This window comes from Entelurus aequoreus, linkage group LG08 (assembly GCF_033978785.1).
Source record: "Entelurus aequoreus isolate RoL-2023_Sb linkage group LG08, RoL_Eaeq_v1.1, whole genome shotgun sequence".
In the NCBI taxonomy this organism is placed as follows: Eukaryota; Metazoa; Chordata; class Actinopteri; order Syngnathiformes; family Syngnathidae; genus Entelurus; species Entelurus aequoreus.
The window spans coordinates 20,370,782-20,514,960 of NC_084738.1; the positions used below are offsets into that span (position 1 = coordinate 20,370,782).

Genomic DNA, 144,179 nt, shown 5'->3' on the forward strand with positions numbered 1-144,179 from the left:
AAAATTCAACCAGAAGCTTGTGGATGGCTACCAAAAGTACCTTATTGCAGTGAAACTTGCCAAGGGACATGTAACCAAATATTAACATTGCTGTATGTATATTTTTGACCCAGCAGATTTGGTCACATTTTCAGTAGACCCATAATAAATTCATAAAAGAACCAAACTTCATGAATGTTTTTGTGACCAACAAGTATGTGCTCCAATTACTCTATCACAAAAAAATAAGAGTTGTAGAAATTATTGGAAACTCAGGACAGCCATGAAATTATGTTCTTTACAAGTGTATGTAAACTTTTGACCACGACTGTAAAAGTGTGTGTGTGTATGTGTATATATATATATATATATATATATATATATATATATATATATATATATATATATATATATATATATACTGTATATGTGTGTGTTTATATGTATATATAAATATATTTTTTTTTTCTAATGGCATTTATTTTTTCAAACTATTGCTCAGATGGAATTACAGCGGCTTTAAAATTTGTTTTTTTTTCTAACATTTCTAACGATGTGGTAAATAAACGTGATTTTGTTATCACTCCCTCTTTAAAGCCCACCTATCGCGAGTAAGGGAGGGGGTACTTTAGCGTTTTCCTATTGGCCAATCACATATCTCCCCTCGGTGGTCCACACAGCGCTGCTTCTGATTGGAGGATGTCACCGCCAGTCAAACTTAGCTCCTCCCATTCCCTGTGCGGACTGGATGTCTGACCAAAGGCAGCATTTTGACGAAAACATCCAACTCAAGCTACGCAGCGCGGATGCAGTCAACTGTGTGACAGCTGCGTCGGTCAGTGGTGGCGTATTTTTTTCATATATTTTTTTAAAAGTTGGATAATGTCCGACCCTGACGCGACGCCGTACGAATGCGCGACCGCTCGATAAGATAGGAACCGGAGAAGGACGAAAAGGACTCCCTCGGTAAGTTGGCGTCGTTCCCCCCGCGATGGAGGCAGACGCGACCCTTAGCAGCGAGCTTGAGGACCGCAGTGTCACCAGCGGCATGTCGACGCCTCTTTGAGCAATTAACTACCAGGAAAATTGCGCACACCTGCCTGCGCTAGTCATCAACTTTTAAGCGAGAGAAAAAGTTCGCATACAAAATGACCATGACTTAAAAGAGCACGTCAACTCGGAGCTCTACAAAGTTCTAGCAGCCTACAAACATAGGACTTTTCATCATTCTTTAAGCAACATGTCATTCAAAGAGAACCCCTGTCGCAAGTTCCAAGCCAACATTTTCAACAAGAGCAAGTGCCAGAACTGTTTTAAGCCCCGGGAGTCGCACCTGCTCAACGACGAAGACCTCAACCAGGTGAGTACCTCCCGCCATGCTGTGTAACATTAACACTAACTCAATACTGCAAGTGCAAAGGTTTGTTCATTCATTAGTCTCCAGCCTAGGGGCATTATTGACCTTAGCTGTCAATCTGCTTTTGCTGATTAATTGGGTCAAAACTGTGCAAAACAATCATCCTCTATTGCAGTGTTTTTCAACCTTTTTTGAGCCAAGGTACATTTTTTTTCATTGAAAAAATCCCGAGGCACATCACTAGCAGAAAACATTAAAAAAACGAGACTCAGCAGCCGATATTGACAGTAAAAACAGGGTTCGTACGGGGGCTTAAAAACCTTGAAAATGCTTGGATTTTAATGTGTTTTCAAGGTTTGAAAAATGCTTGGAAATGTTCATCATATTTTTCGGCAGTCTGACTCAATAGGCTAATTATAAAATGGAAACAAATAAAATAAGTTTCCTTTAAAAATGTAAGCTACACGCTTGATCTGTTGGCTTTGCACGAGCCCTTACATTAGGTTGTTGTCATGCCAGAGCCGTATATACGCCCCCGAGAGGACAGTGGTGCATCAGTCCATCATGCCGGAGGTTGTCGTTTTAATGAACATCAAGGGGTGGCACTTTCATGACTTCTGCGGTTGTTTTTTGTGAACTTCTGGATATGCCTTTTGGCCATGGAGACCAGCTGCTGGGTCTCTTGCACACCAGAGTCCGTTTGGAGAGACTGGAGGAAATGAGGATAAGGAGACAGGGTTGCGGAGCTGGCACCGGGACGGACAAGCTTCACAGTGTCTTTGCTGAATAAACAAGTATCGGACACCTCCGTCTCCTTGGACGTATCCTCGCTCATCCAGGCGGACTGGACACCGGCCGAGAGTTGGTTGGCGGCCGAAGATGCAGTCGGCTCTCTTGGTTGCTTTGTTGGGTCTGCTCCTGTCTCTGGCCATGCTCCCCCCACCCCAGCAGACGTTGGCGTGGAACACCGCAGAGGCCACCACAGTGTATATGTTATTTTTTTGTTTTACTTCTGTGGCTGTGTGTAGAAGAGGCTGGTTGCATCAGCTCTGCTCTTCTAATGTCTTTAATGATTTTGTGTTCTATGATGTTTCCCTCTTACACAAATGTCTGTGTCCTATGGCTATGAGGGTTTTTTTCTTTCCTGCTTTCTCACCTTTTTTGTAAGGCGTCGCTGGAAGTTGGCAGACCCGTCAGCGATCCTGTTCTGTCTCCCTGTAATGTTTGTCTGCTCTTGAATGGGATTGTGCTGAAAATCTTAATTTCCCCTCTGGGATTATTAAAGTATTTCTGATTTTGATGTATGCATGAATTATGATACAAACAAGTAAACAATAAAAATTAATGTTATTTCTTGTAAGGAATGATGTATACATGAATGATGATGATACAAATAAACAAGTAAACGACGTTTGCAAACACCAATGACATTGAATAGTCTACAGAAACACTGCATCATTTTCTATGCCCCATTCAGTTAATGATAACTGCTGGTTCAATGTTAGGTTTAGGTTTTAGCAGGTTTTCCGTATTTTTCCTACAGACAGCATTTGGTGACCTCAAACAACAAGGCTATGGATTGATTCACACTGGTTTTCCGCCTTTTGAAGGGTACTGGAAAATTGATGTTGAAAGTCCTTAAAAAGTGCTTAACTTTGGCCATGGAAAAGGTGTACGAAGCCTGTAAAAAGTCGTTCTCGCAATTGCTGGATATAAATTCAAACCATAACCAACCATGCATCACTATAGCTCGTCTCAAAGTAGGTGTGCTGTCACGACCTGTCACATCATGCCGTGACTTATTTGGAGTTTTTTGGTGTTTTCCTGTGTGTAGTGTTTTAGTTCCTGTGTTGCACTCCTATTTTGTTGTTTATTGTCATGTCCTGTACGGATGTACTTTGTGGATGCCGTTTGCTCCTACACACGCTGTAAGTTTTTGCTGTCATCCAGCATTTGGTTTTTGTTTACTTTGCAGCCAGTTCAGTTTTAGTTGCGTTTTGCATAGCCATCCTTAAGCTTCAATGCCTTTTCTTAGCGCCACTTGCCTCTTGTTTATTTTTGGTTTAAGTATTAGATACCTTTTGACCTGCACGCTGCCTCGCGCTGTCGCCTGCATATTGTGATCATGACAAACCATGTTCCCGACATCCACAAAGCAATTAGCTACCTGCTGCCACCTACTGATATGGAAGAGTATTACACGGTTACTCTGCCGCGCTCTAGACAGCACAGACACTCAACAACGGCACATTATTTGCGGATTTTAATTACTGGTTTGCAAAAAATATTTTTACCCCAATTAGATGAAATGACAATCTCCCACAACACACCAGACAATATCTCACGGTACACTAGTGTGCCGCGGCACAGTGGTTGAAAAACACTGCTCTATTGGACACACTGCACAAACTGTCTGGATAGGATATTTCCAAATCACATTATGTTCCATTTGTTGATTAATCACAAATGGTAATATTCCAATTCCATCTGGCCCTGGAAAACTAACTGCACACTTTCCCTTCCTCAACATTTTGGAAAATAGCTTGTCTTCCCTGTGGAACACCGGCTGTCAACCTACAGCTTGAGCCAGTCAAGTTAAAAGTTGCAAAGTTTTCCTACACTGAAGGACGAGGGTGGGTTTTATTCTGTTCATGTTTTTTACTCGTTGGAACCTATATGTTCCTTTTTCAAAAAGCATGTCAACATCCTATTTATTTAATTTCCCAATTTCCCTGTAAGAAACAAATTGCCTGTTAAATGGTGTTGTACAATGTTAAACATTAACGTAATCCTACAGACTTAGTGCATAGTATTTTTAAAACATATTTTCTGTGTGCCAAACTCTTTATAATAACACAAAAACACAGCTGACTATGCCAAGTTGTGCTGATCAGCCAGGCCATTGACCCAGGCAGCACTTTTGTCATATGTCAAGTTCTATGGCTATCATCACTGGTAACATCCTTGTCAGTGGCATCCCAAAATGTAAGTCCTGAAAATTTTTTGAATTGTTTTTAATTTTGTGCAACTTTTGAGCAGCATTATTAATATAAATTGCTCCGGGGGCCATGTCTTTTGTACTTTATTTACTTTTATTGTGTTTGTCATTGCAAGGCTCTGTTGTATCTTAAAAACCCTAGTTTACCAAGCAGTAGTCATGAATAAAGTCATAATCTAAGACCATGAAGGACTATGTTGGTCAAAGATCTTTTATACTATTGTTTCTTAACCATAGGGCCAGGGCCCATAGTTGGACTGCAAGCGCCCCCTAAAGAGCAACCAAAAAATCCAAGTTATTTATAGAGCCCTTAATCACAAATGCCTCAAAGGGCTGCATAAACCACAACGACATCCTCGGCTTTGATCCCACATCAGGGCAAGATAGAACTCAACCCAATGGGAACAATGTGAAACCTTGGAAGGAACTGCAGATGTGGGGACCCCTCTCCAGGTGACCGGTGCAATGGATGCCGAGTGGATATGGTTAATAACGTGAGAGTCCAGACCATAGTGAGGCCAGCAGGGGATCTCTTGTATGTAGACAAGCCAGCAGCGCAGACACGTCACCAATTGATGCACAGAGGAGTGGTCCACACCGAGTCCCAACTTGGAACAGCTAGCGCGTCCTCTGTGGAAACTGATCCGTGGCCACCTAAAAACCTCTCTACGTAGGAGAGGGGGTCAAAGCAGAAAAGAGAGAGGGCAGATCAACTGGTTTAAAAATGGGTCTGTTTTAAAGGTTAAGGTGTATAAATGAGTTTTAAATTTGGACTCAAGTGCTTCCACTGAGGTAGCATCTCTAACTGTTATCGGTAGGGCATCCCAGAGTACTTGATTGCGAATTTAAAACATTCTATAGCCCGCAGACTTTTTTTTTGTCTCTGGGAATCACTAATAAGCCAACATTTTTGGAACGTTAGTTTCTGGATGGAACGTAGGGTATAATACAATCAGCAAGATAAGATGGAGCTAGACTGTTTAGTATTTTATACGCAAGTAATACAACCTTAAAGTTGCATCTTAAGTGCACATGAAGCCAGTGCAGGTGAGCCAGTATAGGTGTAATATGATCAAACTTTCTTGTTTTTGTCAAAAATCTAGCAGCCGCACTTTGTACCAACTGTAATCTTTTAATGCTAGACATAGGAAGACCCGAAAATAAGACAAGACGTAACGAACGCATGAACCGTTAGTGGTTGACAAAATGGGATGAATTTTAGCAATATTACGGAGATGAAAGAAGGCTGTTTTAGTAACACTCTTAATGTGTGACTCAAACGAGAGAGTTGGGTCAAAGATAATACCGAGATTCTTAACCGAGTCGTTTTGTACAATTGTATTGTCAAATGTTATGGTGGTATTATTAAATAAGTGGCGGTGTCTAACAGCCCCGATAGTCAACAATTACCTTTTCTTAGCGTTAAGATGCAAAAAGTTGTTGGATATCCATTGTTATATCTGTTAGTCAGCAAAGGTCCGTATGGGCCATAACGGTACTCCGTTGTAATTGTAGGTGGGAATTAGGGCTGGGCGATGTATCTAATATACTCGATATATCGCGGGTTTGTCTCTGTGCGATGTAGAAAATGACTATATCGTGAGTATTTGAGTATACGTTCTCACGCAGTTGCTTTTAGCTGCGGGCATTACACTACAGGCTCTTCTCACTCTTTCTTGTCTCTCCTTCGCACAGAGAGATAAAACAAGCGCACCTTGTACATACGGCACATACTTGTCACGCGTGCAATGTCATACGCCCTCGCGGAGCAGAGAGTTAGCGGCATGGGTAAAGTTAACAGTGGCAGGTTGTGCTAGGGGTGCAGTGCGTGTGGTAATACGACAGAAAGAAGGTGCCAATCTGGAGGAATAATTAATTCCCAAGAAAAACAGCATGGAGTCCATCGTATGGCAGTGGTTTGGCTTATAGTGGGAAGATGTTGAACAGACAACCTTAATATGTAAAGTATGCGGCAAAAGCGTTGCTACAAAAAGTAACAGCACTACTAATTTGTAGCATAATTTGAAAAGTCACCCGCTAGAGAATAAGGAGTGCTTGAAACTCCGCATGTCAACATCTCTGGCCGTTGCCACACCAACAAAATGCCCAAGCAAGCAGCACTGACCCAATTGAGCCTGTCGTCTTCCATTTCCACATCAACACCGTATGAAAAAAATTGGGCAACAACAGAAGGAGATAACATCCGCACTCCGCAGTCGCGAAGGACGTACACTATTTGATTTCCTATTATGCAGCTAATTTTTCTTTGACAGTTATTGAAATACCTTGTGACATCATGCACAAAAGGGCACTTTATTTGTTTTAAACTATTGTAGTGGCGTTCTGTACAAAAAGTGCTCTTTATTTTAGTGTTGTTTTGATAAGTCATCTTAGTGACATCATGCACAAAAGTGCACTAATAGCTTGTTTTAAAATGTCTCTGACAATCTTGCACTTTCTGTTTTTAAATTACATGAATGTTTGTGCCACTGCTTAATAAATACAGTTTTGCTAAATTGACTTGGTTGTGATTTCCCTCTCTGCGTGAAAGTTTAAAATGAGCATATATTAATGCAGTATGAACAAGAATGTTTTAATGTAGACACATAGAATCATCATACGGGTGTGATTATATGCATCAAGGCTAAGGCAAAATATCGAGATATATATCATGTATCGTGACATGGCCTAAAAATATTGAGATATTAATAAAAGGCCATATCGCCCAGCCCTATTGGGAATCTTTGGGCACCTCACGGTTTGATTACGATCCAGGAGCTACGATTAAATTAAATATCGATTATTGATGCATCTTTAATTTATGTATATTGATGCAGTTTTAAATTTCTTTTCGTTTCACTAAATAAATGTTTATTACTTGCAAGTTTAAAAACAGTGCATTTGTAATAAAAAACAGTTAAATTAGTTCCCATGTGTATTAAATTAATGAACATGTCTGCATAACTGGAACTAAATGCCCTATAATAAAAGAGCTGGTCGGATCTCTCGGTGAGTTGGCTCTCTGCAGTCAGAACCGTCTGCATTACTTTATTTACAATAAATAAATAATCGATTATTGATGTTTACTAATCGATTTTAGAATCGTCCATGTCAGAATTGCGACGCATCTAAAAATTTATTATTTCCCACACTTCTAGTTGTAATACACTTTTCCACCACATGTGGCAGTAATGCCAATATCAAAATAACAGAAGTCTGGATCTAAAATCATAGAGAAGTCTAAACCCAAAAATGATGACTAAAGTGGCGAAGCAGTATTTTCATTTGCACCTAAATTTTCACATTTTATTTAAGAAACATGTATAGCATTATTTATTATTAATTGTGTTAGATTCATTTATTTTAGCACTGTAATTGTATGTAAAAAAAAAGTTTTTATTAGTCCCTTCTTTTGCAGTATATTTACTTATTTTTATAATCAGCCTAAACTAAACCTTGATGATAATTTTGGTGATTTACAAATGCTTTCATGTCATTTGACAATCATTATTCTGTTAAACTCCTAAGTTAGGTTTAGAGTTGTATAATTATTGAATACAATTAAAATCTATAATATGATTACTAATACTGTGTCAACATTTGAGTGGGCCCTGGGCCCCTGTGTAGTGGAAACGTTAGGCCCCAAGGTCAAAAAGGTTAAGAACCCCTGTTCTATATGAAAGAAAGTAGGGTTGCACGATATAGACAATATACATTTGGCCAGTTATAGAGCTTTTAATACATTATCATATCGTACTAATACATGTTAATGACGCATTCTAATAGTTTCCTGACTGCGTCAACACACCGTAGCACCCTCGCGAGCCTGCTAGAGCAGTGGTTCTCAAATGGGGGTACGCGTACCCCTGGGGGTACTTGAAGGTATGCCAAGGGGTATGTGAGATTTTTAAAAAATGTCTGTGAAAAGAAATGCAAAAATGCAATATTATTTGTTGACAGCTAGATTCTTTGTGGACATGTTCCATAAATATTGATGTTAAAGATTGCTTTTTTGTGAAGAAATGTTTAGAATTAAGTTCATGAATCCAGATGGATCTCTATTACAATCCCCAAAGAGGGCACTTTCAGTTGATGATTATTTCTATGTGTAGAAATCTTTATTTATAATTGAATCACTTGTTTATTTTTCAACAAGTTTTTAGTTATTTTTATATCTTTTTTTCCAAATAGTTCAAGAAAAATACCACAACAAATGAGCAATATTTTGCACTGTTATACAATTTAATAAATCAGAAACTGATGACATAGTGCTGTATTTTGCTTCTTTATCTCTTTTTTTCAACCAAAAATGCTTTGCTCTGATTAGGGGGTACTTGAATTAAAAACAATTTCACAGGGGGTACATCACTGAAAAAAGGTTGAGAACCACTGTGCTAAAGCATCCAGAGTGAAAGCCGCTTCTATGTCAGCAATCCATGGTGACAAATAAACTAAGTTTCTTACAAGTAACCTAATTACTGGCGGACAAAGATTAGATAAACATACTACACTACACACTGTACGAGGATTCAATAAGCTAAGCTAACCGCTAAGTTAGAGCTCTTGAAAGTAAACAAAGGTAGTTGGATTGATACAAATATTGACAGTAAGGATAGCACGTATAGTATCAGTACATGGTCTACATTAGTGATTAGATTTATATATTTTTTCATGATCACAAATTCATTTAAATGTTTTTGTTGTTTACAAACTCAGGGAATAAGACCCTGGACTCAGAAGCAGGGCCGTAACTACGATTTGACAAATACCGAGGTCAAAAATTGGTTGTCCAAGAGGAGCTTTGAAAGGCTGCACAATATAAATATTACCTTGAGCAACTCAATAAATTTCCAGAATAACAAAAACTTTCATCGAGGTAGAACTATCACGCCATACTATCTAAAACTTTTAAGAATCAGCATGATTTTGTTACAGTCTACGTTTGATATGCTGAAGTTTAACATATTAAACAATTATAACATCATTAAAACATACATTTAAAAACCTTACTACAAATTCAACTCCGACATGGAATTGAACCCAAACCCTTTTGCTTTGCAACACAAGTACTAATTATGCGAGCAACGAGAGCCACCGGAAGTCTAGGGGGGAAAACTGTCCCCATATTCTTATCAGTAACAGAGCACGATGTGGCCGGGAATACATTTGGGGTACAATTTTACATGAAGGACCTTGTCATTCAATAGTTTACATTTGACATGTGCTGCTTCATCGCGAAGCACTACGCACAGCGCCTGGCTTGATTTCTGTGAACAGAACTTGACTGACATGACAGTATTATACCGATAGTTTCACATCAATTTCATTCAGGTGAAACCAACATTAAGTCAGTATCATTCAATGTTAAAGTTATGTTGACATTTCGGATCGGATGATGAAGTAAAAGTACACTTCTTTGCGTTATGTTGTTGCCTGGAGTTGGAGCCAGTGTTTTTTCGCTGCTTCCTCAAAAAAAACTACCAGTAGCATAAAACGGTGATTGAAACAAAAGTATAAGCTATACCATTGTTTGCATCAATGTGAACTTCCTCACGGTGTATTTGTCTCCATGCAGTGGTCTAGTGGTTAGAGTGTCCGCCCTGAGATCTGTAGGTTGTGAGTTGAAACCCCGGCTGAGCCATACCAAAGACTATAAAAATGGGACCCATTACCTCCCTGCTTGGCACTCAGCATCAAGGGTTGGAATTTGGGGTTAAATCACCAAAAATTATTCCTGGGCGCGGCCACAGCTGCTGCTCACTGCTCCCCTCACCTCCCAGGGGGTGAACAAGGGGATGGGTCAAATGCAGAGGACACATTTCACCACACCTAGTGTGTGTGACAATCATTGGTACTTTAACTTAACTTACTGTCCAATAATATACATGTGAACTTTCTCACAATGTAATTGACATATTTGCTGGTACAATGAAAGAAACATGATTTAAAATCACTACTTACAAGTACGCGAGGCACACGAGGAAGCTGCTTTCGATTAGTATTTTGTCCGAGGCAAATATTTTAAATATTCGCCTTGGTGCGCATTCTCAGTAGCGTTGGGTAGCAGACATCGACAGAACGCCGACTGTGCATGACCAAAGATTGTCAGTCTTCTTTTTGTCTCTTAAAAAATACAGAGGATATGACCTCGGTGTCCTCAATGATAGTTCATTACGACCATGCACAAGAGGGCTTTTAAGGGCATACTTTTTTTTTTTTTTTTTAGTAATCAGAGCCAATAGTAGGAAATTTAAATATGCAATCAAAATTGTTACACCGCCATCCTGTTTGTCTGATTATAGTAATAATTATGATCAAAAATTCAATCATTCAATGATCCTTACAATGTTTAGTATCAGTATTGTTAACCTTTAACTAATTGCTTTCGGAGCCCGTTTTGAAATACATACCAAATAATATTGTAAAATATCGTTATTGCAATGAAAATTTAAGGCCATATCACTCATCCTTAACAGGCAGGCTCTGCTATTTTCAGGAATCTACTGCAAAAACAGTAGTACACCTTAATATGACAGGAGCACTGTGCTGTTTTTAAGGAGTCCACAGTAAAAATATTAGTCAAAAAGCTTCTGTAACAACAAAGCTCTGCTGTTTTTAAGGATCTTCTTGATGCAAGACAAGGATCCTCCATATAACTCCATATTTTTTTTGTTTTTTGAATTTACTGCAAAAATGCCATTAGAAAAATAACGGGAACCCTATTTTGTATTTGAGCACCAGTCAAAAAGTCCCTGTATGGCAGCTGTTTTTATTAATAATAAAATGCTTGTGAAAGATCTTAAAAGAAGTTAAATAAATTATTGCAAAATATGAACTCTCTCTTCCAAGTTTTGAATGGGACGAAAGTTGAATGGGCTGATTTAAAGTGTTTACAAAAACTGCACACTTTAAAGTAATGCAAATGGCAAGTGATTGTCTCTTTCCCTGAGGAACACCGCTGTCAGCTTACAAGATGAACCAGTTGCTTTAAGGGCTGTGGGCTTTGTTCTATTTGTCCCCCAATACACCGTCCAACTGAAGACCAGCACTATTGCATTATAACAGAATGGAATAGGAGGCCAAGAGCTTGTTGCAACACACAGTTTAACCACTAAACCAATGAAGGGTAAAAATTGACCTGGAATTATGCAAGTGTATTTTTCAAATGGGTCTGCTGTCAGGTCATGTGAGGAAAGACAAGGTCTTCTCCCCCCTCATGGCCCATCTGAACTCTGCACAGTCTCCTTGGGTTTCAGGCATATTTGTACAGGCTTGGACTCAGCTGGTGTCAGCGCGATTCCTTCCCCCATTATCAGAAAGATTCAAACTGCTGACAGTCAAAGACTGTTTGGGACTGTATTAAAAAATTCCTCTCACGTCATTTTGTTTACATTGTGACTCTGCTGAGAAATGTTTTGTACCTTCTGTAATCAAAACGAAAGCGGATTTTACGGTGGATTATGCGGCTTTACATGGGATGAAGTTATGACTGTAATCAAAACCCCTGACGGCCATAAATGTCAGAGCTTTTCAACTTAATTTCTAGCCTAGTGTTTCATGGATTCTTTGAGGGCACCGTTGACTTTGTAGAGCATTTATGCCTTATCATTTGAGCACAAACATCTTGCAACATTTCTCCCCATTCACACATAAACCAGCTGTGGTTAGGCAGGGCTTGTTTGACTCAAAATAACTGCTGACTACTCAAGTGGCAGGAGTTCAAGTATGTCTCATAACTATTTAAGAAAGCTTGCCAGGCCAACTCGCATTTTTCAAGTTAAAGTTGCAAATTTGTAGCCCGCAAACGCTCCCAGCGTCTGCGCTACCTCTCTCCAAGTTTCTAATCCACCTCGCTGTTTTTTTTACCGTCTCTCTACCCGCTAGTATACTCACTCCGAAGTATCAGAGAGAAAACCATGTGTTGGCCTTTTTTTTCTCCTCCAAGAGCAGCATGGTGCTTTGGAAAAGAGCCAGCTGGGGAAGTAGCCTGCAGTCAACAGTGAATATAACTAACACTTATTTCCCTACCGTTAATATGAAATGTATTTGTTTAGTTTGATTGTGTGATCACTGAGAATGAAGCTGTCTGCTTTGTAACTTAATCATTTTAATAAGATTTTAATTGGACTTTGACTTTATGTTAAGGTTTCTGTTTCATGGTTTGTCTTTTAACACTGTAATTATGTCTTCTCATTGACAGGCAAAACCTATTTATGGCGGATGGCTGCTCCTTGCACCAGAGGGAACCAATTTTGACAATCCTTTGCACCGATCTCGGGTAAGGGCTTTTATAAGTGTCTTCTTTACTGGACTTAGTGTCAGAAATAATCAATTTTGGTTACTGGTACTGAAAGAACCACCTTTGTTGTTGTTTTGATTTAAGCAGCTAGATTTATTTTGGCATTGTTGCAATCTGCGTCAAAGGTAATTGGCAAGGATTAGCATATCAAAAAACTCAGATTGCAGCAGATAAATTAAACAAATACAATTAGTTTAATAGCACATGCTTTCATTTCAATTTCCATACAGCTTCCTGTGGGAGTCTTATGATGAGAGCGGTGGTTCTCAAGCTATAATGAGCCAGTTATTGACTTTATTCCTTGAACCCCACTCCCTTTGCATCATGTAACGGGAGCCTCACTCTGTTGCACTGCCTCCTTTATCAACTTCCAGATAAAGCTGCAGCGATGCATCCCAAAGCAGAGCTGGGAGAATGCGGAGGAGGTGGTGGAAAAGTTCTCACAGCCGCTGTGATGGCTTCCATATGGGTTTTTTTTAGGCAGGGGGTGGGGCCGAAGCCCCTACGTGTGGTTCCCCCCTGCTATTGTCAACAGTATATCGCTGCCTTTGTGTTGGCATTATGCATAGTCTGAACATGCCAATGGCTTAAGTTTAACCATGTTTGTGGGACCATCTTGAATAATATACTTTCTAGAAAGAATAGTGTAATCCCTTTTAGACATGACAACAGCACTGTTGGGACCTTTTTAAAAGTTTTTTTTACCAAGAGCTATTCAATATTTCATGGAATTGACTATGTTGCAATCTGAGCCCGGCAAATGTAATACTGGAACAAAGTTGTGTGTAAAGATACAGCAGGATATAGTTCTCAGTAGCTATGTGGACATGGACACATTTAATCGGATTAAAAACCTAATCGGAATAAAAATGTGTAAAACACGCCATTCGGATCAAAAGTTTATTTCGATCGAGACAGGTGGTTTATGCCAATAGTCCTTCAGATTGTAGCGCATGAAGGCACATCTTCCAAAATTCAGGTTGAAATGATCCTTACTGCGCATGTCTTTTGATTTCAAATATACAGATAAGGGGGACTAAATTTAATAGCATCGGAAGGAAGTGATTGTCTTGCTGCTGTCTCCCTTGATTCAACGTGTACACACGTAGCGTTATGTAATGTTGACTTTGTTGCTTTAAAAGAGACTAGCAAAAACAAAAGTATAGTCTGGAGTGTCATGTGTCTATGTAACAAAAGAAAGTATCCAGTTGTTTTAACGAGCTGTTTTATTCACGACATTACAGTTACTCCAAGTGCTAACTGCTAGCCTCAGACACACACACAGAATGTTGTAACATGATGTGCGGCAACCTATACATATCGCAACATACATGGCACAGAACAGCTACATTTCAAAAAGAGAGGTAAAACAAAAGTAGTGAACAGAAGGGGAAAAATACCGTGATAACGTCGGACAAGCAGAAATACACAAAGCCATGTTTGTTTACAGTAGAAGTCTACTGCTCCTGCAATGAGCGAACTCGTCCAAAAGATGGCGCTGTAGCACAAACAATAAAACACTTTTCCGTTTATGTTCTGCACATGTTAAAGTGAAGAAGTATTCCGATTTAATGGATGGGTGTGATGCATGAAAATGCAGGTCTTAATCAGATTTTTTTTTTTTCAGGGTCCATGTACACAGTAACATTCTAATCCGAATGATGATCAGATTAAATAAATGTTGTCCATGTACACATGGCCAGTGATGGGTGCAAAGGTAATGACGGAAACAGGTCTTTATAGCTGTGGCTTCTCCTTGGGGCTATCGCAAGCCATGACTCCAACTCGCCATAGGCCGGGCTACATGTTATTTGTATACAGAGGTAGAGTGTATCACAAGGAAGTTACACGTTCTGTCAGTCACTCAATGCGTTCCGTGTGAGAACTCTGTATGCTCCTGTACACGACCGAATGTTCATACTAAAAAATTGGATTACAAATACATTGACCGTTTCACCCCCACAATTATGTACAGTACAATTAGTACATTATGCAGAGCTTTTCAGGCCATTTAAAGATCAGGATCATGTTGGTAAATTGTTGCGCACTATCTGCCAGTGACTCGCGTCATCTGGAAAATAATTCATTTTTCTGCCCAAAGACATTTTTCCATGTACATTGGTAAATGAAGAAAACGCCGCTCAGCTTGCTTGAAAACGTGATGCGCTTCATACAAAAATGTTTTCCAATAGTTCTCTTGCCAACATATGGCAAATGTTTACCAAAGGTTGGCTTGCGTGTGTATTGACTCTTTGCATGAGTGTGTGCAGAAGAGTGGAATGGTCCTGACTTTCTAAACTTGACAGTTATTGAATAATATCTTTTGAAAAAGGCTTTTAAAGACAAGGTACAAACGCCCTACTCAATGTCAAATTTTGCTTTACTTCTCTGCAGTTGTGTGTCCCGAAATTCCTGACACCCAGAAAAATAATGCTCAATGAAAGTTCTGTTCAGCGGCTCCCATTCCACCGTCCTTGACTTTCATGTCAGGAAAGACAAAGTCGACAAGAGCAAAATGCGTCTGGAAGGGCAGGGAGCGACAAATATACTTGTGCTGCCAAAAAACATTCACACTTTCAGTAGTTGTGTGCCAGTCGCACATTGTTCATTCCAAAACACTCAGAATTTTTGACAGTGTGGCAGAAGGGGGACGAGTCTGCGACACAATTATGGGCCATGTCACTCCTAAAGAGTCAACCTGACTTTCATTAGGGATATTCTTTACCTTCATTAGTTGCCTGCCTCATTAGTACATGTTGTACACTTTTTGAATAATTTGTAAGGGCTTATTTGACAAGTTTGACACTGACATCTTTATGTATCACAAAGTGATTTTTTTTCAAAGATATTCAGCCTGATATTGTTCTGTCAATGTTATAATGCATGTAACTCTTTTATATGCAGAAATGGCAGAGAAGGTTCTTCATTCTGTATGAACATGGCATACTTCGCTATGCTTTGGATGAAATGGTAAGTGAAACAGCTCTTCCAATTCATAAAAGTGAACTAGAAGGAAATTGTTTGACTGTTACCTAAAACGTCTTTTATGCTCCAAGTCTTTTATCACCAAACTTAATGGTGTCTTTTCTGTTTCTTTTCAACCTGCTGCGAATTTAAAAAAGCACTTTATCAAACAATGGAAGGGAAGTGTCTGACCCCAGAGGCTCCTCGAAGAGGGTTCGTTTGAAACTGAAGCACAGAGCTTGCATTTCAGCTAAATACCAATGCACACAAAGTACACAGTTTCTAAGAAATTACCGTATGTAATACAAAAATTTGACTTTTCGGAAGAAATTGAACAGTATGGTATGTACCTCAGATTAATAGTTACGGTAAGATTTATTTCCAGTACAGTGATGTCTACCTTTTATGTATTTCACCAGGAAGGTTAAATGTTTTCAAAACAGGGGACTTTTAAAATGGAAGAAGGTTTTCCAGCTCTGGCTTCTCTTTGGCACTATCACTAGCCATGACTCTCACTAGCCACAGGCTGGGCTGCATTGTTGTTGTTAACAGAGTAGACATGTGGCAATAACACAAGGCAATAACCCTTCTTATCCTTCCTGCAATGTGTTTCGTGTGGGAAGTTTCGCATGGCTCTTCGTCGTAATGAACAATCCAATTACAGTGGTACCTCGGCTCATGAGTGGCCCAGCTCACAAGATTTTTGGTATAAGTGTTGTCTCTCGGCTAATTGTTACGCCTTTGGTTGCGAGCAACAATTCGGGTTACGCGCCACCCCATCGATGTGTTGGTGTAGCAACTGTAAACCGTGTGAGAGCCCACCAAAACATCCCAATGTCTGACTCGCTAGCATTACCTAATAGCTAGTGTTAGCTAACAGCTAGCAATAGCTAACAATAGAGCTGACTTGGAATAGTCGACAATTCGATTCGAAAGAGTCAGATTCAGCAAGCAATCTTGCAGTCAAATCGTCAGACATTAAACCTCCCCCCATGGGAGGGAGGCGAGTTGAGGACCTGGTAGTTATTGCCCGCATACAGCAAGTGTGTTGGGAGTATGGATAGATTGCGTTAATTGTCTTCTTTAAATATCAATAAAATATTTTTTTGTACAGACAAATAGGTTTTCAAGAGTAAGAGATTTTTACCTGCTTACAGTTTCGACTGTCACTTAAGCCTTCCTGAGTGCGGTTGCTGCTTTCGTGTAGCCATGTTTTGGCCTGCACATTTCTTATTGTATAAAATCTATTTGTCTGCGAACAAAGAATATTTGAAGAATAGTTAGTAGGATGTTTCTACATGTGGGTCGCGCCACAGTCCCACACGGAGCCGTGCCACTGTGCGTGTCTTGTCGGCTGAATCCCACCGTCGACACTGTTGGGACTCGCTGGAAACGGTGCCCGCATTGCCCCATAAGTGTAGCTCTTCTCTGGCAAAGGTATTGAACCTTCCACTGTTTCACGCACGGAAACTTTTACTACTTCGACTTCCTCTATCTAGTCAAGTGTAATACTGCACCAGATGCGAGGATTTAACCACACCAGACAATCTCTACCGTGTTTGTTTATCAAAGTGGTTTAGCCTTTTTTTAAGTGGAAAATGTTGCAAATGAGATCTGTTTTGTTCACTTTAATGAAAGACTGTATATCTTTTTATAACCTTTTGGAATAATTAACTTAAAGCGGCCATATTTATCTGCATCCATGTGACATTACTAAAAACCTAGTGAGCTGTCCGGATATACATTACTTTATATCATCCCAATCTGTTCATTCCTCCCTATGACATGGACTCGACTGATCGCTGACCATATGCAAAAGTCGAACGAGTCAGTCAAATCCATAGTTGAAGACACCTCTCACTAACCATACATAACTTTGTTGTTCCAACCATGGGTCAAAGAAACGGAGTGTGATGGACAGTGTTGAGTAGAATTAAAGAAAGAAATCTGCTGATGGATGTGTATGTTGGAAAAGCAGCTTGAAGGTTATGTTGTAGAAGTCCGTGCCCTGAGTTAAATGCTGTACATTGTTACTAGTTATTACTTAATAAAACGACTGTAGTTGTTGGTAGTGTATTCTATTATTTGCGATATAATATTTGTTAGTGCTTTGTTTTTCTTGTTAAAAAACATGTACCAGTAGAGTGGAAAAACAAGTTGCCTCTATATTGACGCTATTATCATATACAGTACATCTGATTTATGACACCAAATGACAGCCATTTTGAGAGTTAATGAGCAAGCCTAGCAACCACAGATCCCTTCCCAATCAACAACAATGTTAATCAAACAGATTTTGAGAGCCAACAACGATTACTTTGGAGAAAATTATGATCCAGAGCCTTGTATATTTGAGCCCGAACACAGAGGATGAGCAATACGTTTTCAAAGCGAAGTGCTAAATGAATATAGATTCATTGAAACACTGGCATCAGCAACTTTGCTTGGTGTGAAACATACAAACTAACTATAACAAACCATCATAAAACAAACACTGTACAACTTCCACTCTCGCTGGAATGCCGACCGACGGGACGCTCACATAATTCCGGTTAAATGAAGAATCAATCAAAATCCTCACAATGGGTTACAAAAAAGTTGCCGCAACGATCGTCTTTTTGTGTCTTTTTTGCCATCTCGGGGGAAGCAGAAGCAGCCGCCGGCTCAGTGTGTCAACAATAGCAGCATAGGCTAGCATTAGCTCACTGCTTTCAATGCGCCGCTAAAATAGGCCGTCTGCGCTCACGCTTAAGGACAAATTTCACCACATCTAGTGTGTGTGTGACAATCATTGGTACTTTAATCTTTTTAATTTAATAACAATATAACTCATATTTGGTTCATTTTTAGGTCACAACATGTAAATGGAATATTGTTGGCCATTACTGGATTTTTTTAGAGGGTATAATGGGCACAATAGAGGACCCTCCATCTGTTGACTTAATTGTTAGCTATTTATTTACGATTTCAAATGCATTAAAAAAAATGCCAAGCATGTGTTCTTGTCTTACATAAAGATTGTGAATGATAAACACCACATCTTTCAAATGTTTGTGTCTTTCTAGTATGACTGATCTGATATAGTCAGAGTGCAGAAGCGTTCCTCCAGTGACTTAGAATCTATGGAAATTGCCGAAGATATTCAGAGCGTAATATTCAAAAAGGCCGACTGAATTTGTGGCATTTTGTGAAGTTTAGTTTGTATTTTCACATACTTTGCGGATTTTAAATACAGTTGGATATGATTTAATGGATACAATGAAACGCAATTAAGCATATAACTTGTCAACTTATTTTTCTACTTTTTTGCAATAATGACATTTAAAGTCATTTCAATGGGGCACTGTGATTTGAGATACGAGTATTTTGGGCTATGAGCTTTGTCATAGAACCAATTAAACTTGGTAGCCAAGTTACTACTGTATGCACACATGTACCATTACACCCCAAATGAATGCTAACAAACATTTGAATGGATGAATTTGCTTCTGTTGCTTGTCACGGAATTACGCTATTTTTAATTACTAATACAATAAATGTAAATGAGTTGGAACGTGCTTAATGCTTACACCGTAGTACTTTGTGAATGTGTTTAACATCCATACTAGCGTAGTGTTGTCAAAAAGAATTAATTGACACCCTACATCAGTAGTCCCCAACCACCGGGCCACGGCCCGGTACCGGTCCGTGGATTGATTGGTACTGGGCCGCACAAGAAATAAAATAAATAAATTTAAAAAATATTTGTATTTATTTATTTTTTAAATTTTATTAAATCAACATAGAAAACACAAGATACACTTACAATTAGTGCAGCAACCCAAAAAACCTCCCTAGCCCATTTACACTCATTCACACTCATTCGCACAAAAGGGTTGTTTCTTTCCGTTATTAATATTTATGGTTCCTACATTATATATCAATATCGATCAATAGTCTGCAGGGATACAGTCCGTAAGCACACATGATTGTATTTTCTTATGACATAAAAAAATAAAATACCCCTCCCCCCGGTCCGTGGGACAAATTTTCAAGCGTTGACGGTCCGCAGCTACAAAAGGTTGGGGACCACTGCCCTACATGATGTTGATGCGGAGTCATGTGCCAAGCTCTTTTCTGTTTATTTAGCAGCTTGTCCAAATATTGTGCAAGACCCTCATGATTTCTTTGGGTTTAGAAAGAATAACTGGAAAAACACTTTAATGCCAGGAATATGGATGTCTTCTTTGCTGGTGATAGTTTAAGTTCAGTATCTAATAGCTCCCGTTTTTGTAAGTCACCTTTCACTGTGCTGTTTGGTTCTGGCTGCAGTGAGTCATGTGACTGAGCAGTGACTGACCCAGAAGCAGCTCTTTTTAAACCATGGGACTGTATTATTGTGAAACATCAGCACATCCTTTATTTGACCCTTTCTTTCTACATGTGGCATTTTCTGGCAGAAGAGTATGCTTGCTGTATATAATACTGTAGATACAGAATGGGTTATACTTTGGACCTTGCAGGAATATTGTGAACAAAGGCCTAATGTTGAGTGGCGAGGTTATTGTGCATAAGACAGGGTAGACATTTCCCCAGTAAGATGCTACATCATCAGGATTGCGAGAAATACTGCACAATGTCCTCTTCAGACTCCAGGCCGATTAATCGAGAGGCACTAGTGAAGGATGACTCATGAATAGAAGAAAAAGCACTCACCCTTGTGCTCTGTTCATTGTTCGCTGCATGTCAATCATCGTCTTTTAATCTTCTTACTGAACGAAGGATCAAAAGGGAAGGAGGTTAACGCTGGAGATATCAAGTGACACTAAATATAGATCCTTGTTTGTCTTACAAAGAACATCAGAATAATCATGTGTTTTGAAATATCTTCCCATCCATGGCTCCTTAGCATACATGTATGTATAACCTACAGACCAAAAATCTGTAATTATTCTATTTGAAGGGTAAATCCACACAACGGTTTGCTAATTGTTTAATTTGCTATGTCACTTGGCTTTGCTCAGTAGAAGTTGCTGTTTCGTGATTTTAAAGACCTTTATCTTTCCCCCAGTTCTATGTTGCTCCGGACCACATCACGTCCGAGAGAATGTTAGGCTTGTAGTTGAGGTGCTGCCCCTCCGTTTTCCTATTGGCTCTTTTTTTTATGGGTTTGTGTCTTGACTTTTAACCAAACCCAGATGGGCTGTGGTACCAACCTGCAGGATGTGGCACTGCTGTATGGAGGGTAAAGAATAGTTTTGCAAAGGCCTTGGATGGCACAGTTCTGAGCCATCAACTAGGGAGTTCCCCACCTGTGATGCACAACTTTTGATTAATTGTTGGAAGCACATTTAAATGGATGAATAGGAGGGAAAATTAATTATGTTACAAAGTGAAGGGGGAGGAGATGAATAGCTGACATGTTGGTCCGCAAAAGACATGGGCTGTCATGCAGGGCTAATGTGTCGCTACAGCTTTAACAGGTTTTGGCATGGTGAATAGGGTTGCGTCTCATGTAGTTTGCAGAAGTTTGTGAGTGCAAATGTGGGACTAAAGTGCATTTACTTACAGCGAATGACAGAGAGGCAACTCAAAGTCTCCTGTACTAGAATGTAAAAGCTGGTTTCCAAGGGCAACTCGTGCAGTTATTTCAGAGTGTGTTGCCAAGGGCAACATGTTTTGTCACTTGTTCCAGCAACAATTGTCCATGGCATAGACAACAGGGGACAGAGTTACCTTTTTTCTGGAAAATTATTATTTTATTAGTCTTTACTCTTGACTAAAGGCACACAAAGTGGAACACAGTGGAAGCATCATTAGTTTATGGGCACCATGCAGAGCTTGTAAGTTGTGCAGTGACAGACTTTTAACAGGAAGCTCAGAAATGCAAGGTTGTGCATTGCAACTGTAGGAGTGTAAATTAAGTTGACACATACACTCTATGGGCTGTCCTAATTTATTTTATCACGACTGTAAATTATAGTCCCCTTTGAGTTGTGGGCTGGAAAAGTTGCTAGCATACATGTAATGCAGATATTCTCAAAGTTGTATAATCTTTAGAAACATGGTCAATGACTTATGGGCAATTAGTTGTCCCGCCTGTGCCCCTGCAAAGCTGTTTTGTTTGATGGTACGCATGTTGTTCAACTAATCTTTCTCAAATTTCACAAATACGTGCATGCTAGTCCCCTAAACATGTGTACCAAATTTGGTGATTTGCCTAAATACCCTAAATTGGGTGTTTTGTGGAATGATCTGAGCTGTCTGAGAAATGTAAAGTCACTCACCCTTTTTTTAAATGTAAGGGGTTTAATAAAAGTGCCACCTTATGGTGTATATGTCAGTCAAACAACAGCGCAGGCAACGAAGTAGGGGGTGAATGTAATTCACATTGATTAATAAAAGGCGATTTACTCTGGCTCTGAGACTCAGGTGTGAGGGAGTAATATTTTGTGCTGACCTGCAGGTGTTTTTCATGTGTGCATGCACCTGTGTTCAAGGGCTGCACAGGCCATGTCAGGAACAGATGTTGTAAGGATTCAGAAATCTGTCTTTAAATGACTGGAAGTCAAGTTGTAGTGCTGCTTTCTATTAACAAGACTTTGTTTACTTTATTGATGCAATACAAGTACAGACTATCTGGTTTCAGACCTGACCGTGGTAAATGATTTTATGTGAGGTAGGATTATATCATTAATTAAATATTTTATAATTAAATTATAATTATGTTTTTACGACTTTCTCAAGTTTTTTTTTAACAGTATTAGAGCCCTCTAAACATGATATAACACCCATTAACTCACCTTTTCACTTGTAACCTGGAGGATCCTCAAAGCGTCATTGCTATGGTCGTCGCCTGGGCCACTACAACACGGCCACAACGTGGAAATACTTTGTCAAGTTAGAACTAGGCATAGATGAGCTGAAACCATGGCTGTGTGTTGTTGTGCAAAAAATGGGGTCAACTTGACAGTTGCAGCTAAGATACCCAAGACTATTAGCTGTGTTGTTAGTATTGCATGTCCTGCGTTGCCATTCCACATCGCTCACATGGCTCACAAATGTTGTGTGGAACTGTTACCGATGTCGAAGATGAAGTGCATCTTTGAATCAACAGTTCATCTCTACTCAACATTGCCTGGGCAGCTGCTGATAGCTGTCTCCTTAGCATTAAGTGGTACGCTGCGTCCCATCAAGTCCTGCTGCTTCCTGCTTTTGCTCTCCAAGGTGGAGATGTGTTATTGATGAGGCAGGAGTCGAAGATGAAGTGCATCAAGAAGTTGTGATGCCAAATGTTGGTCAACTTGATTGTCGCAATGAAGATGATGCCGATATGCTGCGGTGTTATTGTCACCCTTAACCTGTAAACTGAAGTTCCGCTTTAACAATCGCCACAACCATAATAATAATAATAAAAAAATAAGACAAATAGTGATCTGTAATGCATAAATAGGACATAATTTTACACTTAATTATTGCCAGAAATATGTGTAATATGCTTTAAAAACGAATTGATGTTGTGAAGCCGCAATTGTTGATGTGGGAAGGGACCACTGTAATCTATTAGCTCATTGTCATATCTTAGATTTTTGGGTATCGTGTTAACCACTGCTCGCCACCACTAATCAGTAACACACCACTGGAAGAAACACTATACTTACTAACAGAATGTTCATGTATTGTCTAAAGTGTTTTCTGCAGTAGACATTTGTGTTTTGCATAACAAGTTTTTTTTGTCCCGAAATTTCCACCTCCTACTAAAGAAATACACCAAACAAATATCCACTGTTTTCAGGATGATACAATAGGATTCGACATTGTTTAGAGTAGGTGGTAATTAGATGTTACTTCTATTTGATTTATGGTGGTCAACCTAACCTGACAAGCTCCAGTAAATTAAATGTGCAAAATAGACACAAGAAAACCTACTAGAGTCAAGTTGATAAGCATCCTCTACGATCTTCTCAACCTTTTCAAGTTCAGGCAGTCTAAAGTACTAAATAAGTTAGCATCTTTAGTCAACATCTTTTACTAATCAAACCATTCAACCCCTTTTAAGATGCATTAATAATAGGTACATAAATGGGTTATGTAGTGCTGAGGACTGTCAGGTGGGTGTTAAGAACTCTCTTCTGCTGCGCCATTCAGTAAAAATAATCGACACCCACACTCTAATAGCTGCTTGTCCATGCCACCCTACATTTCTTATGCACTGCTAAGCTACCAATGACCATGTTTTAGTCTAGTTGACGCATACATGAATATCAATTGATCACATCTGCCCTTGAAAATATATACAGTAGTTGGTGTAGACCAGTGGTTCTTAAAGGCCTACTGAAATGAATTTTTTTTATTTAAACGGGAATAGCAGATCCATTCTGTGTCATACTTGATCATTTCGCGATATTGCCATATTTTTGCTGAAAGGATTTAGTGGAGAAAATCGACGATAAAGTTCGCAACTTTTGCTCGCTGATAAAAAAAGCTTTGCCTGTACCGGAAGTAGCGTGACGTCACAGGAGGTAATATTCCTCACAATTTTCCTTTGTTTACAATAGAGCGAGAGAGATTCGGAGCGACAAAGCGACGATTACCCCATTAATTTGAGCGAGGATGAAAGATTTGTAGATGAGGAACGTTACAGTGAAGGACTAGAGAGGCAGTGATGGACGTATCTTTTTTCGCTCTGACCGTAACTTAGGTATAAGCTGGCTCATTGGATTCCACACTCTCCTTTTTCTATTGTGGATCAGGGATTTGTATTTTAAACCACCTCGGATACTATATCCTCTTGAAAATGAGAGTCGAGCACGCGAAATGGACATTTAAAGTGACTTTTATCTCCACGACAATACATCGGTGACACACTTAACTACTGAGCTAACGTGATAGCATTGTTCTCAAATGAAGATAGAAACAAAAGAAATAAACCCCTGACTGGAAGGATAGACAGAAGATCAACAATACTATTAAACCATGTACATGTAACTACATGGTTACATCAACAGCCGTGCTCACCTGCGTTCCAGCGATCAACAGCGCGACGAAGGACACCCATCATCGACGAACCTCTGTAGCATGAGCTAACGTGATAGCATCTGTCTCAAATGCAGATAGAAACAAAATAAATAAATCCCTGACTGGAAGGATAGACAGAAGATCAACAATATTATTAAACCATGTACATGTAACTACACGGTTAAAAATTCTCAGCCTGGTAAGGCTTAACAATGCTGTTGCTAACGACGCTAAGGCTAATTTAGCAACTTAGCAACCGGACCTCACAGAACTATGATAAAAACATTAGCGCTCCACCTACGCCAGCCAGCCCTCATCTTCCCATCAACAGCCGTGCTCACCTGCGTTCCAGCGATCGACGGCGCGACGAAGGACTTCATCCGTGGGTTTGGCGGCTAGGCGTCTGCTAAGTAAGTAGTCCTTGTTGTGTTGCTGTAAGTATTGTACTTAGCCGCTAATACACCGATCGATCCCACCTACAACGTTCTTCTTTGCAGCCTCCATTGTTCATTAAACAAATTGCAAAAGATTCACCAACACAGATGTCCAGAATACTGTGGAATTTTGTCGAAGAAAACAAGAGGTTTTTGTATCGGGTCCGATGGGGTCCAGCCACTTTCGTGGATTTTGTGACGTCACGCGCATAAGTCATATCCAAAGGAGTTTTTCAACCGGAAGTTTAGCGGGAAATTTAAAATTGCACTTTATAAGTTAACCCGGCCGTATTGGCATGTGTTTCAATGTTAAGATTTCATCATTGATATATAAACTATCAGACTGCGTGGTCGGTAGTAGTGACTTTCAGTAGGCCTTTAACCTTGTTGGAGGTACCGAACCCCACCACTTTCATATGCACATTCACCGAACCCTTCTTTAGTGAAAAATACAATGGTTTTTTTTTTTCAAATTCAAGACAAAGTTATGTTTTTGGTAACACTTTAGTATGGGGAACATATTCTAAGTAACAAAGACTTAATTTAGAGTTATTTGGACACTAGGGGAACATATTCTAAGTAATAAAGACTTAAAGGCCTACTGAAATGATTTTTTTTTTATTTAAACGGGGATAGCAGATCCATTCTATGTGTCACACTTGATCATTTCGCGATATTGCCATATTTTTGCTGAAAGGATTTAGTATAGAACGACGACGATAAAGCTCGCAACTTTTGGTCTCTGATAAAAAAAAAAGCCTTGCCCCTACCGGAAGTAGCGTGACGTAATCAGTTGATCGCCTCCTCATATTTTCCTATTGTTTTCAATGCAGCTAGAGCGATTCGGACCGAGAAAGCGACGATTACCCCATTAATTTGAGCGAGGATGAAAGATTCGTGGATGAGGAACGTTAGAGTGACGGACTAGAATGCAGTGCAAGACATATCTTTTTTCGCTCTGACCGTAACTTAGGTACAAGCTGGCTCATTGGATTCCACACACTCTCCTTTTTCTATTATGGATCACGGATTTGTATTTTAAACCACCTCTGATACTATATCCTCTTGAAAATGAGAGTCGAGAACGTGAAATGGACATTCACAGTGACTTTTATCTCCACGACAATACATCGACGAAACACTTTAGCTACGGAGCTAACGTAATAGCATCGTGCTTAACTGCATATAGAAACAAAATAAATAAATCCCTGACTGGAAGGATAGACCGAAGATCAACAATACTATTAAACCATGGACATGTAAATACACTGTTTATGCTTTCCAGCCTGGCGAAGGTTAACAATGCTGTTGCTAACGACGCTATTGAAGCTAACTTAGCTAGGGAGCTAACGTGATAGCATCGGGCTCAAATGCAGATAGAAACAAAATACATAAACCCCTGACTGGAAGGATAGACAGAAAATCAACAATACTATTAAACCATGAACATGTAAATACACGGTTAATGCTTTCCAGCTTGGCGAAGCTTAAAAATGCTGTTGCTAACGACACCATTGAAGCTAACTTAGTATAACGGGACCTCGCAGAGCTATGATAAAAACATTAGCGCTCCACCTACGCCAGCCAGCCCTCATCTGCTCATCAACACCCGTGCTCACCTGCGTTCCAGCGATCGACGGAAGGACGAAGGACTTCACCACGATCATCCGTGCGGTCGGTGGCTAGCGTTGGCTAGCGCATCTGCTATCCGAGTCAAAGTCTTCCTGGTTGTGTTGCTGTAGTCTGCCACTAATACACCGATCCCACCTACAACTTTCTTCTTTGCAGTCTTCATTGTTCATTAAACAAATTGCAAAAGATTCACCAACACAGATGTCCAGAATACTGTGGAATTATGAGATGAAAACAGAGCTATTTTGTATTGGATTCAATGGGGTACCGATACTTCTGTTTCACTGGCTACGTCACGCGCATATGTCATCATCCAAAGGCGTTTTCAACCGGAAGTTTAGCGGGAAATTTAAAATTGCACTTTATAAGTTAACCCGGCCGTATTGGCATGTGTTGCAATGTTAAGATTTCATCATTGATATATAAACTATCAGACTGCGTGGTTGGTAGTAGTGGGTTTCAGTAGGCCTTTAATTTAGAGTTATTTGGTTAGGGTTAGGGTTAGAGGGTTAGGATATAATAAGGCCATGCAGAGTAAGGCATTAATAAGTACTTAATAATGACTAGTTAAGAGCCAATATGTTACTAATTTGCATGTTAATAAGCAACTAATTAATGGTGAATATGTTCCCCATACTAAAGTCTTACCATGTTTTTTTACTGGTGCATAAAATGAACCGTGCATGAACATCACCTTGTTCAAACAACAAAACCAACAGTGCATAAACTCACAACAAATTACACACCTGCAAACCAGTCAGCTGTTGCCGTATCCGTAATACGCCGATAGGGAGAAGTTTGTATTTACACGGGTTCGGTCGAACCCAGGTTAAGAACCACTGGTGTAGACTGAGTCTCTCTCATGGCGTTTTTAGCTCTTGAAGACCTTTGCATTTCATGTTCGCTCAATTAATTTCCTGTGTTTACTTGAATTCAAATACTGGTCTTCTGCCCTCTAGCACTGTCCAAGAACAAAGTTTTTAGAAACTTCCTTTTCCCATTTTGTGCATTCTTTGTTAATTTGAGACACGCCATTCTGCTCTCTCTGCCACAAATCTTGCAGACACAAGCCTATGCAACCCTAACTAGTGTTTACATTCAGAGTTGTAAGCCCCTTGGTATGCTTAAACATTGCATAGACCCTCTTCCCTCTGTACCCCTGTGGTGTGTAAGTTTGAGGGCTCTTTTGATGGGCTTTTGTCTTATGTTGCAATTGATGAGAATGTTTTGGAAAGATGAACAATTGGGTATAGTGGGCTCATGGCATTCTGTGCAGGGAATTACCGGTAGTGTAGACCGACCACCGAGACCCACTAAAGTAGGGACACTTAAAGTACAACTTATTGTGTGGGTCCTGTGGGTGAAGCATCTGTTAGCTGTATTGAGGGGATGGTGTGTGAGTCTTCTTTAGCCCTTGTCCTTCCTTCCTCATGAATCCAATAGTAACCGATCTGCTGGAATGTAAACATACATGGATTACAGTGGGGTCACTGTTCGTATTGCACAAGGCCACCAAACCATGGGAACAGTCGACCATAGGGTTTGTAATTATCAGGCTTGACTGTAACTCTGCTATAACTGCTTTTCAACCAAGGTTAGTAATGAAAGGCCCACATCAAAAAAGTCCCAAATCATTTTTGTGTAACTAACTTCTACATGATAAAGACGATGCATAGATACAATTCACATGCCACAGCGGCGTGACTCGGTTGGTAGAGCGGCCGTGCCAGCAACATGAGGGCTCCTGATGGGTCGTGGTTAGGGCCTTGCATGGCAGCTCCCGCCATCAGTGTGTGTGTGAATGTGGAAATGGTGTCGAAAGTGCTTAAGTACCTTGAAGGTAGAAAAACACTATACAAGTATAACCTATTTACCATTTACAATAATACTAATTCACAGAAAGCAGAAATAGTTTTTATTTGCGTTGACATAATTAAAAAAGCAGCTGATACAAACATGGATTGATGCTCTTACTTTTGAGTTCTCCCAGAGTGTTTGCGCTTCTTTTCATTTTATTTTTTTCCCCTCTAGCCATTCATCATGCAGTGACATGCTAGCTCCATAAGACTATGGCTAAAGCCAGCGTCCACAACTTTAGCTGACATGGCCGTCACCTTTTGCTTATCCTATTACTCCCCCTAGTTCACTTTCCCATCGTTGTCTTCTCTCTCTCTCTCTCTCTCTGCCAGCCTCTTGTACATCCGTCTTTCAGCCTATTTTGCTGTGTCCAATAAATCATTTGTGCTGGAGAAAGCAACCAGTGGTGTTGTGCAACTTCTCTCCCTACAAAGCCTCCGCTTAGTTTATTCTAAAAACTAGACCAGGACACTGACAAAAGGTTGTATTTAAAGTGTTGGGGTGAGGGTGGAGCAGCTCTCTGAAAGGCCCTAATAAAACAGTGGGCTATACGGGTCGGTGTCTGCGTGTGATGGTGGGGCTGCCGGAGGGACACCAACAGGTACAGATTATGAAAGTGAAATGTATCTATTGAGAACATGCACTATGAAATGATAGGTGTAATGGGTGTGATTGTCATTATTACTAAACTGTAATGTGCTGTGTTTATATGGCGTTTGGGACAGTTTTTATTGGTTATGGCATTTCCCAAGCGTCTCAATTGAAAGCCCGATACTGCTGTCTCATAACAGACTGTAGGGGGAGCAGCTGCACTAGAATATCGTTTGAAGTTGTGGAATGTGTATTGGATGACCTTCAACCTTTCACCTAAGCTCAGTGAACTTCCTAGCCAACCACCTGTTCATCCCAGCGTTTTGCAATCAAAATGTTTTGGGGGCGGAAAAAAAAGTGTAGCCTTAGAATTTGAGCCCAGTGTTGTTTAAAATAATTAACGTAGCAAAGACCAAGATAGTATTTAAAAGGGCTGTTTTTATTATTGTTATTATTATTTTTTTACAATTTATTAATTTTATTGAATAAAAATTGTCAATCTGAGGAAATAGTCTGGCGTTCGGGCTTGTCACTCACTTCTGAGTTGTCTGCACGTACACACAGGGAGCGCATTGACACACACAATTCAATTAGCAACTAACGATATTCTAACCGTAATGTGTGCTCATGAGCGCCAATCATGAGAAAAATCTATTATCTCCCACACTTGTTTGCTTTACTTTTGCGCAATTGGTCTGAGACGTCATGAAGAAAATTATAAACGTCCCCTTTTCCTGTCCGTGAGCAGGTTAGAGGTGGTGTAATGCGAATCAGTCTGTTTCGATATTGCTTTTAAAATGTGACTCTAATGTTGAAATTGTAGCTCACGTTGCTAATACTTGTGTCTTTCTGTCACACTCTTTTAATGTTGTGGTTGCATTTGGTGAATTACATATATTGCATTGGAAAACTGCAGATCAATAGCATGTGTGGAAAAAAGTGAAGCGCCTTGCTGTCAGAGACAAGTAGGGACACTGGACTGACCGAAAATGTTGTTCCCAGTAGGGCTTACTAAAAGCACTTTTAAACTTTTTTACATTTACAACCAACAATGTTACAATAAACACATGTCAAATGCCCCCCCCCCCCAAACAAGTAACCCACAAAAAAAATGCATCAATTAAATATAGGCAGATATTGAAATGAACCCACAGGCAACTGCACTCCTGAATGTCCCCAACATGGTGCAGCAATACACAAAGGCAGACAAAAGGCTTCTTAATCATCTACATTTCAATTACTTCTTAATCAGGGTTACATTTGAGATCAGTCTCTTTTACATATTTTAGGAAACCACCCCATACTTTCTGAAACTTCACAGAACAGCCATTCATTGTCAGCCTAATCTTCTCCAGTTTGAGAAAATAAAGAACATCTTCAATCCAGCGGATATGGCAAGTAGGCGCTGTTGCCTTCCAGTTCAACACAATGAGTCTTCTAGCCAATAAAGTGGTGAATGCAACAAGATTCTTTTTGGAATTACTAAGAGAAGATGACAGAGGGGCTACCCCAAATAGTTTGCTTAGAGGATTTGGTTTCTTATGGTTAGTTTTTTACCCACACACTCCAATACACTATAATGGGTGAGGATGAGTATTCTTCTACCAGTGTCAAATTGGTGCTTTTGAAACCATGCCGGTGCTTAAATGGTGCCTAAACAGATTTTGTTTGAAAACAATTACTTTTAATTTTCATGGAATTTTGTGACATACAGGTTGTATTGAGTAAACATTTAACTACTTCACTCCTATATATAAAATAACTAAGTAATAAATTTAACAATATGAAATAAAATCCTTAACAAAACCAACAGCAATATAATACCCTGAGAATGTTCAAAAAATGAATTGCTTGTGTTGTAATGTTGACATCCGAATTTCTAGGGTTTGTGAATGCACTTTGCTCGCTGTGACCTTGATTAATGCATATTAAAATGTTATATTGTGGCTAGTGCTAAGGCAAAATGTACTGTGTTGAAACTGAGGACTGCTGTTGGTGTATTTACATCAGCAATAACGTCTTAAAAGAGCATCAGACTCTGTGTGCCTCTCTTGGGATTACATACCAGATGTTACATGCGCAATAACACCTTCAAACACTTGTTGCAGGGTACATCATCCGGATTATATTAGCACTGAAAACTACTCTGTTTTGGTCTGGTTAAGGTAGTTACTATCGTTTACATCGGCACCATTGTGGAACCAAGTTTTGGTAGCCATCTTTCATTGTGGGGATTCTAACACTTGTTTAAAACTGTTAAAAATAGTTACATAATTAATAGAGCAACATTTTGATAAGATGAATAGAATGAGCAATTACAAATAGTCTTGGTAATATAGTTAGTCATGAGCACCATTTATCACTAGCTAAGAAGAACACAACTGACTAGCTTATTACCATTAGTGGTGTAACAGAACATATTTTTTTAAATGTGTATACTTTTTATAATTACTAATTACATGGAATAAAAAGTTCTTGTTGGCGCAATAAATTTGTCTGGTGTTCAGGCTTGTCATTCACCACTGTCTCGTCCACACTCACATGCAGCAAGCGTGCGCGTACACACTCCAGCAGTCCCAGAAAAGCAACTAACAATTTGCAGTCGTTGTTGTTACGATAGGATACACATTCAATGTTGTGCTATCATTAGCTAACAACACAGAAAAATAATGTGTGTGTTACATACTGGCCAAGTTGACATCATTATGTACTAAACGCTGTAAAAGGGCGGGATATAATGTTTAAAATCCATTGAAAAGTAAGCTTCCTATAGGGATTTGCGTAAAGACTGCAACCAGCCTCTTTTGTAAATGGGTCTCTGTGGCAACAACAGCTATAACATAAAATAGGTTACTCATCATGCCTATTTGCAGCCAGTGTGGGATGATGTGGGTGGTAGTGTTAGTTTCATTGGAGAAGGATTGGTGGTTCTGGACTTGTCTTCTGGGCTGCAGTTTGAAAATTTACTGCTCGACAAATGAGTCACACCACTTTTCAGAGGATATATAATATAATGAACTGCATCGGAAAAGAAAACTGGTCCACTTATGTCATGTTTGCGTTTTCTCGTGCTTACACCCAGAAAACTTGAAAGGCCAGAAAGATTAAAAAGATGAGTCCTGATTATGACTTGTGAGAATGACAAAGTGTTGTATAGGAACAATTAGTGTAGACTCCCCGTGACACCGAGAGGGACAAGGGGTAGAAAATGGATGGATGGACGGATAGTGTAGACTCCTTTCTTGGTTCAGCCCAATACTGAAGGGTATATGTTTTTATACACATCTGTATGCACAAAGTAGCACTGAGATGAGTGACAGGACGGTTTAAAGTTAAGCACACGCTTGCCTGCCAGTTGTTGTTGTAGTATGAACATAACTGAATAGGTTTCCCAATCAAAACTCTTACTTTGCTGCTCTATGGTGCCATTTCTTTTTAGATGCAAACTTTGCACATGTAATCTAGAGAGGCCTGAGAAGCAAGGCTGTATAAAGAAAACATTGTCATATTAAAAAGGAGTTGGATAGCTAAGGAGAATTGTGTTCAGTCTGGGAAAGAACACACCCCCAAACTAATTCAGCTGAGACATTGTGAGTGTGAACAGACCAAATGACAGAAGCTCAGTGTAACATCTGTTCATGTCGACTTCACAGCCAATCTCTCAACATCTTCAATGACTTCTCACAGTCTCTTTCACAATTCAGAGACATTTCATAAAGCTTGCACTCGTAATGCAGTGTGCGTGCTTGGTCAACGCACCACCAGCTGTATATCTGTTTTACTGGGCTTGGTTTACGTCGCTATTTTTACAATTACATTAGCCGTTTTGGACATAATGATGCTGCATGCTTCATCCTCCAACACTTCCATCCTCTACCTCCTCCTCTGCATCAATATGCTGGCCTCCTAACAGTCAGCGTTAAACCACCCACGTCCTCTCGCTATTTGCCATGATGTGGAGCAGCACGGTTGCCCTCCACATTCTTTGAAATTGAGTACCTGCTTTGAAATGTGTGCAATGAGGTTTTATTTGTTGGTTTTATAATCCAGTACTGCAGCTTTGTAACCACTGCCTGCAAATGCATGCCAGTGGAGTGAGGTGTATTTGTCAGGAGGGACCATGTTGTTCTCCAACGAAGATATCCCACATCTCTCTAAGTCAGGGATGTTTGTTCACCTGCAAGTGGTTGACATGCATATTACAGCTGAGATTATTACAATTACATTTAAGTGTTCCATCTCAGAGATGTTAATGCTGGGGATAAATTTAAAGGACTATGATATTGTTGTGACCATAATGATGACCTGTCTTAGTTGTGTTATACATCTGTTTAGGTGTATTACTGTAATGGGCAGATGATTTCTTTACGAAACTTGAGAGGTGACTCTATCCGTCTGGCACCTAGGGATTATTACCCCTGCAGCGTCTTGCGGGTTCACTTGCATCCAAAAATGTGTTTACCTCTATTGTGCCTGGTTGCTAAGGAATGTTTTATTGCACATTTGCTGTTATCGGTAATGAGCAGGATGTTGGACCCCGAAGAGACCCGACTCCTTGCCATATTCGTGAGTCAGGATGATGCAGTGCCAGCTCATCATGGTTACTTCATGTTGGCTGTCTGTGTACAACAAAGGCTAGTGACTGTGGGTGCTGTGGTAATGACCTTAGAACCTCTTGGAGGTAGCCTGATACATGCCTTGCCCAAGAGTAATAGAGTAAAGCCAACTGACAACAGATACTGATGTTTGCAATTATTTTACAGGTGTTTAACAGCATAACTTGGTGACTGAGCAATATTTTTAGCAGTCTGTCATATTAAAGAGAATGTAGTGAAAATGATGAGATGTCTGTGACTCACTTATTTCTGTTATTCTACATGTTTTTCAGGTCTGACCTGTCAAAGAAGAATTATGATACACAGAAAGAAAATGTGTTTTACAGCCCAACAATAAGGCGAAATGACAGCTGTCTAATTTAGTAGAAAATTATCCTGCTTGCTCATGTGCTCAATCATAGTTATACTGACTCTGCAGTCAATATTTTCCACAATTGTCTGAGTAACTTCAGGGACAAAAATCTTCCTAATTTCCATGCGCTGATCACAAACTTTGTGTCCATTACTTCCTTGTGTGAGAGTTAAGGGGAGGAGTGGTTCTGTGGACTGTGGCAGCTAACAATCCCACATTGTGTGAACTGGTGCTGATGCACAAAGGGCTCATTGTGGTGAGACATGGCACAGAGAGAGGGGACAGGGTCTAGGATAGGTGACAGAGAGGTGTGGGTTCATTGGGGCCTGGGTCTGGGGGGTAAATGTTGCCCTGGCTGCCCAAAATAGGGGGTGTGTGTTAGAGGGCAGCTGATGTAAAGCCTGGCCTAGTAGGCTGCACATGTGTGAGGAGTCTCATGCTGCTCTCCAAAACCTTCTTAAAAATGTGAACTGTACAACCACACATTCTTCTTATAAACACAGCAGTCTTAATATTAGAATGTTTTTGTCTCAACAATAAGCCTTTGGTTTCTTTGAGTTAAAATCTCAGGTCATAAACTGCCTAAACTCTATTTTGACTAAGGCCACACGGTACTCTAGATTTGTTTATATAGACAGATGGGCAGAGCAGTCAACAGTCATAGTCCACTAAACGTTTTATTTTCCGGCAGTACTGCTGCTCCCATCGACCACTAGATTGAGATTCCTAATCCGCCCTGCCACTTTTTCTTCTTAGTCTCCGAACTTCTCCCCTCTCCCCAAGTCTGAGTGTGACAAGGCTTTCAGATCAAGCTGACGCCAGTCTCTCCTTGGCAATCTGAAGCAGGCCTTCCAGGCCCTTGCCCAGCTGTCCCAGGGTCTGTTTGTCAGTTTACCTGTCAAGCACAACTGTTAAGGTAGCCGCTCACCTGGTCGAGAGCCCTTCATTGATTTTTATTGCACGCGCACAAGAAGTCGACCCATTGACTTAGTGAGTCGCTCCCACTGTGTCGCGCCCACGGATGCGGCATCATGCTGCTTCAATGTCCTAAGCTAAACAATGTCATGATGTGCATTTTCAGCCCTCGTCAGTCAGCGTATAATGTGAAAGACTTCAGAATTTAAAGTGTCATTACACAGGGCTGCAGTCAACACAGTTAGTCAAATCGCCCTTAGGGTGGGATTACTATCAAGTATTGACTCCTACATCCACATCACGGGCCTGAATTGCTCTGGTACTGTCATGCCACGATAATGTCGCACAAATGGGTTTCCTGAATCTGATTTATTGGGTCACTGTTCAAGTTGAGTCTGATGCCTTTTAATCTTGTCTCTCTCCTATGCTCCGATGCACACAGGGCTGTAATTTATCATTTGTGGCTGGTACTATACCAAGACACCACAGCGGTTAAAAGCTGTAATTTTTACCGTATGTGTAGTGCAGTCAAGGACCCAAAAACTGTTCAAAGAAAGCTTGTTCTAAACCATATTATTCATGTTTCTTATAAAACTATTCAAACTAATCAGTTCAAGATAACATCAACAAGCCTATTTTTGCTCCACCCTCCAAGCGAATCAATTAGAGTTCAATAGTTGATTTGGTCACTTTGATTTCTTTAAAAAAAATAATATTTGCAGATCTGCTTTGTAAATCCCATAATGAAAATGGCAAGAAACACTCTCTCACAGGCACATTGCTGCTTGGAAGGATTATGTGAGATCATCATGTGGAGCGGGATATGTGAGCACGTCTGTTCTTTGCACTTCCTACATGTCCTTCTGTTGTGTCTTCCAGCCGAGTACTCTTCCCCAGGGCACCATAAATATGAACCAGTGCTCTGATGTCATCGATGGAGAGTCTAGGACGGGTCAGAAGAACTCCTTGTGTATTCTGACCCCTGATAAAGAGCACTTCATCCGTGCTGAGTGTAAAGAAATCCTCAACGGGTATGTAGATTTGTAGTCAACTTGTTTGAGATTTATTTAACGTTAACCTAACAAAATGGAAATATATTTAAAATAATAAAAAAAGCTCAACACTAAAATTGTCCTGAATGTGAGAATGTGAGTTTGATTGTTGGCCCTGCTATGAGGTGGCGAGTTGTCCAGGGTGTACCCTGCCTTCCGCCCGAGTGCAGCTGGGATAGGCTCCAGCACCCCCACAACTCAAGAGGGACAAGCGGTAGGAAACGGATGGTTGGATAGTTGTTTTTTTTGTTTGTTTCGCTCAAGTTGAAAAGATGACACCAATGTGTGATTTCCTTGGCTAATAAAACTGTTCTGCCCCCTGCTGGCTCCTTTGGACTATGCTTTCCTATGCTGTTGTTTTTTGTTGTTGGTACTTTTAAGTGTTTCCAAATGTTATTTTGGCTAAATGACATGGTGTATTGGTGCATAAGTTAAACCAGAACTTTCACTCTTTACAGTTGGCAGGAAGCTCTGACCGTGTACCCCAGAACAAACAAGCAGAATCAGAAGAAGAAGCGCAAGGTAGATCCACCCACTCAGCAGGTAATGCATCAACTCCCCCTTATTACTCAGTGATGTTCTTGCTTCAGTTGTTGTTGTTCCATTGTCATTTTGCATTTGGAACCTGCATAACAGCTTGAAAGCTGACTGCAATGTGTATATGCATATCCAAGGGCAAAAAAAAAGGATGTTTCCGTAACTACCATAGAACCGTAAACATGACATAAACTACACAGGCTTTTTAGCCCACCCGCGGTGTAATACCGCCCTTCCATATTCTGTATTGAATGCCGACAAATTTCCCTCAAAGGGCCATTGTCTGGTCCTGCTAATGATGGCGCCCTAAATTGGTATGATATTGTGCAACACTAATTTGCAGAAGGACAGCGCTGACATTGTGTCGACCTCGTCTGTCTCTCATTTGACTGCATATTTCAACAGAAACCTTCAAAATATTTGTCAAAAATAAATGTATTTATATTTTACAGAGTAGAACTGCCAGAAAAAATACACTTACATAGTGTACTAGCAGTGTTTGAGTTCAATGCAATTTAAATATATACTGTAGGTGCAGCAAACTGTTTACTTTCTGGGTTGTGCCACTAAACATGAAACCAATTCTATATACCGGTAATATGAAACTGACATTTATGTGCATTCTCAGAATATTTTTGAAGCAAAACCACTGTAAGTAGTGCACAGCATATCTAATAGTAACAACAAAAGCTTTATGTGATTGGCAGGGTGGAGTAACTACAATCCAGTGTTTTTCCATTAAGGACATGAATGGACACCCAGTGAGTTTATATTGATCATCCTGCTTCACCTCCTAAAATGCCTGACATATTTTATACAGTTTCAAAATTAATCATCGTTGCAAAACATTAAAGGCTTTTTGTAAAACCCTGTAAAAACTCAATTCTAACAGCTGCATGTTGGTGGTGATTGTAAATATAGTAATGGGTCTTAAATGTTGTTGGGGCATTTTGATTGATTTCTCTTAAATAAATACAAGGAGCTTCATTTACTTGCAATGTCAACAATTACATTTAATGGTGATTTCAATCTGTTAGCTTGTCAAAGGTCTTTGGTCACACTATTTAATCAAATAATTTATCGGAGGTTGGACTTAAATTTTAATGCACTTCTCATGCTTCCAACGTTGTGGGAACAATTTGGGTAATTCATTTTTTATAATAGAATGCTTAGAGTTTTTGTGGCGTCTCCGCTTCATATTTTCTTCCTGGTGTCTCAATGCTCTTTGTCCATGCACAATATCATTCAGGTACAGACATGTACAGGAATATTGACTACAATTTCCTAATATGTTTACACAGTGTCTATATATTTCTATATTTTGGTACTACAAAACCCAAAACCAGTGAAGTTGGCATGTTGTGTAAATCGTAAATAAAAACAGAATACAATGATTTGCAAATCCTTTTCAACGTATATTCAATTGAATAGACTGCAAAGACAAGATACTTAACGTTCGAAATGGAAACTTTATTTTTTGAAAATATTCGCTCATTTGGAATTTGATGCCTGCAACATGTTTCAAAAAAGCTGGCACAAGTGGCAAAAAAGAATGAGAAAGTTGAGGAATGCTCATCAAACACGTATTTGGAACATCCCACAGGTGAACAGGCTAATTGGGAACAGGTGTGTGCCGCGATTAGGTATAAAAGCAGCTTTCATGAAATGCTCAGTTATTCACAAACAAGGATGGGGTGAGGGTCACCACTTTGTGAACAAATGCGTGAGCAAAATGTCAGTTTAAGAACAACATTTCTCAACAAGCTATTGCAAAGAATTTAGGGATTTCACCATCTACGGTCCGTAAAATCATCAAAAGGTTCAGAGAATCTGGAGAAATCACTGCACGTAAGCGATGATATTACGGACCTTCGATCTCTCAGGCGGTACTGCATCAAAAAGCGACCTCACTGTGTAAAGGGTATCACTACATGGGCTCAGGAACACTTCAGAAAACCACTGTTAGTAACTACAGTTGGTCGTTATATCTGGAAGTGCAAGTTAAAACTCTACTATGCAAAGTGAAAGCCATTTATCAACAACACCCAGAAACGAAGCCGGCTTCGCTGGGCCCAAGCTCATCTAAGACGGACTGATGCAAAGTGGAAAAGAGTTCTGTGGTCTGACGAGTCCACATTTCAAATTGTTTTTGGCAACTGTGGAATTTGTGTCCTCCGGAACTAAGAGGAAAAGAACCATCCAGATTGTTCTAGGCGCAAAGTTCAAAAGCTAGCATCTGTGATGGTATGGGGGTGTATTAGTGCCCAAGACATGGGTAACTTACACATCTGTTAAGGCACCATTAATGCTGAAAGGTACATACAGGTTTTGGAGCAACATATCACGGACGCCCCTGCTTATTTCAGCAAGACAATACCAAGCCACTTGTTACAAAAGCATGGCTTCATAGTAAAAGAGTGCGGGTACTAGACTGGCCTGCCTGTAGTCCAGACCTGTCTCCCATTGAAAATGTGTGGCGCAATATGAAGCCTAAAATACCACAACGGAGACCCCGGGATGTTGAGCAACTTAAGATGTACATCAAGCAAGAATGGGAAAGAATTCCACCTGAAAAGCTTCAAAAATTGGTCTCCTCAGTTCCCAAACGTTTACTGAGTGTTGTTCAAAGGAAAGGCCAAGTAACACAGTGGTAAAGATGCCCCTGTGCCAACTTTTTTTGCAATGTGTTGCTGCCATTAAATTCTAAGTTGATGGTTATTTGCACAAAAAAAAAATAGTTTTGTCAGTTTGAACATTAAAATATATTTCTTTGCAGTCTATTCAATTGAATATAAGTTGAAAAGGATTTGCAAATCATTGTATTCTGGTTTTATTTACAAATTACACAACATGCCAGCTTCACTGGTTTTGGGTTTTGTACATGGTAGCCATTTACTACAAATTGTGTTGCCTATGTCTTATGTATTGTTTTACCTTTGTCCATTTTTTTCTTTTTTCTAGTGTTGTTGTGACCTTGCCTCCCATTTTGTCCTCTCCTCCTCCCTTCCACTCCTTCCATCCCAAACCCCTATCCAGGAGCCGGGTCCCGCCAAGGTGACGGTCACCAGCAGCAGTGGAGGCAGCATCCCGTGCCTGCCCAGCAGCATTGCCAGTGCCGAACGTGTCCCAATGAGCCGTGCCACTTTATGGCAGGAGGAGAACCGCTGGAGTGGAGCCACCATCTCGTGTAGCCGCAGCGCTTCCTGCCTCAGCCAGCTGGGCCATAGCCAACCGGACTCCACTATCACTACTCAAGATGGTTAGGACTGATACCCGACACGTTTAACATCTGTGTACAATACACACTGTGTTAATGATTGATTGTTATTCATTACAGATGTTGGCACAATGAGCACTGGACGCAAAGTACGCGTGGAGAGTGGTTATTTTTCCCTGGAGAAGACCAAGTCGGAGCCCTCTCCACAACCTGCACAGCATTCACAACCACTGCAGCCACCCCACTATCTGCCCCTGTCTTCATCAACATGTTCTTTAGGAGCTCCCAGTCCCAGGTACAACTCTGATCCTGAACCCCCGATGTTCCCCTATCCGCACTCCCAAGACCCTCTACCCTCTCCAGGTGACATATTGTCCCCCAGCTACTCCACTATCAGCTCCTCCCAGAGCTCACTGGACTCTGAACATAGCAGCGCTACCCCCACCTGGGAGGGCCGCCGTTGTAGTGTTGGTGGAGGGAGCATTGCTAGTGTGAATAGTGCAGGGGGTAGAGTGGGTCATTCAGGCAGAGAGTATGCGACGCTGTCAGACGTGCCGCGGGCTCGCAGGCTGACCCACCGCGAAGCCTTTCATTCAGAGAAAAAACGACAAGAGCTTAGAGCACGCACACGGAGTCCCGGAAGAGAAGAGGTGGCTCGGCTGTTTGGGGAAGAGCGAAGGTGAGAACACACAGATGCACTCTTACACAGCATTACCATTTTAAATTAAAACAAATATGCGACAAAGATGGCAACAAATAATTAGTAAGACATAAACTATCAATTCATTTGACATATAAAGGTGAGGCATTTCTGAATATCTTAGCATTGCCCTGTTGTTGTATTTAATGATTTGGGGTGATAAGTGCACACGTTACTTTCTTTTCTGTGGGCCTCTTGCTGCCTTTGCTAGATTGGTTTTGTTGTTTTCATCTCTTTCAGGGGCTTCTGAACAGGGCTCATGCTCAACCAACCCCTCCACCTCTGCTGTTCCCTACTGGTCACCACTGGTTCCTGCTTTCTATCATTTCATCTCTTCTCTGCCTGGGAGCACACGCAAACACTATTCTAACCTAAATGCTTGGTTTACTGTAGAGACACTCTTGATGGTTTTCCCCTCTTTTCTGACATCCACACATTAACTTATTTCAGTGCTTTATGATAATGCTGCTGTAAGTTGTCATTGCTACTACTTCTGCAGATCCCAGTCATTTTTATTCTTTTTATTTTTTATTTTTTTAAAACACATCTAACTGCAATCATATCCTTAGACACCATCTCTCGGTGCATCTCTTTGAGGGAGGCAACATTAAATTACACATTGTTTTCTATGAAAGGCACTTTGAATCTAAAACGACTTTCCAGAGTCATGTCATTGTTGTGTATGAATGCAGTTCGATAACGGCACATTTTTTTGCACACAATAAATTCAGACTCTTCGTCCATCATGACAATTTTTTGCTCAAACTTACTTTTTAATTGTATTTTTGACTGATATTGCCACCACAATAACCTGATCAAACAACTATTTTGTGTATGCAGGAATATTTTACTTTTCACTGCAAATGGCAATGTTTTTTATGTATGAAGTTGTGTTGTATACTGATCAGAGGCACGATGCTTTCTCTCACAAAGGCGTTCTCAAGTCATTGACCGATTTGAAGAGAGTCCAAATGTAGAGCGCATGGACATGGGCAGCTCCAGCGACCTGTCATCAAGTGTCAACAATGCGCAGCGACAAGGCCGCAGTGAGAGACGCTATCTAGGCGACAAACATGTGTGTTGTGGTTTATTTACTAAAATTGAAATGCAATGACCTCCCAGAGGGATAATTCTACGACTTTGTTGTCGTTGTAGGACATGTCATTGGATGCAGGAAAAGACCACTCAGTCCCGGATGTGTCCAGCTCGACTTTTGCAAACATAAGGAGGGCCAAGTCGCTTGACCGCAGAGTCACAGAGTCTTCAATGACTGTGAGTTCCAGCTATACAGTATTTCTCAAGTATACATGGATGGAATTCAAGTAAATAGCACTGAAATAAAAGTTCACTGTACATATTCATGGCCACCCACATCCAGCCAGATCACACCTCACTCCTACCCACTTCTCTAAAGTGGGCTGGCTCAGGGTGGAGGACAGAGTAAAACAACTTGCACTGAGCCTAGTCTATAAAATCTGCTACACCTCCCTGATACCGAAGTACATGTCAAACTACTTCCTTAACGTAAATGACCGCCATAACCACAACACCAGAGGGAGCACCACTCACCACGTTAAACCCAGATTCCGATCTAACAAAGGTCTTAACTCATTCTCTTTCTATGCCACATCAATATGGAATGCACTCCCAACAGGTGTAAAAGAAAGGGCATCTCTATCCTGCTTCAAAACTGCACTAAAAGAACACCTCCAGACAACTTCAACCCTAAACTAACACCCTCCCTTCCACATCATACCTCTTCGGATTGTAAATAATCAAATGTAGACACTTTTTCTTATACTTTCTGATCTCTCTCTCTCTGTGTCCACTACTTGCTGTACATATCCTACCAAGTCAGTCCTACACTGTTCCAATGTCCATTTCTCTGATGATGCAATTGTTGATGACTGAAGTGTTGATACCAACCAAACCTAAACCCCCCCCCCTCCATATGCCACACCCCGGATTGTAAATAATGTAAATAATTCAATGTACAATGTAATACAGATGATTATCTTGTGTGATGACTGTATTATGATGATAGTATATATCTGTATCATTAATCAATTCAAGTGGACCAAGACTTAAACAAGTAGAAAAACTAATTCGGGATACCATTTAGTGGTCATTTGTACGGAATATGTACTTCACTGTGCAATCTACTAATAAAAGTTTCAATCAATCAATCAATCAATCCATTGCTGCATGTGAATGAAGCCTTCTTTTTTTCATCATGAAATAAAGGTTGACTTTTGACATAATCTGGAGCAGACATTGGAATAAAAATAGAACAATCAATTCACATTTCTTGTTGTCAAGACATTCGAATTGCCTTGTTGGAATGTTTTGTTAATCCTAAAAAGGGTGTCAAAGGTGAAGGGCGAGATGTATTTGAAAACTGGCATCATAGATTTAATGTCAGAGATGCCAAACTTAAATAGTCAAGTCATAGAGCCCAGTTGAAGAAAAACAAATAGTATGTTGTTTAAATCAGAATGCTCCGCTATGCTATAATTGCTACCAAAATTTCTGTTGTACTTCACATTACTATAGCTGTTGCTGTTACCCATTCTAAAGTATGAACACATTTATAAAAGTATCCTTTACCCTTTACAAGTGGGATTGAAGTCACCACAAAGCTGCTTAGTGTTGCAAAGGTGTCTTCCCTGAGGTCAGACTCCTACACGACAGCCACTAACCTCAGGTCTGCTCAGAGACCCATGCAGTCACTGTGGTTGGTCTCTGTGAGTGAGCTGCAGCTGCCAGGAACCCCACCCACCCACTCTCACGCACTGACACCACTGCCACCACTGCTACTGCTAATTATAAATAGCCGACACAGAGGCGGCTGCAGTCGAGCGTTGCGTTCCCCGGGGTAGAAGGAGAGAAACCAGATTGTCAACACATGAAGTGAAGAAGGCAGTTAGCCGTCACAATGACTCTTTGCCAGACGGTCACGCCGCACCTGATGAAGCTAAACAAAAACAAGGTATAGTTGTGCACCGGCCTTGTTTGGATGCATTGTTTACATTTGGTTTTTAGAACTTGAGCTGTGCAGCAGCTTGTGTAGCAGTTGGTCTGTTCAACTGCCGTCACCTTTTGGCACTTACACTTACTTAGCTAAGGTGGTGACCTGAATGTTGCACACACACTAAGTAAGCAGTTTAGTGAGAAGTCAGTCACACATGAGTTCCTTAATTACCATACATAATCTATTTTGTTGTATCATGGCTCTGGAATATGCAATAATGTCGTTGTCTTCTCTGCAGCCAGATCTGCTGAACTTCAAAAAGGGATGGATGACCAAGCTGTATGAAGATGGAATGGTAATCATCTGTCATTTTGTGATAATCACTTGTTTTTCCCCTTTAATACATCGTTTTATACACATAAATGACTATTGAAGTCACATTAGGTCTTTTGTCTGTCCCTTGTAGTGGAAGAAGCACTGGTTTGTCCTAACAGATCAGAGTCTGAGGTACTACAAGGACTCAATAGCTGAGGAGGTAACTGGTCTCTAAATGAGTTGCATAACATAGTCATTTTCTATTTAATGTTCTGTGAATTATATACTTTTTTTGATGCTTTCTTCATTGATATCTCTAGGCTTCCCAACTGGACGGTGAGATTGATCTGTCGACAAGTTACGATGTCAAGGAGTTTCCCGTCCAGAGGAATTATGGCTTCCAAATTCTGGTCAGTGTTGATCTATGTCATCAATTGTCTTGCGTCATTCATCACTTGTAAGGACAACATACATTGTCGACACAGTTTAGCTCTGCTGTCTATTGCCAGCCTATAAACAGCTTTAGACACCATGTGGTGCAACTTAAGGTATCAGGTTTTGATGTTTCTCTTTTTGAACTGATTCTTTTTGTCTGTCACGGCGGATGTCACATGACTTGTCATCTTTTGGTGACATCATAGGCTAAATGTGTCTCAGCCGTTAGAAGCCTCACTTGTCGCCATGAACCCACATACCACCTTATTTTGTATAATCTGTCTGCGTGACTGTCCTCGGCTGTTAAACATCTTTAGACCTTGGAACATATATAGTTGCGTAAATGGGAATATTATCCCTTGGATGCCAGTGTTTTATTTTCTCCTGGTTTTAACTTTCCATACAAATAGGTAGCAATGAGCTCATTGCTTTTTGTTTACATTTACTTGAGTACCGTCATGACTATTTTTTGGCAGATGTCAGAAATAGAGTAGTCGAAGGGGATCGTTGTGTCTTTGGCGAAAAACAAGGGTTGGGTTTTAAAAAATGAACGCCAGTATTTGTCTACAATTCCTTCTCACCACAGTGAGCCTGGATGTGATTTTAGCGGGTCTCGTATAAATATGGAAGAACTCACCTGAACTAGTGGCGGAAGACTGCATCTGTTGGAAAGGACATTTTGCTTGTATTGTTTTTAACTATAAGTCTGATGATACAAATGTTGAACTCAATCAATCAATCAATCAATGTTTATTTATATAGCCCTAAATCGCAAGTGTCTCAAAGGGCTGCACAATCCACAACGACATCCTCGGTACAGAGCCCACATACTACTACTCAAAATGTGTATTGGCCCATCTCAGACAAAGGTGAGTCATTTAAGCAATAGACCTAAAAGTAACAGGGGTGAGTTTTTAGCAAATAGGTGAAATATAACCCTTTTGCATTTATACTAATAGCATGTTGACATTCAGAACATCACAATGATTCAACCAAAAGTATTTTAAAAACGAAAAAATGACATTAAAAAAAATGAAGAGTGACTGCTGAGATTATAACACCTCCTTTCTCCATTCAAAGTTTGAATATCAAATTTATGAAAAAAAAAAAAAAAGTAAACATCTGGCATTTTCTAAAATTTTCAGAGGGGCTAATTTGTTAGGGCAGTTTTGTCCAAACTACGGCCGTGTTCAGTTTGGCCCGCGAGACGTCACTAGTTTAATAAGGAATCTGGCCCCGTGGAGTGCCGCCAATTTCCGGACAATATAATTGCTGCTACTTACCTTGTGGACAAGGTAAGTAATTAAGGTAATGACCATGAATTGCTATTTGAAGTGTACACAGCACATCATCAAATCCAAACAAATTGTCCCTCTCATGTCGCAAATAAACTAATACAAAAAGTCAGCACACGGTCACACATAACACAACCTGCTCACTGAACTTTGTGGATATTATAAAAAAACATCCATTCACAAAACAATTAAAAATTACACCCATTGGATTTAAATTCCCTGCAAAGCATGATGGGAATAATGCAAAACACTCTTTTTGTATCCATGTTTGGCGCATTTTAGCTGCTTGACATTTCTGATTGACACAGCCCCCGAAGTGAACAGGTTTGGACACAGTTGCAGCGAAGGAAGGGGTACAGTTGCAGCGATTATCTTTCCAAGCGCTCATCTGTTTTGACAATGAACATCAATCTTTTTCTTCATTTTCTTTGTTCCTCATGCCTGACCGATTTTTTTTTTTAGCCTGTGTGCTGTTTAGTGGGAGAAACAAGCACCTCCTACTGAGTCCTCATTGGGCAGCGCATCGTTCTCGGTCACATGGCTACTTTCGATATGATTTGCACACGTCTGCAATCGATTTCAAGTAGATGTAACAAAGTAATGTACTTGGATTTGTGCTAGCAAACAGTTTAATACATAAATTTTTTTACTGCCGTACCCTATTTTGTGGATTTGATCGTACGTCCATATTTAGTAGGAAAACCACGCAACTCTCTGTACACAAGGCCCCTGATCACTGACGGTATGAATGTAACAGCCCATGCCGCCTTTCAAATAACTATCCACGTTAATGTAAAGGAGTACGTACGGTTAAAATAAATTGCCTGATTAATTTGCGTATATACATGATTAATTTAATATTTGTTGATGATTAATCACAAGCTAACTTCTTTTCGACAAACTCCTGCTGCTGCCTCAGTTATGTAGCCTCTGATGTAGTGATATTTGTGAATTTCCCTAAAGAGATGTTATCAGATTACCATTTACAACATCTCATTGTCATTTGTTTTACATCTATTGTCTACTGTTATCAAGTTACTTGAGACACAAACAACTCATGCATGGCCCAATAATTTGATGTATTAGTGCCAAATAAATAAGTTGGGCATATAACTTATAGGTTATATTTTTAGACCGTTTCGCAGAAAGCTGCTGAAGTCACTTCTTTGCAAAGCGGGGTGAATATTCGCAAGGTGCAGCAATTTAATTTAGACATCTCAGCTATGCAGTGAATGTAATGCACATGAAATAGGAATGTGTAAGTTAATAGTCTAAATGATTATACATGGTGTAGTAGTAAATGCTTAAAATACTCTCAATGTTGTCTGTTCTGTTTTCAGTGTAAAGAAGGAGCGTGCACCTTGTCAGCCATGACCTCCGGAATCCGTCGCAACTGGATTCAGGCCATCATGAAGAATGCTCGACCCACCATTGCCCCCGATGTCACTCGGTAATACCCAGAGAGGATCAACACTTGACCGCTGGCAGCTATGAACGCTGCTTTTCTCACCTACTTGAACTTAATCCCTCTCTCCTCCTTACCCTCTGTTTCCTACTTCTCCCTCAACCGGTGTTTACAACCTGCTTCCAGGAAAAACATCTCACTGAAACTATCCGTACTGAAGCCCAGGTTGGAAAGCTTGTGTGTTGATTATCTCCTCCCTCCCTCGGCCTTCCTCCTAATAGTGATGTAATTGCTCAGCAATGTCTGCCTCGGCGTGTTTGTCGTCCTACCCTATGTCATGTGGTGTTGAGCAATGTATCCTTGTAAATTGGGCTGCTGTACAGCCAAACGGCAATCACATTAACAAACTAGAAAGACCTCCACCTGCTCACCTTGATTAACAGCCTTGTGGAAATAAATATATTTACCATAAACTTAAAGATATTTACATTACCCTTTTTGAAAAACGTACATTACGTGAGTCATAAAATAAGTCACACCCAGTCAATGTTTATTGGGCCGATGCCTTCAAGGAGAGGTGTGATATTTTTGGCATTTCTGCATAGACACACGCTTACCTCAGATACTGCTCTCGCATTCTTGAGCACCGTGCCTTCTCATTTTCCCTCGCTGACACATCTTCAACCCAACGTGATGAAAGTATTGGTCAATAACTTAAAAAAAACAAACTTCTCCTGTAGGTAACTGGAAACATGCCATTCTGCCCAATGTGCTGCAAATACATTCTTCACATTAAGCCCCCGTATAAATGGCATTAACATAGCAGCTGAAGGAGGGAGTCTGCCATCAGGCTTATTTTAGCTTATGAGTGTAAACACTAAAGCTGCTTTCAGGCCAACACAGTGTGCCTCATAAGTGGATTTTAATGCTTTGATTGTCATGTCCAGTGATGTCTTGTTGTTTTTTTCAATGCATTTACATGCACAGTTAAATGATGCTCCTGTCCGCAATATGTGTGCATTCTGTCTAGTAAAGCTCTTTTCATTGTGTTGCATCTTTAATAGATAGTTTCCCATGTATTTCTATCATGTGTAATTCTTTCATTTCAGATCTGTCCCTGAGGAGAATATAAAAGCTCAGGTGCTGCTGGAGCCATGTCCACAGGTCACACCTGAGCCAAGCCCCTGTCTTGAGCCCGCCAAGACTGATGACCACAGACAGCCAACAGGGAATCGTGTCTCCAATCTGCCCTTCGAGCCCCGGAAAAGCAGGGTCCGTGAGCGCCGACGGGAAGGCCGTTCAAAGACTTTTGACTGGTCTGAGTTCAAAACTGAAAAAACAGACAAGCTTGTGAAGGAGCGAGCAGACACAGTTGACCTCAGTTTATCCCTTTCCACAACCACCTCCTGCTGCTCTATTTCCTCTTCTCCTTCCTCGTCATTGTCCTCTCCTGTGTCTACCTCGGCCCTCCAATCCTCCAATGTATCAGACACTCACCACCCCTCGACAATAGTGCATTCAGAAAAGAATAACGTTAGGAGGGGCCCAGTCAGCATAAACCACCTGCCAAATACTGTACCTGTCACTTCCACGTTGAACACATCACCAGTGGAACCGCCCAGACCTGAACATCAAGCGCAAGGAAAGATGGAGGTAGACCACCCTACAGCCCTGCACAATGTTGAGGAAGACAAGTTCACCGAAACCTTGGGTGTGCAGGAAGAGATCGAACACCGATGGCATCAGGTTGAAAAAACACCACTAAGGGAAGAGAAGCAAGTGCCCATCACCACTGCTTCAGGGAACCCAGACAGATTACCTCCACATGAGCTTGCTGTACTGCTAGACAAAGAGGTTTGTGCATCTAAATACATTTAATTTGACCTTGTTACTGCATCTTATGAAATGTATGTTTCTGTTATCAGCTGGGACAGAAACAGAAAGAGCTGGACCAGCTGCACAGACAGAACAGTCTTTTAAAAGAGCAGCTGGAAAATGCACTAGGAAGAGAACAGAGTGCCAGAGATGGCTACATCCTGCAGGTACTACATCAGGTCAATCGGTTCATGGAAAACAGATGACTTGTCACTTGTCCCAGCAATGTGTTTTAGTTGTCTACGTGCTCAGTATGTGTTGACAATGTTACTTGGTATGGGATTCTATTAACTGGTGTGGGTGCTTTTCCTCTGAAAACTGATATCCATGGTTGTGGTGTTTCTAGCATGAGCTGTACTAATGCTTGTCACGGAGTTTCACATCTCTTGGGAATATAACTGATTTGAATTTATATACTTAAGGTAAGAACATTTATCAACAAGCCTTGCACTGTGCTTTCTCTTCTGCATTGTTTGTGTGTGTTTTCCCATCTTAATTTGGGGTGTATTTTGCATGTATTTGGGTTTGTAGATTGCATTCTTCAACTAATATCTCTTGGAAACTAATGGCTTATTGCACATTCACATGTATCCTTTTTTTTTATAGCATCACATCACAGGTGTATGTCATACAGTTTAGTTCATCACGTTTATCACCTAGTTTGTTTTGTTGTACAGTTTTTGTGTATTTTATCTTTTTTATAAACACTCAAAAAGCACAGTGGAAGCTTGTGGGGAAAAAGTCTTACCAAACAAGAGATTCATATCAAGAAACTTGAGATGTGGGTCTCCGTATCAGAGCGGGAACGTAACGCCATGTCATTAATCACTCTTGTCTCATCAATCTCTTTCAAGAGCGCAACACCCCCTTCGTCCTCGCCACGTAGAATGCCATGGCAACACTTGCACCAGCTCAAGCAAGACTTGCAGGGTGAATTAGAGTCCCAGAAGCGCAAGCAGGACCTCACTCAACAGCAGTTTCAGGCGTTAAAGAGAAGCTACACTGAAGCCCAAGATGTAGTAGACCACCATGATGCTGACATCCAAGCCCTGCAAGCGAAGCTAGCATCTGCACTAGCTGAAATCTTGGCAAGTGAACAAGCTGTGGCTCGTATGCGCAATGAACTCAAGCTGGAACAAGAGCGTTCAAAGGAACAAGACGAGGAACACGGGCGCAGCGAGGCCACCTTACGAGCTCAGCTAAAGGACAGTGAAGATAGACTGCGTGAGGTTGAGGCCAGCCTTTTAGAGCGAAACCAGGCCCTCCGGCATCTCGAGCACCAGCAGGCCCTGCAGCGAGACCACACCAGAGAGATACAGAGGTTACAGGACAGACTACAAGAGGTGACTGCACGGCTTGTTGCAACAGAGGAAGGTCAGGCGCTTAAAGAAGAACGCCTGAGAAAGGAGCAGCATAGCATTCAAGAGAGTCACGAGAGGGAAAAACAAAGTCTTTGTAGGAGAATAGCCGAAGCTGAAACAGCACATAAATGCATGGAGGACAGGCTGCTAGAGGCCGAACAGCAGGTGGAAGCCTTGCTAAAAGGGCGGCAGGCCTCAGCAGGAGTAGAACACATGGAGGAAATGCTAAAGTTGCAAGAGGATCTTGCCCAGAAGATCAGCATGGTAGACTCACTGAAGGAGAGCGTACGCAGGCTCGAAGAAGAGAGAGGTCTGCTCACATGCAGATGTCAGGAGCTTCTTAACCAGATTGCAGAGGCAGACCGAGAGGTCAACAAGCTTCACAATCGCCTCAAAACGGAGGAGGCAGATTACTGCTCTCTGGAGAACTCTTATGAGAGGGCCACCCAAGAGTTTCAGAGAATGAGCCAATTCCTCAGAGAAAAAGAGGAAGAGATTCGGCAGACGAAAGAAATGTATGAAAGGCTGATGGAATGTAAAGAGGAGGACTTAAGAGAGGCTCTTGTTAAAATGACTGTACTTGGCAACAGTTTAGAAGAAACTGAACAGAAGCTGCAAGCAAAGGAGGACCTTCTTTGTCAAATGAGTCAAAATCTGATAGAGAAAGTTGAGCCAAGGGATGCTGAACAAGATCTTAAAGTCAAGCTTGGGGTCGCAGAGGACCGCATAATCGAGCTTGAGCAGCACCTCAATGACTTGCAACTGGGATATGCTAATTTACACTTCGGGAAGAAACAAGTCCAAGAACAGAACAAACGGGAACATGTCTTTTCTTCAAACAATGCAACTAATACAGAGAACTCAACAGATGACAACGTCTCACAGGCTAAGAGGCCAAGAATTCGTTGTTCTAATATCCAAGGTCAAAAATATGACAACTTGGATGACCCAGATGATTGCCATTTGAGCGATGCATTTGAAGATAAAAGACAAGTGGACAACCAGGAAGACTTTGATCTGGCTGAGGCCCTTTCCTACCCAGGTACCCCGTTCCCACATGCCAGTGACTCTGAGAAGTTTATTTCCATTGTGCGTGCCCTAGAAACTAAGCTGCTCACTACCGAGGAAAAACTGAGAAATCTAACTAGGACTCTACAGGAGCAACGTTCCATTCATGTTGATGTGTCCAAGAAAGATTTAAAAATGGTTGAAAACAAGCCGTACTCAGATAAAAATGTTATGTGTGCCACTGGACCTTCTCTCAATAATCCTTACGTAAAGGCCCTGCATTGTGTGGAAACAAGTCGAGAGAAAGTCAAGGCTATTCTGTCTGGCACTCACGATACCACTGATTCTCAGCTTCACTCGCTGGCAGAGGTTGAAAACGAGCTGTTCAGTGCATCAATGTATATCCGCCATGCACAAAAGACCTTGGACGAACAATCGCCTGCTCTCCCTCAAACGTCAGAATCCTTAGATAAAGAAGCAATTAATCTCTTTGCCAAAACACTTTCTTTCGAGGCACTTGTTTTAAATAAAATGGCTTTGCTGGTGCAGTCCTCGGAGTCTGACCTTCTGCAAACGCTGACAGCGATATGGAAGGACATAGAGAACATTAAAAGTGGTGACAAAGATTGCTTAGCTATAGTTTATGCAGATGTCTTGACTAGGAAGTTAATGTTGGAGAATGCATTTTGGAAGGAACTAGAGAATGAGGTGACACCATGTGAGGGTTTAAATGTTGCCGAATCTCAGGAGGCCAGTGTTGCAGCTGATGCAGACATAAACACATCAGCTATATTTAATACTTTAATCAAAGCAGAACTGTCTTACTCTATTCAAAACCTTAAGCTTTGCTATGAAGAGAAATTCAGGGTGCTTAAAGGGGAGCTGGCTGAAGCTCATCACAATCTATATCAAAGGGAAATGGCATTGAAGGCAATTATTGAAGCCTCCAAGAGGTCTGATTTGAAAAATGTAATCAAAGAAGTTAAATGCAACTTTGGCCTTGGTAAACAAAAGTTAGCCGATATTCACCCACCTGAACTTGCTCCATACACAGAGCAGATCAAACTGCAAGACGCCCGTGAGCTCGCTGAAGAGATTATAGAGCGACATTTAGCCGAGCAGGTGCCATCTTGTAGTGTTGACTCCATCCAGTCTCTGCAAGACACACATGACTGTTTGGCTACTGAGCTTCAACAACAAGCAGCAAAGCTCTACACATATGCACAAGAAATACAAAGCAGTGGCAACCATCCTGAATTAGCTAAAATGGTCAATGCACTTTTAGGGCCTCAAACATCTCATGTTTTTACTAGTACCTCTCTTTGTATGCGAGAAGCCCTCATCCAGGCTCAGGTGGCTTATGTGGCGTGCAGATTACGCTCCATGCATGAACGAAACGTGGGTTGGTGTAAACAGACACATCAGAACATGGACACCCTCGTGCAGCAGCATGCCTGCAGCATCAGGGCAATCCACGAGAAGTACGAAACATCCTTTCAGGAGGAGCGCCACAAAATCTCTCAAACACTGGCCATTCTTCAGAAGGAGAACAAAACTCTCAAGAGTGAAGTCAGTCAACGTTCCAACCAACTCTCACAACAACAAGAGCAGCTGGCGCTCCTGGAAGAACATTTCAAGATGCAAACTGAGGAGCTCAAGCAGAAGCACAAGCAAGAGCTAAACCTAGCTGAGAAAGAGCGGGCGTCAACAGAGCTGGCCTTTGTAGAGACCTCAGTAGACAGCCAGCAGAAGCTGAAGAATCTGCTATCGGACATGGACGCCATGAAGCAGCAGCACCAGAGTCATGTCAGGAAGCTGGAGGAACAATTTGAGCAGAGAATCTCTGAGCTTGAGCACATCTACAAAGAGGAGATTTTAAAGCTGCATTTCCAGCATGAGGACATTTGCAATGTCCAAGAAGTGGATGAGAAAAACCCTGAGGTTTCTCACCAGCCCTCTTTTGAGGCCTCAGCACCAATGGAAGAAGAGGAACAAGGGAAGGAGGGAGGTGCATACGCCATGTCAGAGGTGGACACTATGGGGCTTCTAAAAGACAGGATCCAAGAACTGGAGACTCAGATGATCAGCATGAGGGACGAATTGGAAATCAAGCACCTGGAAGGAGATGTGGCCAGCCTGAGGGAGAAATACCAGAGAGACTTTGAAAGTCTTAAGGTTTTTGTTTTTTCAATTTTTTTCTAACAATCTTATATATTTCAATATATGAGAACATATATATAGTCATAGATAATAACAAATTACCACCTACTTCTTAGAACTGGGAAATTGTGAGATGAATTGGACATTTTATTAAAAACTGTTCTCAAAAGCAGTTGCCTTTTTTCAAAATTTAGGACTACAGTTACTACTACTACTAGATAGTTTAAAGTAATTTGAGATTTCTTGACCAATACATTTTAATCAGGCTTACATTATAAGGCACAATGATTATTAAAAAAAACCCTGTGATAATCCGAAATATATAAAGAGCAAAATGGCTGATGTATTTGACCATTTCCCCACATTTGATAGAATATAAATTTCTCGCCTGTGCTAACCTGCTGCTCTATTTTAACTCTCTACTGCCAGAGCTGGGCTTGCATTTAATTGCTTATAATGATCTTGCATGACCGACTTTAGCCTTGTAATGTACTGTACACGTAGTGTGTGTACTAGAGTATAAATTAAATCATAGTTTTGTCTTTATAGCTTCATAGTTCAGTTTGTTTTTTGTGCCTTTCACCAGGCCACGTGTGAGCGTGGCTTCGCAGCAATGGAAGAAACCCACCAGAAAGTGGTCGACGACCTCCAGAGGCAGCATCAGAGGGAGATTTCTAAACTCATGGAAGAGCGAGAGAGGCTCCTGGCAGAGGAGACTGCTGCCACTATCGCCGGTATACAAACTAGCTTAATTTTTTTTGTCTCAATTGTCCTACAATAAGGTTAAATGTGATCTCTCGTGAAAAATGAAGCTATTGAAGCTATGAAGAATGCACACAAGGAGGACCTAGAGAAGACCCAGCGCTCCCCGATCAGTGGACTGAACTCTGATATCGATGAACTGCGATTACAATATGAGTATGTTTTCGAGTAGTATAATCACATAAAGAAAGGCACTGCTTCAATAATTGTACATTTATCTGACTTGTCCAGGGAAGAGCTGCAGTCCATCCAGAGGGAGCTGGAGGTTCTGTCTGAGCAGTATTCTCAGAAATGTCTGGAGAACGCCCATCTGGCTCAGGCCCTGGAGGCTGAAAGGCAGGCCCTCAGGCAGTGTCAAAGAGAGAACCAGGAGCTCAACACCCACAACCAGGTTACAATACACACACACGCGTGCGTGTGCACTCAACATGCAATGATGTCTTGTCTTGACTAACTCCATGTGGTCCAACAGGAATTGAATAACCGCCTGTCTGCAGAGATCACGCGCATGCGCTCTTGTTTCAGTGGTGAAACAGCACTGTCGCCGGTCACACAGGGCAAAGATGTGTATGAACTGGAGGTATGTCCTGTAAGGAAGCTCACACACCAGATCACAAAGAGTTGCTTCATCTCAGCTTCTCCTCTTGCCATCTTGAAGGTGCTGCTTCGAATCAAGGAGTCAGAGATACAATACCTTAAACAGGAAATCCACTCTTTGAAGGACGAACTGCAAACTGCTCTGAGGGTCAGCAAAACCCATTGTGTTGTACTTTTCCTTTTAATTTCTGAAGCACATGAGCATGTGTATATACGCTGTATGTTGTACCAACAGGACAAGAAGTACACTACAGACAAATACAAAGACATCTACACAGAGCTGAGCATTGTGAAAGCAAAGGCTGACTGTGATATTGGCAAGCTGAAGGAGAAGCTGCTCGTTGCCACCGAAGCGTTAGGCGAGAGGACCGTTGACGGGACAGTCACATCTGGATATGGTAACTCTAATAGCTGTATTTTTTCTTTGTATGTTTCCATGTAAGCTATGCCTTATGCAATACATACATGCACATGAATAGGATAAGGTTATGCTACAGAAGCAGTGTTTGAAAAAGTGTATGATTTTACTTACCAATTCAACAGGAATATACTGTAGCAACCATAGCATCCCTCTTTAAATCCTTATTTTGCATACATCTCGCTTGTGTATGTGTGCAAGACAGCTGCGATTGACAGCCATGAACGCCAGTCATCTTGTTCGGCCCAGATGCCTATTTTTATTCATTTTGATTTGTAGTTGTGAAAAATATAGACGTTTAGTTTTGTAAAATCTGTTCTTTCAAATATGGTTTTATTAAACCAACCACAGGCAGCACGGTGGAAGAGGGGTTATTGCGTCTGCCTCACAATGCGAAGGTCCTGAGTAGTCCTGGGTTCAATCCCGGGCTCGGGATCTTTCTGTGTGGAGTTTGCATGTTCTCCCCGTGACTGCGTGGGTTCCCTCCGGGTACTCCGGCTTCCTCCCACCTCCAAAGACATGCACCTGGGGATAGGTTGATTGGCAACACTAAATTGGCCCTAGTGTGTGAATGTGAGTGTGAATGTTGTCTGTCTATCTGTGTTGGCCCTACGATGAGGTGGCGACTTGTCCAGAGTGTACCCCGCCTACCGCCCGATTGTAGCTGAGATAGGCTCCAGCGCCCCCCGCCACCCCAAAGGGAATAAGCGGTAGAAAATGGATGGATGGATAAACCAACCACAGAATCTCAAAGTCCGATAGGTCTTCAAAACAAATAAGCTAATATTAATTGCCGGGTGATAATAGATTGGCATGAACAGCTGTTGCTGTGAGCAACCTCCAAATGTTTTATTAACTCCACAAGAGTGTGGTCAGCTTTCAAGATTTATCGAGATGTACATGTGTTTTTAGAATATTGCGTGTGCATGCATGTTTCATTTGCCTTAATGTTGTTTACAATAAACTCACTATTACTGTTCTTGCTGACTTAGCAGTTTGTTATTGGCAGTATTACAACACTGGTTCTGTTCTGTCTATTTAGTGACCATGTGTGGAAAGAGAGAGGTTTCCCTTTTCACTTTCTCATGCACTCAGTCATTATCAAAGTTCATTATATATTTTGAGTTGTCCAATTTCAGAAATAACTTCACAAATGCTATAAATGAATAATTTACAGTGATCTCAACCAACTGGTGGTCAACCAACGTCCTGGAACAGATTGTTCATCCTTAGAGGTTCCACTGTATCAGTCATGAAGCAATAGAGTTTAGAATGATATGCTAATGCAGTGACATAACGTAGTGTTATTTGTGTTTTTGTAAGATATCATGAAATCCAAAAGTAACCCTGACTTCATCAAAAAAGAAAAATCAACTCCCCCCAAGTCATCCAGAGGCATTAGGTCAAAGGTAAGCATCAGATACTTCCTCATGCAGTAGAAATCCATGCGCTTGTGTGTCATGTGACTTCTAAAGCAGCACAGCTACTTTGAATCAGACGTGTGTCCGGTCCTGCAAGATTTGTCATGTGTCTGTTTTGTCCACCAGTCTGTCACTGAACAGGTCCAATGGGATAGCTGACACTCCCCATGTGGGGTTAAGCCCTCCCACAAAACCCGCCCGAGATGCGCTGTAGGTATATTTAAATAAGCATGACAGAGAGCTAAGCATCCTTGCATGACCACACCTCCCTGTTTTCCTTTAATCCAACACCCACCTACTATCCAGAAAGATGTTTGCAGTAATTATTATAAGTCTGAAGATTAGCACTTTCACAAATGTAAAACCTGGACTGGTGAAGTTTGACCTGTGCTGTTTTTTTGGTATCCACGTTTTGTTTGTGTTCGTCTACAAAGGAGTATAATAATGACAATGAACAAAACAAAACAACAGATTAAAGTCGAAATATTATGAAAATTAAGTTACCCTATTAGAATTATTTTACAAGAATAAAGTAGAAAGATTAACAGAATGAAGTTGCAATATTTAGAAGACAAAATTATGAGAAATAAATGTTAAGAAATTAAAGTAGAAATTTTTTCAGGAATAAAGTCAATATTTTACCAAAATAAAGTCACAATATTATGAGAATAAATAATTAATAAATACACTTTAGGAGAATACATTTGTAATTTTATGAAAACAAAGTGGAAATATTAAAGAAGTAATTATTCTGGTAACATGTATTTATAAGTTATCAGTGTACAAGAGTAAACTTGTCGTTTGAAGTTACAATATTATAATGGCAATAAAAATAAATACATTTTAGGAGAATACATCTTTAATTTTATAAGAACAAAGTTACAATATTACAGAACAAATTATTCTTCCATCCATCCATTTTCTAGAGCTTATTCCCTTCGGGGTCGCAGGGGGCGCTGGAGCCTATCTCAGCTACAATCGGGCGGAAGGCGGGGTACACCCTGGATTCTTGTAACACTTAATTAGAATTCGTCACTTTCCAATATAAAGCTTGTCATTTTACTATAATAAAGTCACAAAATAATTATGATAATAAATAATAAATACATACTTTTTTGTAGAATACATTCCCAATTTTAGAGAAAACAAAGTTGCAATATAGCTATAAATTAACATTTATGATTAAACATTTCAAATTTTATCACATTATTATGAAAGGAAATGATAAATGTTACAAAAATAAAGGTCATTTTTCAAGAGAAAACTTATTTGACAAAACTTAAGTAGATGCAAACATTTTTACATGAATAAAATGAAACATTTTTGAATATACATTTATAAATACTAAATACATGATGGGAGAATATATTTGTAATTTTACAGGACGAAGTAGCAATATTATGAGAAACAAGTATTAATAAGTAAACTTTAAGAATATGAATTGATTGTATTTATATAGCGCCTTTTAGACACTCAAAACGCTTTACGTTGAAAGCTTATTACTTATTCAGTCCACATTTACACATTGGTGGTAGTAGCCACAGCTGCCCTTGTGTAGGTAGACTGATGGAAACGTGGCTGGCAAATCACGCCAATGGCGTCCCCGACCACCATCAAACTTACATTTACATTCATACATGTGGGCTACACTTTACAAAAATAAAGTCAAAATTTTACAAGAATGGAGTAGCAAAGTCGAATGAATTATAAACGAATGTTAAAAGAATCATTTTGCAAATGAATGAGAACAAAGTCACAATATCACAGAATCAAATGAAAATGAAGTCAAATGTACATGAATAAAGTTGCAATGTAATGACAAAAAATGTAAAAATATTATGTTCACATTTTAATGAGAATAAAGTATATAATAAAGTATATCATGCTGTGAAAATAAATGATCAATAATGGAGAAATTTAATTTTTCCAATAGTAATCTTGTATTTTTAAATAATTTTTATCATGTTGCGTGTTTTGTTTCTGTATACACTTTTGTTTGGGGATTTCAACATTTACTTAAAAAATAAATACGTATCGCAATATTGTTTTTCTCTAAGACTATTTTTCTTATAGTGCATGTTTTTCCCCTCATTTTTATGTAGCGCTTGTACCTAGTGTCAGCTCCTCATATGTAATGTGTTGTATGACACCTCAGCCAAGCTCATATTGTGTCGTTTAAGTTGTTTGTGCAGCAGACATGTTTTTCCCAGGCCCTTCTTCTATGCTCACATGTTGTTCTGCTACTATGTTGTCCTGAACAGAGTCTGAAAGAGGGACTGACGGTGCAGGAGCGCATGAGGCTGTTTGAGGCAAAGGATTCCAAAAAGATTCAAATGTCAAGAGTCTGAAGCTTCTCTTTACCAGCTTTTTGTTTTTATGGGGTTTGTTTTTTGCATTTTTGCTAAGACTGTGCCAGCACTAGCTCAGACTCATGGGAGTGAGAGATCAGACCTTCTGCTTACATGGAACAATTTTTTTGCATGTTCAAAAAAGGTATTTAATATGTCTAAAGTGGTGTGGAATAAGCTGTGAGAGGGATACATGACAGCCTTTTTAATCATATTCCCAAATGCCAAAATAGATAAAACACAGTATGAATAATATATATCTATATATTTCCTGATATTTGTCTGCTGTATTTTATATTGTTAGTTTCTTCCGTATATCTGAATGATTTTATTGTTTAGTGTACATAACTACTGGACATACAGTATGTAAGAGCATGCGTTTGTTGCGTGTTGGGGCATCTGCTGTACTCTAGTTTGACTGGTGGAAATTGTATTTTTATTATTTTTTTAGTTATTAAAATATGTCTGTGGGATGAAAGGGGTGGGATTGGGGGAGGGGGGTTCAGTTGGTGGGATTGCACTTACAACTTGACTACTTGAGAAACCTTTTTTTATGTATCCAATCGGTGTTGTGATTTTCTCTAATTATTGGAGTGCAACCAAACATGGTGACGCGTTTTGTGGCGTACTTTTTATCCGGTTTCAAATGTGTGACTTTCGGGCTTTGCATGTCTAATATTGTGTCATTTAAATCGCAAATTGCAGCACGTGGCCTCCTTTTCCTATTTTGTGACGCTTTCAGTGTGGAACCTTTAACCTTAATAAGCTTTGCTTTTGCAAGTCCTACTGTTTTAACGTTACCTCGAAGCACTTGGCCCCCGCTTTATTATAGTTGTGCCTCAACCCAGTGAAGAACACCCATTAAAAAAACGGAAATAAAAAAACTGTGCAGCTATGGAAACACACTGTGTAGTATTCAAAACCATGCTTCGGAAATGTACACATACACAGTATATATGCGCCACATTGAACACTTCTTCTCGTGTGTTCTTGTTTTCAACTTGCTCACTCGCTCTATATGAAATATATGAATATTTTTTTTATTTGAATGTATAACATGAAATAAATCAAGCGTTTGGAAAACACATCCATCCTGTGACTCTTTTAATCTGAGCACAAATCATTCCAACAGGCTCTACAGTAGAAAAGTAAAGGTGAGTAATGCTTTATTAGTCTCTTACCACATTTCTGGTGTATGGGATGTGTTAATGTACTGTTTGTGTTTACCATAATGGAAGGGATGGGGAAACAAACAATATCTGGGGTCTATGTGGCTGTTCTTGCTGTGCTCTAAACATGCTGTATGTGTTAACTTTCATTTCCACAAGAGGGTACTACTAGCTTGGTTTCTGCATTCATATATTGAAGCAATAGACTCTTAATTTCAAAGTGATTATTTCTCCTTATGTGTAGCGAGATACCTCTGCTAACAAAGGCAGTATTTAATTATATTGCTCATATTATGGCATTTTATAATAAATTCTTTTGTATTGTCAATGTGATTTAATTCGGTTTAAAAGTAATTCTGTATGAACAACTACTGACAATTTGACCTCTTCAGGTTTGAATTAAGGCTCTTCCTGCTATGGCAGCTGATCTTTTACCTTTGTGGCTGCTGTGTGGAGGCGTTGAAGAAGCCACAGGACATCCAGTCGAGTGTCCTTCCTCAAGGGCACACAGGTAGGCTGCTACTAGGCTGCTATTTTTTTAAATGTATTAAGTCATTCTGGAGCAGTGGTTCTTAACCTTGTTGGAGGTACCGAACCCCACCAGTTTCATGCGCATTCACCGAACCCTTCTTTAGTGAAAAGTTTTTATTTATTTTTCAAATTCAAGACAAAGTTATATGCTTTTGGTAACACTTTAGTATGGGGAACATATTCTAAATAATAAAGACTTAATTTAGAGTTATTTGGTTAGGGTTCAGGTCAGGGTTAGAGGGTTAGGGTTATAATAAGGCCATGCCGAATAAGGCATTAATAAGTACTTAATAATGACTAGTTAAGAGCCAATATGTTACTAATTTGCATGTTAATAAGCAACTAATTAATGGTGAATATGTTCCCCATACTAAAGTGTTACCATATTTTTTTTACTGGTGCACAAAATGAACCGTGCATGAACATCACCTTGTTCAAACAACAAAACCAACACAGTGCATAAACTCACAACACATTACACACCTGCAAATCAGTCAAATGTTGCCGTATCCGTCGATAGGGAGAAGTTTGTATTTACACGATGAGTCGGGTGTGTTTTGACCTGCGCCAAACCCATAGGGTTCGATCGAACCTAGGTTAAGAACCACTGTTCTAGAGCTTGGGGGCCACTGACCTTTACAGAGGGGGCGGTCCCTTAATTGAAAAGCAGGGACTCAGGTGACCCCACTTGATGTGTGCGCTTGGGGACCTGCTTGACTTTTTGGCCCGTGTCTGATCAGATAAGGATGGTTTGACTGCAATATATAGTTGTTCTTTCCGATATAAAATAAAATCATAATTTTCCAAAAATACAATTATTTTTAGAGATAGTTTATAGGCCATCTTCATGCAACCTGAAGCTTTTCTAACCTGTAATTTGCTTTTGAAAAAGTTTCATTTTAATTATTGTACCAATTGAATTGTGAGATTCTGTTAAATCCATAGTCAATTTTGAATGGAATCGTTAGTTGCTCTAAGATTCACACCCCTATAAAGTACAAAACTTAATTAACTGTGACACATGTATGGTATGCAATATCCATGTATTTAATTAATTGAATATTTAATTGTTGGTTTAAGTTTGTGCAGCGGTAGCGGTTCATGTGTGAATTTGAAGTATAATGCACACACCATTGTACATGTAATGTTATATCAATGAACAGAGGTGTTAAAATGTGCCACCATGTCGCTTTTCAGGTTTATGATTGGACACAATGTACATGACATCCTTTTAAATATGCGGTCCTCTCCAAGTTTTCTCAGTCATTCACACCGATGTCCCACTGGGGTGAGTTTTCCTTGCCCTTATGTGGGCTCTGTACTGAGGATGTCGTTGTGGCTTGTGCAGCCCTTTGAGACACTTGTGATTTAGAGCTATATAAATAAACATTGATTGATTGATTGATTAGATGTTTTTATATAAACTTTTTTTTTTTACTCCAAAAATTGGCTGGGTATTTTTAAACACTGTAATGGGAAAAATGTGCATTTTTTAAAATATCTCTGTTCGTGTGAACATAGTCACAAAGTCATTGGCCTACTGTATGAAGCTCAATACCCCTAACATTTTGTGAGTAGTGAATTAAATAATCGACAAATGTATTGATTTTAATTGATAAATTATCTCAGGGCATTAAATCGATCACTACTGGACTGTTCGGTTTGTCTTAGAAGACGTTTTGCCTCTAATCCAAGTAGGCTTAATCAGTTCATGCTCATAGACTTTGATTGGTCAGATGTAGTTTCTGCATGAACTGATGAAGCCTACTCGGATGAGAAGCAAAACCAAACAGTCCAGTTGCGATTGATTGAATGCCCTGAGATTACAAAGACCTGGATGAATAAGAATATAGACAAATTATTAAATTTGTTCAAAAAAAATGTTCCTTTTTTTTACCAGAAAAATGTATTATTGTAATTATACGCCACCAACCAATTTACAAAACTGCATGTTTGAATCTAAATCAAGACCCTTTATGCGGTTGTAGCAAAAGTGTTAGTACTTGTTGCACTTTCGAGGTGGTACTTTGTGTAATAGGTTTGAGACACAGTTTATTCTTGTTGTGTTGTGGTGTAGAATTAAACTGCAATATTGTGGGGGTGTTTTTAAAATGTTTTGTGATATGGTTTACCTCTCAACTTGCTAATTTTACATGAAGAAATACATTGTATATAATACAATTTATTTTCCAGTACATCCAAGACAAACTAGTTTATAAAAGCATTTGTAACACTATACAATATATTTATTGTATCATTTACAAGCGTATGGAAATGATTGTCAAGCTAAAGAGTTTCAATGACAAAGTGGTGACAATCGAAATTCCTATAGTGCACGTGTGAGATCATTCTCTTTTTGGAAAAGGTGCTGAAAGTTTTTGTGACAGAAAAACAAAATACATGTCAACAAGTTTCTTTCAGCTTTAGTTATCGGTAGCTGTCAAAGGGCTGGGGGGGCACTGCCCTTCCACTCCTTGTATGGATGGAGGTCTTTTGGCCACCTTGGCTGAGGAGTGGACATCAGCAAACATGACTGACCTGCCGTCAGGACAAAGCAGTACGCTTGAGTCCGCCTCACACTTTGTGGTTCTGTTAGGCCATAGGGCCTCGGCTGGACTGTGCCTAATGCCGAGGGCACCTGGAGCTAGGACCTCTGTGTTGATCACTGAAGCGCCTGCATTGCTCATCTTGATAAGCATCTCCAATGACTGCTTCCGGTTCTCCAACATCATGACCTTCCGCTCCTCCTCGTCTTTCTTCCCATCCTCCTCCTCCTCATCCTCCTCATCGGTCTCTGTGTTGTCCTTAAGAGTGACATCCTGCTCAGCTCTCTTGAAAGACAGATCCAGAGGGCCGTCACTCTGACGCGCTGTGTGCTCCAGCGCTATATGAATGTGCGAGAGCTCATTGCGGATTTTAGTCAGGTGCTCCCAAAGGTGATACTGCACGGGAAGCTCCTCCTTCTCCAGGTGGGAGATTTTGCGCTCTGCCTTCTGGTATTCCTGTAACGCTTTGGAGAGGTCACTAAGGAGGACGGCCACTGACTCTGAGTTTCTGTCCCCGGTTGAATGGGTGGATGTCGGGTCATGGCTGCTGAGTACCCCGGAGGAAGTTTCGCTTTTTGGACTGTTAAGATGATTATTGTACAAAGGTTCTGATGGTCTCGTCTGTGAACTAACGAGGGGAGAAAGTTAGTTTCTGCACCAACCTCTTGATAGAAATAAAGGTCTTACCTGCCATGAAGAAGACGTTTCTCTGGTACCATGTTTTTCAGGAGGTCTGAAGTGAAGCCCATAGTTTGCTTCTTCTCCATGGGGGCCTCATGGTTCTTTATGGGAGCTGCTGTCCTCTTGAGGCTCCAACTTGTTTTACCTTCTTTGGCAGCAGCTTGCATTTTATCCCCCACTCTGTAGGCCTGTAGATCTGGAGAATCTCTCTGAGGGGACACCCGACCACCAGTGGAGACCGTGGTGGCCCCGGGCCTCAAAGCAGGCACTTTCCACAGATTAGCTTTGGGCTGGAAGCCAGACAAGGAAAAGGTATCGAGGGTGTTTGATGTTTTGGGTGCCTTTGTGGTGTCACTCTGACCGGAGGCCGCTCGGAAGCTGTGCTCACACAGGAACGGGTAGTAGAGCCTCGGGGAGAGGAGAGTTCTGTCCGAATGGCCGCTGGAGGCCGGGTGAATCAGCTGAGCAGCCGACGCCAGGAAGGGCAGCTGCGCGAGCTGTGCGTGAGTCTGAGCGGCAACGCTTGTGGTGGAATGCGCCGAATTCATGTAAGAGAAAAGGCTGGGACTGATGGGGTAGCCCACTCCTAGCACAGACAGGTTGAGCCCCGCTGGGTCCTGGTAGTCAACCAGGTTTGATGGAGGTGGGTAACACGGGATCGAGCTGTTGACACGACTCTGCGTGCCTTCGGCTTTGGCCTTGGTGTGGCTGGAGGTCAGCAGGCGCCACTGGTCTGAGAGCAGCCCTGGAGCCGTCATGCACGCCTTTGTCAACTTGTAGTGCTTCAGCTGGGCCTCCACCTCCACAGAGCGAGCTCGCAAGAGCTGATCCTCCAGGGAGAGCATGTCGGCCATCAGCAACGCTGAATCAGCGTTGCTCTTCATTGTGCACTCTGGAGCGTCCCTTCTAGTGGACGTCTCTTTTGCTGACGCCGTCACCTCCGCACCCTCTTCTTCGTCTTGTCCCCCGCCCTCCTGACCCTCACCTTCCTCCTCCAAGTTGCTCTGCTGCCTCTCCTCCATCCTCGCTCCCTGCTCTTGTGCATCTTTGCCAGCAGCGTGGTAGCCCTGCTGGAAGGGTCTCAGCTGGTCCGGATGCAGGAGGTTTCCCTTTTTATAGGGCCAGTCGGACTCGATGAGCAGGGACAGGGAGTTCTTGCATAGGCTGTACTTCATGTGGTTGTACAGGTGCGACTTCTCCATGCAGGTGAAGGGGCATTGGAAGCACTTGTAGTTGTAGGGCTTTCCCCATGGCCGAGGAATGTAGTGAGGCTTTTTGGGCTTGCGCTCCTTGTGCTTGCTAGCAGACGTCACTTTGCAGGCGTCGTCTTTGGACATGATTGACCGCTGTTCTTGTCGATCAGAAGATTGTGTGATTGTGTTCAGCTTGTTCACTTCTCAGTCTTTCCCTCAGCTTTGAGCGTTGTTGCTGATGAGAGGGTGCATTTTCTTGGCACCAAACCTGAAAACCAACAAGATGATTATTATTAGACAAAATGTCGGTGAGAAGAAAGCATCAAAAGAAACATGGTGGATTAAGAGCACAGTGTAAAAAGAAAAACGTGAAATGTTTGAACAAGCACTACAATAATAATGCAACTTACTGAACACCTTTGTGTATTTTCGTCTACACTGAAGTGGTTTGAGTGTCTTAAATTCTCAGGAAAATTGAACCTCGCGGATGTGGAAATAACAGGTGGCGTAACTTGATAGTGCAGCCACACAGATGTTGTCCAACTTTTGTAAAAAGTGCAGACTCTTAAAATGCCGACTCGTCTTCAAATCGCTAAAGTAAACCGTAATTTCAGATTCAGCTGTATTGTCATTCAAACATTTACCTGGGAAACAAAATGTTGCGCAATAAAAATGGGTAGATAAAGCCACCATAAGGAAGATTCAACTAGGTTTGAAATTTTGTTTTAAAGTTGTAAAAGTTTGGAAACAATTTCAATAATACATTAAAGCAGTGTCAATCTGTTCACTATGAATTTGTCATTGTTTTGTCTCGTTGTTTATAATTTGTCAGTTTGGCGCAAGAAGGCCGCCGCTTTCTTAAATTAAACATAAAAAGGGTAAGAAACAAGACCTATTCATTCTTATTGGTGGAAAAAAAGTTAATCAATCAAAGCATGAAAGCTGTTTGCTATTGATAACTGTGTTATCAAGTGGCCAACTGATGGGGAAACACCCATCACACAGCTTTGAAAGACCAACACAGGGCTGACTTCTCACTCTGGATGATCAAGAATGATACATTGTATGAAAAAGGTTATATTCAGCTTCTTTGGAATGGAGGGAAAACATTTTTTTTTGTATCAAACACATTGTGTAGTAGTGTAGTAGTTGTAAGATTGACTACATTATATATATATAAAAAACAAATGTTTTTAAGGCGAGATGTAAATACGTAAAAAAACAAATGACCCTGGACTTCAAAGAATGAATCAAAATGAAAAAAGTGAATTATATCAAAGTGCCCTTCACTCTTAAATGTTTCTGCATGCAGCCTTGGTGGAAAAAGATTGGTCACCTCTGAAATGTACTTTTGTTTTCTACCTAAACTATTAGTCGCCACAAACCCAGCTGGAGGTTGCCGCTGTGCCCGCCACCTATCATTAGTTCTGGCAGAACGTACCAAGCATGGTGGGGTTCTGGGCTCGGAGGAAAATGAGCCAGGAGCTGTGCACCTGTGCGGGGGGGCGCGGGGAGGTTGTATGGTCTATAGACCCTTGAAGGCCAGCTAGCAGGCATGGTGAGGCCAGGCTGCGGGTAGCACGGTATATTAGGGACTTGATGTGGTGGGGGGGGGGCAGGGTTTATTTGGCCTAATGAGGGCCTGGCGTCACGCCTGGGGGGCATCATTAGTGCCAGGACTAGGATCTGGGTCAGGACACGGTGCATAAGTTCAAGAGCGTTCCACTTCTGGAAGAACTTGGTGAAGAATTTGTGTTGTTTTTTGTTCATTTGCGGGCATGACTTTAGTTTAATGAAGAATAAAGTCAATTCTCTTCTTCTACTTTAGGCCCTACGGTGATTAAAGATGTAAGGAGTTGCTGTCAGGCTTTTATTTTGTCTTTATCCTCAAGTCATTCCAAGATAAAAGTGTCTGTGAAGCCTAAACCGAAAGGCAAATATCATCTTTTAAAAATGCTGCTAAATCCTCTCCCCAAAACGCGGCTTCAGTGCCCGATGACCATTCCATCGACTCCCTTGTCTGCCTCAGGGCTCTCACCCTCATAATGGAGCCTAACAGCTGCTGCTACCAGCCAATCAATAAATATCATTTTTTACAGTATTGTACACACCCCCTCCACACCTCTTCTGGCCACTATATCTAACTCCGCCGCTCACTGTGCACTTTGAAAGCCCCCCTTCCTGTCCCCTGTTCCCGTATCCAAACCCTGCGGTCTTGTTTTGGGCTTTTACGGCTAATGATCCAACAAGCTGCACCGCTTGAACATGAATTGTTACAATTACAGGGGCTCGCCAAGACCGTACTGTGTCCGCATGCACCAGCAAGCATATAACCCATAGAGATATCTCTAAATTACAATAAATATGATTTAAAAAATACCTTTTTATTAATGAATTTAGCGGTCACCAGCCACTTCTTTCTCTCCAAAAACAGAAGTCCTGAAATGAAGAAAAATGTGGGAAAATATTAGTAATCAAATATTTAAAAGTACATTTTCCATTACTGTAAATCATTTTTGAATTACACAAGTAAAAATTATTAATGCAATGCTTTTTATTCAGTGTAACATATTCATGCCTTTTTAATTTATAGTATATTTTTTTAATTGTAAATTGTTTTTAATATGTCATCCTGTAATTCATGCTTAACTTTATGGAACTTTTCTGCATTTTCTACACACATTTTAATGGTAACGCTTTATAATACACACTATAAAGCATTAATAAATACTGAATTCATAATTTATAAAGCATATTTCTGATATGAATACTGCAATTTATAAACAGTTATACATGTTTTGCACATTATTAATGAGACCATATATAAAAAGCGTAATAGTTGCGTTCTTATACTTTATAAATGATTGATTCAGCATGTCTACATTAAATATTACATAATTTACAAACTAGGTATTGTTAGTGGTTTGTTGGATCATCTAGAAAGTGTATGTAAATACTTTTAATAATGTTTTTTGAAATTTATACATGCACTTACCTATACATTATTCAGACATGTTCTAATGGGTATATTCATAACTGTGTTTATAAATGACTATATATGTCGGAAATATGCTTTCTAAATAATGAATTCAGTATTTGCTTACAGTATTTATTCATATTTAATAGTGTGTTAGGTGTTGCCCCTTTTAATTATATTTACTAACTACAAAGAGTGCTGATAATTAGACCATATATTTAATTAAACTTAAAAGATAAAACCACAACAAAGCAGTCAGTAATTGCTTTAATTTGATCCAAATTAGGTTCAAGTGCAAATAATAAAAAAAATATTTTCTTGTCAAAGCCACATCAAAAGCAATCCATCAAAAGTCAAACCACCCCACGTAGTCCATGCAAGACCACTTCAGTCCTAAACATTGTTGCTTTTATAATCTTAGTACAAATTGCAAGTTTACCCGCAAAGTGTGGTGAGAAGTCTCCGTCTCTCTGGTAGTAGTTGTAGTAGTAGTAGTAGAAGTAGTTGTGTCCTGGTGCGGCTGGTTGCCTGTCACTCTTCCTGTGCGCCGCCACGTTCCGCTCAAATGGGAGCACAGGAGGGAGTGTGCACATTTATATTGACTGGGAGCATCGCCCTTAGGCTCTACAATCCAGCAGCCAACCCCCCCCCCCCCCCTCCCCCTTACCACCTCCACTTTAGATTGTCAAATGTGGTCTACCTTGCAGCCTATACTTAAAGGTTACACTGATCATGGCATCTATGACTTTTCTTACCAAACTATTTTGTCAGTACACATTGTGTAAGATTGTCTGATGAAATACCATTTTTACATATTTATTTTAAATATGGATACATGTTTGATTGAACAGAAAAAATACCATCACCTTAAGATCCAATCAAATTACGCTGACACCATCCCCTATGCTGCTATTATTTACATGCTGACATTTTTAGCTTTTCTTTGTCATGAAAATATATTTCAAGCCATCTTTCTAATTTCAACATACATCCAAACCATATTTTGTCCGTGACCTATTATTATTGACTAACGCACCTGTATTTTTGCCTAGGCATTTACAAAATACATGTAAAAGTCACTAAATACTTAAACAATCTCTCATAATTACCCTAATAAGCTTATCTTATGTTTTTATTGCTATGTATCAGTTTCCTATGATGATATTTTATTCAGATTTTAATTTGCACTGTAGTCACTGATTGAGAAACATAATTTTGGTTGGGTATGTCCAGCGACCCCAAGAGGGATAAACGGTAAAAAAATGGACGGATGGATGTAAACGCCCAGTGAAAATGACAAGAAATCTGACCAAATTACAAAAACTTTTAACCTACCCAAATTCCTACACAATTGTTGGGTCCCTCAAAACTGCTGTAAAATCCACTTTAATTGAGTCAATGGTTTCAACATACTTCAGCCTGAAATATACACAAGTATATTTGGGGGGGATTTTTTTTTACCCTAAAAAGGCCTTTATGTTCACATAACTCCACTTTTTTATTGAGTAAAACCTAAAATAACATATGCACCGTTATTTAAAAAAAATAGCCACGTACACACACACGGCTTCATTAGCAAGGCGCCCTCGCAGAAAAGTAAACGATAACAAACTTTGTTGCATGCTTTGAATGGGAAAGTAGCGCTATATAATGAACGAATAGACTAAACCACCTAAAATGTAATTTCTTTAGTTATTGATAATTAAAATAAAGTAAGATTTCAATGGGATATTTTTGGTCTCGAGGAACAAATGTGAGTGTTCGTAGCTTTGCCATTTTAAGAAACTAAAATAAGCATTATATAACATTAAAAACAAATTATTTCATTTATACTAACTCAACACTGTGAAAATTAATCACACGAAATGTCGCTAAGACCTTTAAGGTTAAACTGGGTTAAATTGTAACCATAAAAAAACCTAGGAACGGACTCAGAGTGTGAAGACCTCCGCCAGGCCCTACCTCCCAAGTGTAAAGTCTTGAACCTAGATGGTGATCTGGATCAGCCCCAAAATGTAATCACATGTTCCTTACCCTGTTTCCTGAAAGTGGAATTAAAATCTGCACATTTTGGAGTTATTTATAGCGGAATGAACGAAATGGAGTGAAGCCTCTTGTCGGTCATCCACTATCTTTGTCTCTGCAGGGCCACCAGTATACAGTAGGCACAGAAGTCTAAATGTAAGGTAATGCAGTCGAAATCATCCGGATCAGGCCCAAAGTGTAATCAGCTGTTCCTTGTCCCGTTTTGGACAGTTCCTGAAATTTCCCTGAAAATCTGACTCACTGACAAAACGGCAGCAAAAATGATTTAGCTGAATTAAATTAGCAACATTTTGAATGCGTTTAGTTTTACTTAAGCTATTTTTATTTCTTAGATTTGTAGATGTTTTTAATTATGTTGTGCAACAAACATCTACTTTTGTTTACTCTGCAGTTTTTTACTAAGTCCAGGAGTCTGGGTGAGTTAGTAGCTTCTTGGTCTTAGTAAATAAAGCGCTTGAGGAGTTGCAGTCTCTCCCCCTCTTCCTCTTCCTCTTCCTCCATGTCACTGAGCCCTCCTGTCCTTCCTCCTGATTGACCAGACATCCTTTCCCCGCTGTCACATTTGCTACAGATGGTTACGCTCTATGGAGTGGCCTGTCAGCCCCCATTTGGCCACCTCAGTGCGACAGCCGGCCCGATGGCTCACGAAGGGCCCCGGACTTCCACGCCGGACGGATCGTGACATTTGACAAACACGGTCCTTGTGCACGGCGAAGGAGATGGAGAGACAGACGCTATTATTCATACGCCGAGTCCTCCACACTTTTAAGTCCACACTGCGCCTCTCCTGATGCCTTGCAGAAGTGAGGAACCTATTGAGGAGCTGAGGGTCCTTATGGAGCAGCATCTGCGGAGGCTGACAGCAGCGCTCCATTACTGCTCTGAGAAAGGAACTGGAGGGCTTGAACAAAACGCCCACCAGGCAGGGCCAGCTGCGCCCATGCAGCCAAACACACACACACAATTTGCAGCGCGTCTGAAGAAGATTGTTTCGAATAGAAAAGTATGTTGCTGGATCCTTCAACTCTGAATGGAGTGTTTCTACTTCCACTCCGACTTTGAGGCCTGAGGTGGAATAGCTAACAGCTCCTCTCTGAGCGTGCGCTGCTGGGCACATTAACTAAACTCATATCGCTCTCAGCCAATATCAATTATTCACTGCAGCCCCCTGCTCCCAGCCCCTTCCTTAGCTACACCTCAAGCTATTCCCTGCTTTCTGTCTGCCAGGGATTTCAGAGTTGGAGGACTTGGAGGATATATTATAACTGGGCCTGCTTTACCTTCTTGAAGATCTTTCGGGAGAACCATCTTGCATTCTAGTACAAAATGTCCAATATTTGAGTTTCATCTTTTGAGTGTTGGTGATGCCGTCATCTATTTTCTACCAAGTATTATTGGGGCAAGGATTGCGGTTGTGCCTTGCATATACCGTAACATTTTGTATGTATATGTACGAGCATAAATGTATTTAAGTTCATCGACATGATCCCATCAGTCTTAGCCATGTTGTAACATGGACCATGCACAGCATCAGTGTGAACATTTTGACCTGAAATGTACTTATTTTGTTCATATACACCGGTACCTAATACTTTGGGTGTATCTAATGATTTAACTGCAGGGTTTGTTAACATATTAAAGGCCTACTGAAATGATTTTTTTTTTTATTTAAACGGGGATAGCAGATCTATTCTATGTGTCATACTTGATCATTTCGCGATATTGCCATATTTTTGCTGAAAGGATTTAGTATAGAACAACGACGATAAAGATTGCAACTTTTGGTATCTGATAAAAAAAAGGCTTGCCCCTACCGGAAGTAGCGAGACATAGTCAGTAGAACATATACGCAAAGTTCCCTATTGTTTACAATGATGGCCGCATGAAGTGAGAGAGATTCGGACCGAGAAAGCGACAATTTCCCCATTAATTTGAGCGAGGATGAAAGATTTGTGGATGAGTAAAGTGCAAGTGAAGGACTAGTGGGGAGTTGAAGCTATTCAGATAGGGAAGATGCTGTGAGAGCCGGGGGTGACCTGATATTCAGCTGGGAATGACTACAACAGTAAATAAACACAAGACATATATATACTCTATTAGCCACAACACAACCAGGCTTATATTTAATATGCCACAAATTAATCCTGCATAAAAACACCTGCGTGTTTGTTATGCTATCTCCTAGCTCCTCTGCTAGCTCCTAGCTCCATAGAACACGCCAATACAATTCAAACACCTGATCAACACACACAATCACTCAGCCCAAAAGACCGTTCACCTAACCCAAGGTTCATAAAGCTTATATATTTTAAAAAAGTTACGCACATACGGTCAAGCGATCAAATGTTTAGAAGCCAAAGCTGCATACTCACAGTAGCACGTCTGCGTCTTTGTCATCCAAATCAAAGTAATCCTGGTAAGAGTCTGTGTTGTCCCAGTTCTCTACAGGCGTCTGTGTATCGAGGTCAAAAGTCCTCCTGGTTAGAGTCTCTGTTATCCGAGTTCTTCCATCTTGACTGCATCTTTCGGGAATGTAAACAAAGAAGCGCCGGCTGTGTACTGTTGTTGCTGACTACGTTAGAAAAATACGTCCATTTCGCACCGACAACTTTCTTCTTTGCTTGCTCAGCTTCCTTCTCCATAATGCAATGAACATGATTGCAACAGATTCACGAACACAGATGTCCAGAATACTGTGGAATTATGAAATGAAAACGGAGCTTTTTCGTATTGGCTTCAATGTGGAAGGCATACCCGTGTTCCCCGGTCTACGTCACGCGCATAAGTCATCCTCAGAGGCGTTTCGAACCGGAAGTTTAACGGCAAATTTAAAATGTCACTTTATAAGTTAACCCGTGTTATAATGTTAAGATTTCATCATTGATATATAAACTATCAGACTGCGTGGTCGGTAGTAGTGGGTTTCAGTAGGCCTTTAAGGCTAAATCTGTATTTAATTTTGCTTCAGGTGATTTTTAAAACATTTGTGTGCCTAATGGTTGTACCTAAAGAATATGGCAAAATATGTACCTAAAGAATTTGGGTACAGGAGGTGTACCTAATAAGGCCACATATGTACCTAATATTTCAACTGCTGATGATTTTTAGGACACTTGTGTACCTAATATTTTGGCCCACAGATAAAGCTATTGGGGCAAAATGTGCCTATTATATTTTGGATGGACCTAATTTCCCTGCAGGTGACTTAAGACAATGTGTGTACTTATTATTTTGGCCTCAGATGCACCAAATACCAGGGGGAAATGTGTACCTAATGATTTGGCCACAATTTCACCAAACAATTTAGATCAGGGGTGTCAAACTCATTTTAGATCGGGGGCCACATGGAGAAAAATCAACTCCCAGGTGGGCCGGACTGGTAAAATCACGGCACGATAACTTAAAAATAAAGACAACTTCAGATTGTTTTCTTTGTTTAAAAATAGAACAAGAACATTCTGAAATTGTCCAAATCCTGTTTTTTTTTGGTTTTTTTTACAATTACCTGTTGCCGTTAATAGTATAGATACTTTATTTGTTGTTATTTATATTTTCTGAATAAATTATGTAATAATGTTCATCAGTCAACTCACTGGTGTTAATGTCCAATCTATCAAGATAAAAAAATGCTATCAAAATCAAATTACAGTATGTTATTTATGTAGTTTGATCATTTTCCTTGACTGATACTGTCATAGGTGCCGATCTACATTTCTGCCAGTGGGTGCTCGGTGTGTGTGTATTAAAATACCGTACGTTTGACACTCCTGACCTAGTGGTAGGCCAAAGAAACAATATTTTATCACAACATCCGGTTTCGGTTTCTAATTAAGAAGACCAAATTTTCGGTGCATTACTTGTCAATAGTGCCCGAATAATAGGCACTATTACACATGTTCAGTGGCCTTGTGGTTAGAGTGTCCGCCCTGAGATGGGTAGGTCGTGAGTTCAAACCCCGGCCGAGTCGTACCAAAGACTATAAAAATGGGACCCATTACCTCCCTGCTTGGCACTCAGCATCAAAGGTTGGAATTGGGGGTTAAATCACCAAAAATGATTCCTGAGCGCGGCCACCGCTGCTGCTCACTGCTCCCCTCACCTCCCAGGAAGTGAACAAGGGGATGGGTCAAAAGCAGAGGACGAATTTCACCACACCTAGTGTGTGTGTGTGAGACAATCATTGGTACTTTAACTTTAATACAAATAATTGCTATTGTGACATCCAGTGGACACATTTAGAACAGCAGTTTCTTTCATTCAAAAATTTCAGGTACATTTTCATACTTGGCAAACTCATCCCGCGGGCCGGATAAAATTGTCCGCGGGCCTGATCCGGCCCTCGGGCCGTACGTTTGACACCCCTGATTTAGATACAGGAGGTATACCTAATAAGGTCAAATGTGTACCCAATATTTTGGGTGTACCTAATAATTTGGAAACTAATGATTTTTAAGACATTCGTGTACTTATTTTGGCAACTATTGCATCTAATGATTTGTGTACAGGGGGTGTACCTAAAAATTTGACTTTCGCTGATTTCTAAAACCCAATTCGTGTACCTAATAATTTTGCACCAGACATACCTAATATCTGGGCAAAATGTGTACCTAATAATTTGGGTACAGGTGTGCCTAATGTTATTGCCTCATGTGTACCTTATATTTAGGCCAAATGTGTACCCAATATTTGGACTTTGGCATTCCTAGTAATTTGCCCGCACGTGTACCTAATAAATTGGGTGTAGCAACTATGGTTTGGCCTTCTGTGTTCCAGTAACGTCCATTTACATTTGACGTGACATGCGACAGACGCGTGTCGGTGACGTGCCCTCCCAGTATGTCAGTGGACATCTCTGGGAGCCAACAATGAGACATTTTCTCTTTCACACTTAAATGAACGCCGCGATTATACAGACGAGCGCTGATGAAAGCTGGCCGACTTCCAAAGTGTAAAAAGGCCGCCTTCCAAGTGAGCCTGCTCTGCTACGTGAAAAGGGCAGATATGAAAGATCGGCCATCATGACACCTCTGATCGGTCGGGGCTTTTCTCTGCAGTCACTGGTAACCTTCTACTTGGTCTCAACACGACACTTTAGTTCACCTTGGATTGCTAACATTTCATTATTAACTACACTCATGCGACAAAATTAGTGTGGCCCGTCATGTTTCACTTCAGTCCTGCGGGTGGTAGTAATGAGCATTAGAACCTTGAAAAAGACCGGAGACAGTAACATTTTCAAATACCGACTTATAGGATACATTATAGAAATGATTATTGCTGTACAAGCATTTAATGCTTGTACAGTTGACACATGTTTGAGCTACTCAGGAACACATTTAAAGCGACAAAGTTGTGAGATTGTGTGTGATTTGTTGCAATCACCACATTGTAAAATCTGTGTGAAATTATTCCTAATATTAGGATCATAGTACATTGAGGAACATCGCACATTTACGCTTGACCACTGTTAAAAATGAGCAGGGAGAAGCAAAGCTTATTTTCTAAATAACATTTTGTAAAAAAAACAAACTTTTAATTTAAAAAATATATTTTTATTCATTCATTTTTAAATCACCTTTATATTTGTATTTGTTTTATTTAAATTTACCTGCAGTGCGTTGTCTTGCCTGATTTTGTGTTTTGTAGGAATACATTATTTTTGATTCCTGCTGTAGGAGCATTTGCATTCAAAGGAGGAGCTACACTTCCATGTTTAGATACCAGTTTCACACACCGATAATGGCGATCATGGTTTGATTGTCAAAGATGATTGGTAATGTAATCTGTTATTTCTACTTGAATACATGCTTCTGATATTCTGTACATTACATGTACAAGTTAATAATATTAATACCTCTACATGACAATGTTTTAACTGTCATTTATTATTGAAACATTCTGTAATTGAGAAGTAGCAACCAGAACAGGTTATATAAGAATATACACTTTTTTAAAATTTGACGGAAAACATTTATTTCGGTTGAAATATCACAGATTACAATACAAAACATCTTAGACAAAGCATAATGGTAACATAAGATGATTTTTCATTTTGTTATTTAGTTAGACCTGATGTGACGCCTAGTGCTTTTATTTCGAAGCCAGAGATGTGTGATTAGAAAACCATACCTACTGTGAAGCATGGGGGTAGAAACATCATGTTTTGGGGCTGTTTTTCTGCAAAGGGACTAGGACAAAACTGATCCGTGTGAAGGAAATAATTAATGTGGCCATGTATTGTGAGATTTTGAGTGAAAACCTCGGTCCATCAGCAAGGGCATTGAAGATGAAACATGGCTGGGTGTTTCAGCATGCCAATGATCCCAAACAACGCCCGGGCAACGAAGGAGTGGCTTCGTAGGAAGCATTTCAAGGTCCTGGAGTGGCCTAGCCAGTCTCCAGATCTCAACCCCATGGAAATCTTTGGAGGGAGTTGAAAGTCCGTGTTGCCCAGCAACAGCCCCAAAACAACACTGCTCTAGAGGAGATGTGCATGGAGGATTGGTCCAAAATACCAGCAACACTTTGTGAAAACCTTGTGAAGACTTCCAGAAACATTTGACCTCTGTCATTGCCAACACAGGTTATATAACAAAGTATAGAGATGAAATTTTGTCATTGCCCAAATACTTACTTTCCACCATAATTTGCAAATAAATTCTTTAAAAATCAGACAATGTGAGTTTCTGGATTTTTATTCTCATAGTTGAAGTGTACCTATGATGAATATTACAGGCCTCTCATCTTTTTAAGTGGGAGAACTTGCACAATTGGTGACTGACTAAATACTTTTTGCCCTACTGTATATATACAGTACAGGTCAAAAGTTTGGACACCTGATTTCAATGCGGTTTCTTTATTTTCATGACTATTGCCATTGTTGTAGATTGTCACTGAAGGCATCAAAACTATAAGCGAAAACCATATACCTCTTGAAGCTCACCGAGAGAATGCCAAGAAACTAGAATATAAAACATGTTTCCAGTTATTTCATCTTTTTTTAAGTACATAACTCCACATGTGTTCATTCATAGTTTTGATGCCTTCATTGACAATCTACAATGTAAATAGTCATGAAAATAAAGAAAACCCATTGAATGAGGTGTGTCCAAACTTTTGGCCTGTACTGTATATATGTATGTACAGGAATGTCTCAGAAAATTAGAATATTGTGATAAAGTTCTTTATTTTCTGTAATGCAATTAAAAATTTTAAAAAAAGTCATACATTCTGGGTTTTTTACTTGGTCTGAGAAAATATTTTAATTTTTTGAGATACGATTTTTGAGTTTTCTTAAGCTGTATGCCATAAACAGCAATATTAAAATAATAAAAGGCGTGCAATATTTCAGTTGATGTGTAATGAAACCAGAATGTATGACATTGTATTTTTAATTGCATTACAGAAAATAAAGGACTTTATCACAATATTCTAATTTTCTGAGACAGTCCTGTATACTGTGTGTATATATATACAGTATGTATATATGTATAGTCTGTATGTATGTATGTGTATATATGTATGCATATATATCATATATATGTACATTTAAAATATACAGTATATACATTTGTGTGTATATGTATACATGTGTATATATTTGTATATATACACACACATGAATGACCATGAATTGATTAACGTGGACCCCGACTTAAACAAGTTGAAAAACTTATTTGGGTGTTACCATTTAGTGGTCAATTGTACAGAATATGTACTGTACTGTGCAATCTACTAATACAAATTTCAATCAATCAATCAAACTATATATATATATATATATATATATATATATATATATATATATATATATATATATATATATATATATATATGTGTGTGTGTGTACATATACGGTATGTATGTATATATATATATATACATACATACTGTATATGTACACACATATATATATATATATTTGTACATATACAGTATGTATGTATATATGACTAAATATGTGCATATATGTATGTGTATATACATATATGAACCTATATACTGTATGTGTGTGTGTATGTATATATGTATGAATGTAAATATATCTATATGTATGTATGTGTATATAATATATATACATATATATATAATGTATATACTGTATTTTATATCCATCCATCGGTACACCCTGGACAAGTCGCCACCTCATCACAGGGCCAACACAGATAGACAGACAACATTCACACTCACACGGGTCAAATGCAGAGAATAATTTCGCCACACCTAGTGTGTGTGTGACAATCATTGGTACTTGAACTTGAACATTCACACACTAGAGCCAATTTAGTGTTGCCAATCAATCTATCCCCAAGAGCATGTCTTCGGAGATGGGAGGAAGCCGGAGTACCCGGAGGGAACCCACGCAGTCACGGGGAGAACATGCAAACTCCACACAGAAAGATCCCGAGCCCAGGATCGGTCCAGTATGTGGGCCTCGTTGGAAAAAGTTAGCCTTAATCAAAGGAAAAGATCATCACAGGTGTGTCTCAGACAGAAAGCTGCTGTAGTTTACCTCTGACTTGGAGGCTTTCACTTTTTTTTTTTCTTAAACATAAATATATATATTTTCTGTGCGGATTTGGGTGTCACCTGACGGGGTAAAAGCAAGTGGAAATGAAAGGAAGCAGCTGATCCTGTCAGAGCGCATCACTACTGCTGTCCATCACAGCGCTGACCTGCAGGGTGTGTGTGTGTATGTGTGTGCGCAAGCCCGTGGTGTGTGTGTGTGTGTGTGTATCAACAATGTGTAAGTATGTGCATATTAAGTCACTGACCCACAGGGAGTGCATGTGTTTGTTCATCAATGTGGGGTGTGTGAGACCATGTGTGTACACTGGAGCCTTGATCTCGTCTAGTGTGTCACTGTGAATCCTTAGGGGTGTGTGTGTGTGTGTGTGTGTGTGTGTGTGTGCGTGTGTGTGTCTATATCAATGCAGCCATGTGTGTACGTTAGCTCATGTAGCCGATAGCTCCACTGTCATCAAGCTCGCTCGCCATCTTCTACAAATTCCCACAGCATGCAGGATACATTTCTGGACAAATGTGTCCAAAATGTGTGGACAAAAAAAAAAAGGTGTGGTAAATAAACGTCCATATGTGTTGGGACTCGAGCACCAGCGAGGCCTCATGCAGGGACCAGGCGTGTATTCCCTCAGCAACACACTCCAGGGACCCAGCAGTCCTTTGGATGCATGGTGTCACTCACTCTCCCAGCTGCGTCCGCCCCCCGCCCCCCACTTCTTCTCATCACTTTCCCTCAGTACGAGGACGGGGAGAGCGCCAACTCCTGGAGGACGTGAGTGTGACGCTGGCTGTCCATGCGGGAGGAATTGAGGGAGACAAGGACCAAAGGCCGTCAGCTCCACCCCTTAGGGGGCCTCAGCCTCCCAACTACAAGTCCATGTTTTAGCAAACCATATGTCCCCCCCCCCCCCCCCCAGCCAGTTAGCAAATAAACAAGTCAGGAAGCCATAGCTGCAGGGAAGTCTTGTTTGCCTCTCAGTGGCTGTCAATGTACCGCTTTTTTTTACCGCCTCCTGCCCTCGCATTCTATCATTGCAGATGGATGACAAGCTGATGGACACTCTTGGTACAATTTTTTTTTTTTTTTTTAAACAAAGCAAAGGCACAATTTATAATATATTTAGTGGTGTTGAAGGTGGACCATCTCGCCTTCTAGTCAAAATAGAAAATAAATATCTAATACATTGATAATATCTATATTGTATATTATCAGAATATACAATATATATATTATGTATTAGATATGTATGTTCTATTTATTCACTATATATATATATATATATATATATATATATATACACTATATTTATTTATATATACGACTATATTTATATATATATTACGATTTATATATATGTATACTACTATACATATAGTAGTGTGTGTGTATATATATATATATATATATATATATATATATGGGGACGGCGTGGCGAAGTTGGTAGAGTGGCCGTTTATATATACGACTTTATATATATATTACGATACGACTATATTTATATATATATTACGATTTATATATATGTATACTACTATACATATAGTAGTGTGTATATATATATATATATATATATGGGGACGGCGTGGCGAAGTTGGTAGAGTGGCCGTGCCAGCAATCGGATGGTTGCTGGTTACTGGGGTTCAATCCCCACCTTCTACCATCCTAGCTGATGGATCCTGATGGATGCGCCCTTCTACAATCATTGGTCCGTTGTGTCCTTGGGCAAGACACTTCACCCTTGCTCCTGATGGGTGCTGGTAGTGCCTTGCATGGCAGCTCCCTCCATCAGTGTGTGAATGTGTGTGTGAATGGGTGAATGTGGAAATACTGTCAAAGCGCTTTGAGTACCTTGAACGTAGAAAAGCGCTATACAAGTATAACCCATTTATCATTTATTTATATATATATATATATATATATATATATATATATATATATATATATATATATATATATATATATATATATATATACACACATACAGTATATATATGTACATATACTGTATATACATATATATATACACATAAAGTATATATATGTATATATATACATATACTGTATATACATATATATATGTATATACATATATATATACACATAAAGTATATATATGTATATATATACATATACTGTATATACATATATATATGTATATACATATATATATACATATATTTGTATATATATATATACATACATATGTATATACATATGTGTATATATATATATACATAAATATGTATATATATATACATATATATGTATATATATATACATATATTTCTATATTTATATACATACATATATATACATACATATGTATATAGATATGTATATATATATGTGTATATATATACATATATATATATATATGTGTATATATATATATGTGTATATATATATATGTATATATATATATATATATATGTGTATATATATATATATGTATATATATATATATATATATATATATATATATATATATATATATATATATATATATATATATATATATATATATATATGTATATGTATATATATGTATCTTATTCGTGTTAGTGTTGGAGGAGTTGTGAATGAATGAAATATGAAATCCGTGCTGCAGTCTGCAGGTGTACCTAATGTTGTGGCCCTGCAGTCATTCACAACTCCTCCAACACGAACATTATTGTTTTTGCACTTTTTGGCTTCTTATTAAATAACTTTTTTAAATAGATTCAATCTTGCACATGGAAAGTTTAAGTGTGGGCTTTAGTTGATATAACACTCCCGTCAGGGGGTGCACTCTACGGCGGGGGTGCATTCTCTACCACCAGGAGGCGGGATTACTGCGAGCCTCAACCAGTGCGTCTTCGCAGCTGTTTTATGATTGCTCAGCACAAGAAATACGTTACACACATACAGTTGTTGACAAAATACACTGTACATTATATACTGTACCTCAGCTAACTAAACTATGGAAATGTATAATATAGTTCATATAGCAATACGGTCTCACTGCACAGCAGGCCAGTAGTTAGCCGAGTCCGCAATCCATGTTGAGGCACAACGGGGTGACGTGCCTCAACTGGCTGCTGATCACCGCACCGTCTCTTCTCAGTATTTGAACGGCAAATGTGAAAATTCAGCGATTTTGAATAAAAATAATCTAAAACTGGTGAAGTTAAATGGAAAATAACTTTATAGTATAATCACTGGATACATATAACAATTTAATTATTTTTTTTTCTTTTTACATTTTTTTTCTTTTCATGATGGCACGTGAGGCCCCGCCTCACCTGCCTCCCCTGACTGCACGTCACTGATATATATATATATATATATGTATATTATGTTGGGTTAGCGATGCTACTGTGCTGAACAAATATTTAGGATCGTTTTTATTTAGGCGAATGAGATTGGAGTTGTAATTAGTTTTAGCTAAGGTTAGTGTGCATTTATAACAGTGGTTCTTAACCTTGTTGGAGGTACCGAACCCCAACAGTTTCATATGCGCATTCACCGAACCCTTCTTTAGTAAATGATAAAGTGAAAAATAAAATGTTGTTTTTATGCAAATTCAAGACAAAGTTATATGTTTTTGGTAAAACTTTAGTATAGGGAACATATTCTAAGTAACAACACTGCAAAAAGTCAGTGTCAAAAACAAGAAAAAAAATACAAAAATTAGGGGTATTTTACTTGAACTAAGCAAAATTATCTGCCAATAGAACAAGAAAATTCGGCTTGTCAAGACTTTCCAAAACAAGTAAAATTAGCTAACCTTAATGAACCCAAAAATACCTCAAAATAAGTATATTCTCACTAATAACAAGTGCACTTTTCTTGGTAGAAAAAAAAAAGAGACCTTTTTGCTCAATATGTTGAAAAATATTCTTAAATTAAGTAAATGCTAGTGCCATTATCTTGACATAATGATATGCGCTCGGTATCATGATTGAAATAATTACTTTAAAAAAGTAGTTTTATACTTGTGAGTGTTGATGACACAGCTTTGCAACAGTTGATATTCTAGTTTCAGGCATGTTTTACTCAATATAGGTCATAAAATCTCAGCAACAAGCTGTAATATCTTACTGAGATCATCCATCCATCCATCCATCCATTTTCAACCACTTGTCCCTATTGGGGTCACAGGGGGTGCTGGAGCCTATCTCAGCTGCATTCGGGCGGAAGGCGGGGTACACCCTGGACAAGTCGCCACCTCATCACAGGGCCAACACAGATAGACAACATTCACACTCACATTCACAGATCATTTAGGACCAAAACCCTTAAAACAAGTAAAACACTCTAACATAAAATCTGCTTAGTGAGAAGAATTATCTTATCAGACAGAAAATAAGCAAATATCCCCCTTATTTGAGATATTTAATCTTACTTAGATTTCAGTTTTTGCAGTGAAAGACTTAATTTAGTTTTTTGGACACTAGGGGAACATATTCTAAGTAACAAAGACTTAATTTAGAGTTATTTGGTTAGGGTTAGGGTTAGGGTTAGAGGGTTAGGGTTATAATAAGGCCATGCCAAATAAGGCATTAATAAGTACTTAATAATGATTAGTTAAGAGCCAATATGTTACTAATTTGCATGTTAATAAGCAACTAATTAATGGTGAACATGTTCCCCATACTAGAGTGTTACCATGTTTTTTTTACTGGTGCACAAAATGAACCGTGCATGAACATCACCTTGTTCAAAGAACAAAACCAACACAGTGCAGAAATTCCCAACAAATTACACACCTGCAAACCAGTGTGACTTCTGCTGTTGCCGTATCCGTAATACGGCGATAGGGAAAAGTTTTTATTTACACGATGAGTCGGGTGTGTTTTGCCCTCCACCGAACCCCTGAGCCCGACTCACCGAACCCCTAGGGTTCGATCGAACCCAGGTTCTTAACCTGGGTTCGAGTTATTAAACTATCACTCCATGCTTGATGGAAAACCTCAGGTTTAGTCGCACACCATTTGCGTTCCAGGTTTCTACATGACAGTTTAAGAGCTCTAGTTTCTTCTGTAAACCATGGGGTGCGCCTTTTTTAGCTTTAGCGGTGCTATAGTATCAATGGCGTTGCACAGGGCATCGTTAAAGTTTTAGTGAGGTTATCGATAGAGCCCACATAATTTGGGAATGGTGCCATTACCGAAGGCAGAAGGCCAGCAAGAGTTGTAGTTGTGACAGCATTAATGTTACAGCTGCTAAAGCAGTGGTTATTAGTTGCTTGTTGACAATGAGTCAGAACTTCAAATTTTATAAGGTAATGATCGGACTTTACTTTAGTGTACGAGAGTACCATAACTTTGGAGGTGGTGACACCCCGTACAAGCACTACATCTATCGTATTACCGTTGCGATGTGTGGGTTCATTTATTATTTGTGTAAGACCACAGCTATCTATTATAGTCTGGAGCACCACGCACGGAGGGTCTGACGGGGTGTTCATATGGATATTAAAATCCCCATTATGATTATATTGTCGGCGTGCGTCACTAGATAAGCAACAAACTCTGAAAATTCACTGATAGAGTCCGAATAGGGCTCAGGGGGGCGGTAGATAACAGTCAGGTAGAGATGTAGCGGTGTGACAGACCTCATAATAAGCACCTCAAATGATTTATATTTATTACTTAGGTTAGGGGTAAGGTTAAGGTTTTCATTGGATATTAGTGCGACCCCTCCACCCATTTTAAGGGGATGGGCAACATGTGCCTTCGTATAGTTAGGAGGAGACGCCTTGTTAAGTGGGAAAAATTCATCTGGTTTTAGCCAGGTTTCGCTGAGACCAATGAAGTTAAGATTGTTGTCTCTAATGACCTCATTAACTAATTATGTTTTGGGAGACAATGATCTGTTGTTTGAAAAGCCCATATTATAAGTAGTGGACTCTTTTGAGGGATTTGCGTTAATGCTATCTGTAGTACTGATGTTAATAACATTACGTTTATTTTGTGTAATGCGCCTTAAATAATTTTGATCATATCTAGGAATTGATATGATGGGGATCTTGAGCTTATTTGCTTGGTGCTGCGATGGATTGAACGCGTCATAATTTGCCACCTCAGTAGAATGCATGTCCATTTCTGGCACAGTCACTACAGAAAAAACATTATGTGAGTTGTTTATTATTCTAGGAGAAATGCTATGTGTGCAGGTATTTTCCAGCCTGGTGCTGGTTAGTTCTAGTTTAACTGACTCCTCACCCGGACTAACAGTCACTGTAATTGCCTGTGTCCGAGCTTGCTCTAGTGTAGTTAGCAGAGGTGTGGACGCTAGTCACATGACTTGGACTCGAGTCAGACTCGAGTCAGGAATTTGTTGACTTTAGACTCGACTTGACAAAATGTAAAGAGACTTGCAACTCCACTTAGACTTTAACATCAATGACTTGTGACTTCACTTGGACTTGAGCCTTTTGACTTGACATGACTTGCTACTTTCCCCAAAACCCAAAGATTAAAAAGTTATTCAGGAGCGCTCCGTATCTTTCATTTTGTACGTGTCTGTCTATCTATCAGCGTGTGTGCTCTCAGTACAATAGCTAATCAAATTAGATCTACGTTGTTTTCATCCCACAGCATTCATTCAATCAAATTGCAGGACAACCACCGAATAAGAGTTGTCAAACAACGTGCCAGTGAGAAAAAATTATACCAAAGTTGGTTTCGTTCGGGTATAAAAACTACGACTTGGTCAACAAAAAACGAATTGCAGTATGCTAAACATGCAGTTCGAATATTACAGACGGAGACACAACAACTTCCAACTTCATTCGACATTTGAAGATGCACAAAGAAGGGTAAGTTTTGAATGTAAGCTAACGTTTATTGGCTAAGTAACATGACTTTTATTTGCTGTGTATTTAAATCAGTGAGGCTGTAAACTCACTGCTAACGTTATAACCATAGACATCTTCTAAGGGTACACAGCATCGAGCACCACTGCCTACTGGCGCTGACAAGATGCGGGGCCGCCATCTTGGAGTGGTGATCCGCTCCACTCAGTGCAATTCATTTGGCAGGAGCAATGAACTGTCAGCGCATTTAATTCATCTTAACTCACTGAACACCACTGATTTTCACACGCTTTTTTGTCATACGTCTAGCTATGACAAAGGACACATGTTTTATTATTCATAGTTTGCTGAACAGTAACAGAATATTCTTATATGCTATAAGTGACCAGACGTCTGAGATCAAAACTGGGAATATAATCCCAGAAAAGGGGGGAAAAAACGGTCAGCTATTTTTAAGTTGAAGAAACAATATGATTAGGTTATATAAACATGCGTATATTCTACATAAACAATGTATGAATACATTAGATATCTATATATCTTATAGACTGTATCTCTGTTGCTGCAGCAGCAGCAGAGAGTTTATTCTGTCTTGACACTTTGTATCGATATTTTGTATTACATTCTTCCCTTAGATGATCATGTTTACAGTGATTGTTTTATATGTATTTTTTTATGTATGTTGCTTTGGACAAAAGTGTCTGCCAAATACTTCAACATAAACATATATAAACACCTGGAAGTCTTTATATCAGCTAAAACCACCAATCTGTTTCACTGGATTCAGAATAAAACCAAATTCTGTCTTACCCAACAATGTTAGTATTTGAATATTGTTACTTGAAGACTTATTCCTGGTTACAATTATACTGTTAAGAAAGTATTGTCTTATATTTTGCCTAAAATGAGAACACATCATAATCAGTGGCGGGGCTGAAAGTTTGTAAACCAAACCCCTGTAGGGGGTCATCCTCCCCCAGAAGATTTCTTTGTGATTTTCACATACAAATATTGAAGATCTTTGCTCCTTCTCAACTTTGTGGTAATATTATTTTCACAAAATACAACCAATAGTACGTTAATGTTAAATCTTACTTGTGAAAAGTAATCCCCCGATTCCTATTTTCCACAGTCCGCTCATTTGAGCAGGAAAACGCTGAACACCAGCCCTGCATCTTTGTTTTCTACCTGTCAACTGTCAGTTTAGGCTGCTTGCCGGCTCTGTCACGCCAAATTTCTTCCCTCTACAAAAACCTTCCCTCCCCCATTTACTTCCGGGGCTGCGTCCAATAAAATCACAAAGTTGCACCCTGCACGCGACTGTCCTGTTTTGCGCCTGTACAAAAAAAAAACAATAATCCATTTCTTCAGATTCCAGCAGCTGTCAAAGACGAAGTATCCTTCCAGCGACGGGCAGTCAAAGCCGAAGTGCTATCGATCGCTGTCAATGACGTAAGAGGAAACATGACTAGGAAGTAAATGGGGGAAAGAAGTTTTTGTAGAGGGAAGAAATTTGGCATGACAGCTCCTCATCACCACTTCAAAATGGCGGCCAAATTGCTCGTGTCACAGCAGCCAATGCTGCGTCTACTTATAAGATGTCTATGGCTATAACGTCATCGCAAACACGGCAATCTGTTGCATCCACTGCAGTTTGCTACCTTATTCATACTTTTTGTCAAGTGATTTTTTTAAGCAGGGTTGCATGAGGTACCTAAACATAATGTTACGTTAGTCAATGTATCACACAAAGTAACGTAACGTTAGACGGCGGTCAGCAGCACCGCGTAATAGAAACTACTGTGTAATTAGTTACGATGCAATATGCCATGGAAATACAATGTTAACACTTTTGTGCAAATAAGTACAGTTGCACTTGTTTTTTCAAATGTGTTTATTCTGTAAAGGAATGAGTTAAATGTTTAAATTGACTGGTTAATAGTGCTGTTATGAAGTGCAATGTCAGCACTATTTTTTTCCCTGCATTTTCAAATGCACTTGCTTTAATAAATAAATACAGCGTTTAAAAAGCATACTTGATCCCACCTCTGGTAGTTAGTCAAGCTCGACTCAAATAGTAGTCTATATTTTTGGAAAGAGTGATGGCGCCCTCCCGGTTAGTGTGAAGGTCGTGCCTTCTCAGCAAGCCCAATTATCAAAAAACATTAGTCCCTGTTCTCTACAAAAACTATCGAGCCACTTGTTTAAGCGAGACTAATCTGATATATATACAGTATATATATATATATATACCGTATATATATATATATGTATATACACTACCGTTCAAAAGTTTGGGGTCACATTAAAATGTCCTTATTTTTGAAGGAAAAGCACTGTACTTTTCAATGAAGATAACTTTAAACTAGTCTTAACTTTAAAGAAATACACTCTATACATTGCTAATGTGGTCAATGACTATTCTAGCTGCAAATGTCTGGTTTTTGGTGCAATATCTACATAGGTGTATAGAGGCCCATTTCCAGCAACTATCACTCCAGTGTTCTAATGGTACAATGTGTTTGCTCATTGGCTCAGAAGGCTAATTGATGATTAGAAAACCCTTGTGCAATCATGTTCACTCATCTGAAAACAGTTTAGCTCGTTACAGAAGCTACAAAACTGACCTTCCTTTGAGCAGATTGAGTTTCTGGAGCATCACATTTGTGGGGTCAATTAAACGCTCAAAATGGCCAGAAAAAGAGAACTTTCATCTGAAACTCGACAGTCTATTCTTGTTCTTAGAAATGAAGGCTATTCCACAAAATTGTTTGGGTGACCCCAAACTTTTGAACGGTAGTGTATATATATATATATATATATATGCCCGCCACCCGGGCGGTATTTATCATTATTATAATATAATTGTCATTTCCATTAAGAAAGTGTTGACTATTGTTGCCAGGAGTGCGTTCCTCACACTTTGTGTGCGCAGTTGCAGCAAGCAGAACGATGCTTTTAAGAAGTTAAAAAAATGTTTTAGAAAGACAATGCCTATATTTTTGTTAGGTAAAAAAAAAAGTTCTGAATTTATTTCAATGAATATTAACTTGTTAACGTTAAAGTGCTCAAATAGGGACGAGGGTGGGGTGCACAGTGAAACAGTGAACAATTTTGTGACAAAGATGAACCTTTATTGATTGATCTGCAGCCATGACAAAATATCAGAAAATCTCCATTGTCAACGACAGGCAGGAAAATAAAGATAAACACATAGCCTATGTTGTATGCATAGGCATAGGCTCATACGTTTTTAAGTTGAAATAAAAAAATAAATAAAAAATGTGCCTCACAAGCCTTAGGCTGTCAATCACGCGCACAAACTTAAATTATACGACAACATATGTATGTCATCCCTATTTAAACAAAAATAAATTAAATAAATAATAATAATTGAATTATAATGAAAATAGACAGTCGCGACAAACAAAGCAGGCTAAATAGCCTTACATTGTAGCCAATCGGAGATGCGCTTCACTTGAAAGCGAGGCCAAATAATTAACACACAGTAGTATATCTCCAATAGAAAAAAAACACAATAAACAACGCAATTGCCTTAATTCCTTTGCATTGTAGTGCGCCCAAACAACACGTAACCATCACAATGATTCAGCTGACCGAACTCAATTTAGGTTAGACATGGGCTTATTTGGTATAGCCTAGGTAACGTAGACTAATTCGTTTAACATATCCAACCGTATGTCTACTTACTTTTTTTTTTTTTTAGCACTATGCAGGAATAAAATGGCATCTACAGTGCCAGGATTCATGCAGGCGAGAGTGCCTGGCCTCTAAAATGCGCCCTGCTGCGCTGAAGGAGCGCTCACTTACGGCACTCAATTGTTGCTGGGACACATAGGATTCTCTTTATACATTTACTATGTATATATATTTCCGAATTGGTTCAACCGCCATCCGCCCGAATCTATTTAAAATCTATTTTTTTCGTCATTCATCCGCCCGACCCGCGGATTACCCGCGGACACCGCGGGTGTGTCCGCAAACCGCGCATCTCTAATTTAAATGATAAATAATGATAAATGGGTTATACTTGTATAGCGCTTTTCTACCTTCAAGGTACTCAAAGCGCTTTGACAGTATTTCCACATTCACCCATTCACACACACATTCACACACTGATGGCGGGAGCTGCCATGCAAGGCGCTAACCAGCAGCCGTCAGGAGCAAGGGTGAAGTGTCTTGCCCAAGGACACAACGGACGTGACTAGGATGGTAGAAGGTGGGGATTGAACCCCAGTAACCAGCAACGCTCCGATTGCTGGCACGGCCACTCTACCAACTTCGCCACGCCATATATATATATATATGTAACAGTCAGCGTTCTGCGTTGTGTATTTTCTTAGTGAGGCACACACACCGGAGTTGAATCACGGGGATTTATTCACCTTTTTTTTGGAAAAAACAAAAACAGGGCGTCACACACAGTCCACGGCAAACGGAATCTCTCTCCATAGCTCCAAGCGTCAGTGCTCACTCAATTCAATTATACATGTTTAAATGTGGAAATGGAAATAATAATAATAAAGGTAAAAAAAAAAGCATAATAGTCTCAAATAAATTAATTAAATAAAACACAGTATATAAAATATATACTTCAGCAAATAACAATATATATTAAGAAAAAGGATCCTTAAATGTGCAGCAATACACCTCATCTTTCCCACCCACATCAATTATTTTTTATATTTTTTATACAATAAACTAGGCCAAAAAAACTCATAACAGACATACCTTTTTTTGGAAAAAACAAAAACAGGGCGTCACACACAGTCCACGGCAAACGGAATCTCTCTCCACTAAAGAATAAAGAAAAAAATACACACTCATATAAATGCTACAGCGGCACACAAGATGTCCACACAGACACACAGCAGAGCCCCTGACCCGTGCACAAACTCATGAGACAGGAGACCCCACAACAACTGCAGCTAGCAGTAAGCTAACCAAGCTAATCCACACATCCTTTAGCATACAAAAGTTCGTTTTTGTTTCAACAATTCAACAGCCATTCGGGAATTCAACACACATGCACACCAACAAGTCACAAAACACTTTTAAAAACGATAACCAAAAAGTTTATAAAAAAACAAAAGGAGAGAGACATAAACGTGACTTACCAGCTCCGAGCGTCAGTGCTCACTGAAGCTGGTCACAAAGGTGCGACGCCAAATCACCCCCCAGGGAAACAAAAAGGTATGTAACGGAAAATAATAGAGTGGAACTTATTTACAATGAGAAACACTTTTGGGGAAGTTCACAACAAAAAATGTTGTGAATAATTGACCAAAATTAAAATAAAATAAAATAAAATTTAGCTCGGCTACATATATATATATATATATATATATATATATATATATATATATATATATATATATATATATATATATATATATATATATATATATATATATATATATATATATATATATAGCATATTCACCATATATGACAAAAATACATACAAATATGTTGTTGCATACATTTTTTTATATAACCATGGATAATAATCCTAAAGGATAATATTGACATCTCAAAACTAAAATGTATAGTTTTGTTTTTTCAACTGTATAAATTTTAAAGGCCTACTGAAACCTACTACTACCGACCACGCAGTCTGATAGTTTATATATCAATGATGAAATCTTAACATTGCAACACATGCCAATACGGCCGGGTTAACTTATAAAGTGACTTTTAAAACTTCCCGGGAAATATCCGGCTGAAACGTCGCGGTATGATGACGTATGCGCGTGACGAAGTCAGAGTAACGGAAGTTATGGTACCCGTAGAATCCTATACAAAAAGCTCTGTTTTCATTTCATAATTCCACAGTATTTTGGACATCTTTTGCAATTTGTTTAATGAACAATGAAGGCTGCAAAGAAGACAGTTGTAGGTGGGATCGGTGTATTAGCAGCGGACTACAGCAACACAACCAGGAGGACTTTGTTGGAGCGCTAGCCGCGCTAGCCGCCGACCTCACCTTGACTTCCTACGTCTCCGGGCCGCCAAACGCATCGGGTGAAGTCCTTCGTCCTTCTGCCGATCGCTGGAACGCAGGTGAGCACGGGTGTTGATGAGTAGATGAGGGCTGGCTGGCGTAGGTGGAGAGCTAATGTTTTTAGCATAGCTCTGTGCGGTCCCGTTGCTAAGTTGCTAAGTTAGCTTCAATGGCGTCGTTAGCACAGCATTGTTAACCTTCGCCAGCCTGGAAAGCATTAACCGTGTATTTACATGTCCACGGTTTAATAGTATTGTTGATTTTCTATCTATCCTTCCTTCTATTTGAGGGGCGGCATGGCGTAGTGGGTAGAGCGGCCTTGCCAGAAACCTGAGGGTTGCAGGTTCGCTCCCCGCCTCTTACCATCCAAAAATCGCTGCCGTTGTGTCCTTGGGCAGGACACTTCACCCTTGCCCCCGGTGCCGCTCACACCGGAGAATGAATGATGAATGAATGAGTTGTAAAAATGAATGATGGGTTCTCACTTCTCTGTGAAGCGCTTTGAGTGTCTAGAAAAGCGCTATATAAATCTAATCCATTATTATTATTATTATTATTATCCTTTATTTTTTTGTTTCTATATACAGTTAAAGCACGATGCTATCACGTTAGCTCGTAGCTAAAGCATTTCGCCGATGTATTGTCGTGGAGATAAAAGGCACCGAATGTCCATTTTGCGTTCTCGACTCTCATTTTCAAGAGGATATAGTATCCGAGGTGGTTTAAAATACAAATCTGTGATCTACAATAGAAAAAGGAGAGTGTGGAATCCAATGAGCCAGCTTGTACCTAAGTTACGGTCAGAGCGAAAAAAGATACGTCCATCACTGTCTCTCAAGTCCTTCACTGTAACGTTCCTCATCTACGAATCTTTCATCCTCGCTCAAATTAATGGGGTAATCATCACTTTCTCTGTCCGAATCTCTCTCGCTCCATTGTAAACAATGGGGAATTGTGAGGAATACTAGCTCCTGTGACGTCACGCTACTTCCGGTACAGGCAAGGCTTTTTTTTATCAGCGAGCAAAAGTTGCGAACTTTATCGTCGATTTTCTCTATTAAATCCTTTCAGCAAAAATATGGCAATATCGCGAAATGATCAAGTATGACACATAGAATGGATCTGCTATTCCCGTTTAAATAAAAAAAAATCATTTCAGTAGGCCTTTAAATATATTATTGCATAAAAATATTTAATACTGTACATTTCTTTAAAGTGGTCATATTCCGCAAAACCCACTTTTCCTGCCTGTTTTTGTGTATAATTGCCAAAAATGGGAATTCAAACCATGATTAGATTTTTTTTTTTTAAACATTTTTGCCGTTTTGAGATTTGAGGCGACTTGAGACATTTAGCAACCTGTGACGTCAGCGGATATCTCCATACATGGTAGAATTCTGCGTGAGTCTGCCATTTTTATTTCCTGTAGCGGCAGTTGTCTAAAGTCTAGTCTAAAGAAACATATGTCCACGATGAGACCGATAAGCTCGTATAACTCAATTGACAAATGTAATGGTACATTAGTGATGTCGCATTAGCGTGACCTGACTGCATGTAAATGAGACGAACAAGCCACTGCCTGTTTAGTGCCTGGTTTACTAAAGGTTTGCGTGAACTAAAACACGTGCAAACTTGATAGAACATGCAAAATTGATCTACTGAACATGTGCAAAGTGGATTGCTTCTGTTAAGTGAGTAGATTAAGGCGTGCAATCCATGTTGCGTCTCGGTTTTCATTAATATGCAGAATATATGCTGATCATCAAAATGCCCACAACACTGGGAGGACAAGATACAAATCTAATTATTCAGAACACACAATGTGATATATCAACACTCATTGCCGTTTTGCAAGCACTATATAGTGTTTTTTTAGCACATGCAAACAGACAGTTCCACACACGGCTGCAGGATCAGACATTGGACAGACGAGAATCCTCTGTCATACATGTGTATGTCAAAGTTTGGGAAGGTCAGAAATAAAAAAAATATTAGACATACTGTCTATTCAGCAACATCATCACATAATTTTATAGCTGTTAAAGGACTTAAAGAGCTGATTAAAACAAAATAAATTGATGCATTTTGGTGTCCTTTGATATTTTTTTAATGATGTTCGGTTATTTTCACTTAGAATATATATTAGTATAATGTTTTATATGACAAAACCTTCTTTAAAAATGCATTTTTTGCGTCTTAAGAGGATTAAGTGCAGCTTCTCTCCAATAAGCTCACCTTCAGCTGTAAAAAAATAAAATAAAAAGTGATGTCAGTGTAAATGCACTGCACGGCTGCTTCTAAAATACCCATAAAAAGTGGTACCTATATCTCTCCTGCTTGTTTGAAAACATAGCAAACCCCATAAGGAGCATGACAAGATGAATGTGCAGTAAATGAGTGTCGCCATGGTGATGCCCTGTATAGAACACGCAAAATCTTCATTTAAAGAAGGCGGTCTGAACCACTTTGTCCTAGTAAATGACACGCAACACGTCCACTAATAGTACATGCTATTTGGTCGATTGCACACGCTGTTTAGCGCAAACTATTTACATCTTTTTTTCATTGTATTTTTATTGACATCCAGCATCAGACATTCCTATCCCTTACATCATATTCACATACATCATATATCTGTTGTCTGCCCTAAATGTCCAAATGTTTTTTGTTTATATCCCAACCATACCACCCCTCCCCAAAAAAAAAGTAACAGCAAAAAAACAAAAAAACAACAACAAAGTAATATCTACAAATACATCAATTAAATATATTTACATCTTAATACCTCATGTCCTTATAATGTTATGTTGTTGCATGGATGCATAGTCCTTTCAAAACAGGACACAGACAATAAATGAACACTTAACACACTCAGACTGTAGTTTTTTTAATTTTTAATTTGGTTTGATATGTTGTATTTTTCAAATTATTTTTTGTTTCAATTACAAATACTAACCTTTCACTGAAAAATGTAAGTTAAGTCCTACACTAATGTTTCTGCAAAAAAACAGTAACATCTTTTTATACTTTAAATCCATAATGAAGCAACTTGTCCGCTTCTGTTTTCCAGTAGGGTGACTGAAAGACAGTCAAACAGATGGACTGTGTGTGTGTGTGTGTGTGTGTGTGTGTGTGTGTGTACAAGGACCATGGAGTCAGTCAGTCGTCCCTTTGGGCAGAGAAAATTGTCCACAAATGGACAGCTGCGCCCACGGCACGACATACTGGAAGTATGACCTGACCTTGGCCATCTAAAAAAAAAAGTTTGATCCATGGTCACACACACACTTGTATCACCATTCCCACCGGTCACTTCCTTAGCTACACCGGCACAATCATTCATGCCAGGCTATCGTCACATAGGTTTTTTTATACGTTTTGCAAAATGTATAACATGTACTACTGTATAAAATGAAATACAACTAAAATAAAGTACAACAACTCACTGACACACAAAGGAAAGAGAAAATAACGCTTTTTGCAGAACGATACGGTCATTTAGAGGCATTATATAGGCACTGCATGGTGTTTAATATATGTATTCAAAGTAGCACACAACTGCAAAATACAACTAAAATGAAATAAAACTACACAAACGTGTCATGGAAAGATTTAAAGAAAGGTGTTTGCAGAGTGGTGCTGTCATTTTGTGGCGTTTTATCGGCACTGCATAGTATATTTACAATAGTACACAACTGCGGAATAATACTAAATGCAACTCAAATAAAAGTACAACTATGCAGACAACTCATGGAAAGGGAACAAGAAGGTGTTTGCAGAGCCATCCCTTTCATTTAGTGGTGTTTGACAGGAACTGTGCAGTTTTACAAAGTATTTACTGCTGTATACAAATCTAAAATAAAGTAAAACTAGTCACAGACTGAATTGAGAGGTGGAAAGGAAGTTATATAAGGGTGGCTTCTGTCACCGAGTGGTGTCTTATAGGTATGGAATTGTGGAAAAGATGTATATTAACATTGGAATAGTGCCGTATAATAAGACTAAAATAAATCAAAACTACTCACAGACACATAATACAAGTGGATTTACATTAGAATAGTGCCATATAATAAGACTAAGATCAAACAAAATTACTCACAGAGACATAATTTTACTATAATAAGTGTATTTACATTGGAATAGTACCATATAATAAATAAATAAAAAATCTAAACTACTCACAGACACAGAATACAAGTATAGTAAGTGTATTTACATTGGAATAGTACGGTATAATACAAATAAAATAAAACAAAATTATCAGACACATAATACAAGTATAATAAGCGTTTTTACGTTGGAATAGTACCGTATAATAAAACAAAATTATTCAGGCACATAATACAAGTATAATAAGTGTTTTTACATTGGAATAGTACGGTATACTACAACAAAAAATAAATAAAAACTACTCGCGGACACAGAATATAAATATGATAAGTGTATTTACATTACAAGCTGCTTTGTCAAATGTATTTACATATGTACTTAAAAGGTATTGCTCATATTGTCCGCATTATGCTTTCCTGTACGTCACAGTTAAACAAATTACGACTATCGCCCTCATTTTCCTCCCTCTGCAGTGGTATCACCAAAAAGCCAAAGAAAAAGAAAAACCTTCAGATGGCGTTGGTGTGACTTTTGAGGCGTAATTTCCTCGGAAATGTCCAAATTGCACAACTTGAAATATATAAATTAACCACAAAAATCAAGGTCGTTTCCATGAGATACGTAAATTAATATGTAATTCATAAAATGTTAAATGCATCCAACAAGAAAGAGTTTTGTGGGATTTGGAATAAAAATAAGATCATTTGAATGATAAAATAAACGGGAAATATCTCATATAAAAACATTTCAACATAATGCAGCAAGAAACACGTCAATAATGAATAAAGCAAAATATGTTTTCGACCAAAAATGACTTCATATTCTCTCCTGCTCACTAGTGTTACCATATCTGAGTTATTGTGCATAAATATGGGGAAACAACTACAAATGTACGCTTCATTTACTATTGGTGTTACAAAAAAGATCAGTTAGAATAATACATAATGTTGGATATAGAGAACATACAAACCCTTTATTTATTGAATCAAAAATATTGAAATTCAACGATTTGGTGCATTTGATGTACAAAGCAAATAGAGGAGGGGGGGGGGGGGGGGGGGGGGGTTACCCACATATGCGGTCCTCTCCAAGGTTTCTCATAGTCATTCACCGACGTCCCACTGGGGTGAGTTTTTCCTTGCCCGTATGTGGGCTCTGTACCGAGGATGTCGTTGTGGCTTGTGCAGCCCTTTGAGTCACTTGTGATTTAGGGCTATATAAATAAACATTGATTGATTGATTGATAATATGCTACCCAAGAATGTACAACTATTCTTCTCAACAAAAGAGGAGAAATTTAAGTTTAGATGAAAATATAACTTAAAACATTTGTATGCGCGTACAACACTTAAAACATTTAGTATATCAGTATGTGGAATTCAATTATGTAATGAATTAAGTAAATAAATCAAATATACTGATATGATTCAGTTTAGGGAACTGTTCAAACTACAAGTGTTCACAAAGTACAAAGAAGAATCCTGATAAACAGCCTGAACCTTTTTGAAACAAATAAATAATCTTATTCGTCTCATAGGTGAACCACAAATTACTTAACTTTTGATCTATGAGAACTTAAATGATTTATATATTTAATAATGATTTACTTACTCATTGTATATACATGTATCGATTTAATCGTTGATTTATTTACTGTCGTGTTACAAGCAGAGAACAAACAAATGGGTTAAAAACCGCTGCGATGCGAAAAGGGGTAGGTTTAAAAAAAACGAGAAATATGTGACTTATTACATTGTAATTATCTTGTATGCATGTTCCACATCAACTGACAACAACTGATTGTATGTATCTTTTTAACATCCTGACCCAAACTACATGTATCCATTTCTCAGTGCGCACACGCACACGCACACGCACACGCACACGCACACACACACACACACACACACACACACACACACACACACACACACACACACACACACACACACACACACACACACACAGCATTGCTGACTGGTCCATTGAGTCATCAGTGACCTTCCGTGGGATTAAAGTTGCCAATTGACCAAATCACTGATCTTTAAAAGCAACCAACGGGGAAAAAGGTCACAATTTCAGAAGAAAAACTTAGAATTTTGGCAGTAATATAATAAAAGTCGTAATTTTACTCAACGCAAATCAAAATGTTGCAAGAAAAACGGAACATTTGTGCAATATTATGATAAAAGTTGGAATTGTACTCAATTACAGTCGCGATTTCACAAGAAAGGCTTAAAATGTGGGCAACTTTATGAAAAGACAAAAGTCACAATTTTTTAAGAAAACTTTAAAATGTTGGCAATCTTATAATAATAATTGGAATTTTACTTGTACTCAAGAAATGTCACTATTTTAGATAAAACAACATCAAAATTGACAATATTGTGATAAGTCAGAATTTTATATGACAAATGACATCATTTTGCATTATGCAGTAAAGTAATAACTTTACATAAAAAAGTAATAATTTTACATAAAAAAGTAATACTTTTACGAGAAAATATTGCAATATTACAGAAACAGAAAGAATATGAGAAATTGTTTCCAATTTTATAAGAAAAAAGTCGACTGCTTTCAGTTCATTTTTTTATTTTTTGTTTGTAATTAGTTTTTAATCTTCGTTATTTACTTCAAGTTATTACAGTATGTCGCTATATACATATTTATTTATTTATTAATTAATTTTGGCCAAAGGGGGCGCATTTCAATTTCTTACACACACTTGTAATTACATATGTTGGCCAGAGGGGGAGCACTCCAAATTTTTAGACACACTTGTTATTTCATATGTTGACCAGAGGGGGGGCACTTTTAAAACCGACACACAGTCCATTTGAAAAATCCCTCCTTTTTGAGACCACCCTCATTTTGATAGATTTCACCACCAGGGGTGCAAATGAGATCTCAATTTTTTTTGTTTTTTGTAATGTGCTTAAGGCCGATGAAAAACGAGTCACGGCCCACAGATGACCCCTGTGCCGCACTCTGGGCAACCCAGCTGTAGACGCTAACTATTAATGGCCACTATAGTCTTAGTACCGTAGTGTATTTGTTCATCCTATGGTCACATATGGGACGCGGGTTGTCTTACGTCAGCACCGGAAGTCGTAAAATCAGCTGTTCACCTGGCGGGCTTTTTCGGAGATGAATGTCACACCTGGGTGAAGTTTTGTCTGGATTTCGTCTGTTGTCTTGTCAATTCCTGTTTTATTTTGAAAGGTCAACTCTCCCTCTCATTTCAGGTCACTTGCCCTTCCTCCTGTTTCACTGGTCTGATGTCTCTCCTGATTGCCTGACTGTGCCCACCTGTGTCACACTCCCTCATGTGTATAAATGGCTCGTCCTCCTCTTGTCTTGTGCCAGAGTGTCTCGTTACTTCGTGTGCGTACCTCCAGCGTTTCCTTGCCATAGCAGTGTCCACAGCCACGTATCTTGTACCTTTTTTGGATCCACGGGAGTGTTTTGATTTGTAAGTTTTCTCAGGTAAGAATAGCTTCCTAGCATCACCTCCATTGGAGCGGCTTTTGTTATACTTAGTAGTTTTTTGTTCATAGCCCCTTTTTCCCTCCGTAGACGGAGCGTTTTTGAGTTATTGATATTTTTGTTAGTTTAGAGCTCAGGTCAGTTGTGTTTTTTATAGCCTGTTTGTTTCTCCTGTTTTGGACCCCTTCCCTTGTCCAAATAAATATATTGTCTTAAAATCCTGCATCTGTGTTCAGAGTCCTGTTTTGGTCGTGACAATGAATAAGGAAGTCCTCCTTTAGCTGCAGTCTTTTTTTAATCATAGATTGCTGCCTTTGCACCTGTCAATGTTTACTTTTGTACGCACATTAAATCAACAAAAAATCCTGACTTTGGAGCAATGTTCACGGACTCTAGTATTTGGCTCTCAATTAAATGCAATGGTTTTCCGTATTAGGACCATGATTTCGATCCTAACTTGTTCACCGGTCCTCATATGGAAGGTACTTTTCCTTGTTGATGTCTCAAGAAGGGTAGAAATACAAGAACACACACACACACACACACACACACACACACACACACACACACACACACACACACACACACACACACACACACACACACACACACATTCTTGTTTTCGTCGTGTTTGGGCGGTATAGCTCGGTTGGTAGAGCGCCGTGCCAGCAACTTGAGGGTTCCAGGTTCGATCCCCGCTTCCGCCATCCTAGTTACTGCCGTTGTGTCCTTGGGCAAGGCACTTTACCCACCTGCTCCCAGTGCCACCCACACTGGTTTAAATGTAACTTAGATATTGGGTTTCACTATGTAAAGCGCTTTGAGTCACTAGAGAAAAGCGCTATATAAAATATAATTCACTTCACTTCACTTCACATTCTTGAGACTTTGGCAAAATGCCTCCCTCTTTAGGACCACCCTTTCTAGATATATAAAGATTTGTATTTACAACATTAACAATATCTACATACTATGCAAATAGAAAAAAGGTAAGTTTTTGGCAATTTTATTTTTTTGAATTTTTTGTTTTGTAATTGTTTTTTAATCTTCATTATTACAGTATGTCTCCATGTACATATTTATTTTACAAAGGTCCACTTAGGAGTTTTAGGGAAACAATCACCATTAAAGCATGACTTTGCACGTTTGGACAGGACAGCGGGGCAGCCATGTGACAGGGCGGGGGGGGGGGGGGACTCTAGTATTTGGCTCTCTATTAGATGCAATGGTTTTTCCGTATTGGGACCATGATTTATGTCCTAACTTGTTCACCGGTCCTCATATGGAAGGTACTTTTCCTTCTTGATATCTCAAGAAGGGTAGAAATACAATCCCCCCCCCCCGCCCCCACACACACACATACACACCATTGCTGACTGGTCCATTGAGTCATCAGTGACCTTCCGTGGGATTAAAGTTGCCAATTGACCAAATCACTGATCTTTAAAAGCAACCTACGGGTAGAAGAGGAGGGGGGGTGACACTAGTGACCACCCCCATGCTTTACTGAAGACACTCTCACACACACACACACACACACACACACACACACACACACACACACACACACACACACACACACACACACACACACACACACACACACACACACACACACACACACACACTCCATCCACCTCAGCCTCTAATCAAGGAGCAGGCATGCTCAGTGACGCTAACGAGAAGCGACATCTCCACAGCGCTCGGGGCAACGACCAGCTCGGCTGTCGAGACCGCCGAGAGAGTCCGCCAGGCACGCACTGAGGCAAGGTTAGCTGTTTTGGGAGGAGGCGGGGGTGTAGGGGTGGGAGAGGGGGGGGGGGGGGGGTCGGGTGATCACATGAGCGAGCGAGCTGGTGGATGCAAGTGGACTTGATGAAGACAGTCCTTCCACCATGAGATACCTCCTGCATCTTTATTTGCTTGTGACGACAAACTAAACACTCGCCTCGGCCTCCTGAAGCATCCAGCAGCCCTCAGGGGTCTACTGGCAGAGTGCTGCCCCCCCCCCCGCCTCCCATCTCCTGCGGAACACAGTTTAACTTCTGTCATCTAGATGAAGCAAGCGAGTCAGTCTGGCAGCCAGGAGAGGATGTGACAGGCCGGTAATGGACAGGACAAAGAGGGGATTTATCAAGTATTAGTAAACCTTAATAATTCACCGCGCCAAAGACCCCCGGCAGACCCCCCTGGATCCCAAGCGCCCATCGCTCTTCATCACAGCAAGAAGAACATTTACTGTACCGTGTTAGAACAAAAGTCTCCTATACAGGATGACTTGAATATTTTTTGATTGACAGGCAGCACATAAACAGAAAATAAGCAGACGACCCCCTCAAAAAACTAATCTTTCCAGGAATATTCCACAGGAGGTGTACAAATATTCAGCATGTTGCAAAATGCAAGACAATTGTTTGCTGGGTCTGCTGCTAATGGATGATAGCGGCAAAATAAAATATAGCAATTTGACATTTTTCCAGCACTGAAAGATGCTTTGACAAGACGTGACTTGTGAGTACAAACAAAAGTGTGTTTGTTTCCTACAGTAAAATATGTTGGAATAGGTTTAGTAAGTAATTCAGAGGGTCTCCAACATGCATCACCATTATACAATATCCTACTCTAATACCCTACTGTGCAATATTACCCTTCGAGTGCAATACATCCGACACTGATTGTTATTTATTACTCCGGTACTCTTGTCTTGTTCTGTATATTGTACAGTATTTTGTATAGTGTTTTATATATTGTACAGGATTGCTTATTATTTTTATTGATTGGTAGTCGGTTTATTTCAATTCTTAGTTTTATCTTTATTACCTCTTGGGTAATTTATTTTTATCCCATATTTGTTCCCACTACCGCACCTTAAATTGGACTCCTTAATCTCGTTATATGCAAATACAATGACAATAAAGTCCATTCTATTCTATTCTACCATTAGAGCTGCTTTGACAATACGAACGGTGAGGAGAGCTATTTGTGTTGTATTTTTTATTTTATTAGTATCTGTCATTAAATAAAGGGATTAAGTCAGAGTTATATATATATATATATGTATATATATATATATACATATATATATATATATATATATATATATATATATATATATATATATATATATATATATATACATATATATATATATATATATATATATACATATATATATATATATATATATATATATATATATATATATATATATATATATATATATATATATATATATATATATATATATATATACTAGCACAGTTTTCATTGCATAAGGACTTCAGGGAAACGAGGCGTTATTGAACCAGATTTAGTTCTAACAGAAAAGGCAAATTTGAGTGAGGCGGTTTGTAGATAATTGAGGTCATAACCGTGTTGTAAGAAAAGAGAGCTCCCCTCGCGGCCACCAGCCAGCAATTACCAGATATCAGAGCAGAGCAGGTCACTGTCAGTCACACCAACATGGAGGTAGTGGAACTCCCTTTGCTGTGTGATGACTGCAGCTTTGGCTGTGAGTGGCAGTCGCAGTCATTAGATGCGCCCACTGGCTGCTCTTTTTACTCCCCTCTTGTCTGCGCGCTGATAGTGGGGTGTGACGGGTGTCAGCACGGAGGCCTGGTCCAGTCTGCTGTGGCCTCGTGTGACAGCAATGCCGCCTGACCAGTCCAGCCCTGACCCCCTCCCGCATGGCCCCGAGAGACGTGGAGGGTGATGCGGACTGGCACCGCGGGGGCCTCCCTGGCTGGTGCCTTTGCTGGTGGTCTCCGTGGCCTATTAGTGTCTCGCTGTGGGCCTGTCACACTGACAAAACAGGGAGCTGTCAAATTAAGTAGGGGCTGAATAACCGGAGATATATGGACTCAAACGCACCGAGGGGACGTGGGGAGGAGGACCAGGATGAGGGAAGCACCGGTGCTAATGTCGACGGTAAGTGAGAGTGACAGCTTGAGAGCTGATCGGAGAGAGAGCGAGCGAGAGAGAGAGAGAACGAGGTCCCCATTTATGAAGTGTAGCTGATAATGGGGGGTCCTGAGGAGACTTGCTGAGGGCCAGAGGTGGACCAACACGTGGAAGACGCTTCAGGTTCTGTCCTAAACAGCTTGGAGTTGCAGTACTCCACCTTAATGATAACTGACTGTGTGTGGGTGTGTGTGTGTGTGTGCGCAGGTGTGTTACACTTTGCATGGAGTGCTGATCGTTGGTTCAAATGTTCCGACTTTCAGATGAAGACCACTGGAGGCTGCCTGCATAAACTTTTCATATTGTTTGAAAAAAGTTTATTTCCAGAAAAACACGAGGGTGAAGGCCCAAACAAAACCACAGTGGTCTTCACTGTGGTTTTATGCACGCACGCACGCACACACATATTGTTGTATTTGTTACCTTCTTGAGACCACCGAAAAATGCCTACCTCTTTAGGACCACCCTTTCTAGATATATAAAGATTCGTATTTACAACATTAATAATATACACAAACTATGCCAGGGGTCGGCAACCCAAAATGTTGAAAGAGCCATATTGGACCAAAAATACAAAAACAAATCTGTCTGGAGCCGCAAAAAATTAAAAGCCATATTACATGTGTCATGAGATATAAATGTAATTAAGAGGACTTAAAGGAAACTAAATGACCTCAAATATAGCTACAAATGAGGCATATGCAATATGTACATATAGCTAGCCTAAATAGCATGTTAGCATCGATTAGCTTGCAGTCACGCAGTGACCAAATATGTCTGATTAGCACTCCACACAAGTCAATAACATCAACAAAACTCACCTTTGTGCACTCATGCCCAACGTTAAAAGTGTGGTGGACAAAATGAGATAGAAAAAGTGGCATAAAACACGTCCTAGAAAGTCGGAGAAAGTTATACATGGAAACAAACTATACGGCGAGTTCAAGGACCGCCAAAATTAGTAGGACAAAACGGCGCTCGCCAAATACTCGAATCAGTGAAGCATGTTTAATATAAACAGTGTGATTTATAACAATTAGCGAGGTTTATGTCATGTTTGTCCTCCCACAGAAAACATTCTGAAACAAAAAAAATTATTTTTTTCCCCTCATCTTTTTCCATTCTTCATACATTTTTGAAAAATCTCCAGAGAGCCACTAGGGCGGCGCTAAAGAGCCGCATGCGGCTCTAGAGCCGCGGGTTGCCGACCCCCGAACTATGCAAATATAAAAAAGGTAATCTTTTTTGTTTGTTTGTTTGTAATTGGTTTTTGATCTTCATTATTTACTTCAAGTTATTACAGTATGTCGCTATATACATATATTTTTTTATTTTTTTTAAATTAATTTTGTCCAAAGCGGGCGCATTTCAATTTCTTACACACACTCATTACATATGTTGGCCAGAGGGGGAGCACTTTTAAAACCGACACACAGTCAATTTGAAAAATCCCTCCTTTTTGGGACCACCCTAATTTTGGTAGATTTCACCACCAGGGGTGCAAATGAGACTTTCTCTATCAGATGCAATGGTTTTCCGTATGGAAGGTACTTTTCCTTGTTGATGTCTCAAGAAGGGTAACAATACAAGAACACACACACACAAACGCACGCAGGCACACACACACACACATGCACACGCACACGCACACACACACAGTTCAACTTCAGGGACTGAAAACAAAAAAAACATTACAAAAACTGTTTTTGTATATATATATATATATATATATATATATATATATATATATATATATATATATATATATATATATATATATATATATATATATATATATATATATATATATATATATATATATATATATTAATTGGGCATATATATATATATATATATATATATATATATATATATATATATATATATATATATATATATATATATATATATATATGCCCAATTAATCTAAAATAGACTGTATCATAATATTTAATTTTATACATACGTACATACATGTATGTACATACAGTAAATAGTATAACTGTGTAACTCAAGGAGAAAAAAAAGGAGAAAAAGTTAAAAAGCAGAAATTAGACTATGCGTATGCAACTAAAAGTGTTATGGTCAAGAAATTTTAAAAAAAAAGGTAAAAATCAGAGAATGATGTCATGTTATGATGATCAATTATTTTATTTCCAGGTACATGATAAAAAAAAAAGTTGTGTTTTGGGGGGAAAAGTTATAATGTTGTGTTTGCTTTGTACTGATACAGGAAATATTGTTTTAAATAATATTTTTGAGATAAAATATGTTTGGTTATTACAATAAGGTTTTCTTTTTCTGGAACAGTCATCACCGACAAATACAATTTTTGTCGTCATATTATATAAAAAAAGTCAGAATGTGACGGAATTAATCTGTCTTTTTCGAGAAAAAAGGTCGTATTTTAGATAGAAAACACATTTTAAAAAAGCCTCAGCAATGTTACTAACAGAGAACTATGTTGACATGAATAAAAAACTTATTTTTCCCAGAAAAAAGTCATAATATTAGGGGAAAAAAGAGAGTAATATGACGAGGATAAAGTTGTATTTTTTAGATAACATTTTTTGTAATAAAAATATAGATTAATTTGTTTGTGGGAAAAGTCATCATAAAGGAAATAAACAATTTTTTAATATATACCGTATTTTCTGGACTATAAGTGAAGTGAAGTGAAGTTAATTATATTTACAGTATATAGCGCATTTCTCTAGTGACTCAAAGCACTTTACATAATGAAACCCAATATCTATCCATCCATTTTCTACCGCTTGTCCCTTTTGGGGTCACAGGGGGTGCTGGACTCGGGCGGAAGGCGGCGTACACCCTGGACAAGTCGCCAATATTTAAGTAGGTGGCACTGGGAGCAGGTGGGTAAAGTATCTTGCCCAAGGACACAACGGCAGTGACTAGGATGGCGGAAGCGGGGATCGAACCTGGAACCCTCAAGTTGCTGGCACGGCCACTCTACCAACCGAGCTATGCCGCCCCAGTACAGTATAAGCCGCTACTATGAGGAAATAATGTGGAATTTTGTTTCCAAATAAAAAACTAAAATCCTAAGCATGTTAATTATAGAACAAAGAAACATCTTGTCATGAATAAGAGCTTTTTTCCCAGAATGCTGGGCGATTTTTTTTTTTTTAACAATTTTTTTTTTGTAATATTATGAGGATAAAGTTGCATTTAAAAAGAAAAAAAATCCTTACATTACAATAATGTGTTATCTTGTCTCATGAGATTGATTAAAAAGTAGTATTTAAAAAAAATAATTGAAAGATAGTTTTAGCAACAAAAAAGTTAGTTACATGGAGAAAGTGTTATGAAAATAAAGTCATGTTTTTTCCCCTTGGGAAAATAGTATTATTAATGTGTGAGGTATTAACCTTAGATCAGGGGTGTCCAAACTTTTTCCACTGAGGGCCGCACACTGAAAAATCAAAGCAAGCGGGGGCCATTTTGATATTTTTTAATTTTAAAAACCAATACAATATATGTATAAAAAATATACATTTAGGCCTTCACTCAGGCTTGATCCCAGGGACCCCAATGGGTATTGGTTAAAAACATATAAAAAATGTGTCATTATTCAGTATTATTATTTTTATTATTATTCAAGTTTTAAATCTCTAGATCAATCAATCAATCAATGTTTATTTATATAGCCCTATCAACATTAGGTCTACCTGTCAATATAAAGTTTTTAAAGATTTAAGTCGTATGCTCTTTTTCTTAAAGAAAACCCTGTTTTTTTATGGGAAAAACACAAAATATGCAATATTTTCATCCAATAACATTTTTAAGTGGAATATTTGAGATTATATAATAATTTGAGCCTTAAAAATGTCAATAACTCATAACACCATTGATTTTAATTCATTATTATTTTTTGAGCGATGACACTTAAAAACAAATCACACAAAAATTATTGGGGAACCAAAAGGGTCCTACTCATTAAAGTGTTAACATTTTTTACTGTTTACTTTTAACACAATAATCTCGAGACCAACTTCAGATCTATCCGTCAATTATAAGTTGTATTGTTGTTTATGTTTTTTGTTTGTTCGTTTTAGGACCTTCTTTAAAAAAAAAAAAAACAGCTCAATTTTTTATATGGCAAACACAAAATATGCAACATTTTCCCAAAAAAATATCTCAAAGTGCAATATTTAATGTGACGTAATTTGAGCCTTGAATAGGTCAATAATTCATAATAACATTGATTTTGATTCATTATTATTTTTTTAAGAAAGAAACAGCCTGCATGGCAGCTTTGTGTTATTAGAGTAAACATTGCAACATTTTCTTGTTACATTTCATCTGTTTGGTCTGTCATACCACTTTTTATGTTTTGAATTTTTTTTAATCGTATTTTAAAATGGGCCGTGGGGCCGTTAAAAAATGACCTGCGGGCCGCAAATGGCCCCCGGGCCGCACTTTGGACACCCCTGCCTTAGATTGATTCATAAATGTAGGATTATTAGCATGAATACTTTGCTGATCCAGAGTACGAGAATGCGTCATGCTCATGTGTTTACACACTAAAGTGATCGATCAAACGTTGTGTGCGCGCGTGTACATGTGTGTGTTTGCTGTGCGAGTGTGTTGCCACTCTGTGACTTCTCATGTCGCAGAGCGTTGGTGAGAGCGAGAGGCTGATGCACAATGGCAGCTCCCCCCTCGCAGCCACGGGCCAGCCCAGAGCCACTGCAGATGATAGTTTTAATTGCTTTCAATCTTTCAGGCTAGGCTCTGCCCACTGGCACAGGCTGCTTGTGTGTGTGTGTGTGTGTGTGTGTGTGTGTGTGTGTGTGTGTGTGTGTGTGTGTGTGTGTGTGTGTGTACCAGTGGCGTGTTTACGTGCTGCTTGTCTAAGGATGCTCCTCACATATGGGTAAGTGATGGATGTGTTTGTCCATTATGAGCAAAAGGAGGGGAGAATAAAGGCCTTGCAGTGCTACATAAGATGCACATATGTTTCTCACCAAACGGTGTGAGTGTGTGTGTTCTCATTAAAGAGTATGGTGCCTATGATTAAATAAACCTTTTTTTCCATAGAGCTTACGCGTGTGTATAAATAATACAACTCCAGCATTTCATGCAAAGACCTCAAAACATGCACTCGTGTCCTTAAAAGCATTTTATAGGCGGTGAACTACAAAACCAAGACATCAATAATTCACGGCAAAATGCCGAGATGGCATAACAACACCTAACAAACATCCACAATTTGAATTAAGAATTCAAAATTCAACACTCTTTTGCCAATATGGTCACATTTAAGCAGGATATAAACTCCTGTGTGTGTATGTGGCAAATAAATGTGACTAATAAGGCATTGCATTAAAATAACATGGATTTGAACTACAACAGTGGTTCTCAATCAATCAATCATCAATCAATGTTTATTTATATAGCCCTAAATCACAAATGTCTCAAAAGGCTGCACAAGCCACAACGACATCCTCGGTTCAGAGCCCACATAAGGGCAAGGAAAAACTCACAACCCAGTGGGACATCGATGTCTAAAAATTCTTTCACCAAGTACCACCACAAAGAAAACTAAAGTAAAAATAAATTAGCATAGCAAGCCTTAGTATTCAGTAAAAGTAGGGCGGAGTTTTTACTTAAGTGTATTTAACATGTTTGGCCACGAACATTACACACAGTTTGAATACAGGAAAACAAACTGTAGTTTAATTTGTGTAAAAGTTTGATTTTTTGTCATACCACTAGATCAGGTGTGCCCATTATGTCGATCATAGATCGCGCAGGGTGTGTCAGTCGATCGCCAGCCAGGCATTAAAAAAAATAGTCCTAAAAATTAACGATCAGCAATCTTCACCAAGACGTCACTTTCGTCACTTGATTGACATTCGCGACACCTGAGGGTCTTGAGAGATGACGCTGGCTGCTGTGAGATCATTATTAAGAAAAAATGACCGACAGGAAGGCGAGAAACACTTTTAATTTCGCATCGTACCTGCTGTCAAACCCCTAAAGACCGACCGCACAGTTCCTGTCTTCACAGTAAAAGCGCTGCTACATCCTGCCTGCGCTAATAAAATAAGAGTCTCAGAAAGCTGGCGTGCACAAGCTAGCATGCTACGGAGTTTGCCGTCAATGTGTTTCTTGTAAAGTGTATAAAAACAAATACAAATAAGATGCCAAAACCAACCACTTTCATGTGGTACTGAAAACAAAGGAGGACTTTTTTTCTCCTCCACAATGTGAATTGGAAATGTGGAAGTTATCAGCTCTACTGTGAATCCTGTCTGATTTGAAATCAATGCAAGTCATCAGAATAAGATATTACACCAACTTATGTTCTTGTCTTCATGAAAGAAAGGAATCTATAAGTTATGTAGATGGTTTGAGTTTATTTTGAACATGCATACAATTACAATATGATACATGTGTTAAACATGCTTGTATTTTTATTAAACACCTTTAACAAAAAACGTCTGTTTCATAAATAAATACATACTAGTGAGCACTGTATAAAAGATAAACCACAGAAACCTTGACTAATATATATATATATATATATATATATATATATATATATATATATATATATATATATATATATATATATATATATATATATATATATATATATATATATATATATATATATATATATATATATTCATTAGGTCAGGAAAAAACCCAGAGGCTATTTCATCCCTACAAGCCTGTTTTTCAGATTTCCCTGCTCTTCAGGGGAGTTTATAAACTCCCCTGCATCGTACAGTGAGATGTTTGTAATATTATGGTTTTCTTACATGGAAGCACACAATAAACATGTTATTGATAAAGAAATAACTCTGTGACACTGCCATTAACCATTGTAGAAAGCCAGTAAAAGCACCCCAAAAACGTAGAAAAGTATTTAATTCATGTAGAACACCACCCCCTCCCTGCCTGGTCTCACACACACACACACACACACACACACACACACACACACACACACACACACACACACACACACACACACACACACACACACACACACACACACACACACACACACACACACACACACACACACACACACACACACAGGCAGGCTTGTGGCCGCAGGGTAAATTAAGCCCTAACATTCCCACAGAGGCTAATCTCCATCCATTTAGAGGGCTGTAATATTTAATCAGGAGGCAATGGAGCGTCTCGCAGCCTCGTGCACACTGGCAGCACTCATATGTTTTTTTTGGGGGGGGTGGGGGGGGGGGAGCCCACAGGCCACTGACGAAGAGGAGGAAGAAGAAGGGCTAATCTGACGCTAAAAGCCGTAGCACGCTCGACCACAGATGTCCACGGAGGTTAGACAATTTGGCAATGTGTTTTTCTATCGTGCACTTTTATCCATGCAGGAGTTTGAAGCCTGATGTGTATTTGCCAATCATGTACCAGCTGATTGCATGGGCCAACTGTTGTACTTTTTCATTTTGTCTTCACAGCTTTTTTTTATTTATTTTTTTTCAATTTTGAACACAAATTACCGGGTATGTTACAAATACTTTTGGTCATCTTTTTTCATAACTTACATTTTTCATTACTTTTATTTTGTAAGGCAATCAGAGCTAGTTTTTGTTCTATTTAAATTAGATGCTAATTCTAAAAGTTTTATTGTTTTTTTATTACTCAAAACTGTGTTCTTTTATTTTGTTAAGTAATCCAAACTACTTTTTCTTTTTTTGCCTTTTTTTAAACGTATTGATTTTAAAAAAAGATTATTATTTTACTTACATTTGATTTATTTTCATTTTATGTGGTCATCACAGCTATTTATTTTAAAATGTATTTACTTTTTTTTTTCTTAACAATTTTGTTCCCACCTTAATTATATTGCAATTATTTTAATATATTATATTTTAAATTAATATTTTACTCAAATTTTTTGAGCTCATCTGAGCAACATATTTTTACCACTTAAATTATAATGCTAATTAATTGTATTATTTATCATTTTTTAAATTCATTATTTTACTTGAGTTGCATTTATTTTGTGAGGTCATCAGAATAATTTTTCTGTTTTCACCTTAATTATGATGCTATTTTTTTTACATCTCATTTTATTTAGTTTTTACTAATGATTTAAATACTGTATGTAATGTCTTTTTAAATTTCTGATGCATGAATAATGCAAAAGTTACTTTGGTCATTGCATGGATGTTATTTTATTGTCGTGGAGAGGCTCTCTGAAAAGAACGGTAAGTAATTATCGTTAAAAAAAAATGTTGTCTAGTGCTCCACACACAGTCATGTCGTGTACGCTACATACTTTATTATTATTATTGTTAATATTATTATTATTATATCCAAGACGTGACAAAAAGCCACAAAAACAGAAATACCGACTAAAGACATTATTCTCAAACCGTGTCAACAGCAACGATGCTAACGCAACAGGAGAGGTGTACAGGCTGGTCCACCACAATGATACAGCAGTACTAGAATGCTGTAGCATCTAAGGCTAATTATTTTTAGGTTAAATTGTTACACATTGTGGCTCTAAAATCTTGTAATTTGCCTGGAAGTATGATAATACTTTAGGACAAAACTCACCAAAAAGTCACAATAGCAACGATGCTTGTGCAAACAACATGTTGTGTCCTGGCTGGTCCACTACTATCATCAGACTACCAAAGGAGTACGAGATATTCTCTATACTTTATTACAAGGCAGCATTACAATCCAAAATAAGTTTGTTTTGATCAAATTGTTACATAGTGTGGCTTTATAGTCCAGTAATCTAGATAAAAAAAATAACAACATAGCAACAATGTTTGTTTGAACACAACATGATAGGTGTCCTGGCTGGTCCACCACTAATACAAGACCATTAAAGTAACAGTAGAGATACTCTACACAGCTTATTACGAGAGAGTGTTCAATCAAAATAAGTCATTGTAAGTTCAAATTGTTACATAGTGCGGCTTTAAAGGAGCCATATGTAGGAATCTGGCGAGAAATTTGTGTGCGCAATGACAAAGAAAACACCTTGTATCTTCTTAAAGTCAAATTGTTGACAGAAATCTGCCTGGCCCTGTCGGTAAGACACTTACCATGTACATTTAGTCACACAACAAAGAAATGGTCAAGAGCTACAGAAATAGAAACTCGTTACTTCCAAACAGTCGCAAAAATGGTAACGCTAACTCAAAGTAGTTATTTTAAGTTCAAATTGTTACATAGTGTGTCTTTAAAGTCCAGTGGTTATTTTAAGTTAAATATTTTACATAGTGTATCTTTAAAGTTCAGTAATCACCCTAGGTAGAAAACTAACAAAACACACTCAAACAGAAATGGCATGATAGGTGTACAGGCTGGTCCACCGCTACCATAAGACCAATAAAGGAGCACTAGAGAAACTGTACACATCTTATTAAAAGACAGTGTGCCATCTAAAATGAGTTATTTTAAGGTCAAATTGTCACTTAGCGTTTGTTTTAATGTCCAGTGATCATTTTGACTAAAGGTAAGTAAGTGACTTACCTACAGGGCCAAACAACATGGTCAAGAGCTACACATCACTTACGAAAAGTAGCAAACATTTTCACGCTAACTCAAAGTTGTTATTTTAAGGTCAAATTGTTACATAGTGTACCTTTAAAGTCCAGTAACCTCCCTAGGTAGAAAACTAAGCAAACACACTAAAACAGAAATAGGTGTCCTGGCTGGTCCATAAGATCACTAAAGGAGCACTACAGATACTCTACACAGTTTATTAGAAGACAGTGTGCCATCAAAAATGAGTTATTTTAAGGTCAAATTGTTACGTAGTGTTGCTTTATTGTCCAGTAATAATTTTTGACTAAAGGTAAGTGACTTACCTACAGGACCGAACTTCAAAGACATGTTCAAGAGCTACAGAAACACGTCACGAAATGTTCACAAAAATGTTCACATGCTATCACAAAGCTATTATTTGAAGTTAAAATTGTTACATAGTGTATCTTTAAAAGCCAGTAATCTGCCTGGTCCTGTAGGTAAGACACTTACCATCAGTCAAAAAACAAAGACACGGTCAAGGGCTACAGAAGCACATCATCTCCGAAAAGTAGCAGAAACGTTCATGCTATTTCAAAGTTGTTATTTTAAGGACAAATTGTTACATAGTGTATCTTTAAAGTCCAGTAACCTCCCTTGGTAGAAAACTAACAAAACACACTAAAACAGAATTAGCATGATAGGTGTCCTGGCTGGTCCACTACTACCATAAGACCACAAATGGAGCACTAGAAATACTCTGCTTATTACAAGACAGTGTGACATCCAAAATGAGTTATTTTAAGGTCAAATTGTTACGTAGTTTTGCTTTAATGTCCAGTCATCATTTATAACTGAAGATAAGTGTCTTACCTACAGGGCCAAACAACATCGACATGGTCTACCGCGGGGGTCGGCAACCCGTGGCTCGAGAGCCGCACCTGACTCTTTAGCACCGCCCCAGTGGCTCAACGGAGCTTTTTCAAAAATGTATGAAAAATATTCTTTTTGTTTTAATATGGTTTCTTTAGGAGGACAAACATGACACAAATCTTCCTAATTGTTAGAAATCCCACTGTTTACATTAAACATGCTTCACTGATGAGAGTAATTGGAGAGTGACGTTTTGTCCCACTAATTTTCGCGGTCCTTGAACTCACCCCACTTTGTTTACATGTACAACTTTCTCCGACGCTGCCACAGAAAGACGTATTTTATGCCACTCCTTCTTTGTCTCATTTTGTCCACCAAATTTGTTGTGGACATGCACAAAGGTGCGCTTTGTTGATGTTATTGACTTGTTGAAGAGCTAATCAGGCATATTTGGTCACTGCATGACTGCAAGCTATTCTTAAGTTAAAGGTTAAGGTGCCAATGATCGTCACACACACCAGGTGTGGCGAACTTTTCGATGCTAACATGCTATTTAGGCTGGCTGTATGTACATATTGCATCATTATGCCTCGTTTGTAGGTATATTTGAGCTTATTTAATGTCCTTTACTTATTGTATATCCTCTGTGTATTTAATTTATATTTGCATGTCTCAAGACACATTATCTGTATGTAATATTGGCTGCATTCCTTATTGTTGTTTATGTGCCGGTATAGACCACCGCAAACTTTACCCAGCTTGCAAATATTGTAACAAAACCATTAGATTCTAGTGACTAGAAGAAGATAGCCTATCGTTTCCTTTAACTTGAACACACACATCTTTACCTTTGGCCATTCTAAGCTAGTCATTTCTAGGAGTTATCTCACCTTCTGAGAAGCCTCCGTTTTACTAATGTTTTCCAATGTTGTAAAAAGGTGTAGAATAAATATTAAAATTCAACATTTCTGACAACGAAGATTTGCGTCAGCCTGCGACACATAGTCATTTTGATAGTAGGCTAATATATCTAATATAGACACTTACATCATGTGATGCCTTCATTATAACACATATATAAGGCTTTACATTTTTTGTGGCTCCAGACATTTCTTTTGCTGTTTTTTCCGTCTAATATGGCTATTTTAACATTTTGGGTTGCCGACCCCTGGTCTAGAGCTACAGAAACACTTCACTTCCAAAAAGTTGCAAAAATGCAAAGTTGTCATTTTAAGGTAAAATAGTTACATAGTGTATCTTTAAAGTCCAGTAACCTCCCAAGGTAGAAAACGAACAAAACACACTAAAACTGATATTGCATGATAGGTATCCTGGCTGGTCCACTACTACCATAATACCACTAACGGAGCACTAGAAATACTCTGCTTAATACAAGGCGGTATGCCATCCAAAATGAGTTATTTTAAGGTCAAATTGTTACGTAGTGTTGCTTTAATGTCCAGTCATCATTTTTAACTGAAGATAAAATACAGATACAGGGCCAAACAACAATGACATGATCTAGACTCTAGAGCACCGGTGTCAGATTTGGCCCGCCACATCATTTGATGCGGCCCGCGAAAGCACTGAAATAATAGGAGTCCATTGTGACAGACAGAAATACATGTATTGCATGCTATTGAGTATATTTTAAACTTTATCATCTGATAATGCAACAAATTGTCAAGACGAGGACTATGGTGTGTTTGTTTTCCCGAGATGCAAGTAAAGCTGGACTGGACATGGCGTGAAGGTAAGGACATGTTTATTTTTACACTAACAAAAAGAACAAACGAAAAGCGCGCACAAGGCGGAAGTACACAAACTTGGCTAATGAAACAAAAACTTGCACAAAGGCAAAAAACTATAAACATGAAATATACAATCTTACTGTGGCATGAAAAAAACGTGCAGGGAACAATGGCTTGGAATGAAAGGTAGCAGAGGTAGTAAGGATGATGTCACCAGGACGATCAACAGAAAAAGACAGGCTTAAATAACAGTGACATGATTAGTGACAGGTGCGCGAGTGCAAAACGTGAGACAGGTGCGTGACATGAGGACAGGTGAAAACTAATGGGTTGTCATGGAAACAAAACAAACAAGAGTGCACAAAAGGTCCAAAAACCAAACCGAACATAACCAAAACAAAACATGATCACACAGACATGACACAAATACTATCATTAATTTCAAACTTTTAAAAATGAAAACTAAATAAATATCTGCTTGAGTTATATCAAGGCAAGTTCTTCATCAGATTGTACACTGTAGAAATGACAATAGAGTTTACAGTAAAAAAAACTGGCAGCTCAGTTGCCAGGATTTTACAGTAAAAAAAAAAACAATAGTACCGTTTTTTCCATTTACAGTAATAGTTTTTAAAAACCATTGTACATTTTACGGTGACGTTGTGGCGACTCAGCTGCCAGTTTGTTTTTTTTACTGAAAAATTGATTATTATTTTTTTACAGTGTATAATAATCAAATGCACAGCAATTAATTTGAGAATATCATGAGGTGAATTCTTGTACATTTATATTCATAAATTATATACGGTTACAAGCAGCCCTCTTAGGGCAGCCATAACTGCGATGTGGCCCGCAGTGTAACAGTGTTCAACACCCCTGGTCTAGAGCTACAGAAACACATCACTTCCAAAAAGTAGCAAAAATGTTCACACTAACAAAAAGTTGTCATTTTAAGGTAAAATTGTTACATACTGTATCTTTAAAGTCCGGTAATCTGCCTGGCCTTGTAGGTAAAGACACTTACCTTTAGTCAAATAACAAATACATGGTCAAGAGCTACAGAAACATCTCTGAAAAGTAGCAAAAATGTTCACGCTAGCCCAAAGTGGTTATTTTAAGGTCAACTTGTTACATTGTGTATCTTTAAAGTGCAGTAATCTGCCTAAAGGCGTGACAACGGTGCTTGCACCCTCACCTACTGTAAAGGTCAGGCCTCGCACCGTCGGTGTGAAAGGCCGCGACTGAAAAGGGTACTTGTCCATTTGTTTTTAACTAACCAGGACTGCTGTATACGTGTGTGTGTGTGTGTGTGTGTGTGTGTGTGTGTTTGTGTGTGTGTGTTCTTGTATTTCTACCCTTCTTGAGACGTCCTTCCATATGAGGACCGGTGAACAAGTTAGGACATACGAGTCATACCAAAGACTATAAAAATGGGACCCATAACCTCCCTGCTTGGCACTCAGCAACAAGGGTTGGAGTTGGGGGTTAAATCACCAAAATGATTCCCGGGCGCGGCGCCGCTGCTGCCCACTGCTCCCCAAGGGGATAGGTCAAATGCAGAGGACAAATTTCACCACATCTAGTGTGTGTGTGACAATCATTGGTACTTTAATCTTTAATCATTAATAAATCATGGTCCCAATATGGAAAACCATTGCATCTAATAGAGAATGCCTCATTTGCACCCCTGGTGGTGGTGAAATATATCAAAGTTAGGGTGGTACCAAAAAAGAGGGATTTTTCAAATTGACTGTGTGTCGGTTTTAAAAATGCTCCCCCTCTGGTCAACATATGAAATAACAACTGTGTGTAAAAATTTGAAGTCCTTCCTCTCTGGTCAACATATGTAATAACAAGTGTGTGTAAGGAACTGAAATGCGCCCCCTTTGGCCAACACTAATAAGACAAATAAAATAAATATGTATATCGAGACATACTGTAATACCTTAAAGTAAATAATGAAGATTAAAAAACAATAACAAACAAAACATTAAAGAAAAAAAACAAAAACTAAAAGCAGTCTATTCTCACAATGTGTCGACTTTTTTTTAATAAAAAATTGGGAACAATTTCTCATATTCTTTCTGTTTCTGTAATATTGCAATATTTTCTCATAAAATTATTACTTTTTCATGCAAAATTATTATTTTTTCATGCAAAATGGTGACATCTGTCATATGAAATTCTGACTTTTATCACAATATTGCCAACTTTTTTGTTGTTTTTGTAAAGTAGTGACATTTTTTGAGTAAAATTATGACTTTTGTCATAATTTTGCCAGGTGAAATTCCGATTATTATAATATTGCCAACATTTGACAGTTCTCTTATAAAATTGTGACTTTTGTCGTGTAAAATGATGACTTTTCATAAAATTGCCAACATTTTAAGCTTTTCTTATGAAATTGCGACTGTTATTGAGTAAAATTCCAACTTTTATAATGCTTTGAGTAAGATAACGACTTTTATTATAATACTGCCAACATTCTAAGTTTTTCTTGTGAAATTGTGACCTTTTTCTTGTGAAATTCCAACTCATTTTTCAACAAGCTTTTTTATATTTGCATAGTTTGTATATATTATTAATGTTGTAAATACAAATCTTTATATATCTAGAAAGTGTGGTCCTAAAGAGATAGGCAGTATTCAAATACAATAAATACAAGAATGTGTGTTTGTGTTTGTTCTTGTATTTCTACCCTTCTTGAGACATCAACTAGGAAAAGTATCTTCCATATGAGGACCAGTGAACAAGTTAGGACATAAATCATGGTCCCAATACGGAAAACCATTGCATCTAATAGAGAATGCATTGTATGCACCCCTGGTGGTGAAATCTATCAAAATGAGGGTGGTGCTAAAAAGGAGGGATTTTTCAAAGTGACTGTGTGTCGGTTTTAAAAGTGCTCCCCCTCTGGTCAACATATGAAATAACAAGTGTGTGTAAGAAATTGCAATGCGCCCCCTTTGGCCAAAATTAATTTAAAAAATTAAATATGTATATAGAGACATACTGTAATAACTTGAAGTAAATAATGCAGATTAAAAACCAATTACAAACAAAAAGCAGTCTTTTTCTCACGATGTGTCAACTTTTTTCTCATAAAATTTCTTTCCGTTTCTGTAATGTTGCAATATTTTCTCGTAAAATTATGACTTTTTTATGTAAAATGATTACTTTTTAATGCAAAATGGTGACATTTATCATATAATATTTTTGACTTTTATTACAATATTGCCAATTTTTTTTGTTGTTCTTGTAAAATAGTGACATTTTTTGAGTAAAATTCCGATTTGTATTTTAATATTGCCAACATTTGAAAGTTTTCTTATAAAATTGTGACTTTTGTCGAGTGAAATTACGACTCTTTTCATAAAATTGCCAAAATCTTAAGCTTTCCTTGTAAAATTGCAACTGTTATTGAGTAAAATTCCAACTTTTATCATAATATTGCACAAATGTTCAGTTTGTCTTGTAAAATTTTGACTTGCGTTGAGTAAAATGACGACTTTTATTATAATACAGCCAATATTCAAAGTTTTTCTTGTAAAATTCCAACTCATTTTTCACAACAAGCTTTTTTATATTTGCATAGTATGTATATATTATTAATGTTGTAAAAAAATCTTTATATATGTAGAAAGGGTGGTCCTAAAGAGGTAGGCATTTTTCTCAGGTCTCGAGAAAGTAACAAATGCAAGAATGTGTGTGTGTGTGTGTGTGTGTTCAAAATGCAGCTGACCTAACCTGAAAGGGGAACATCTTTGCAGTGATTTTTGTGTTTGATAAACACAACATTTGCGTTGCTAAGTGTCAAGAGATAAAAGTGTCGTGTCGGTCCAAAGCGACGCGTTGCTCGCTGATTCGGAGTGACTGTAATGGGAAGGCCTGGTGAATTTTTCATACAGCCCAGAGGGGGAGGACGAGCGGCCATACTGGCACATTACATCCACTTTCTTATTCCCGTGGAGGAAGGAAAGCTACGTTTCTGCCGTGAATTAGGAAGGATGTGCGATCAACAAGAGCAGCTCGATCCAAAACAACAAAATGCCCAAGATCTCAATTTAATGGGCAAATATGTCTGCAAGAAAGCTGTAGAAAAAAGAGCCATCTGCTCAGTGCACACATGCCACACACAGCTCGCCGGGATAGCTCGTAGCACCGTCTTGCCGTATGCAAATACGTTTTGCCTGGAAATCTATTTGGAGTTGCTCGAAGGAATCCAGAACGGCCCTCCTTCTGTCTCCCCCTGCGCCCAGCTCACGCCGCTTCTCCTTTCCTCCCGCCCGTCGTCTAGCTCCTCTCGCCTGGAAAACATTTCACCAGCTCCACACGCATGTGGAGTCAGCGGCACCTCCTCGCCGCCGCAGACAGCTCAAAGCACCGTGGGCCAATATGCAGATCTGGCGGGGCTGGCCGCCAGCGGGACATGGAGGGGTGAGGGGGGGGGTGGGCTTGGGCCTGCAACTGTTTGCTCACTTGGATGAAACATGTCACATTGGACGCACAAGGAATAATTCAAAAGCTACTTAGCTCCTGCATCTCCAATAATTAACACGCTTGGCTTGTGCACAGACTTCATTCACCTTTTTCTCCTCCTTTTAAGCACTTATTTGAACTTTACATCATTTCAAGATGCAATATTATGCTACAGTACCTCATTTCAGCAACCATCTTCAAGGGGCAATACTATGTAAATTAGAGTAGTCCGTGTACAGCTTATATAGTGGTTTGAAGTGGGTAGAGTGTCCACCCTGAGATCGGTAGGTTGTGAGTTCAAACCCCGGCCGAGTCATACCAAAGACTATAAAAATGGAACCCATTACCTCCCTGCTTGGCACTCAGCATCAAGGGTTGGAATTGGGGGTTGAATCACAAAAAATTATTCCCGGGCGTGGCCACCGTTGCTGTTCACTGCTCCCCTCACCTCCCAGGGGGTGATCAAGGGTGATGGGTCAAATGCAGAGAATCATTTCGCCACACCTAGTGTGTGTGTGACAATTATTGGTACTTTAACTTTAACTTAACTTTAAAGTTACTATCTGAAAATACCTCAACACAAATTGAAATAAAGTATAAACAAACACTTTTTAGTAGTAAAAAGGTACCCATTCATAAAGATTAAGTTGTGTTTTATTTATCCATCTAACAAGCAGACTACCCTAGGAGCTGTTTGTGGTTGTTTTTCCTATTGTTTCCCTTGGATATTGCACATATTGTTTCTACAGACAGAAACATAATACATATTTTTTTTATTTTAATTTGAAGTCTTAACAAGTCATCCAACAATTTCATATGCTTTTCTGCATTATATTTTCAATTATTTCAATATACATGAAGTTTTATGGTTAAACATTTAAAAAAGGAGGTAAATAGCTTTTACAATAAACATTTTTTTTTGTTTAGTTTTTAAACATACTACAGTAATTATATTGGGTCATTTTTAATGCATATGTATAAATATAATTTGTTATTAATATTGTAATATACGCATACATATACACTACCGTTCAAAAGTTTGGGGTCACCCAAACAATTTTGTGGAATAGCCTTCATTTCTAAGAACAAGAATAGACTGTCGAGTTTCAGATGAAAGTTCTCTTTTTCTGCCCATTTTGAGCGTTTAATTGACCCCACAAATGTGATGCTCCACAAACTCAATCTGCTCAAAGGAAGGTCAGTTTTGTAGCTTCTGTAACGAGCTAAACTGTTTTCAGATGTGTGAACATGATTGCACAAGGGTTTTCTAATCATCAATTAGCTTTCTGAGCCAATGAGCAAACACATTGTACCATTAGAACACTGGAGTGATAGTTGCTGGAAATGGGCCTCTATACACCTATGTAGATATTGCACCAAAAACCAGACATTTGCAGCTAGAATAGTCATTTTCCACATTAGCAATGTATAGAGTGTATTTCTTTAAAGTTAAGACTAGTTTAAAGTTATCTTCATTGAAAAGTACAGTGCTTTTCCTTCAAAAATAAGGACATTTCAATGTGACCCCAAACTTTTGAACGGTAGTGTATATACTTCCATGCCTCTCTGCTCTGTAAGGTTAAAAAAAAAACAAATAAATACATTAAAAAACTAAACATAATATTAAATTAATTATAGCGATTGTAAATATTACTGATGACAAACATTTGGAAAAAATCTTAAATGATACTATAATAAAAAAGAACTAAGAACATATGATATTAAATAAATTAGGTCAATCTATCCTAAATATTACTGGTGACAAATATCTTTGTTGATACTATAATAATAATGAAATGAGAAAATGTAATTCTAAATCAAGTAAATCTATCATTGATATTAATAGTGAAAAAGACAATATAATAATAATAAAACAGTCAAAATGTAATATTAAATAGACCTGTGCGTCATTCAACGACTCAATCAGTCATACATTACTAATTAAAAAGATTTTCAAAAACATTAAATGATACTATAATAATAATTAAATAAGAACATTTTATTATAAATAAATTAGGTATAACTATCATATATTACTGATTTTTTTTTAAAAGTATTTCAATGATACTATAATAATGAAATAAGAAAACATAGTATCAAATAAATGAAGTAAATCTATCATAAATATTACTGATATATATATATTTTAATACTATAATAATAATAAAAATAAGAACATTTATTATTAAATAAATTAAGTACATGAAAAACATTTGGAAAACTCTTAAATGATACAATGATTATAAAACAAAAAGTAAAAAATTAAGTAAATCTGTCATTTTACATATTACAAATGACAAACATTTTGAAAACAATCTTAAAATGATAAGGTAAGTAAAAACAGTTATTGGGTATAATGGTTTACCATTTCAATACTTCAAATTTGATCAAAAATATTTGCGTACCAATATAATGTTAGTGGGTGTAAACCACAGGACATATTTCATTCAAACAAGATATTTCTAACTACACGTAGGAGGAATTAGTATCGCTTTTGGGCGGAAATGCATGAAGGCGTGTGTGTGTGTGTGTGTGTGTGTGTGTGTGTGTGTGTGTGTGTATAGAGGGAGGCAAGGCTTGGTCCACCAGATGGTCCACAAAGGTGTTACCACACAGTGAGTGGGCACCGCGATTGATGCATTGCAACATCCAAGAAGGTGGAACATTTGGCTGCTGACCCGCAGTCAGAACTCATTGGCCCTGCCTTCTTATTTAGCAGGAGCTAGAGAGAGAGAAAGCCCACGGCAGACACGTTCTACATACAGACACACACACACACACACACACACTCAAAACACTGCACTTTCCCACCCTCAAGGGAGCCTGGGCTGTGCGCCGCAAACTTCTCGGTGGTTTTCTGCAAGGAGGTCACGATGGTTGGAGCAGGCAGGGATAATGAGTGCAAGGAGCCATGGACACAAAGTGCAACTTACACTTGGATGGAGAACATCTGACCTAAAGCTCATTCTTTGCTACTCCATATGGATTCTGGTAGTAACAAATCCTTCCTTTCATGTCTCTGCTGAGAGTTACATGGACCTAAACTTCTTCCTTTTACCATAATATGAAAAGAAATACGCAGAACTGCCATGGCACTAAATCTCCTTCAAGGCCTAACGTTCCAAAACATCTGACATGCAGACATAAAGTTCCCCTCTGGTTCTGTACATGTTCAAAGATGATATTATTTCTTACAGTAATGCCTTTCCTTTTTGTTTTGTCATTCATTTTATCCCTAAAATTTGATTGTTAAATTGCAAAAACAAAACTTTCAGTAAAGTTGTCATATGAGATGCCCTCTGCAATAATATACTGTATATACATATATAATATATATACATATATAATATGCATACACTGCGACCCCGAAGGGAATAAGCAGTAGACAATGAATGGATGGATGGATGTACATATATATCCTGTATATATTAATATAATGTATATACACACACTGTATATGTGTGTGTATATATATATATATATATATATATATATATATATATATATATATATACACGTTAGGTCAGGAAAAAATACAGAGCCTATATATATATATATATATATATATATATATATATATATATATATATATATATATATATATATATATATATATATATATATATATATATATATATATATATATATATATATATATATATATATATGTGTGTGTGTGTGTGTAAAGAAGAGCAATTTGGATGCTCACAATTCCAATAATTACAGACCTGCATTACACTTATCATTTTTAAGTAAACATTTTTAGAAAAAACTTGTTTATAAACAACTATTCAATTTCTTTAAATAAATGCAATATTTTTGAGAAGTTTCAATCTGGATTTAGGGTGAACTGACATCCTTTTAAAGATCGTGAACGATCTCAGGTTGTTTATGGACTCTCAAAAACTGTCAGTCTTGGTTGTACTGGATCTTAGTGCTGCCTTTGATACAATAGATCACCTTATAATTTTAAATACACTGAAACACCTGGTGGGCCTCTCCGGTACTGTTCACAAATGGTTCACTTCCCATCTTTCAGACAGAAAAGTCTCGGTAAGTATGGCTAAATGCTCCTCAAAGACCCATGAAATCACATGTGGTGTGCCTCAAGGATCAATTTTTTTCATATTTACATGATTCCACTAGGCTCTGTCATCGGAAGACATGGAATTAATTTCCAGTTATGCTGATGGAACAAGGTTGTACATCTCCATGCCTCCTGATGACACAAGACCAATTGATACTCTCTTTAATTGCATTTTAGATATTAAGTCCCTGCGACGAGGTGGCGACTTGTCCAGGGTGTACCCCGCCTTTCGCCCGATTGTAGCCGAGATAGGTTCCAGCGCCCCCACTGAAGAGAATAAGCGGTAGAAAATGGATGGCTGGATGGATATTAAGTCCTGGATGGCAGATAACTTTTTACAGCTTAACCAGGACAAGACTGAAGTTTTAGTCATTGGCCTGAGGCCCTAAGAGAGAAACACATATCGAAACTACAATCATTGTCTTTAACTCCCTCACTACAAGTGAAACATTTGGGCGTCGTTTGACTCTGACCTTCGTTTTATACCACATATAAAAAACATAACAAAAATAGGTTTTTATTATAATAATATAGCCACCGTTAGTCCAATTCTCTCTCAGGGCAACACGCAGTCGCTAATGCATGCTTTTATTACCAGTCGTACAGATTATTGTAACACCCTGCTTTCTGGTCTTCCTAAAAAGGTTATTGCACCTTTACAACTACTGCAATATTCAGCGGCATGTGTCCTGACAAAGACTAAAAAGCAAGCTCACATTACACCAGTTTCTAAATCTCTGCATTGGCTCCCTGTTTGTTTTAGGATCAATTTTAAGGTTCTTCTTATAAATGTTTTTATGGTACTGGGACTTCTTATTTTTCAGATTTGCTTTTACCCTACGAACCTTCACAGACCCTGAGATCCTCCGGCACTCATCTCCTAATTATTCCAAAAAGTCAGGACACAAAGTCAGTGTGGCATCTTTACACTATTATGGCCCCCGTCTATGGAACAGCTTCCGAAGGACCTCAGGGCTGCAGAGAACATTCATGTTTTTAAGAGCAGGCTTAAGACCCACCTTTTTGATTTGGCTTTTAAGTAATCTTCATTAATTTTATTGAAGTCACGTGTACTTTACTTTTTATCTTATTAGTTATGCATATTTTTTTAATCTTCATATGTTTTACCAGTATTTTAACCTTTATTCCTACTAATAGTTCTTACTATTTTAAAGGTTTTATTATTTTTACTTTACAGCATTTCCCAGACGGACAATCTACATCAGGGGTTATCAGTCGTACTGTGGGGGCACTTTGTGTCAGCGTCCTGGTGGCCATGGTCTGATGACCTACTGGTGGGGCAGTATAGCTCGGTTGGTAGAGTGACCGTGCCAGCAACTTGAGGGTTCCAGGTTCGATCCCCGCTTACGCCATCCTAGTCATTGCCGTTGTGTCCTTGGGCAAGGCACTTTACCCACCTGCTACCAGTGTCACCCACACTGGTTTAAATGAAACTTAAATATTGGGTTTCACTATGTAAAAGCGCTTTGAGTCACTAGAGAAAAGCGCTATATAAATATAATTCACTTCACTTCACTACTGGTGCAGAAGGCTCCTGTGATAGTGTTTACTCACCTGTCTCCTCTGTACTCAGCCATGCATTCATTTGTTCATATAAGTGCATATGCGTGCGTGTGTATGTGTGTGCGTGGTTTGGTATTGTGGTGCATGTGTGTGTGTGTGAGCGATGATAATAATAATAATGGATTAGATTTACATAGTGCTTTTCTAGACACTCTAAGCGCTTCCCAGAGAAGTGAGAACCCATCATTCATTCACACCTGGTGGTGGTAAGCTACATTTGTAGCCACAGCTGCCCTGGTGTAGACTGACGAACAGTTCGCGCCTACGGCCTCTCCGACCACCACCCATCATTCATTCACTAGTGTGAGCGGCACTGGGGGCAAGGGTGAAGTGTCCTGCCCAAGGACACAACGGAAAAGGCAAGAGGTGGGGAGCGAACCTGCAACCCTCAAGTTTCTGGCACAGCTGCTCTACCCACCACGCCATGCCGCCTCATGATAAATATAAACATACTACAGTAATTATATTGGGTCATTTTTAATGCATATGTATAAATATAATTTGTTATTAATATTGTAATATACGCATACATATACACTACCGTTCAAAAGTTTGGGGTCACCCAACAAATTTTGTGGAATAGCCTTCATTTCTAAGAACAAGAATAGACTGTCGAGTTTCAGATGAAAGTTCTCTTTTTCTGGCCATTTTGAGCGTTTAATTGACCCCACAAATGTGATGCTCCAGAAACTCAATCTGCTCAAAGGAAGGTCAGTTTTGTAGCTTCTGTAACAAGCTAAACTGTTTTCAGATGTGTGAACATGATTGCACAACGGTTTTCTAATCATCAATTAGCCTTCTGAGCCAATGAGCAAACACATTGTACCATTAGAACACTGGAGTGATAGTTGCTGGAAATGGGCATCTATACACCTATGTATATATTGCACCAAAAACCAGATATTTGCAGCTAGAATAGTCATTTACCACATTAGCAATGTATAGAGTGTATTTCTTTAAAGTTAAGACTAGTTTAAAGTTATCTTCATTGAAAAGTACAGTGCTTTTCCTTCAAAAATAAGGACATTTCAATGTGACCTCAAACTTTTGAACGGTAGTATATATATATATATATATATATATATATATATATATATATATATATATATATATATATATATATATATATATATATATATATATATATATATATATATAAAAACAATTCTTTTAAAAAATTGTCAGTACTTGGTTCTTATTTGGATCTGTTTATTAAGTGTGTTGAATCAAATTTCACATTTAAATAGAGAGTAAATAATTATACACAACTCAGTTTGACATGAGCGGGAGTGCCACCCGGTGGATGCATGGATAATCCAATAAATTAAATAAATATAATTATCCCTATTGTTGAGTGTTGTTATTCTTTTAAGTATGAAAAAATTAGTAGATGTGAAAAAGAAAAAAAAAAATACTATCAATTAGACTCTTATTGTACAAAGGAGTAAAATTGGGGGAGGGGGAGGGGGGGGGAAACAGCAAAAAGGTACAATGTAATGACAATAACTTTAAATGTTTATCTATCTATTATGATAGATATTACCAATAATGACAAAATTAAAACAAAAAATCTTAAATAATACTATAATGATTAAAAAAATAGGAAAATGTAATATAAAATAAATGACTAATAATTATTAAATGTTTACTATTACCATTATGGATGCATCTTGTTGCTTTGAGTGAAACAAACACCTATTGCTGGACTGCAATTGTTATATTTAAAATGACCGTATATCACAAACCAAGCACATTGAGGCCTGTAAGGTAAGATTACATATATAAAAGTAAGGCACACTTCAGGAGCAGTCCAACACAGATGTTTATCACCCCTCCACATGATGCCACACTGAGTCAGTCGTCATCCACCACCTTCACGTTGCCAGTCAGCTCATACTCAATAGTGGCCCAGTTAAAGATGTTGCCTTCAGGGACCTTGCGGCCATAATGCCAAGCCTGAATGGTACTCCCGGACAGAACAAAGTCCCACATATTCACATCAGTCATCTCCCCCACGAAGCTCTGCAGGGCCTCCAAGCCCCCTAGGTGTTTGTCAGGGTCCTGGCCCAGAAGGACAGTGCCTTTGGGACGGATGCTGTGTCCAGGTTTGTAAACCTGGTATGTACTGCGCTTCCCGTCCACCCAAAAAGCAGTGAGTCCAGCAACTGACTCCCATGTCAAGCACAGGCTAGTGCGAAAGGTTCCCAGCGGTGGGAGGTGAAAGAAAGTGCCGTCGCCGCTCATGTGAAAGGAAATACGCCCGTCCTTCTCTCGCCACATGTTGAGCTCGTCATAGTCGTCCGTGCGGTAAGCAAACAGAATGATCTGGCGCTCTTCGGGCAGCTCGGTGGCCACACGTAAGCACAGAGTGAAGGCCTTGAGAGTCATCTCCTTGAGCGGAGTCAGCGTCACGTAGCTGAAATCCGTCTCATACGGGAAGAGCAGAACCTTGGCGCTCAGACCCACTGGTGGACATCAGATAAGCGTCAGGACAGTTTGCTACACCCTCACACAACAAAGCTGATCAGTGTGACATTTTACCTTGCGTGGCTGAAGACGCCAAAGCAAAGACACCAAAAAGAAAAACAGCTGGCATAGCGAAAGTCTGCAAACACAGACAGGGAATCAGCGTATAGAAGTCACAAGAAAGACTAAAAAATATCCTCTTACCATGACGATGCTGTGCTGTTGCCTGCCAGTCAACACTAATGTCTCCTCCTGTCCTCTGCCCTCCTAGTACTGGCCATGATGTCAGCTAAAACAATGGGCTCGCTGTCTGACCGAGCGTTCACATCTCATGACCAACAGCCAAACACAAAAGGCTTTAAAGGCTGACTGTCACAATTTTTCACATCTCCATTGACAATTGTGAATTTTATTAAAATAACTGATCTGCACCGCACCACTTATTGGTGAGTGGTAGAGGACAGCGGAACTTTAGTCTACGGATGCCTCTATTTGCGGGGGTTTTTCGGTATAGGAATGTTTACATCGAGCCAAATATGTCTCGATGTGCGACCCATGTCTCGGTGTACGATCGCTTCTTTCATTTATTTATTAATTTTGTGTGCCGCTGGATGCTCTATGGAGGCTGCCAATTAGATGACATCGCTACCTGTACACGCCGTTTTGAAGAAGTGGGTCCCCGACGTTTACATATTTGCAAGTAGACTGCGGCGGTGGCGCCATAGGCACACGGATTGGCTTACAAATATGGAAGAACAAAGTCCGCAATTGCAACCATTATCAAAAAATGTACATTTATATGGTTGCTGACTTTGCAAAAGGGGAAAATACCGCCGCAAGGACAGAGACAAAGCGCTAGACAAAGTGGGAAAGTTTCACCTCCTACTACAGGTAGGAGGTGAAACATCTAGTCGACTGGTGCAGAACCAACAACCTGGTCCTGAACGTCGACAAGACCAAGGAGATCATCGTTGACTTCAGGAAGCACCAGTCCAGCCACGCTCCACTCTTTATCAACGGCACAGCGGTGGAGATGGTAAGCAGCACCAAGTTCCTGGGGGTGCAGATAACTGACAATATGACCTGGTCCCTACACACCGTAGCTCTTGTAAAAAGAGCTCAGCAGCACATGCACTTTTTGCGTCGGATGAAAATAGCACAGCTCCCTCCCCCCATTCTCACCACATTCTACAGAGGCACTATAGAGAGCCTGCTGACCAACTGCATCTCTGTCTGGACTGGAGCCTGCAGTGCCTCAGACTGGAAGTCTCTCCAGAGAGTGGTGAGGACGGCGGAAAAGATCATCAGGACTCCTCTTCCTCCTATCCAGGAGATCGCAAAAAGCCGCTGCCTGACCAGGGCTCAGAAAATCTGCAGAGACTCCTCCCACCCCCACCGAAGACTGTTTTCACTGCTGGACTCTAGAAAGAGGTTCCGCAGCCTCCGAAGCAGATGTAACAGCTTCTTCCCTCAGGCCGTAAGACTCTTGAACGCATCATAATTATCCCCTCAATTCCCCCCAAAAATGGATTAACTCGCTGGAATATTAAGACAATATAACATACATCCATAAACCTGGAAGCAAATGCAAAAGTGTAATATATTTATCTGTACAGTAATCTTTTCATTTATATCTGCACCTTATTGCTCTTTTATCCTGCACTACCATGAGTTAATGCAACGAAATTTTGTTCTGATCTGTACTGTAAAGTTCAAATTTGAATGACAATAAAAAGGAAGTCTAAGTCTTGTCTAAAAGCTGTATTTAGATTGGATAAATGAGAAACAGCTAACCTGCGATAGCATTTCCGAGGCTATCACTTGAAAGAAGGCTCGCCACCTATATGGCGACATGATGTCCAAAACTGACCATGCTGGAACCCAGCATGCAAGAACAATTTAAGGCGAGCCGTGGGTGTTTGGAAAAGTTTATAAAAAGAGGAGCCGTCATTCACAGCGTCGGTGCAGCGTTGCAAGGCTGCTCAGACAAAGCTGCCATTTCAAGGATTTTATCGGCGCAGGGGGATTTGTACCTTGACAAGATTTTAACTGTGATAAGATCTGGACCTGGAAAAAAATGCCAGGGGACCTTTTATAACAGCAAAGGACAAAGACAAGGCGACAGAAGACCGCCTCACACTGCTAGTTTGTGCTTACGCTAGCAGGAAGGTGACGCTATGCTTGTTTACCACTCCCAGACTTCAACAAATACAACAAATATTCAAGGAGACGTTTAAGGATTTTCCTTATTTTTTATTGTAGCAACATGTTTGGTAACATGGACCAAAATGACTTTTATGTGTGTGTGGACACATTGACAGTTGAGCTGGCTGTTATTGTGTTTGGATAAAATAATAGATTGTTGAGCCATTACCCGCTTGTTATGTTATGTTGATACTTATACAGTATGTATACACATGATAGTGTCTTCAAAATGTACATTTTTAATATAAAATAAGGACTTTTGTCCAGGCTAGAACCAATTATTCATGTCTACATTGTTTATTATGGGGAAATCTGTTTCAAGATATGAACCTTTCGGTTGGCGAACGATGTTCAAGAACTAATTAACTTCATAAATCGGTATTTCAAGATTCGTGGAGATGAGAATCAACACTTCTACACAACCCTGGGAACAGCGTCCATTGGAACACAAATTGCACCTTACGGCCATTGCTAGCATAGTAGTTTACATAGCTGAGTTTTATCACATGCCAGAAATAAATGATAAATAAATAGTACCTCAACTTGAGTGTGCCCCAATTTAAGAGAAGAGCTGTCTTTCGGCTAATTGTCATGCTTTATGTTACAAGCATCCTTGTCATTAGTTGGCTTAGAAAATGTCACAGTGAAGATCTGCCTAAAACATCTGGTCTTATTCGCTAGAATTAGCTTATAGATACAAAAAAATGGACATAACTTTGTTTTTCTAACAAGGGAAGAAAGTGAGTGTGAGGGACAGTGCTGATAAGAAGAAATTGTTGATATTCATTGAATTAATGCAAGAAACCATCAAAAACATGAGTGAGTGGAGAGTATCAGTGGTAGTCTGCACCATACTGAGGTATAATGAGTCTAACGCCAGCCAAAAAATGTTAACATATCTAAAAGTCAGACATTTATCTATGAAAATATGGAGAAGTTGCTTATGGTGTGTTTGATGGAGAAGCAGCTAGAAGGAGATACTGTAGTGTAGAAGTCCACTCTCCATGGTAAATTTTTAAATCGATGTCAAAGAATTTCAATGGGAGACGTTGATTTGCGATACAAGTATTTTGAGTTAAGAACTCCATTACAGAACCAATTAAGCTCGTAAATTGAGGGACTACAGTACACAAATGTCCTCCGTTGTTGGTCTCTGTTGTAGAGCTAATATCTACATAAAACTTAACTCATATTTAGACAAAACATTTGTTGGACCTTAATTGTATGAAAATATAAAAATATTAAATATCTGTTAATATGCTTTTGTCTTTCTTGTTTTTTTCCTGTATTTCACCTAAACAAATATGCTAATATTTTAATGGATTATCTGATTGATTTGATTTAAGTGGTTATAACTCATGCTATGCTAGTCCTTCTCAAATAATGGGGCGAGTGTGACCTCGGGGAACATGCTGGGAACATGCTTTTTTTTTTTGCAGTACCAGGATATGACGAAGGGTATGTAGCACTTGGCTTCACTGTAACCACACAATATTTTCTTCTTCCTAGGGGGGGCGTAACAGAACATTTTTGAGAAGCACTGTGCTAGGCTAAAATAACTGGACTTAAAAGGGGAACTGCACTTGTTTTTGGAATTTTGTCTATCATTTACAATCCTTATATAAGACAAGAACACGTGTTTTTCCTTTTTTTTAATGCATACTACCTTGTAAAATACGGCACGAGGTGGCTTACAATGCAGCTAATGAGAGTACTCTGTTGCACCCATAAAGCCCTCTAAAAACCAAGAACCACCAATCCAAAAACCACCAACCATACCCCAAATGGTCTGTATTTATATAGCGCTTTACTATACCTGGAATAACACAAAAAGGGCTTTATATCAGGGGTTCTTAACCTTTTTGACCTTGAGGCCCAAATTTCCACTACAGAGGAGCCCACTTAAATATTAACACTGAACTAGTAATCACACTTTTTATTCTAATCGTATTCAATAATTAAATCTAACCTACTTACAATGATCATCAAGGCTTAGGTCAGACTAATTACAAAATACATACTCATCAAACATACTGCAAAAGAGGGAACTCAAAAACTGATGACAATAATAATAATAAAGAGTTGTGTTATAAAAATAAATGTACAGTGCTAAAATAAATTAAAATTTTTTATTAATAATTTAATAATAATTATATTTTTCTTAAACAAATTGTCAATAAAATGAAAGTGCAAATTAAAATACACCTTCAACGCTTTAGATCGAACTGGTAATCCTTTGGTTACAAGACAGCCGCTCCACACACTGGGTCATGCCGCCCCATCTTATTACATGTTGTGATCTACATATTAACCAAGTATAAGCAATATTTTTTATTACAAGCGCTAACGCAGGCAAACTACTTTTCTCAGTGCTCATAGAGAGATAACTAGCAGCTACAGTATTGAGCTGGTTAAAGTTAATTCTAGATCAAGGGTGTCAAACGTACAGCTGAGTTAGGTGGAGCCTATCCCAGCAGCATTTGGGCGGAAGGCAGGGCACACCCTGGACAAGCCCCAACTGCATCGCAGCCTCCTCCTTATATTCAGGCTTAAAAAGAAAAGGTTCTGAAACATAATTTGTCCCAAAGTAGTCTTTATTGTCTCTCATTAGGCCAGTCATGATTAGTAGTGTTGTTGTTGAACGGAAAAGCAAACGTTGTGATGAGTCTGTGAAATGAATCCGCCGCTGTATGCTTAAAATGTGCAAAAAATGTAAATATTACATGTTGTTATGAATACATTAAATATATAGCGTGTATATAAAACGTTAGGGGTGTTGTGGGTGTTTTTTTAGAGCGCTTTGTAGGCGGATTAAAGCAACTCCCATTGTCTCCATTGTTAGCTGACTTTTACTCACGTTTATTTACTAGTTAGAAAGCATAAAAAAAGAAAAATGTGTTCTTGTCCTACATGGGCATTGTGAATGATGGTCAAAAATAAAAAAAAATAAAAAAAAGTGCAGTTCCCCTTTAAGATAGCTTTTATGAGCAAATAAAGGCACGGAGTAAATACCCGCTTTTACATGATATTCCAATTAACATGAAAAGACAATTTGTGAATTATGGAGAGGATGTGGAGCCTGTTAGCTGCTATTTGTATATTTGAATATGTGAACTGGAAGCTATTTGAATACACAACCCTGAATTTGAGACACTTTTTTGAGACATAACATAAAATAAAATCAAATCTAGCTATGCCCAAAATAAAGGGGACAGATAATTCAAAGATTTTGATTTTATTCACAAGTTAATGTCGTTTGCTTTGTCGTATAGCTATGATAATCGTTTGCCGTGTAAATTGACGTCATACCAAAAATACAATACTAACGTGAAAGCAAGAGTTGGCATGTTAACATCATGAATGTCTTTTGAATGATACTTCTGTGTGCAATACCACAAGCTTGAATCAATGGGGGTGAACAAAAAAAAAAACTGAACTGGGCCTTTATGTTATCAACATATCTACATTTAATACACCGGAGGACAGCAAGAAAGAAAAAAATAACAAAAATAGCCCATTTTGTCAGAAAAGAAGATCTGAGATACACAAAGCTAATAATTATGTACACTGTCTGCAGCTGGTCGTGATCCACTTTGCTAAAATATCAGTCAATGCAAAGTGGAGTTTTCAGGAAAGCTGGGAGGTATGGATGATAAATTACGCTCTCTGTACAGCATTTCAGGATTGCGGATGACACAGTGAACTTTGACCTATACTTTTCCACACCGATGATTGTTTAAGCAACAGATTTCTCATGAAAAGATAACCGCTAACAGCAATTTTGTATGCGTCGCTGCGCAACTTTGTGCGCATCCAAAGTGGCTTTTAAGTGATGTCTTTAGATCAGTTAAGTTCATTGTATTTTACTTTAAACAAAACTCACACAATTTATGGAATATTCAGCATTTATAAAATTCCAGCAGCCATTTTTTTCAATTAATTTCTCCAGTTCGAGCCTGATTTTTAAGAGAAGAACGTGTCCTGTTTAAAAACATGTACAGTTCCATACTAAACAACAAAGAATGCATACATTCATCCTATTTAATTGTCTGTACTTGAGTGTAACAAGAAGAGCTCATCAATCAAAAGAGTGCAGCCAAGGCTCAAAAGGGTTTGTGTCGCCATCTAGAGGTGAAGCTTGTAACAGTGAAAACACACACTTTCCCCCCCCTCCACCACTGTCATGTAAACTTGCATACAAAGTAACCCCCCTCAATGACAACGTAATTTTTTGGCATAGTTACCATTTCAGGTTGAAATGTTTCAATGAATGCAAAAAAATATTTTCCCTTGGCAGGACGCGAGAGCATTTGGTGATGCTTTGCTGGGATTGTGGCACTCGAGATAGAAATAGACCGAGAGAATGGCCTCCATGTTGTGGAAAGAAATCGGAGGATGAAAGTGTAGACGGTGGGACAGTCTTAAAGGGAGTACAGCCTCACAGGTTCAGAGCAGGAATCAAAGGGTTGCGGCAGCTCCTGTTTGGTAGTCCATAGTAAGACAGTTCATAACTGCGCAAAGGTGAAGTGTCCTCGACAGTCTCATGTTGATTTAAGATGGAGAAATGGGGGACAAGGTGGCCAAGGGGGGGTTCCAACTCTTAGTAGTCCTCCACCCAACCGTTCTCCTGGATAAAGGCATCGATCACTTCCTTCATTGCCAGGTTGGGGATCAGCTGGTCCTGGGTCAGGGGGCTTCGAGTGACCGGGTCAAAATGGCCCACTCGCTGAATAAAGTGTTAAAATGGGATGTTGAAAGTGCCAGAGTTCCACCTTGTTATTTCAAAACTACGCATATCCACTTAGGCCATGTTCACACCAACACGGATATTTTTTTTTTTTTTTTTTAACTCACATTTTCCACACTTTGTTAAAAAAATATCCAACAAATGTGGAGTTAAAAATAAAAACCCATATGACGTACACGCACAGCCAGTAAAGCCTGATATATACTCTCTCGTCACGTGAATTATGTTAACGACGGCATCTTGCTCCTCCCCCCCTTGCGCCTCCCAAAAATCCTAGCGGCGACATGGACTGCAGAGCTGTGATTGGTCAGCTTTTGCCAATCAGGTTCCCTGAGCACAGGAGAGCAGACGTTGTGCTTGAAATGCACAAATTGTTGCATGTAATAAAGCAAAAGTGATTGAACATTTGCATGCAAACTAATATTGTGTACTTAATATCTCGGTGCGCAATAAAAATAATGATTGAATGTGTTGTTTTTTAGCCTGTTCGGTTGTTGTTGTGTCCAGAAGAAGTTATACAATCCTATATCCTGCCGCTTCTATCTTTTTGCCCTCTTCTCCTGCAAGGAGAGGATACCAGTCTGGAAAATGTACTAGCTATTCTAAGTCAACACCTTCGGGAATATCTTCTCCTTTGGTTTCTGAGTAAAACATCCATTAAAAGTAAACTGATGTTTCTGAATTATTAGTTCCAGTGCCAACAAAGATGTCTATGTGGCATCTGTCATTGTCACTCTTCACAAGAAGGTAAATATGAAGTCAATGACAGCTACAGTTGCTTCTTTAAGAGACACTGCCCTTAAGTGTTTTTGATGAGAATTACAAGTCAAGCGCTAGCCCCCAAAAAAGAGCTGTAAACTAATTACGACGCTGTTAGAGGGGATGCAAGCTGAGTGATGCGAGAGTATGTACCAGCCTTAAGCGCAAAGATGGCCTAAAAAATATATTTTTAAAGACGGATTCTTAAAAAAAATAAAAATAAATAAATACAATTATTTTTTTAAATATATTCTTGGGTGTACATTATCTTTAAAATAAGCGCACACTTACACAGTGCCAAGGAAACATGAATGTTTATTTTTTTAATTCGCCTGTCCGTGCATGTTATAAGGTGTACAAAATTAAAACAAAAACCCAGAAGTCAATATCTTTATCTTTGGTTAAATAAAGTTTAAAAACATTAAAAATAATGTTGCACCTTTCTACTGACACAAAGCAAAAAGCCCTGCTGTACTCATAAAAACACACAAATGTTGAAGTCAGAGTTTTTGAAAATGTACATTCTGGCCTGAGTTTTCCCAATAAGCTCTGTTTTTAAGGAGAAAAAAACTATGTTTGCGTCTGGACGAGATGCCAAAACACAAGGGAAAATATGTGTTTTTAAATATGCCTATTCGTGTGGACATGGCCTTACTATTGTCTACCTCTTTTCTACATATTGCCTTGTTCCTGTGTTTACAAAATATGCATAAATGCAAAGAGCCTATTGTTGCATTCAGATTATTTCTTGAGATTTCATTTTTTTATCTTTAAGATTTATCTCCACCTGTTTTTAAGAACAATGTGAGGATGACAGGCTTGTTTTAACAAGTAACACTAAGGGCTTGATTTACTAAAGGTTTGCATGTACTAAAAAAAAACCATGTGCAACCCTGATAGCAGACGCAAAGCTGATCTACTAAACATGTGCAAAGAAGATTGCGTCTGTACGTGATATGCTGATCATCAAAACGCCCACAATACTGGATGGAGATGATGCAAATACAATTATTTAGCATGCACAATGTGATTTTTCAAGCACCATTTTCTGTTTTATTTAGCAAGTGTCAGAAGAACATGGAAACTGACAGTTCCACACACGGCTGCAAGATCAGTACCACAGACGAGAATCCTCCGTCATTCGTGTGGGTGTCAACACTTTGGACGATCAGATATATAAAATATTCAAAATATTGTCTATTTAGCGACATCATTTTATAACTTTATACTTTGCTAGATGACTTAAACGGCTAATTAAAATGTCCATAAAAAGGGGTAGATGTCTCCTGATTGTTTAAAAACATAGCAACACCCCACAGATAAGGAGCATGATAACATGAATGTAAAGTAAATGAGTTTCTCCGTGGTGATGTCCTGTATAGTACACACAAAAACCTAATTTAGATAAGGCGGTCTCACCACTTTTCAATTGCACACGCTTGATAGCAAGCAACACGCCCACTAACAGTACATACAATTTTATACATTGCACACGCTGTACTACGTGGTGTTTGTATCTTAGTAAATCAGGCCCTAAGTATTCTAAGCCCACTGGGCAGAAATGAGGCAATGAATACAGAAGTTTTCCTGCAGATTTTCTATTAACTACAGCTTTTCTTTATAAAGCAACTACTGATTAACACACCATACACATTTGATAAGTGAGCAGACTATTGGAGTTGTTAGTGCTACTTTTAAGTGTATTTGAACACAAATCCTCTCAATAAATTCATGTTATGGCATTATTCTCAAAGGTTTTTGTTCCCGTGTACGTCTTGACCGTCTATTGTTAAATATTTGTACCTGCAGGTGCTCCTCGATGTCCTTGCGGTCGTAGGTGATCCCGCTGGGTGTGATGCACGGCTCCCTCATCAGCTCAAAGCTGATCTTTCCACACAGATAATCTGGGATCTCGCGTTTCTGGTGAAACGCAAAACACAGCTTGCTGGCCAGAAGATTCTGTATTTACTCATCTGCACCTTTTACACACAACACCGATTGGCATTTAAGATTAATTCAACCTAATTACAACTAAAAATGACCACAGTGTACATTAGAGATGGTCTGCATTTTCACACGCATTTCCAAAATACAAGTGGGTGCACACACACTTAAAAGTGTAGGAAAAGGCAGGGATCTTCAGTGAACAGTCAGGGGACCATTAGCGGCCACAGCTTATTTTATTCGTTGGCCTTTAAGTCTAAAAATAACATAAAACACATAAGCACGTAACAAAGGAGGATTATAGTTACACTGAAAAATTTTTTTTTAAAGTTGCTTTGAGATATCATATCTTGACTTACAACAGACTGGTTGTAGCCATAAATAAACAGGCTATTCATATATCATGATGTATATAATATATTGTATATTTTCATAATGTGATTGTTTCGCCACAAACAGCAAAATTATTGTCTGATTCTCAGAAGGACACAACTGTGATGATTATTGACAGTACACACATTATAGGTCTGTGCTGGTATCATCACTTTACTCACTTTTCTTTTCTCGTCGACTTGAGAGAAGAGCTCATCCATGTCCATTAAGTACTTGTCCTAATCAAGTCACATTCATGTTAGTCAAATGTAACGAGAAGCCAACCTGTACGTTACGAATATTTCCAAAACATACGTGTTTGGATGCAATCTTGGCCGCGTCGCCTCCGTTTTGATCGTCGTCCTGCTTTTCCTTGTAGTCTTCAAGTTTTCTGCAGTAAATTAACAGTAAATTAGTTTTATGCAAAAAACTAAATTAGCAAAAAAGTCCCTGATCTCACCGCTCCTTCTCAGCTAATATGAGTTTGCTGAGATAAGCGTGCAACTCGTTCTCCTGGTTGATGCGCTTCTCCTCAATGCTGTTCCAACGCTTTTTCTTGGCAATACGCAAGGCGCTCGGGATGTCGTCTCCAAAATTCAGCCTCTGTTCTTTTGCCAGATTGTATGCTGCAAAAACAACATTTTCAGTTTCATCACAAGATACCGACGGTACTGTCTCAAGTATATGCCGCTTTCTAAAATATACCGGTATTAAGTATAATACCGGTATAGCATGCAGACCTAGCTACACATCTTAAAAATGAAGCAAGCTGCTTACAAGAAAGCTGTTATCCATCCATCCAGTTTTGTATAAATTTGGGTTTTTTTCCCAGCAAAAAAGCTGACCTAGCATGATGTTGCTGTTAAAATGTGAGTGTAGAGTTAGCACTGTAGCTAACATAGCTATGTTAGTGTTACTAAAGTTTGTGTTTGCAGTCACAGTCCTTAATGTTATATTGTTGTATGTCAAATATGTCATCAATTACTTCGGAACAATGCAGAATTACAGTGTATATGTAAAATTTGGATTGAGTGCACCACAGCGTTTTTTTTAATCCGCACACCGTCGAAGACAGGGGTGGACAAACAGCTAATTAGCATTAAAGCTACAAACACACAAAATGGCGTGCTTCTAGTAGGACTTACAAAAAGCACTTTTAAACTGTAAAAAGTCCAGTATTAAGGTTAGATAATGGACAACACACTTGCAATACACGATTGTGGGACCTCAGAGTCGTTAACATCATTAAAAATACAATACTGGACCTTTAGTCATTTTTAAGAAATCAAAGTGGGTATGCTCATATTACAGATGTTTTACAGATGTTTACAAAATAAAAATATTTATGATTACTATTGGATGGACTACAACACAAGAAGCACCTGCACAATTTAATATGAGCCAATACAAATGCTGTATAAAAGATTCTGCCTTTTTGTTGGTATTATTTCAACAATATTTTGATTAATGTTTCACACTTTAACAGGTAGGTTGAAATCACGTGACCTAGCGGCACATCTAGGCACTTCTGGGTTTCAGGCGATGGTCTAAGCCCCAATAGGCTACTGTTTATTTACCTGAATCCGTGCAGATTTAGGCTTATTTTGAAAGGTTTACAGGCAAATATAAAAGCGATAATGAAAAAATATTTAAAATGGGATGGAGTGGATTTTTACACTCTTAAGAAAAATCTATTTTTTAATGATTTAACCCATTTATCATCACCAAGAAGTTCCTGCTACCTCACTTCAATTGACACTTACGGTATTTAGAGAAGAAAAGATTGGAGGCAAATCATGTCTTTACATCTGAGGGGTCCACAAATTAAGCAATGATTCGTGAAAGACAAAGTTGGATTTATTTGTGCATCGGTAAGTACCATAATTGATTGACATAACGAGTGTGGTGCTGCTGTGATCGTGACGCTAACGAGAAAAAGGATACGTTTGTTTGAAGTTGATTTCCTGCTACAAATTTTAGTCTCATCTGCAATTCATGTCTGTAGTTGTTTTTATGGTGTGAAGTTCAGAATGTGTCTCATTATTTAGCTTTCTATGTCCCTGCTGTTCAGCAATGTTTCTAGTGATACAGTATCAAGTTTCAGTATATGGTGTTTAACATACGAGAGATTTATTCATCTGGTTTATCAATACTATTAAGGATATTTTCTTGATGCTAACAAATATCACCAATGAGGCTATAATTCAATCATACGTGTCGAATTAAGCACTTGGCTTTCCTACACAACAACTAAGCCCTTAGTTTCTGTTAAGAAAATCGATAACAAAAATACAGTGTATTGGACCAACAATCACAATATTCATTACTAGTTAGACTTTAGTTTAATTGCACAACCAGGTCTTCCTAATTATATTCAGGCATAGCAACCACAAAAGAACAAAAAACTAATGCGATCTATTGCCACTTCTTTACATTTAGTTCTGCTATTAAACACAACTAATATAGTAGAGAATAAACTTGAATGCATCACAGAAAGTTTCTCAAACAAATCAAATGTTCAAACAAAACATTTTACAAAGTGATCGCTGCAGACACAAGCGATCCGATTGTATTCCACAAGATGATGTGATTATTTTGGAGCCATTTCCTTTGATGCACTTTCATTTTATCCTGACTATTACCTTTATGAGCCACTTCTTTCGGGATTTTATGAAATATATTTCCTATGTTGGCCCTGCGATGAGGTGGCGACTTGTCCAGGGTGTACCCCGCCTTCCGCCCGATTGCAGCTGAGATAGGCTCCAGCGCCCCCCGCGACCCCGAAGGGAATAAGCGGTAGAAAATGGATGGATGGATATTTCCTATCTCCCTATTTGAACAACTGGGACAACCAAGAACAGAACAGCAATACGGCATATTCTACTCAAACGCTACGCTCACTCACTTGTTTAAATGCTACGCTCTAGCTGCTTGATCATCGTGTGAATTAGGTCGCAAAGAAGAAAAACTGATTTGACGTCATATGCAACCCTCCTATTAAGGACAATGTTAAATGTCATGATACAGCTTTTATATTAAAAAGCCCTTGGATGACACAGGTGTACCTGATTTTGTGATCAGTGAGTGTGGTGCCATGTTTCCTACAAGACAGAGAGAAAAAAACACCAGGTTTGTTCTGACCTTTCTGCAGGTTCCCGATGGCCTCGTCGTAGTTCTCTAGCTCCAGGTGACACTGGCCCAGGAAGAAGTGGGCCTTGACTGACTGACTGTCCAGCTCCAGGGCGTGCTTACAGTCTGCCAGAGCCTTGTCGTGCTGCTGCAGCTTCACATGGCACAGGGCCCTGTTGGTGTAGTACACTGCCACGGACGGGTTTCGGTTCTGGAAGGCAGGACATAGCAAACTTCACACATTTAAACTATTCCAAAATGCATCTAATAATGCAATTCCCTCACTATAGCTTTGCTGTAGCATGTAGCAGCCTCCTGGTACTTGCGACAGAGGAACAAGCGGTTTCCTTGCTCCTTCAGCTCCTGCGCGGTGGAACTCTTCTCCGGGCTGCCAGCCATCTTCTCCACCGGCTCCGCGGGGCCCGCCTCGCCCTGCTTCCCAATCCTGTTCCCCGTCTCTTCGGCTGGCTGAACTGACAGGTTTTAAGAACACCCTGTCCTGCCTGGATCTCGAACACTGTTCCAAGAGAGGACATGCTGGTTTGTTAGGGGTGTGCATATATGCAAGTTTTGTTAGGGGTGTGCATGTGAGGTCTAAGCTTGTTTTGAATACGAGTATAAATGACTTATATGACTTACTTATGATGAAATATTGAGAATTGTAAGCACATTGTTCTGGGCAAATTGAGTTATGTGGATCCAGATGAATGTGATAAAATGTGGTTCAGAGTGTTGGGATATATTATGTTGGTATATAATTAATATAATGAAGGACGAAGTGATTAAGAAATGTTTAGTATATATATGCTTAAAATAGGCCGTGCAACAAATCATATCCTCTAAGTTCCAGTTGAAACTGGGTGCAAGTTCGCCCACATTCTTGCCACTGTTGACGTGGCTTCTTTGCCAAGGTCTGAAGGACAACACCAGATATGAAGTCGGAGTCCAGGAAGGACAAGGCAGAGGAAGATTCCACGCCTGGAAACAGACACCTCATTGCATATTCATACATTGTGATGTGTATTGTATAGCGCTCAGACAAATTGTATTAGAATTGTATCCAATAGGGAATAAATACTTTTGATTTTATGCATTGTGTCCTCTTTAAACATCTTCTGGCTCCAGATTAAACGAATACGTCGACAAGAGGAAACTGGATATTAATTAGACTTAGACTTCCTTTTTATTGTCATTCATATTTGAACTTTTACAGTTACAGTACATAAGAACGACATTTTGTTGCATTAGCTCGTTGTAGTGCAGGATAAAAGAGCAATAAGGTGCAGATATAAATAATAGATTACTGTACAGATAAATACATTGCACTTTTTCATATGCATCCACGTTTATGGATGTATGTTATATCGTCTTTATATTCCAGCTAGTTAATCCGTTTTTGGGGGGGAATTGAGGGAATTATTTTGATGCGGGAAGAAGCTGTTACAGAACTGCTACGGAGGCTGAAGAACCTCTTTCTAGAGTCCAGCAGTGAAAACAGTCAACACAGTTAAAGTAACTATGTAAAAAGGGGGGAGATTCAAAAAGTTTATACTTCTTCCCATTACCCTTTTGAGATATCCATCCATCCATTTTATACCCCTTATTCCCTTTTGGGGTCGCGGGGGGCGCTGGAGCCTATCTCAGCTACAATCGGGCGGAAGGCAGGGTACACCCTGGACAAGTTGCCACCTCATCGCAGGGCCAACACAGATAGACGGACAACATTCACACTCACTTTCACACACTAGGGCCAATTTAGTGTTGCCAATCAACCTATCCCCAGGTGCATGTCTTTGGAGGTGGGAGGAAGCCGGAGTACCCGGAGGGGACCCACGCAGTCATGGGGAGAACATGCAAACTCCACACAGAAAGATCCCGAGCCTGGGATTGAACCCAAGACTACTCAGGACCTTCGTATTGTGAGGCAGACGCACTAACCCCTCTTCCACCGTGCTGCCCCCTTTTGAGATATGTTTGATTTAATTTTATTGAATTACGATCCTGCGCCCTGGATCTTTCTGTGTGGAGTTTGCATGTTCTCCCCGTGACTGCGTGGGTTCCCTCGGGGTACTCCGGCTTCCTACCACCTCCAAAGACATGCACCTGGGGATAGGTTGATTGGCAACACTAAATTGGCCCGCTTGTGTGAATGTGAGTGTGAATGTTGTCTGTCTATCTGACTTAGCGACTTGTCCAGGGTGTACACCGCCTTCTGCCAGAATGCAGCTGAGATAGGCTCCAACGACCCCCCCCCCGCCCCCCCGAAAGGGACAAGCGGTAGGAAATGGATGGATGGATGGATGGATTTATTAATTCAATTTTCTTTTCTTTTTTGTGAAATCATAATATTGCCATTGAGCACAAGACTGCTCACTGGAGATATGCATGTATATTATGTACTACATGTATGATGTGGAGCTGACTATGACATAGTCAACAAACACCTACATGTCCCCTGCAATGCATCTGCAGTGCGTGTTCAAAGCACCCGAAAAATAATGTTGTCTTTATTCCGCTGACTGAGCACGCAGCTTGAAAACAGTGAGCTGGCTTGTACACCCGGCAATTTAACGCTTCATGAGGCAGATAACGGCTCGTTAACGCACAATCACAGAAAACTACAATGCAATGTTTCTTGGCGTGTTGCATTAACCGAGGTTGGCTTTTTTTGCAAACACAAAAGTAGCAACAGCAGAGGCAGTGACAACGCTGCTATCATGTTAGCATATAGCATTCCAATTGACGTTAGCTAATTAGCCACCTAGCATAACCAGAAACGCTGTCTGTTAACGAATCACTTATACTCACTGTGGAACATAAACCACTTTCAGCAGCACAAAACGCGAATAATGTTTAGAATTAGTCCAAAAGCAGGCCTTTAAAGGCCTCCGCGTGTAGTTTAAATACCCCCGCTAGGCAACATCAACAATGCTAAGTTAGCTAATATAATGGGCGGTGTGTTGCTTACAAAATATCTATAATTGTGTTTCCGACGACAGCTGCCGTTTAATTGCGGTTATGTGACGGCAGTTCCAGCACCCACCTTAGAAAAGACGTGTCACATCTAAACAAAGCGCGTTTCATAAGATCCGCTATGAAATTGTGTTGGATTCAATGTCTCTCCGGTGAGCTATCATGACAGATTGTTGTTGTGCTGACGTCACGCTAAGTGACGTGGACGGAAGCCGCAATGGCTATTTCCTAGTCTGTAAATAAAAAAAGGAACTATTCTATCATTGCGTATTTTTGATGCATATTCAACAACATTGCCTAATATGGAGAACAATTTCATTTTCATTCATCAATTTGGGCTCACTGCTTTGGTGAGTCACATTCAGTGCAGTGCAAAGTAGCACCAGCAGAGGGC

At 39.1% G+C, this 144,179-nt stretch overlaps 4 protein-coding genes across 12 annotated transcripts; 1 reads left to right on the forward strand and 3 right to left on the reverse strand.

Moving 5' to 3' along the window:
- The first annotated feature begins 735 nt into the window (after nt 1-735).
- si:ch73-103b11.2 (myosin phosphatase Rho-interacting protein) lies at nt 736-59,955 on the forward strand. 9 transcript variants are annotated; one of them, XM_062055876.1, is made up of 27 exons: nt 738-1,339; nt 12,535-12,612; nt 15,538-15,603; nt 35,871-36,022; nt 36,502-36,586; nt 39,542-39,839; nt 39,918-40,476; nt 41,431-41,572; nt 41,653-41,769; nt 43,767-43,823; nt 43,935-44,003; nt 44,104-44,193; nt 46,854-46,963; nt 47,105-47,143; nt 48,028-48,571; nt 48,638-48,772; nt 48,844-48,960; nt 49,648-53,337; nt 53,909-54,056; nt 54,135-54,240; nt 54,316-54,475; nt 54,557-54,664; nt 54,743-54,829; nt 54,917-55,079; nt 56,423-56,508; nt 56,647-56,730; nt 58,782-59,955. In XM_062055876.1, exons 1-26 carry the CDS (start codon nt 1,220-1,222, stop codon nt 56,677-56,679), a joined length of 7,359 nt encoding a protein of 2,452 aa, XP_061911860.1. In that variant the 5' UTR covers nt 738-1,219; the 3' UTR covers nt 56,680-56,730; nt 58,782-59,955. The 9 variants fall into 9 exon arrangements, with proteins under 9 accessions (XP_061911864.1, XP_061911866.1, XP_061911860.1 ...); XM_062055874.1 differs by having other exon boundaries at nt 48,028-48,772; nt 56,647-56,734; XM_062055873.1 differs by having other exon boundaries at nt 48,028-48,772.
- A 2,754-nt stretch (nt 59,956-62,709) lies between these two features.
- prr35 (proline rich 35) lies at nt 62,710-68,548 on the reverse strand. The gene is made up of 4 exons (XM_062055890.1): nt 68,405-68,548; nt 67,369-67,427; nt 63,802-65,256; nt 62,710-63,742 (listed from the first exon to the last, which is right to left on the reverse strand). The coding sequence occupies exons 3-4, from the start codon at nt 65,130-65,132 to the stop codon at nt 62,992-62,994; spliced, it is 2,082 nt and encodes a 693-aa protein (XP_061911874.1). The 5' UTR covers nt 65,133-65,256; nt 67,369-67,427; nt 68,405-68,548; the 3' UTR covers nt 62,710-62,991.
- Nucleotides 68,549-126,396: 57,848 nt separating this feature from the next.
- On the reverse strand, nt 126,397-128,821 carry crp1 (C-reactive protein 1). The gene is made up of 3 exons (XM_062054885.1): nt 127,861-128,821; nt 127,732-127,795; nt 126,397-127,655 (listed from the first exon to the last, which is right to left on the reverse strand). The coding sequence occupies exons 1-3, from the start codon at nt 127,861-127,863 to the stop codon at nt 127,045-127,047; spliced, it is 678 nt and encodes a 225-aa protein (XP_061910869.1). The 5' UTR covers nt 127,864-128,821; the 3' UTR covers nt 126,397-127,044.
- Nucleotides 128,822-129,889: 1,068 nt separating this feature from the next.
- Nucleotides 129,890-143,989, reverse strand: stub1 (STIP1 homology and U-Box containing protein 1). The gene is made up of 8 exons (XM_062055891.1): nt 143,856-143,989; nt 141,098-141,329; nt 140,825-141,023; nt 138,144-138,309; nt 137,999-138,074; nt 137,866-137,922; nt 137,171-137,287; nt 129,890-134,587 (listed from the first exon to the last, which is right to left on the reverse strand). Exons 2-8 carry the CDS (start codon nt 141,209-141,211, stop codon nt 134,462-134,464), a joined length of 855 nt encoding a protein of 284 aa, XP_061911875.1. The 5' UTR covers nt 141,212-141,329; nt 143,856-143,989; the 3' UTR covers nt 129,890-134,461.
- Between the last annotated feature and the right edge of the window lie 190 nt (nt 143,990-144,179).

What these genes read in the sequence shown, in the direction of transcription:
- prr35 (XM_062055890.1), bottom strand. Translation starts at nt 65,132, where the DNA reads ATGTCCAAAGACGACGCCTGCAAAGTGACGTCTGCTAGCAAGCACAAG. An exon ending in AAACGTCTTCTTCATGGCAG is followed by an intron (nt 63,743 to 63,801) that starts GTAAGACCTTTA and finishes TCCCCTCGTTAG; the next exon opens with TTCACAGACGAGACCATCAG.
- stub1 (XM_062055891.1), bottom strand. Translation starts at nt 141,211, where the DNA reads ATGGCTGGCAGCCCGGAGAAGAGTTCCACCGCGCAGGAGCTGAAGGAG. An exon ending in CATCGGGAACCTGCAGAAAG is followed by an intron (nt 138,310 to 140,824) that starts GTCAGAACAAAC and finishes TTGTTTTTGCAG; the next exon opens with CATACAATCTGGCAAAAGAA. An exon ending in CCAAGATTGCATCCAAACAC is followed by an intron (nt 137,923 to 137,998) that starts GTATGTTTTGGA and finishes TGACTTGATTAG; the next exon opens with GACAAGTACTTAATGGACAT.
- crp1 (XM_062054885.1), bottom strand. An exon ending in GGCGTCTTCAGCCACGCAAG is followed by an intron (nt 127,656 to 127,731) that starts GTAAAATGTCAC and finishes GATGTCCACCAG; the next exon opens with TGGGTCTGAGCGCCAAGGTT.
- si:ch73-103b11.2 (XM_062055874.1), top strand. Translation starts at nt 1,220, where the DNA reads ATGTCATTCAAAGAGAACCCCTGTCGCAAGTTCCAAGCCAACATTTTC. An exon ending in TCACAGAGTCTTCAATGACT is followed by an intron (nt 41,770 to 43,766) that starts GTGAGTTCCAGC and finishes TCTTCTCTGCAG; the next exon opens with CCAGATCTGCTGAACTTCAA. An exon ending in ATTGCCCCCGATGTCACTCG is followed by an intron (nt 46,964 to 47,104) that starts GTAATACCCAGA and finishes ACCTGCTTCCAG; the next exon opens with GAAAAACATCTCACTGAAAC.